Genomic DNA, 134,146 nt, shown 5'->3' with positions numbered 1-134,146 from the left:
GATATGTAGTGGTTTAATTGGCTTTTTTAACCCATGATCAGTTCCAACCAATTTCGTTGGCCACCCTTAAGTTATATGCTTATTTAGAGCGCGAACATAAAACTTCTTATCAACAAACGAAATTATTGCTTAGTACGGGTTTTGAGCCCTAATACCTCGCGGTACAGGGGGAGATTAAAATGTATGTAGACCTTGTCTCTATTAAACCCATAACCTTTGCTTCTAGAGACCCAAATATTTACCACTAATCAAACTTTCTATATATGGATTAAATATGATAGACAAAAAGAATTATGGAATCATATACATTCGTTTCTTTTGAACAAATATAAAACGAAGTAGTTATATCATCATCATCATCGTCATCATCATAGATATAAATGTTTTGCATTTCTTAAATTTGTAATCAATACTTTATATTTATTTATTTTATTTCATTTTATTTTTCGTGTTTGATAAGCTTGACTTTGCATAGATTTACTTGTAATTGACATAGAACAAGGATTTGGGTAAGTTATTAAAAAGAAGATATAATAGATATACTCAACTTAAAAGATATATGCATATGCATTGCATAACTATCGTTTCAGCTATATTTTTACATAGAAACATAAAAATAATTAATTACAAGATGTAGTAATTAGGTTAATGAAAAAAAAAAGGTTATTTCATTAATTCTTCAAAAAATCTAAAGTACATATCATATAACATCTTCATGTTCTCTCTCTTTAATTCTCAATATACAATCTTTGAATGCTTGACGATCTACCAATTAACCGGTCGCCTAACTAAAGGGTATCTTAACAAATTAGGCCACTACATCAATTAAGACTGTTTTTCGTGTAGTCGATCTAAAAGACGAACGTACGTTTTCTTGGCATGTTCTGCATCCTTTGAAGGATTCTCTCTTTCGGATTTGAACCATAAACAAAAGCAGCCCGTCGCTTCCTTTCTTCAGATACGACCTCGCTCCATCTTTTCTCATATTCCGCGGCACGGTTTCTTTCTTTCACTTCATACACCCGTCTCCTAAAAGCAGCGGCTCGTTTTCTTCTATCGAAATCTGACATCTTCGCCCAATCAAATAAGTCGTCTTCTTCAAAACCGGCTGTTGTTGGTTGTCGTTTACGCTTCATCGGCTGATCTTGTTTGTTTACACTACTACTACGAACCACGAAATTATCATCAAAATCTTTTCTGGTTTTTTCATTCCTGAGAATCTCATAAGATGCTTGAAGGTTTTGGAAATATCTAACGAAATTATCATCAAAATCTTTTCTGGTTTTTTCATTCCTGAGAATCTCATAAGATGCTTGAAGGTTTTGGAAATATCTAACGGCATTCGGGTCGTCTCTTGTCGGGATGTAATTCTAAAGCCTTTTTCTTGTAGGCTTTGGCAATATCTGTCTGTGAGATCTTGGTTCCTGCTACCCCAGATGGTAATCCAAGAACTTTGTAATGATCAACGTCGTAAAACCCCATATCTTCTTTCTTCGAACGTAAAAAAAAAACAAACTTGTCGTTCAAGTAATGAATATATTTTCGTAAACACCGATGGAAAGAAAACCTTGCCAAGATAAATATATATACAGAGTGAGTTTTTTTTCATAAAAATAGCCAAATAGGTTGGTTTAATAACAAGAAACGCGTTTTTTACAAACATAAATACCAACAACGTGCAGTATTTTTATTATTATACCGAGTAACAATTTTATATATGTATTTTACCTAACGTACTTGCCGAGTGGCTTTTTTACAAGAGGTTTCAGTTTTGAATCACCAGATAAACTTTCAAAGGTAGCTAGAGAATAATTGGAAACTAAAAAATCGATCACAAGAATACTTTGGTTGCATACATTGATAGAATATATATACCAAATATTAAACAGAATTTACAGAAAGATTTTTTTTCTTTTCAAAAAGCGCAGTACCCCTTATTTTATTGATCATCATGCTACACTAATCAAAAAAGAAACACACTTGGGTAGTATTTGATAATGTCAATGAATAAATAAACAAACAAGCCTTTGGACATTTCCGAAGTTCACATTAACCTAATCATATTTTTTACCATCTATTCCAGTAACAAAACTATGGGCTATTCTTACCCATGCCTCTATTCGTATCTGTATTATATATACATACAGAAATGGAATTTGTAAATACATGGACAGGACCATTTCTGTTTTAATTTGTATATGCACTCCCTGAATTGCAAGCTGACTAGTCTGAATTACAAAATGATTGTTATTATGATGCACACCCTAAAATCCACCGTACTCAGCTAAACCCGACTACAACGATATAAAATTCAAGAATCGGTATTATTTAATAAAGGATATAAATAAAATAATCAGTTCCAACACAGAGAATAATACAAAATCAGATTATCATACACATCTGATCCACACATACGCACAAAACCTAAATCCATATGGTATTCTAACTCCAACAAGAAGCAATAAACAAAACAAACCAAACCCATCACAGATAATAAAATTGACATCTTGAATTATGTCACAGTTACTCAGATTAACAATCTAATTAGGAAATGCCTAATGCAATGTTTTGATTTAACAAGATTAATCACCAAGATAAGAGACCATACATATTGGAATAAGTATCAGTTCCCCTGTGTCTTATTATTGAGATCAACATGTATTCATCTTCTATGTGCATCGTCACTATGCATACAACCTAAGATGATCATCTTTACCTGGCAAATTTTATCACTAAGCAACAATGAAGGGAGTAAGGGACATCAACCTAAAACCATCACGGCAAATGATAACCGAAAAGCCACATGTTCACTTACAATTTCTATGTCACAGCTATAACACCTGAAATCTAACCATTTCTATTGCAAATTTGCAGGTTATATCTCCATTCATCGACACTAGCATGTTCATCAACACTAGTATGTACATCGACATATCATATCCATGGTGAGGATCTCATTCTTGGTCTATGCAGTTCCTAGGTGTGTAATTACAAGACTACCAGTCAAGAAACCATGCAAATCAAAGAGCAAATAGCCCTACAATGTATATGCAGTTGGACAAGTTAAATCAAATTTGTCTCAATCTGGAAACAACAATAATCATGTTAGCATAGTTGTGAAGGTGGTGCACTAATCAGACGCAAATCCCCGGAACCAGTAAAATAACAGGCTTTAAATTTGAATTAGGTGTCAGTACTCAGTACTATGTCAAGTAAGATGGTCTGCAAATAGCAGGCATATAAACATTCAAACCAACTCTATAAATGCGATCTTTCATTTCTAAGAAACAACCCGACATTGAGCATTTTCCTGCTTGCAGGCTTAAACTAGAGAGATTACATCAAAAGGCCACCATGGGCCAAACAAAAGTCAAAAGACTTAGATATCTAGGCAATATCCGTACTGGTTTCTCATGTAGACCAAAAGAAAGAATTCAATCAGTGACAATAGATGCATTCACCGTAGGTTTAGCATTATCGGCCAAAATGGATCATAATTCCACCAGTATCTAGTCCATTACTATATTCTATATCATATGCATGTAATTCCTACTTCCTAGAATCTTTATCAAGCATGTACACAGAACTGGTTCTCCCTCAACCAAACTGCCAAGTCCTAATATACATATAATAAGAAAGGAAAACTGCAGCCACCAGAAGTAACTGTTCTAAAACGCTATCCCCGATCAAGTCACCAGTATTGTACATATAAGCAACCTAGCCATAACATTTTCCAGCTGAAACAACAATTTTACCCAAATGCACGCATACAATACCCCGAATTACAAAAACTTCGAAATATCAAATGTCAAAACATATCATATAGACAGATGTCAAGTAATAGCAACCTACTTTCGCCTGCAGTCCGTTTTGGTAATTATAAGTTTCGTAAAAAAACTACTTTTGTTATTACATCCTAAAAGTTAATACTCCCACCGTAACAAAAGTACAAAGCTATTGCCCACAAAACAAAAACATCAGTTTAAGAAAAGGGTATTATTATTAACTAAAGCCGAATCATAAGTTAGAGATCTATCTGGGCGCAGTTTCTCTACCCTTGACTACAAATATGACCGTCTATATCAAATACTAGAAACTTAATCAACTTCACCTATCCTCTTGAAGAAACAATTTTAAGCAATTACCAAAAAGCACACAAAAAGATCTTTTTGTCTAATCACCAAAAACTCGACCGAATGCTAAACTTCGGCCGCAGATAGTATATTGCCATTCTACAACATCTTCCTATAAAGAAAGAAAGAAACTTGCTCAGTGCCGCCTTCCGCGGGTTTTGAGCCCCAATACCTCAACGGTGTATGGGGGAGGTTAAGATGTAGACAGACCTTACCTTTACTTAAGTAGAGAGGTTGCTTCCCTTTCTACCTAAATGGTAGAAATGGCCCTCCAACCTTTGTTGCATGGGATGAGGATTGAACCCATGACCTTTGTCTCCAGAGGCTAGGGTGTTTACCACTGATCCAACCATTCTACAACATCTTCCTATATCATCATAATATACAAATAACATATTTATAGATATTATATGCATAAACATAATCAATTCCTACTTATAGATATATATATATATATATAAACCCTAACACACACATCCTGTCCACAAACTTGCATCAACCATTCGAAACCTAAGAAACTAATTAAACAGAAATTACTTTTAAATATAACAACTAACGAATCCGATAAACAAGGAGTACTACAACTGCTACGAGATAGACTTCAACTTAAATAATATATAACCAAAACGACAACGTTTCACAACGGAAATTGAAACATAGATAGATATATAGATATAGATATAGATATAGAAGATGAGGGATGATAATAAGTGATACTTTAGTTGATATCGGCATCATCGAAATCGTCGTGAAAAGAATTGAAGAAATCGGAATCAATCAAACGGTTATGATGATTCATATCGCCGAGTGGACCTTCTCCGAAAATATCGAGACCTTCCACGTCATCAACCTCCATAGCTACTGTTGATGATGCTCCTGCTCCTGCTGCTGCTGCTGCTGCTGATTGTTCTTCCATCTCTCCGTACATTTCCACCGGCATCGCTTTCATTTCTTTATTTCTCTCCACAAAACTACTTTTTCGTTTTTTTCCCTTTTTTTTTTTTTGGTCGACTATACTACTCTATTTTATAGTTGAAGCAAAGTTAGGGCTACCGATAAATGTACAATAACTATTACATATTTTACGCATACTATATGTAACTGTGTAAAACATGTGTAGTTATAAATAATAATTACAATTTGTTAAATTTATCACTCTCTTTACTTAGATGGTACTTTTTGAATTTTTTATATTGGTGTTTACATTTTCTTTTAAATAATTAGAGATGGTAAACGAGTCAAATTGATCTTTGTTCATGTTTATTCATCATCTAAGTTAACTAAGTATGTACATATAGATTTGTTTATAAGTTTTTTCAATGTTTGTTTATTTATGTTTACAAACGAACACACATGAAAACAAATATATAGAATCATCTATACTTATATTATAAAGCAAAAAACCCCTGTTTAAATTTTAAGTTTCTAACATTTATTTTTTTAAAATGTCTCTTTATCAATTCTAAATTTATCTAAAATAACTATAATATCTTTTCTCTCTTTTCAAATCTCAACCAATTTTTTTTTCCTCTCTCCTCCATAAATCATTTATTCTTTCAATTCATTCAAAATCTTTTATCTCAAAAACCGTACATCGATAAATTATAAAAATTATATAGGTGTTCTTAAGGTTTTATGCTCTTTTAGTAGAGATGTCATTCGATATACTTTTGACGAATTTTTAAATCCGAGGCGGAACCCGTACGGTTAAGGCATTTGGCTATCACACTCTGTGACCTATCACAGTTTATGACATATCACCCCTAACATCTCACCGCCGTAAAGCGCGGGTACTTATTCTCGTTATCTCTTCTCCCCTACATTATAAAGCATTTCCTCCCTCCAAAATTTCAACTTTACACAAGTGAAAACCCCAAAATACCCCTATCATTTATTCATAATACCCATAAAATACCCCCATCATTTATTATAAAGCAGATTCCCCATGTCTAACATTTTAAGTTTTAACATTTACTTCCTCAAAATGCCCCTTCTATCACTTCTATATTACCAAATACCTTTTGTCTCTCTTCAAATCTCAATCAATCATTTATTTTTCCTCTCCTCCATAAATCATTTATTCCTCTGATTCATTCAAAATCGTTTATCTCAAAAACCGTAAATCGATAAATTGTAAAAATTATATGGGTGTGTAACAATCGTGAATCTTGACTCTCTGACCATATGTACAATTTGACTAATTATTTAGTTAATTAATATATTGAGAACAACTTGGAGTTCATTTAAGTGCAATGTGTTCATATAGATCAATTTATTGTTCAATTGGGACTTATGTGCAAGTCAAGGTCATTAGTTAGTGCTAGTCGATTCCGTACATTTTTGATAGCATTTAACTTAGCTAGTAAATGAATATGGATCATATCCATGGGTATACCCGACCCGTGACCCATCAAGACTAACCCAACCCTCCCTACCTTATCCATTCTTTCATCCATTCATTTACTCTCTTTCACTCTCTCTAGTTGGTGCAAACATGTAAACACACTCTCATCCTCCTTCCTTCTCTAAGATCTTGACATAAGAAATGTGGTTTCAAGTAAATCAATAACAAAATCATCATCTATATCATCATTTTTACTACATATCAAAGATTTGACCTTCAAAGTGCAAGAAAAATCAATTTATAGTTCAAATTCGGATTCGAGCCTTTGGTAGCGGATTTGGTAAGTAAAACTCATCCCATAATCATCATTTTATGTTTATTCAATTGTTTCTAGTTGATTACAAGTAAATTCGGGTCATAAATCAAGTCAAATCGAATTAAGGTTCAATTAGGGTTTGAAATGGGTCAAAATGGATTTAAGCTAGGATTTGATATTATGAATCGAAACTAAGATGTGGGTTATGTTTGTTTATATCAAATGATGTTAGTTAGTGTTTTAAAACATGTCTTGAACCTTCCTAGATCGATCCTTGGGTCAAAAATGGGGTTTTGGGGGTCTTTGGCTCGTAAATCTGCTGAACTGGGATGACTACGGCGCAGTGGCTAGGGGCTGTGGCGCAGCAGAACTTTCTGCATTTTGACTGCGGCGCAGTTCAGGACCTGATGCTCCTTTTCATTTCCTAGCTTCTTTTCCATTATCCTAGGATCGTCCTGGCCTTTCCGGAATGTACTCTTATGACTTAATTGGTGCCCTGCACAAGACAAATCTTTCATTCAAAGTCGTGAGTCATTTTTGGAAATCAAACTTGAGGTTTTAACTCAAACTATATACATGTATACTTATAACTTTTGATCCGTAAGTCCAATCGAGTCATATGACCTATCGTTGGAATCATATGAGAGTCTAGTTTCCTGTGATAACATTCATGTGGGATGAATCTTCCTACATTTCTAAGTGTTGAGTCAAAGTGTCTTGTTTATACTCGAAAAGGTTGTTTAAGCGTTAGTGAGATTGTGACTCGACTTAAATTTGCTAGACCAACTTGTTAAGATTATAGAGTTAACTTTGATGATACTGTAATATATGTTGATAGGTTGTGGACACGTGACGGTGGTTGGACATTTATAGCTCGATATTAACTTGTTGTTTTGCTTGGAAGCCAAGGTGAGTGTCGTAACTGCCTACTCAATTGAGATTTGAGCTGAAAAGTGTACAATTTTTGTGTGTAACTTGTTTGAGTGTGCAATTATATGTTTGCTTTGATTAATGACATGGTTCAATTGTGAATACGCTTGATTTTCTTGATTGATGACATGACTTGATTGTGCATATGTTTGAGTGTCTTGGGTGATGACATTTTGGAGGACAAAAGGATAATTGTGAGACAATGTGTGCAATGCGTGAAAACATAAGACTTGTTAGGATAATTGTTGATATCATTATTCTTTGTTCTTGCTTACTATGCGTATCCTAAATATCTTGATGTAATTCACTATGTGAATAATTGTGTGAGGGTCATTGATGTACATGGTTGTTATGGGACATTGATTGATTTATGGATTTACATGTTGTGTAACGGTTTTGTAGATGTGCAACTATGTGATTTGTTGTATGGTTATTGTATATGTATGTTGAGATGTTATAGGTTAGTTGTATATATATGGAGGACGGTAATGCCTTTGAAAGGTTGGAGATGTGGTGGGAAGGCTGTGGGTGACCCTATATATAAGCATTAAAGGCCTTTCAAAAGTAGTATCGTATGAAGTATATTCACATGGTGTTTTGGTTATGTGTATGTGTGGACATGGATGGTCATGGATGAACAACTTATGTGCAATTGAGTACAATGAGGTGCAATGATGTGCAATTGAGTACTATGAGGTACATAACGTGCAATTGAGTACATTCGGGTACAAGTGTGCAAATATTAGATCATGTTTGATGTTAATTATGTATTGGTTGACATTTATACGCGTTCTTGTTCATTCTTTCCTATGAACTCACCAACCTAGTATTGACCTTGATTAGTACACTTTTCAGGAAATCTTGGGAATCCAAGAAGTGATGGTTGATTGATGATCGCACTAGGACTTAGGCTTGGACTTACATGAATCCCGGATTCATTTACCCTTATTTTGTATTATGATACCTGCTTGCTGATGTTAGATTCACCGGATCCCCTTTCTTTCATATAGTTCATGTTCTACGATAATTTCATGCATACGCTATATCTTTTCGGTGCATTTCGAGCCTAGCTCGAGGTGTTACAGGTTACTCTTAAAATTTCTTGCTCTTACATTAGAGATGTCATTCGATATACTTTCGACGAATTTTTAAATCTGAGGGTGGAACCCGTACGGCTAAGACATTTGGCTATCACACTCTATAACATATCACAATCTATAACCTATCACCCTACCATTTTACCGCCGCAACGCGTGGGTACTTATACTCGTATTATAAAGCAGAATCCCCTTGTCTAACATTTTAAGTTTCAACATTTACTTCCTCAAAATTCCTCTTCTATCAATTCTATATTACCAAATACATTTTCTCTCTCCTCCATAAATTATTTATTCCTCCGATTCATTCAAAATCTTTTATCTCGCAAACCGTACATCGATAAATTATAAAAATTATATGGGTGTTCTTAAAATTTCATGCTCTTTCATTAGAGATGTCATTCAATATACTTTCGACGAATTTTTATATCCGAGCGCGGACCCCGTACAATTAAGGCATTTGGCTATCACACTTTATGACCTATTACTCCACCATCTAACCGCCACAATGCGCGGATACTTACTCTCGGATAGAATCAAAAGAATAGACATATAATTAAAAGCACTATGATTCATATTCAATATTACAAAGACAGAAAGGTTTGTTATGGCATTAAACTTAAATTAATCTAAATAAACTTATTTATAATTCAAATCTAGATTTAAATTACAAACAAAATAATATACATAATGTAAACGAATATAATTAAATAAATGTTTTGAACAAACAATTGAATGTATACAAACATAAATGAAAGGAATGTAGTCATGTTCATATTCGTATATTTAACTAAATGAACAAACACGGATGAATTTTCGACCCAACAATAACCACTTGTTGAACATTCAGTTTGTTTATAACCCTCAAAACTGTCAAAACTAAAGTTTCATGTTGAGAAGAGCACTAACTTTTGTAAGATAGGTAATCATTGCATGGTATAGTGGCAATATGACAATAGTTTAAACTACGAGTATATATGAACATTTTATTCTACGAGTATACTTTGAACAACTTTTGACAGGACAGGACCTGACTTATAAGTAAACGGGTCAATATTATTTATCTTTACTGTCAACTTAACAGCAAACCTTAATTTTGGATTTGAAACTCGATAGATGTTAAGAAATTTACAAGACCACTTTACTTCACATTTTCCAATTTCCTATACAGATGCAGGCTAAGGTCTTTTGAACAAATAACCAACATTCAAATGAACGAAAAGTTCACAATATAACTGGTCTCATCTTGAGAATAATCCAACTCTGTTTAAAAAACAACCAGAAGCAGGGTCCCCAATGCAGCCACAAAAACCATCATCATCTTTGGCAAACGATGCTGGCAACGGATGATCAGGAATTATGCCAACCTACGTGGGTGCACGCACCAATAAAGTGGTCAAAATTTAAAGGTAGTCAAATTAAGAAATATATACGGTGTAGGTGAAAACAGGTTGACCCGCCCAGCTTAAAAAACAATTAATTCCTTGAATACAATCAGAAACACTATTATTACAATGATGATAGTTTACATTTTCAAAGAAATGAATTAGAAGGTTGTGTATGCAATAAAACACTTTGTACGACATTTGACTTGCTTTTATTTGATCACTTAAGAGGTATGATAACCCAAATCAACAAACTAAAGTTGTGACGCCTATCCAGAACAAAGACATCCATCATCTGTGTGTGTGTGTGTGTGAGAGAGAGAGAGAGAGAGAGAGAACCTTATTGATGTCAATGTGATCAGGGGTTTCATATCGAGCAACAGTAACAGCCAAGCCAGAGCCATCAGACAATTCAAAAACCGATTGGATTTTTCTGTGAATAAGGATCATTTATTCCTGAGACATCTGATCAAGGATGTTATGCTATTAAGAAGCATTATGCAAAATTGATTACCCTTTGCCGTAAGTGGGTTCTCCAAGAAGCACTGCACGCTTGTTATCCTTCAATGCACCAGCTAAAATCTCACTTGCACTAGCAGTTCCTTTGTTCACCTAAAAGAACCAAAAAGAGAATTAACTTATGGGAACTCTCGAGAGATGACAACTTTGACCGAGTTACTTATAAATGAGGCGATACTCAAATGCATGCTATGTGTTCTGTATCTAAAACAGCACACAGGTAAATTAGAAAAATAGCCAAAAAGGTAGGTATATGTAGAAAATCACCCAAAGTGTACTAAATCACGTTGCTAGGAAAATATATACTCTGTGAAATAGTTAACATTTTGTTACTATATTTGAAACGGATAGGGATCCTCTAAAGGTGTATCAACTTCAAAGGTGAAGTTGGACGACCCTTAACCCTTGGATTAAAATCAAGGTTTAAGATTCAAAGATTAAGTTTGAATCTTAACCTTTGATTCTAATCTAAGGGTTGAGATCTTTCCAACTTTACCTATAAAGTTAATACAATTTTAGAGGGATTCTTATCCATTTGAAACACCAATTATTTTATCAAAAAAAATATCATATTCAGATCAAGCTGACCTGCCCAGTCTGAGACCTTCCCAACAAGATTCCAATTTTATGTGGCTTTACAGACAGATGTATGCTTCAGTTTTGAAAAAGGTTAAAAGTTGGCGTTAAGAATGTTATTGTTGGCAACTTGGCATTACCAGTACAGCTAGAGGTTCTGAAGCTGCTATTGCATTCGTTCCATCAGTGTCATATATGTCTCTAACTCCACGACTATCGCAGATGTACACAATTACGCCTTTGTCCAGCCTGTTTGCGTTGAATTTAGTGTGAGAACTTTGCACTTGGAAGATTAAAACTTTAGAACAAAATCTAATTCAAGGGCCCCAGAAGTCAGATATAGCACAACTTAGTAAATTGTTACCGCATATGGATTTAATTAAATAGAAAACTAAAGATTAATACAAGAGGGTGATTATTGAGTTAAATATGGGACTATGAGCTTAAAGGATTAGAAGGATTAGGCTTCAGAAAGAGAGTTAAAAGCAGATGTATCAATATGACCTATATAACAGTTGCCTGGTATGGGTTATACTTCATAATTCATATATGGGTCAAACGAGTTAACTGTAAAACCTAAGGTATAAAAGAAATGGGTTGAATAGGTAAAAACTGGTTTGAAGTGCATATAAATGCTTACAACCTCTTAAAATTTCCTTATCCAAAAAAATGATGAATGTTTCACAGTATAGCTTTTTAACCATATTTAACATATCAATGAATTCTGATATTCTAAAGAAGAAGATAAAAAAAAATGCTGAAGAGTCAACACCCCCACCCCCAAAAGTCCGGCTCATATTAAAAAAAAGTGACATGTTCTGACCCAAAATATTTTGACACGTCACCAACCTGCTCCACCCCATCCACTTTGTCCCTCTAGCTAGAAAGGTAATGATATATACCAACCAACCCCAATTTCAAACAGAAAAGACAGATTTTTACCACTTTAAGTCAGCAAAACCTTTTGATAGCAAACAATACTTTTGCAGAAATGCTAAACTAGACTTACCAGATCTTGGCGATCTCAATGCCTTCAGGGAAAAGACCACCACTGCATCAAAATTGAATGATATTTTAGAAAGCTTTGCAGATACGATGTTCAAAAATGAATCCCAAAACAAGTGGGTGTTATAAAAGTATCACCTATTATTACGAAGGTCCAAAACAAAGGCGTCAACATTGTCTCTTCTTAAAGTCTCAATTGCTTCCTTGACGGCAGCTGGAATGGGTATCTTGTTAGAAGCATTATTCATTTTCACAGAGACAATATACCACACTATTATTTCATATTTGATGATGGTGCAGTAGTATACCAATACAATTATGTCCAATCAAATGATATCTTGATCAATGCTCAAACTCTACATGCAGAACATAATTTAGGCTACAGGTAGCAGATTGGTTGATTCGGGTAGGCTAGGACGCCAGGTAACGTATCCAAATCGGTTCAAGTCAAAAAAATAAAATTTTGTACTGTCAAATCAGGTTAAGTCAATCTAGACGGGTTGGCAACTTAATATTAGTAGTTGGTGTATTGGAGACTACATAAAAATTATGTCATCAACAAGAATAATCTAATATCTAGAATAAATGATTCAAGAGGTTGCATCATTAAAATATATCAACTTTGGCCAACCTTTGGTCTGTTTTTACCTTGATTGACCTTATCAACCATTTGATCTGTTTCCATTTGAGCTGAACTTCTGACCAATCAAAAATGAAACATAACCCAACTTGACCCATTCTTTAACAAATCGGAGCAAACGGGACAAAGTTGCCTCCTCTAATTTATGAAATTTTGCTACTGCTACTTGTCACACAGAATTTAGTGGCTACTGACATTAAAATTTGCCTTTCATACATGACTCAACTACAGCTAACTAGTAAGAGATTATAGAATTGAAAAATGATGGTCATCTTTTTTTTCATGGTAAAGCTTCCCTTAAAATACCTAAAAGAGAAATAATAGTACTCGCATAATTTACATGGAAACTCATGAAATATACATGCAGAAGCATTTAACTTAATCATACTTAACTAATAACAGTAAGTGGTGACTATACCAGAAGCATTTTGGTTAAATGAAGTTAATTTTATGTATCCAATCTTGGAGACACCCTTCCCCAGACCAGGTGTTTCGCACACTCTTGACCTCACAGGATTCAATGAAATGTTTTCGCGCCTGCATAGCAAATGATTTTGAACTCAATATCCATTTATAGACTGCAGAGACTAACCAGTTGAATTTTAGTAAAAGACAAAACAAGTATCGTCGGATTGAGTTAAGCTGAAACACTTTTTGACTAAATAAATTTTCTCCATGAACAATTAGTGAGTCAAATATTTGCTTGAAAAAATGACGCATGATAATTGTGGTTTCCAGTATTTAAAAGAAAGGACCTATGTCACCACAAACTAGCATATGAAGGTTATGACTAATTTAAAATGGAAGAAAGCAGATGAGCATACGTTAATGCCACACTTTTTATCTCAGGACCACTTCGTATTTTTAGCTGTACTTCGCTTCCTTCAGGGCCCCTGCAAGTCAATTACATGTCTATAAATAATCCTAAATTTCAAGAAGATTATTGACTAATAAAATTGTTAGATATAGAGGAAATGATAGAAAAAGGGAAAAGCCACACTTTTTATCTCAGAACCTCTTTACAAAAGGTCTCAGGTTCGAAACCAGCTAGGTACAATCTTGGAGATGGCCTGAGAAGAGTTCGGAATTGGTCACGGGATACCCCGGTTAGGCGGTTACACCATATACATTTGAGTCAAAAAAAGACTCGCCTTCCACGGTAGAGTAAACAAAAGACTCACCTTACCAGGGTAGGCTGAATAGGGGAAACCTCATCCATTATAGAAAAAGGGAAAGCACAGAGTAGAATTAAAGTGCAGATATATAACTTACTGCAATCGTTCAGCTGCATCGTAAATGTCCATTGTTTCTGTACTATTATCATCAATGGCCAAAATTAGATCACCGGGAGAAATTGCAGCCCTGCTTGCAGGCCCCCCTGGAGAAGCTGAAATGACCATGAGTCCTGAGAGAGCTGCATCATTTCCAGTTGGGTAGCCTATTGACAACCCTACTCCCGTAAGTGCACCTTGTGTTCCCGACTGCCTTCATAGAGCATATTTTCCATAATTAGAAAGAGAAACCGATATAACTCATTACATTCTTTATAGAGTGCATGTAGATAAAGTGGGCTTCATACCCTCAAACTTTTGAACTTCTCAGGCTCCAAAAAACGGGTAAAAGGGTCATCCAGGGTGGCAAGCATCTTCTTTATTGCAGCATCTGGATGCAAAAATTGCTAAAAGTTTTACACAACCATACAATTAACAATATAGATACAGTGAGTTACAATTACATACACTTAGGGCTTCAAAACTAGTAACGCATTATTATGAATTTGTTTCACTATAAAAGAATATTGAATTAGAAATTAACAAGCCAGCAAATACAACAAAGAAAAAAAGCAAGAAACCTAAAGACTCACATGTTTGTTCACGGTTGTTCATTGGTTCATTGCGTAGTGCATTTTCTCTGTACCTAAACCAACTTTGTCCATTGAAGCCCTTGTCAACATATGCACGGTCGATTGTTCTCCATGCCTCAAGGAACAGAAGATTCTCCTCCGTGAGAGCCCCTGTATGTAAAACCTCACCATAAAACCCCATATGATGTAGAAGATTGGTGTTTATTGAAAACAGAAATTGCATAAGACTTACATGATGGAGATTTGCTAACAGGAATAGTAATAGCCATAAACAGCATCATGCCCAACACAACACGCACAAAGAAAACCGGAAACAAATCTTTAAACTTCTCTGAACCCTTTACTAGTTTCCGAAGGCTAATAGTATGCTTCCTTAACTTAGTCAATAACCGTCCCTTCTTCCTAAAAAACACCACATGATGAAAAGCAAGTCTCTTGTTTAACCTATTAACCAACCAGGCGACACTCCCGTTTTCATCTTCCTTCTTAAAGTCAAAACCTGCTAATCTATCACTAACATTTACGCTTACACACGATAACGATTTACACAGCCTAGATTTTACAGTGGTAACTAGTAAAGAGTTACGCCGCACGACCTGCAAATAGAAATGCAGCATAAATACATGAACTTTTAGCATTCCACCACTCATTATGATCACTTTTACAATTTTCAATAACTCGATTTACACACAACTAAAGGCTTACTCTTACTCATCATTTTATAATTATCTATAAAGTGATATAAACAAAAACCAACAATGTAAATTAAGTCAAGTTTTTTGTCTTTTTGTTTATGGGCATGAATTTAAACACAATTGAAGGGCTTTTTATACTGACTCAGGGGGGTTTGACATGAGAATGAATACATACATACATATATATAGATACAGATGTAGATGTATAGATACCTTGGGAGAGAAGCAGAGATGATTGCAGGGAGATATGAAGAAGGAAATGGAAGATGAGGAGCTGCCAATCACTTCCATTTGACTCCCTCCAACCAAAGTGGATATGGCTTTTTTTCTATATTGTAAAAAAAAAATTATTTTTATTTTTTTAGTTTCGGGTATTTATGGTTTTGTTTTACTTTTACGGCTAAAACTTTTGATAGATCAACTAAAAGTTAATCTAATCATAAGTGAACAAGATTAGAATTATTAATTAATTAAATCCACATATCAAATTCTTCAAGTTTTAGTTTAATTTTTAGACATATGAGTTACATCGACTAATCAATTTTTTTATTAAAAAGCTTCATTACAAACATTATTTTTTTATCCTTTTTTATTTTTTCCTTTAACTTAATAATTAATAATTTTAAAATGTCTCCACTTTAATTCATTATTTAAAATATTTTTATCAAAATATTTATAATATATATTTGAAATCTATAGTATCCTTACAACATTTGCAAACTACTAAAATAATTACAGTAATTCTTTTACATCAATATTATACAATGTTCCCCGCCACAACCAATACTAGATGTCCACCACCACCTCGACATCGAACAGGGACTATTCTAGTGATAAAGTTGTTTATTCAAATACTTATTAATTAGTTATAATGCTATCTTCTTTTGGAATTACTATTCTTGTCATTTTACGTCTATTTATATTCGTTATTTACTTTGTCAAACATATATTATCCTATAAGAATCAAATACCTCTATTGATTTTCTAAAAGTATTCAAATGGTTAATATTTTTATCTTTCAGACAATTGTTCATTTGAAATTTAAAAAGAAATATATTTTATAATATAGTATAGATAAAAAGTAAAGACTACTTGAAATCAATAATGGTTTTTTTAATCAACTACATTACTTTCATTTTTCATCATCGATAGGTATATGTAACCTTAAAGATATAGATTTGTTTACCGGTTGGCCATATATTAATTGGTATCGTTACCATGCAACTATATAATCCTACACATGAAAACTTTAAGCCACAAGTTCAAATAATGTCAAAGGCAATTGAAAAAACTATATTTTATGATCAATGTGTGAAATGGTGAGTCATTAAGCATAAGTTGTATGCATTGTATGTTTTAGATATTAAGACGATATATGAGGCTAGAGGTTTCCTACTTCCTTTCTTTTTTGATATATTTCATATTTTATTTTATGTTCAAAACATGTTTGGATCGAGTTAGATAATACAGTTGGATTCCACAAAATATCAAACTTTGTCATAATCAATTAGTTCAATTATGATTCCGTTATGTTCAGAGGCAGGATTCCACAAAATATCAAACTTTGTCGGAATCAATTAGTTCAATTATGATTCTGTTATATTCAGAGGCAAAGTCAGGATTTCACGTTGAGGGTGGCTCAACAGTATTTCTTCCCGATCGTTGTATACCGTATAATGTGAAAGACATAACATTTAATAAAACTTTTGTAAAATAGAATTTTATTACGATGGTTTACTTTTATGGATCAAATATAAATGTTTTATTTCAACTGTAATGGCTAGTAATAAAATATTTATAGATTGGGGGTGACTTGTTTGAAAAAGGCATCGTATTAATTGGTTATGAGCTTGCTTTGCAATAGAAAGCATGAATGGTTGGTTGTGGCTCAACACCCCCCGTGTTGGTTATATTGGTTTTTTCTTACCCATATTATACTTTTTATAGAACTCGGTAAACATGATAAGGAATCTTCAAGGTTATTATTAGAATTTAACACTAGGGTAATGATATGGGGAATGATAATCTACAACAATTATTAGCAATCTACAATTTACGCAGTTGTAAACCGTGCAGTAAAACATGTACATTTGTTGTAGATGGCTAATACATGTTGTTGATTCATCACTTCCCTTAATACTATATTAGCGTACGAACTCAAATGCACGTTTTATAACCATGCTTATGATTATTCAAAATAGAATACCATAAAGTGTCTCCGCTAGCTAGATATTTATCATGGATTTTTACAACCATTATAATTTTTTTACCAATCTCTATAGTTATTTTTAATACTGGTAAATATATATGCTCAATATCTAAAATTTAAAATTATGCTTAAGTTACCTATTCGTTCACCATTCCAATATGCAACATAACAAAAAAATATCTTTAATAACTTAGTAACAATAATATAGGTCCGTCTTACAAATTTTAGGTGCTCTATAGTCCATACTCCATACGATGACATAAATGGGACACTCTAAACGTCAACAAAATTCATTAAAAGTTTAAAGTTATTAATACGTACTTGAAGTTATAACCAATGATAGGAAAAATATTTCATCAAGTTATGTTGATAAATATATTCATTAGCTAGGCTTTAATACAAGATCAAGTTATTAAATTGATTAAACCAAGTTACTTAAATCAATATAAATAAATTTTTACTGTCTTCTTTAGAAGTTAAAACATAACAGTTGGGCTTTAAATCTTTAATATAGTTCCAACACAAATTTATACAATTATTAACTTATTATCGGGCTATGAAATATATTTGTAATGATGACACATTTATGAAATTACGAGACAACCCTATATCAACATGGAGTTAATAAAATAATCTGAATAGTAAATATTGAATGAAGCGAATAAAAATTTGGTATGGTTATTTGGTCCGGATTGAACCAATACATTCAGACGAACACCCCCATAATTAATTAATAAGTTTCATAACAATTCTTTTTACAAAGACTAAAGTTATTACTCATAATCAAATAATAAATAACTTTCGCAACTTTACGATAAGATGATAGAGTAACTTTCACAGTTCTTTGTAAATCATGTTTATGAATACGTAAACTCTGTTTACGATAAGAAGATAAAGTAACTTTCACAGTTCTTTGTAAATCATGTTTATGAATACGTAAACTCTGTTTAAGTTTCATTAACTAATTTTATCAACAATAAATAACAAACTTTAAGATCAGATGAAATTTTGAAGTTAGTTTTATACAATAATAATATAATATAATAATATTATATATAAAAAGATTCACAAAACAATTTACTTGAGACGTTAATAATTAATGACACAAACCACATGTGTTATGACTAAGGTAGTGTTAATGTTGTTTAAAATGAAAATATAAGAAGACAATTCTACAAGTCTAAAATAATCGAATTATAAAAAGGACATGTTTAAAAAATGATTCGTGATATATACATGTTAGGTTGACTATAACACAAGAGCACCAGTGGTCTAGTGGTAGAATAGTACCCTGCCACGGTACAGACCCGGGTTCGATTCCCGGCTGGTGCATTTGCTATGATGATAATGCCTTTCTCATGGTTGGGTTCATGAGGTCAGCATCCTTCTGGATGAAATCATAGGCAATTCTGAGCGTTACTTTTTCTAAAGATTTTTTATTCTATTTTCATAGTGTAACTTTTTTATGACCCAGTATAAAATTAAAAAATAAAAATAAAATTCTTAAACTATAATAAAAGTGTATTTTTTTTTTTGTTGGAAAGGCACAACATCACTAGTTGATGACGAGGAAGTCACCCTATCCAAAATGCCACCTCTAAATCTACCCCAACTCAAAATCCAAACCCACAATCATCATTTTATGTTAAAAAAACCATACCTTTTAACAAAAACCTTGTTCAAATCAATGTCTTTTAACCAACCAACAAGTACCATGAAACCTGTTCCTCGTCTAAAAGGTGTTGTCTTTGACATGGATGGAACCTTAACAGTCCCAGTCATTGATTTCCAGGCCATGTATAAAGCTGTTCTTGGTGACCAACAATATCTTGCCATCAAATCAAGTTCCCCATCTGGGATTGACATTTTACATCATATTGAACAATGGGCTCCTGATCAACAACTTAAAGCTTATCAAATTATTGCTGATTTTGAGAAACAGGGCATGGATAAGCTTCAGATCATGCCTGGTATGTTTCTTACACCCAAAAGTTTTTAACTTTCTTATTTTTTCCATATTATTTTTAGACACATTTAGGTATGTTCAATGGTAGCTTTTTAGAATGGTAAAGTATTAGTATATTCCTAAACTAGACAAATGCCTAAGACTAAGAGGAGTAGCCCGCTCTCTCTCTCTCTTCTTTTTTGCCCAGGAACGCCCCCGGAACGCCCAATCTCGGTCCTGGGGCGTTCCGCTTCGTTAAAAAGTGTGCCCATTTTGATTTTGAACGCGTCTGTCCGTTTGGATTTTTGTGGGATAAAGGCGTGTTGACTGCCTCATGAAGGCCAACAAAACTTTTTTTAATTTTAAAACTAACTATATATATATATACACACACATATTTATACATATAAATCTTCACCATATCTATCTTCTATCTAATTGATAATTGGGAGGCGATGAATAGTCAGGGTGAGCTGAGTTCAAAAAGGTCAAAGACCTCATCTAGTTCGGGTCAACAAAGTGCGAGGTCATCTACGAGGGTTGCATTTGACCTTAATGATACGGATGAGGAGGAACATATGAGCCTCAACCGTCTCGGTTGAGCCGTCCGGTGGGAAGAGATACGGCTAAAAAAGCCGCACGTCCGGGGTCCTCACGGTCTAAGGGCAAGGCGGTGTATGACGAGGCGTATAACATAGTGGAGGAGATGCGGAATTTGCAAGAAGTGGGCAACCAACGCCAAGAGATTGAACTCAAGAAGCTTCAACTCAAGACCAAAAAACAACGAAACAAAGATATGAATTTATTGGCTAAGGACTTGTCTCATCTCCCACCGAGCGACCGAGCTGTTTTGGAGGAGGAAAAGGCTAGAATTCGCGCCGAATATGGATACGAGTAAAACTAGTTTTAGTATGTTTCATTGTCTACTTTTAGTTTTAATTTTTAGTAAGTAATTTAATGAAGTTAACTTTTATTTACAAAGTTTAAACTTTATTGTATATATAAATCATATATATAATATAAATAATACATATAACAATTATTTATAAAAAAAAGGAATGCCTTGGGGCATTCTTCCACCCCAAAGGAATGGAGGGAATGCCCCTTATGATTAGTCTTAGACACGTGTCATGCAAGGAGTGGAGGAGGGGCATTCCCTTAATGCTCCACCCCTCTGAGTCTAAGATGCAGCCCCGGACTTCTGAATAGTGAATATAGCCCCTTTAATCCGCCCCCACAAATGCAAGAAGTGAAACTCGAACCCGGGTGGGAAATCCCAAGTCCCCAAGGTCAAAGACCTTAACAATGGGCCACCAATTAAGCTCTTAAGGTTTGCTTGCAAAACATATCCTTAACTTCAATTTGTGTTTGACCCATGATTCCGTGAAGCCATGTCTTTCAGACTTTTGGGCATTCATTCCCTCGAGCTCTTTGAAAGGTCTACACTTTTAGATTTTGATTGGGGAAGTCATTAGTTTTTAATGTTGAGATTGATGCTAAAAGACACAGCTCGTAAGGGTAACTTTGAGATTGTTGTATCTAAAATTTATTGATAGTACTTCTTTTGTATGGATGCGATTGTAACATTTGACCAGAAAAAAGGTGTAGTTCACAATTTGCCTATTAATGAAATGTGTTTTCTACTCCTCAATGGTATGACAAAACATGAGAGTTTACGGAAGGAAAAGGAAAGTTCTTTCCATTTTCATGAGATTTCAGGAAGAAAATAGTTGGAATCTTCATGGGATGGGCACTTACCAAACAATGTCAGTGTTAACTATGTATCGGAATCAAAGTTTTGCATTTGAATATTGTTGAGTGTATGTTTAAAGTCAAAATGCTGGTCCTTCTTTGAATGGAGGGAGGAATCTATGTCTTCTGTTTTTATGGGCTTTTGGTATTATACACTGCTTGTGTTTTCTGAAAATCAGATTCCTATATAACCGTCTTAGGTTTTTTTTAGCTAGATGCATTTGTCATGTTCTGAATGGTAAGAAGCCAAAGTGCTGTAACTTCAGTTGGTAGTAAAACTTATTTTGTTATAACTGAACCACAATGCAGGTGCTGCAGAACTCTGTGGTTTTCTTAACTCAAGGAATATCAGGTTAGAATATGCTTGAAGGAAATATTTACAAATGAGACTGCTTCTATGTTAGAGAAGTTTGAACTTGTTTGTTTAATTGTTATGTCTTAATTACCCTTTCTGCCAGAGGTGGCATTTACGATCAATCTACTTATGAATGGACCGGCTTAATTGTAATTTATCCTAAACGGGTCAAATGCGTCAAACAAGTTGTTAGTCACCCCCAAAGTCTACAACCTCATCGAGCCTTTTATTAGGATCTAAGGATTGGACAGAAAAGTGTCACCCATTTGACCGTTTATATCTCACCCGTACTTAAATCTGACCTCTTTCAACCTGACCATGTTTTGAACTGTCACACTATCTGGTTGACTTACCCCCTCTCCTCTTTGCAATTGCAAAATGAATGCAATTCTATCCACGCAATCAAATAAATCCTGATCTTGATTTTTATAGCGATTGACTAAGATTCTTGATCTGATATATACATTTTCCTGTATATTTCTTTTTGCAGAAGGGGACTTATAACTCGCAATGTTAAATTAGCTGTTGATTTGTTTCATGAACGATTTGGGGTATATTTTATTCTCTAGTCTAGTAGTCTTCCCAGTATCATTTTACCCTTTTCCTTTATATAAGTCAATTAGTATATAATTAATTAATGATTAAAACCATATCATGATATATGTATTGTTATAGATGTCATTTTCTCCCGCATTGAGTAGAGAATTTCGTCCCTATAAACCTGACCCAGCTCCCCTGCTGCATATATGTACAACGTGGGAAGTTGAACCTAATGAAGTGATGATGATTGGGGACAGCCTGAAGGATGATGTGAGTAATCTGCATTCCGTTTACTTTTTAAGAAGTGTTCCTTTTGAGTCTTCTTTAGTTTCAGCTTCTTTTAAACATTCATGACAGTAACCGATATGAAAGAAGCCACCATAGGATTCCATGTTCATAGACGAGGTGACAATGGAAAGATCCTTATGGGCCGGGGGATTGATCGGTCAAAAGGGGTAATTAGTTGCACTTCCAAATGGGCCAGGTCAACTTGACCTAGTATAATTTTGTTCAAATTTTTAAAGTTTCTATATGTATATCCAGTATGTCAATTAGGATATAAGAGTTGCCTTTTTTAGCAATGATGTTCTTTTGAATCAAATGATTCAAGAGGTTTATCATCAAAAACACACTTTGTCGAACTTTCGTTTTGTTTGACAAGTTTTAATTTTTTTCTATGCATTCTACTCATTAAAGATAAAACATAAAACCCAAATCAACATATTCAGGTGTAAATGTGTCAAAATTGACAGCTCTTAAAACCTACTTGGTCCGAGTAGTAGCCTTTTTAAATCCTTGTACTGGTCTCAGTTGTAAAATAGAAGCCACATTTTTCTCAAAAGAAAACAAATGTATATTGTAGTTTGGAAGTTGCATATTTTAATTTGTAGTTTATTGGTGAGAATTATGGCTGAAATGCCACAGTTTAGCAGCTGATCACTTAACTTTGTCGGTCCAAGTTATCAGTTTCTATCTTTTGTTTTGATAACGTTCGTTATGCGTTTGCCCTTTATGATGTGAAAGAAATGATCTCAGGTGGCTTGTGGGAAAAGGGCTGGAGCATTCACATGTTTGCTTGATGAAACAGGGAGGTATGACTCTCCTCAGTATGCTAATGTTGAACATAAACCAGACTACAAGGTATCCTCCCTTGCTCAAGTTCTTTCACTCCTAGAGTCAAATTTTGACTTAACGCCTTGACATCATGGAGATCGAGATTCATTCTTCAAGATTTTTGTTGGTCAAATTGTTCAAAGTGAGTGCCTAATGAAATACTGTAGATCAGTCACTTATTGGTATGTGGGGTTTCTAGCCAAACCGATGGAACTAGTTGTATATTATGTAAAATAGTTTGTCTATTGTACAAACTTAACAGTCAAAGTCGACATGGGTGTGTGTTTCTTACTTTCTTAGCATAGTTCTTAGTGATTATGTCAATGTCTCGATGTTGGATGACATAAGCAAGTTTGGAGTTAGATCAAAACGATTGAACCGAAAAATGGTTTAGTAATATTTTAAATTGTGTTTCGAGTCATAACTACTTTTAGCTTTGCCAAACATCATAAACTTCCCAAGTCTAACGGCTAAAATAGATTATTGGGTAGGTTAATGCATCATTTTAATTTTTTTAAACAGTGAAATTTTTTATTGATTTGAAGATCTAACAAGACAAGAGGCTAGAATATAATATAGTTTAAAGAAAGAGTTATTGAAGTTTCACAATTTGGGCCATTCCATACATGGTTTCTGTGATCTGTTCGAGAGCAAAAAAAAAACTGGTGATTTCAATTAAGTTCCTTGGCGGTATATTGGACGGATGAAGTTTTGCTCGAGAAAACGAAGTCGTTTCTAATCTTCCATATTACGCAACAGTAACTTAATCTTTCATATTACCTAACAGTAACTTAAGATAAACAGGTGGATGAATTTGATGTATCAATTACTTTATAGATGTTATGCCTTTTAATTATAGTTGAATAAACTAACTTTCGATTGATAAAATTCGAAAAATTTCCTCATTATTTAAGTGAACTCTCATGCATCGCCGGGATAAAGATCTTTCAATTTAGCGAGGATGTTGAATCAATTACCATCTTAGGTGAAGAAATTTAAACAAAAAGAGTTATATTAATTGTCTATTTTATCTAACAATAAATCTTTGTACAAATTAACTTATTCTTTTCAAAGTTTGGTAATATCAAATTCAATCAAAAATAATACTGCAAACTTTAATGTTTTTAACTATTTTTGTAAGATACTTTTTTTATTTAAAAAAACTCAAATGATACTCTGCCTGTCCTACAAAAATTTTCTACCAGAAAGAAAAAAAAACATCTAAATTATATAAAGAAACTTTTGATTATGAGTTTAGAAAAATATTTCCTAGTATTGCAATTGCATGGGTACAAAATGAAATATTTATTTAGTAAATTATGTGACTAGGTATATATTGCAAGACTAACAATCATTTTTTCCATAATTAGGAACTAATACTTTCATTGCACATTTTTTTAACCATTAGACGTATGTCAAGCAATGTGGCGGTGTTGGAGGCTGCGATGGTATGGTGGTGGCGACGGCGGCAAGTGGTTGTGGCGGCGGCATGGCGTTGACGGCAACAATAGGTGGTGGCGACAACGGTTGTGGTCGTGGTGGTGGCGTTGGCAATGATGACATTGATGGTGCAATTATTAATGTAAAGGTAATTGATATAAAAAATGTAGTGTAATTATTTTAAAAGCTGAGTGATTTATATTTTAATATATTTCATCAAGTGTAGTTTAGGTAAATCATAAATGTGATGATAGAATATACTTTTAAAGGTGCAGAATTTTAGGGGCATTTTAATTCTCTTTGAGTTCCCTTTATTAAGTATTATTATAGATATAGCCAATGGGTTTTGGACTCTTGGTACGGTCTAAGGCCTTAGGAAAATTCAATAGAGTTTGAATTTCGCTTCCCTTTCCACATTTATAGGGGTGAATTATTAGGGAAGATCTTCGAGAGTTTTGGGTTTCATCTCAGGTATGTGTGATTTAAGCTTTATGTACTGTCCATTTGAATATCATCATGATAACTGCTAACTATTAATTACTAACTCGCTGTTAAAAAATATATTAAAGATATACAATAAAGACTAATACTTTAATTAACACATTTTAACCATATAAAACATTATAAATCATACACTCTACAACCATATATAGCTAAAAAGTATTTATGATATATTAATTTTTTTTTTTGAAAACTAACAAACATACATTATTCTTTAACGGTAAAAAAAATATCGGTTATCTGAATATCTTAATGATTAAAAACAAGCTCGTACCTACACGAATATAGATAATTTTGGGTAGCTCAAGCTTATCATATATCTCCATTCGAGGATAAAACCCCACAATATTAATCCAAGTATTAAATATGAGAAATATATATACTTTTAAAAATTAATCTAAAAATCTAAAGATTTTACTAAATTCCTATACTAATTTGACCTTTTGTTTTTTTTATAGGATTTTCAGACTGTTTTTTAAACAGAATTAGGGTGTTTGGTATTGCGACTAAAAAACAAATTTTGCGTTTTTAAAATAGATTATGCGTTTTCATTGAAAAAGCATGCATGTACATGTTTCTTTAAAACTGCGTTTTCATAGCAGTTTCGTAAAAAATATTTTTTCATACAAATATTTTTTTAAATTATTTACTTTTACAAACGTAATAATAAAATAATCACTATATAAAGTAATTCAAAACGGGAGGGGATTTCCTCAAGTTATTTATCTAACTTGAGTCAAATTGAAGAAATCTTAACCCTTAAATGTGATCAAAATTCAAAAAACATCTTTAAATTTTGAGACTCACATGACTAAACATATTAATAAAACTTTGAATAAATCTCCTCCCATCCCAAACACCTCTTAATCATCTCCCTTGCCTATCTAACTATGGCTTAAAATTCAATTCAAAGTTAAGACGTCGATAATGGTGTGAACTCTAGAAAAATAAAAGAAATACTCCGTATTGACCAAGAAGCCCCCACAGAATCTCTACAAACCCTAATTACTACATCACCAACACATGTCGACTCCACATAAAAAAGAAATAAAATAAAATTAAAAACTGTCCTAATTTTTCATTGGGTCCATACAGATCCCTTCCTAAAACTCAGCCCAAAACAAAAACCTCAAAATCAAATACAAATTTTATTACAACAACACCACCACCTGTTATCATTCTTTCCTTCCCTTTCTGGAGGCTTCTCTTCTTGGATGCTATATAATAATACAAAATAATATAGACATATGATTCTAGATCCATCTTCTATATTATTCATAGAAATCATAAATTTATAAACTTTATTCAAGAACACCAATTGGGTGTTCTCAATTTTCAAGAAAATTTCATGGCTTTATCTTCATCAATATACTGTAAAAACCCATGTTTTACATTCACACAATCTTCCAAAAATCACATAAAGTTTCAATCTTTTTCAACAATCCATTACAATTCTCGCCAAAAAAGGAAACCCATGAAAATCTTGAATTCAAAAAGTGATAACATGGTTGACCCAGTTGTGTTTTACCTCAATAATGTTAGCAATAAGAAGAAGAAAAAAGATAATAGTAAGATTTGTATGGTTACCGGGATTCAAGATTTGTTAAATCTTTGTGGATATGGTTATTGGATTCAAGGGTTTAAATGTTTTCCATGGTTAGCTTTGAATTTTCATATGACTAATAATATGAATGTGAATCCTTCAACATTACAATTAGTGCAGAATTTTGGTAATCTTCCAATGGTGGCAAAACCTCTTTATGGAATCTTGTCTGATGCTCTGTATATTGGTGGTGCTCATAGGTTGCCTTACATTTCCATTGGAGGTTTGTTTCTTATGTTTAAATCACATTTTTGTTATTTTGTGTATTTAGGTACCTAGCATTACCTAATTTTCACCTAATTTTATTGGATTTTGCTAACCATAGTTTAGCCTCCATACAGGATATGGTTAACTTGTACTAAAATGTCCTGCATAAAAATACTTATGTAGTCTTATTGGTTAATTTAAGAATTGTAGCATAAATTTTATTTCAAGTTCTAGCTATTCTTAGATCAGGGGTAGCCAACTTGCAAAAAGTTTTGGGGATTAAAAACTTGGGTTTTGCTAAACAAAATTAAATAGTTGTACACTTAGCATAAAATTCAGGGGTGGACTTTTGATATGGAAATGTACGATCATTTTATGCACGTTGAGTAAGGCCTTAAGGGATTTATTCAGCATTTTCCTAAAAACTTTATGAACTATTGCGCATTTATAGTAGATTGCTATGAACATTCTCTGTAAAAATTGCCAGCTCTATCTAAAATGTTTTATAGGTGAAAATTGAATGAACTGGCTGGCCTGTTATTTTTTTAAGTACTTGATATCAATTTTTACAGTTGTACTGCAGATACTATCTTGGGGTTCTATGGCGTTGATCCCATTTGCGAGTGTAGCACTACCGATTCTCTTGGCGTGTGTTTTAGTCGGTAATCTTGGAGTATCCGTTACTGAAGTTGCAATAGACGCCCTAGTAGCAGAATATGGTCAAAAAAACAAGATAAATGGTCTGCAATCTTATGCCTTCATGGCGTTGGCTGCTGGTGGAGTTCTAGGCAATTGTCTAGGTGGTTTTTTCCTTTTGAAAACTCGTCAACCGAAATTCATGTTCTTAATCTTTGCATCATTACTCTCTCTACAACTTGTGTCGTCTTTGACAACAAAAGAGGAATCGTTTAGTTTGCCTCAGTCTTTATATCATCATGAACCACTCTTATTGACTATTAAGAAACAATTTTCTGATCTCATTTTAGCGGTTCAGGGTGAGGGTGTTTTTCGCTCACTTTCTTGGGTCGTTGTTTCTATTTCCATGGTTCCGATCTTATCTGGTTCTTTGTTTTGTTACCAAACACAAGTCTTGAATCTTGATCCTTCTATTATCGGGATGTCCAAAGTGATGGGTCAGTTACTGCTGTTAGGTGTCACTATCTTCTACAATCGCTACTTAAAAACTATCTCCATGAGAAAACTGATTGGGATTGTTCAGATTCTATACGCGTCTTCCCTACTTCTTGATCTAGTTCTTGTGAAACAAATAAATCTCAAACTGGGGATCTCAAACAGCATCTTTGTTGTTTGTAGCTCAGGTATAGCAGAAATGATTGCCCAATTCAAGCTTTTGCCTTTTCAAGTCCTGTTTGCAAATTTAGCCCCTCCAGGCTGTGAAGGATCGCTGATGTCATTGATAGCCTCGGCCCTTTGTTTATCATCAATTTTTAGTGGGTTTTTGGGTGTTGGAATGGCCTCGGTTCTTGGAATAACATCAGTTGATTATACAAACCTTCCTGTAGGAATTATGATGCAATTTCTTGCAGCATTGGTGCCAGTTTTTTGGATTCAAAATGTACCCACGTCAATATCCTTTGATGGAAAGGAAAAGAAGACAGGTTTGAGTAAAAGGAGGAGAAAGACGAGACGGGTTGGAAGGGTAGTGTTCAATATGGTTTTGGTTTATCGGAGACAGAGAGAATCAGAGGCCCAAAGATAAAGATTTACAAATCAAGAAAGAAATATGTAGAGTTATGTTTGAAGCAGAATTGTAACATAAGCTAGGCTAGGTTGGTTTCTTGGAAGGATGTAACCTGTGTATAGTTGCACACACGTGAAGAAAGTTGAGTTCAATTAGATTCAGTTTTGTTCCTTGGTATATATTACATCAGAAAGTACATTTCTTTTAAATTCTAATGCTGTACCATAAGGATAGGTCAATATGGGTTGTATTGTCTCTAAAATGACTCAAATAAAAAACTTTAGCCAAGAGTGGAACAAGTAACACGTATAACGGTGGTATGAATCGGAAGTCCGCCAATGTCTACTAATGCATTACTTATGCTATAAAAAAAACCAGAAATTCGGACGCAAAATGTTGTGGGTTAACCTAAGTTCCTAACCAACCCAGCCGTAAACCCAGCTCCATGTTGAGTTACCCAAGCCGCCCATATTGTGATCTTTGATGTATCCAAGAAAACTTGACTGTCCATGTGCTTGAAGCAACCTGGTCAGCATATCCCTGTTTTAAGCTATTACCTGACCCACCCATCTTGACACCTACAATTTTCCAATCAAGCAAGAATCTGGACCAGGGCTCTTCGCCATGAGGATCAGTTCATTCAAAGTTTCGTATATCTCATTGGATGCAGGATGTGCTCTATCAGAAACACAAAAGCTATGAGTTTTGCTGTTGATACTAATCCAGCTGCATCCAGGAGACTTCTTTAAGCCTCTGTCCCTCATTGCCCTTCTTACATCAGCCGCATATGTCCATTTTCCAGAAGTTGCATACAGATTAGCAAGCCCAACATAGTTAGATGGATTATCAGGTTCAATCTCCATAAGTGATCTGTAACCCAAAACTTTCGTCTCAGTGTCTGTGTGACCATCCAAAGAACTCACAAGAGCTCCCCAAACACCCGGTCCAGGTTTTGAAGGCATACCCTTGATGAAAGTCAAGGCTTTCTCGGGTTTACCCGATTGTCTAAACAAGTTAACCACACAAGAACACATTTCCGCATTTGGTTCAATCCCATAAACATTTATCGCCTTTTTATAGATATCAAGGCCTTTTTCGGTCAACCCTGATCTGCTACACGCAGAAAGAACTCCAACGACAACTATTGTATCTGGTTTGACTCCATTTGCAATCATTTTATCATACAAATCAACTGCTTCTTGACCTTTACCATGTAATCCGTAACCCAAGATCATAGAACTCCAAGTGATCACATCTTTTGAGAGACAACCCTGATGAAAAACTTGTCTTGCATAGCTCAAAACACCATTCTTGGAGTACATATCTATTAAAGAATTGCATAAAGACGTGTGATCTGCAAAACCTATTCTAACAGAAAACGCATGAATCTGCTCTACTCCTAATAAGCCTGCAACTATATTGCAAGCGGAGAGAAGAGTTAAAACAGAAACCTCATTTGGCTCGACCACATTTCTTAGCATTTCACGAAATAGACACACAGTTTCTTCAGGGTCGCCATTTTGCAGATAACAATTCATCATTGCTGTCCACACAAATACATTTTTAAACCTCGTACGGTTAAATATAAGTCGCGCCAAACTCACTTTACTGAATCTTGAATACATGTCTATCAAACAACAGTCTAAATGAACACCCGAATTAACATCAAGATCCATTCCATTTCTTATAATGTAACAATGAAGTTCCCTTCCATAATCAAACTTCCCCAACCCGCTTCCACACAATGGAAGCAAATTCGACAAAGTAAACTCATTAGGCCTAAATCCTTCATCCAACATCTCCTTAAAAAAACCCCAAACTCGATATGTCTCACCATCAACATATCCCGACAACATCACATTCCACGAAGAAACGCTTCTTTGAGGCATTTCATCAAACAATTTACGCGATTCTTGACTCACGCCACATTTTCCGTACATAGACATCAAAGAGTTCATCAACACAATATCCTTTTCAAACCCACATTTCACAGACTTCCCATGAACCCATTTACCAACCAAAAAGTCTCCAATCAAACCCGAAACTTTAGCTAAAACCGAAAATGTGAACCCATCAGGTAAGCAATCAACGGACCGGCTCATTTCGTTAAAAAGATCAAAACTTTGGTGAAAAAGATTGTGTTTTGTGAATGCACTCATCAATGTGTTGTATAAATAGACATCTTTGAGTCTGATGGTGTTGAAAAGCTTTAAAGATTGAAGTGGGTTTTGAGAATGAGAATATGCATTGATGAGATTTGTTAAGATAATGGGGTTTTGGTGAAAACCCATAGAGTGAATTTGTGCATGGGCTTGTTTGGTTAGTTTTAGAGAGTGATTGTGTTTGGCTAGTTGGACTAGTTGGAGAAGATGTTGTGGCAGCTTTTGGGAGGACATGTGTGATTTATGAAATATGTAAATTGAGAATGGTTAGTTTTATTTTGTGTCGGCAGCCGTGGTAACTGATACTGTCTCTATCGGTTAATACCCGGTCAACATAGTAACCGCTGGCTCTATAGTTTTATTACTTTAAAATAAAGTAGGTTTTGCATTTGACAGTTAGTAGTACGTAGTCCATGCATTCTCCTATTTTTATGTTATTAGTGTTGCACGTAGAATTAACTAGGGGTGATAAAATACGGGCCAGCCCGCAAAACCCGAAAAACCGGCACGGAAAAAACGAACCCGCAACAACCCGTAAGTATATTGGGCTGGGCCACGGTCCTTAAAATGGTAAAAGTTCGGGTTCTCGGGTCGGGCCGGGTTGGCCTGACGAAAACCCGTAAACCCGCCAAGCCCGAATTGTTTATTAATTTCAATAAGATATTATATGTATTTATATTTTATTTGTTTCCTAATTTTATGCAAGTATACATCCAGTCAACCACGTTCATATATCTATGGAGATTATCAAAACCGTTCTTATTTTTATGCAAGATTGTCAAAAATTCAAAGCCTAGTTGAATATTAATTTATAAAGACTCCCAATTTATAATCACTCAAACTCTTTTTTTATTTTTCATTCATACATCACGCTATACAGATTACATTGTTCAACTCATCAATTGACAGATGTATTTTCTCAATATTAAACCACATAAATATCAATTTTATGTCATGTTCATAATGATTTTTAAACTCAACTTGTAACTAAAACATAAGTTTTGCTTGGTGTTGATTTCATATTTGTAACATAAAATTCGTTAATGTTGAATTAATTATATAGTTTTTGGTGAAATAAGAAATTAAGGCCCCGTTCTTTTTTTACCTAATAGACTTAATAATTAAAAACTTAATACATTCAGTCAAATTTCATGTTTTTTTTTACTTAATAAACAAAAATAACCGTCAATTACCTATTTTTTACTTAATACATTTAGACATTATTTATACATTCAGTTACTTAATCCATTCGGCTCATCATGACTTAAAAAAAAAACGACCCTTAAGTATGAAGTTGAAATGTTTGAAACTAATAAGCAAGCTGTAAATTTTATTTTAGTCGGTTACTAGACTATATCTAAATGTTACTTATTCAACATGTTAGCCTCCAAACAATCCTTTTTTTGTTTGTTCTTATATGTTTTCACATGTGCCTGCAGCATAAATTGGACTATTCCTATAAAAACAAATAGAGGGTCTTAAATTGACAAACCATACATATGACCATCTTATCCCATTCCAATTCCTATCATCAATGTTGATAACCATTCATTTGTGAGCATAAAAAAAATGGCTTCCCTTCCCGACTCGACTGTTATCGAACGTTCCCGAGTATCGCCACCACCGGCGACAATAGGGGACAAGTCGTTGTCGCTTACTTTCTCCGACTTCTTGTGGCTACGCCATCCTCCGGTTCACTATCTTTTCTTCTATGAACTCTCGGTCACCGAAACTCAATTCGTGGAAACATTCGTTCCACGTCTTAAACACTCGTTATCAACGACTCTTCAATACTTTTATCCTTTTGCTGGTAACTTAATCGTATTTCCCACTCCTAAACCACCCGAAATTCGTTATGTTGAAGGTGATTCTGTCGAAGTTACTTTTACAAAAAGTGACCTTGATTTTAATGAATTAACCGGAAACCACCCTCGGAACTGTGACAAGTTTTACCATCTTATGCCACTTTTGGGCGAGCCTACAAAAACATCGAATTACTTAAAAATCCCACTCTTTTCGGTTCAAGTAACATTATTTCCACACCATGGCATCTCTATAGGGATGACAAATCACCATAGCCTCGGTGACGCTAGCACGCGATCGTTTTTCTTGAAAGCGTGGACCTCGATTGCTAAATTTGGCACCGATGAGACATTTCTAGCTAATGGAACTTTGCCGGTCTACGATAGATTGGTCCAAAACCCAAAACTAGATGAAAATTATCTAAGGTTTGCTAAAATTCAAAGCCTGTATGACGAATACACAACTCAAAGCCTATCTGGCCCGAATAATAAACTTCGGGCCGCATTTATCTTGACAAAAAATGTCATAGATGAGTTGAAACGAACCGTTTCAACCCAACTCCCAACATTATCATATGTATCGTCTTTTACTGTCACATGTGCTTATATTTGGAGTTGCATCGCAAAAGTACGCAACGATGACGAATCACAAATTTTTGGCTTCGCCATCGACTGCAGGACACGAATAATTCCCCCGGTCCCAGCCGCCTACTTTGGCAACTGTTTAGGGGGATGTATGGCAAACGAAAAAACAAGTTTGTTAAAAAAAGAAAAACAAGGATTCTTGGAAGCTGCAAAATTGATTGGAGAAAGTCTACATAAGGCCTTGGCTGAAACGGGCGGAATCGTGACAAATATGGAAAGTTTATTTGACGATTTCTTAACCGTACCAACGATTATTGGGGTTGCAGGAACACCAAAACTCAAAGTTTATGATATGGATTTCGGGTGGGGGGACCCGAAAAAAGTTGAAACGATTTCCATCGATTATTCTTTGTCGATTTCTATGAATGCCTGCAGGGAATCAAACCAAGATTTGGAAATTGGTATTTCCCTTTTGGCTAATGAGATGGAGGATTTTGTTCGCGTATTTCACGATGGGTTAAAAACTTATGTTTAGTTTAATTCATTGTAACGTTTGTGGTATCCGAGACCATAAGATAAGATCCTATAAAATATTTCTGTTATAGTTGGTTTATAACTAGATTTTTACCCGGGCGTTGCCCCGGGAGGCACAACGTTACATAAAATTTATAACGTGGTATATGCGATTTCCTTCTAAGTAGAATCAATGACTCATTAAACGGAGTGAAAAGTATAACTTTTATTCTCAAAAATTGGTATGTAAAGGTGTTATATTACATACTTAAGTTGTTAAGAATCAGAAGTACACTTGATATATGAATTTTAATAGTAATTAAAATATAAGTATAATTCTCAATTTATATACACTGTATTTTACTATCTATATCTACATGTTTAATAAACGCAGATCAAAATCTTCAATTTGTTCTTTAAATAAGCCAACCCAAATGTATAATGAATTTTCCTATAATGTATATTTATTAAAAACTAAATATATCAAAAAATAAATATAAACTCCAAACCAAGTGGTTTACAAAAGTTTGAGCCATATACGTGTCAATTCATATTGTGATACACTATGTATATCTCACATTTGAGTTATCAATATCAAAAGGGTAGGTGTAAGAAATGAGTTTCCTCTCTTTTTTCTTTTTTATCTTTTTTTTTTCTCTGTAGGAAAGCATTTTCATTTTAATCAACAATTCAATATATATCATAAAGTGCCTTTTGCCAATTTTTGTTATGTAATTTGAACGATGATCAAACCAACATCAACAATCTTACCACCACCACATTAACCAACCAAGCGCTATTTCCACCACCGTCGTCACAACAATTATTGGTGCTGCCATCCCCGTTCACCGCCATTGCCTCTGTTTGTCACTAACCGCCACTAACCCACTCAGCCGCCTCAATCCTTACGATTTCAAATCGTGATCTACTATTTCCATCACCGTCACCACAACGTACAGTTGCTTTTTGCTTTCAGGAGTGAAACCTTATCATCGATTTAGTGATTCGAAGTCTTGATGTATCGATAGTCAGTTCATCACTTATGCATGCATCAATTTATATCCATCTCGTAGAGATATTCAGTAAAAAAAGATAATGCATCTCCCATATTGATTCTCCCTCTTGCATCGGTTCTGCATCAGATAATGAGCCCATGCGCAAACTCCGGTAAACGACATGCCACCACCAATGCACAAAGAAATGCGATCAAAAGCTAGCTTGCTCGCAAACTCTTTTTCGTGCAAAATCTCAGTAGTAACCATCTTCTCGTATTAATTCTATGTAACTTATGTAACTATGTAAGTAGCATCGACTTTGCATTTTAGAATCTCTATATGGGTTACGTTGAAGAAGATCTTAGTTGAGCATCGATTGTTAATTTGGGATGTATCTATATTTGTATTTCTATGTGTGTGATTTGCTGAATGCCTAGATGTGTGTGTGACTTCTAGGTATTTTGTAAAGGAGCAGGGGGGGAAAAGAAAGATGTTGTAACTTATGCATATGTATTTGTACCTTGTAGGTTTGTATTTTGTGCATATAAACTTGTAAAAAACAGGTTGGTTTTTAGTATATAGGTAAATATGCAAGATTACCTTATATCTATATAATTATTAAAACAGTAGGAATCCTAACGATTTAAAGCCTTCTTCAATTCTAAAACTATCTTTAAATATTGCCATATAGGATAAATCCTATGTGCCATCTCCACACTTTTTTACAATATTTCTCTTATATTTTTATTTATGTATATACATATACATATACATAAAGAAAATAAACAAATAAATAACACATTTAAATCCATTTCTAAATTTGTTTGGCAAAAGTTTCTAAATATAATAAATACGTGATTTTCAAAAGTAAATATGTGTCACTAATAATTAACTAAAAAATGCATGAACATGTATATATTCTAGAAAATAAGACTACCTCAAAGATGCTATGTAATTTTAAAAAAAAAATAATCTAATATACTTATTTTGAATACTATATAGGTATTAAAATTCATCTATTTTAGATTCATATATGTTTTATTTTCCTCTCAATTTTGTTCTACACAATGTTTAATTTAGTCTTGGAAGAACATATATATATATATATATATATATATCTTGAACTATGGTTCTCAAATAATTTTCAGATCAAATAACTTTGAATCATCGGTTGTGGAAATATCCACTTCTTTATGTTTATCAAATTAGAAGGTATGTACTTTGTATTGTGTAACATAGGTTTAATTATATATTTTTTTGAGTTTTATATCAATCTCCCTAGCTAATTTATTTTTCTTATGTATGTAAATCAACGATTTTGTTTCTTAACATTAAAGGATGTTCATTGTTTATAAGGATGCAAAATAGCACACATCATGGTAAGAGATAACTTTAAAACTATGTAGATTTCAAGTAATTCGAGTACATTTATCAACCATAAACTACAACTATTACTAAACTCCAATGAATGCAAGGGCCAATGAATAACATGGATGTATAATTTAGCAAAAAAATACTTCTACCAATCATCAACATATCTTTACATCTATATTAGTTTTCTATATTTCATTAACGATATTTTAAATGATCACGCAAATATTAAGATAGCCGCACATCGTGCGGGTAAAAAACCTAGTATAATTATAAATCAATAAGAAATTAAGAAGTTAAGAACGATCTTATTATTGTAGCCCATTTATTTGACTTAACGGCCTACTCTTTACCTGTGCAATTCTAAATTTTCATATATACAGTTGTAAAATTTGTTTAGTAAGTTTAAGATTGTAATTGTATTATGCGAACTATTACTTTTATTTATACTTAAAATTAGAGAATTACTTTTAGTTAAACTTAATTGGTAAATAGGACGAGAGGGTAGGGATTGGTAGGGATGGATTATTCAAATTTAATTACGTTTTTTATGCTGGTAAATGTAACATTTTTTATAAATTAGTGTGAATTTCCACCAAATTTGAGTTGATAAAAAGTGATTTACCCTGCAAAATGAGTGAGAAAATAAACAAAGCAAAGAGTATTCCCATTGTTTATACAGGATGGAAATCATAGAATTACATATAAAAGTAAACAAACAAGTTATCCGTTCATAGTCATAAAGGACTCTCAAAAGGCCACCAGAGAGTCAATTCCCATTTTTAACATACCCTGAATTAGGCCTTTCATGAGAGAAAGGTATTAGCGCGTTGCAACAGTGATTGAGGTGATAACGGGGTAGTGATGTAATGGCGGTGGCGTTGATGGGGTGGTCTACCTGACGGGCTCCGTGTTTAGCCGTACAGGCTCCGCCCTTGGATTTAAAAATTCGTCAAAGATATATCGAATAACCTCTCTAATGAAAAATCATGAATTTTTAAGAACACCCATATAATTTTTATAATTTATCGATGTACGTTTTTTGTAATAAAAGATATTGAATGAGTTATAGGAATAAAATGATTTATGAAAGAGAGAGAAACGAAATAAGTGGTTGAGATTTGAGGAGAGGAAAATAGTATTGTAGTTATTCTAAGTAAATATAAAATAGATAAGGACATTTTGAAAAAGTAAATTTTAAAACTTAAAATTTAGAGTTTATTTTATAATATAGTGTGTGTATATATATATATAGATATTTGTAAGTAGAAGCGACCTAATTTTTCTTGAATCAACCAGTTTATCCCTTCACAGTCATAGGACTCTCGTAATCTTACATTCGCCGTTGGTCCAAACAAGCAAAACTCTTTTATCTTTGTAACTGGGATTAGGGATGACATATAAACCCGTACCATGGAAAAATCCGAAACTCGACACTTTTGGGCCGGGTCCGAAGTCGGGTATCTGGGTCTAGGGTCGGGTATGGGGATGGTTTTGATTTTTTTTGCGGGTTCGGGTCTGGGTCCGGTTATAGTTTAAAACCCGCATATCCAAACCCGAATACCCGACCCGTATACCTTATACTACATTATTAATAATAATACGTTTGTTTCCGATTAGTTTAAATAGTATGAAATGCTAACATAATAATAATAATATGTTTCTTAACCAATCAACACTACATAATTTGAACGTCCTCGAATTAAAAGCTAATTTGTTCCATTTCTTCGCCTGATTGATTGGGCAATAAGCTAAATGTTATTCTTGGAGTATTAGTTGGTCTTTTATTTGCCCATTTGCCATTGTTATAACTACTATCCCGTATTATATTTATATAGTTAGTAAAGGGTTTTAAATTTTCTAACAATAATGGGTCCCTGATTACTCGTGGGGAAACCTGTGACCCGATGGTTAGTAAGTAAATGGGGACCCGTCAGGTCCGGGTCCGGGTCTGGGACGGGGATTGTTAATCGGGTCCGGGTTCGGGATTACTTAAACCTGGTTCATACCCGACCCGTTGTCATCCCTAACTGGGATAAAACAACCAACATGAGGATGTCTATTTAAGCATTAATATTTTTTTTTTTTAATTTTGGGTAAATATAAAATAAAATAAATAAAAGTTGAGGAAGTGGTGAGAAAGATGTATTATTGGCAATGAGTGTGGAATGAAAATGAGGCGAAGAAAAGTTGAAAAGAATTGCTACCGGGAGAGGCCTAATATACTCGTCACTTGCAAAGTTGCAAGCATCGCTAGTCGCTACCACAGGCTTGAGGTAATGGTCAATACGCAATAGTCAATTGAATAGATAGGTTGGCAAGCAAAAAGCATATATCAATACCAATAGTCAACATTCTAACTGAAGAGGGTCAAAGTCAAAACATGAAATTTATTTATTTTATATGGTCACAAGTTGGAGCTATAAAACACTAGCTAGTGTAAATAGCAATAGTAATACATATATGAGAAACGATACAGATCACGGGTACGTTGACCTAGTGAAATTTCACTAATATTTTATAACTATACACAACAAATATATATATATATATATATATATATATATTGAAAAGTTATTTTAAGAACTTTTTTTTGCGAGAATTTTTGAAAACTTTTCAAATCAAGTCTAACCGATGATTATTCTTTACATGAAAATTGTTTTTTTATTGTTTTCTGAATAACTTATGTGTGGAGGCATGAATTATCATCCGTTATACAATTATGTGAAAATTTGGTTCTTGATCACATGTGCACGAATATTGCTATGATTACATGTGATTGACTTGCATACATGTGATCATAGCAATATTCGTGCGCATGTGATCAAGAATTCAAATCTCTACATAATTGTATAACGAATGATAATCCATGTTCCACACAATTATAAACTTCAAAATTACACATAAGTTATTCAGAAAACAATCAAAAAATAATTTTCATGTAAAGAACAATCATCGATTGAGCTTGATTTGAAAAGTTATCAAAAGTTCTTGCAAAAAAAAGGTTCTCAAAATAACTTTACCCTATATATATATATATATATATATATATGGTAGAGATCCTAAAAGAAGGTGTCTTAAAGAGAGAACACAGCGTGAACACTTAAAAACTACACTTTGATGCATTAAAAGTCCATAAAACTGACACAGTGTATAACTAATTATCATTATTTAAGTGTTTAACAACACATTGGTCTGTCAAAATCGAGAAAATCATGTTTTTTGTTTTGTGCATCCATTTTGGATGCATATTCATCAAAATGATACATCCAACAAAAAACGTGATTTTTTTGATTTTGACGGATCAATATGTTGTTAAACACTTAAATAATGATAATTAGTTATGCACTATGTTAGCTTTATGGACTTTTAATGCATCAAAATGATGTTTTTAAGTGTTCTTACCGTTCTTATTTTAAGAGTGTTCTTACCGGAGTGTTATATATAGCGGGTAACACTCCGGTACACTCCAGTAAGAACACTCTTAAAATAAGAACGGTAAGAACTCTTAAAAACATCATTTTGATGCATTAAAAGTCCATAAAGCTAACATAGTGCATAACTAATTATCATTATTTAAGTGTTTAACAACACATTGATCCGTCTCAATCGAAAAAATCACGTTTTTTGTTAGATGCATCATCTTAATGAATATGCATCCAAGATGGATGCACAAAACAAAAAACATGATTTTCTCGATTTTGATAGACCAATGTGTTGTTAAACACTTAAATAATGATAATTAATTATACACTATGGTAGTTTTATGGACTTTTAATGCATCAAAATGAAGTTTTTAAGTGTTCTCACCGTATTCTTATTTTAAAACGGTTCTTATTTGATTGTTCTCTATATATAATTATATAAAACATAAATTGTATTGGATGAATAAATCTTGTTGTGTAAATATACTTATTATTATTATTATTTCATAGTAGATGTTAATTGTTAGTTGTTGATATATTTTTAGTTAATAGTTAGGAGTAAACATTAGAATTAGAGTTGAGTTTTTTAGAAAGATAAAACTTTCACCTCGTCCTAGACCATTAAATCAAAAACTTGTTGACGGATTTGATTGAAGTTGAACATGTGAGAAACAATACGATATAAATAAAAAGGTTTCAGTACGTATTATACCCATGATAGATTGATAACGTCGTGTACATAAATATCATCAGATGCGATTAAGACAATATAGTATACAATAATAAGATTCAATCGTCATTAGGGTGATTGCCTAATGGTTAAGGAGTTTTTCATTTTATGGTTTTTTCCTAGTGTTACATTTATCCGCGTTCTGTCTTTTAATTCGATCCCTATAAGGTGAGTTGAATGTGATTCGTTCCAATAAAATCTAATAATGTCACCGGTCTACACACGTGTTGAGTTGACTCGAGACTATAAGTCTATTAGTTCAAGTTTCATTCAACACAAATAATGAGGTTGTATAATGGGACCGAAAAGAACCGATTGAACCAATGAATCAGTAGCTTGATTTAACGTTTGGTCTGGGTTTCAATACATCGGTTTTAACTATATATCAACTTTATCCGCACTCATAAGATGACGAAGTTTTCCACTTAAAATTAATCTTGGACTAAATTTCTCCGATTATGAATTGGAGTTAAGTATTCAATATATAACTTCTATGTACATATAATATAGCTTCTTGTTAAATTCCATATTCAAATTATACACTATATGAAAAATTGAAACATGATTATGAACAACTAAGATTCAGTTCATCTGGCACCGGCTGCGTAAATGTTTAAACCAATTGAATTGTGGCTTTGAGTTTAAAACATGTCTCGGGTCAAATGGCCTCGAACATGTCCCGTTGAAACAGAGTTGCTAGAGCTATTCTTTATGGCAACTAATGACCGCGGGTGCCAAATTAAGACATCCGAGGTCAAAATATTATCGCCAACGGCCAATCTGGAACTTTTTGGATAGATAAAAACATAACTATATATATTGTTTATACTAGTCATTTAACCTTAATTTACAAAAATTTGACAAAATAATATGTATAGATCGGTCTTCTAGCTAGAGGATGGTTCCTGTGTTCTAGAAATGCTACGTTGTTTATGAAAACGTTGTTTAGTTTATATAAAGTGTCGTGACACAATAGTGAGATGATATATATTTTTATAACCAGAAGTCACAATATTCAGTAAACATGTTATAAGTGCACCGATATTGCTTCAATCAAATGATACAAAGAAAAAAAAGTGCTTCAAGTACTACGACCCTTTGCCATACATATTTTTCTCTTTTAAAAAGGACTAAATTCGATTAGATGAGAAGTCAAAGGGCTAGAAGTAAAAGTATCAGATGATGTTAATCTCGAATTCACTTTAATACCTGCCTTGATAGAGAATTTGTCAAAGCATAACTAAGTTCAAACATTCAATGAGTGATTATGCTTCCAATATTACCTACCAAAAGTCCAAAAGTGTTTGATAATATCCAAACACACATCATTGTGCGAATCCTGTAAGCTTTGTATTTTCTTGTTTTACTAGATTATAACTCGCGTAAAAAAAACTATATAAAAAAATTACATATATTTATAAAAAAAAAAAACTGAAATAATAATTAAAAAAAACATTAAAGGTTTAAATAATTGGAATAATAAGTAATAAAATAAAAACAAATACACAAACTAACAATAAAAACATAAATACCTTTTTATATCTTCATTTGTTTTGAAAGAACTACAAATCGGACATTTTATTTTTTATTTTTCCTTCAAGTATATATATATATATAACATAGTTATAAAAATTTGTAAATATTTTGTATCTTAATATTAAAAAGTAAATATATATTAGTCAATCCTCGGACAAATTACACCAAGTAACATATATATGAAATTTGTATATAACACGAATTCATGATTCTAGTAACAATTTTCATAACATTATCTAATCATCATACACAAAAATATATTCTTTTAGAATATGAATCTCTAAACTATAAAAATTCTCATTTTTGAATATATTTGTAAAGATATTTTTGTGACATGAGCTCACGATTGAAAAGACTTAAGAAATAGAATTGAATTGTTAAAAATACAAAAAGATAGATACTATTATTTTGAAAATTTTTTTGAAAGTGTAATTAATATTGTGTTTTAGTTTAAGTAAATTAATTGAAGTTGGATGACTAATATCATTATTTAAAAAAATTTAGTCAAATATGAAGTAAGCAATATGATTTAAGGGTGGAGAATAAAGATAAAAATTTAATGAAGTGTAAAAATTACTTCATTTTGCTATTTAAAGTTTCTCTTTTAATATATATTAAAGATACTTGTCATATAGCTATCTTTGAAAATCACATTGTATATACATGCATGGTACATAATTTTCTTGGCAATAAATCAGTAAATTTTACAAAAGACACAAGCTAACATCACCTTTATAATCCATCCTCTTAATTATCAAGCTAACATCACCTTTATAATCCATCCTCTTAATCATCAAGCTAACAAATGAACTGTCATGTCATTATGTGAGTAAAAAACGAACCGAAAAATCAAAAATCAAAAAAACCCTGATAAATTGAACCGTCAAAGCCGAAAAACGAACTAAACAAAACCAATTGGTTTGGTTTTCGTTTTTTAAAAAGCAAAAATTTCGGTTCAGATTTTGATTTCATATGAAAAACGGACCCAAAATTCGGGACATGTATTATATTTTATTTTATAGTTATACACTTATATCTATTATTTATGGTTAGTAACTAAATTAAATATGTTAATATATTTAAATTTTTTGTTATTTTATTAACGTACAAATCAAAATCAAATCTTACTTTTTTAACTTAAACAGATGAAGTGTACAAATCCACTCAAACAAGTTAAGTTACAACTATATTCTTTTTCTTTTTTGTTTAAATAAACTTTTATTCCTATTGATCGGTAAACTTATCTGACTATTAGTCCAAGAACCCACTGTTGTGATTGCTCCACGAAGAGCCATATGCCACTATGCCAATTAGTAGTATCGCAGTACTTTCTAGTTAGTTTAAGTGATTGAGCACTTGCCTTATAAGTAGGAGGTCTTGGGTTCAAGACTTGAGAAGTATATAGAAAGTCTTTCTTTGAAGGCTTGGCTTGGTTCGGTTCGGTTCGGGCGTGCCACGAGTTTCCTTATCAATTTTTCGGTTTTTGCCTTCACTCGACCCGGACCGACCGGACCCAACCGTTACAACCCGTGACCCGCGAATGCACTAAAAACGTGACCCGCGACCCAACCCGTTAGTGTTTCGGGCCGGTTGGTTCGGGTCGATTCTGGGTCGGGTCACGGGTTTCGGTCCAAATGCTTATCCCTATACCCGACCAAATGGGAAAACCTGATACTCAATGAAAATACCCGATACCCGAACCCGTTCGGGGCAGGGATTGGGGCATGTCTACCACGACCCGACCTGATATTAATATCTATATCTATATACTTATAAGTGATATGTTTTAACTATGTATTATACCCAAATCATACAAGTTTAGGTAATTATTCTTGAAAAATACTTATCCCTATCGGGTCGGGTTTTGGGTTGACATAGTTTCATCCCCGATGGGGTTCTTGATAAGGTACCCGATGAATATCGGGTCGTGTTCAGATCACATATCGGGTTGGGCTCGGGTTTGACACTACCCGATTCGAACTGACCCATTGCTATTCCTAACCACCGTCATCATTACCGCATTGTGCAACTATTGTACTATAGTGTGTATTTCTTATGTATTTAGCCAAATATTTTTTTCTTTATGTATATATTTATATTATAATATATATATATATATATATATATATATATATATATGGAAACATTCCAGTGAGAACAATCTCAAAATAAGAACGGTGAGAACACTTAAAAAACATCATTTTGATGCATTAAAAGTCCATAAAACTAACATAGTGCTTAACTAATTATCATTATTTAAGTGTTTAACAACACATTGATCTGTAAAAATCGAGAAAATCACGTTTTTTGTTTTGTGCATCCATCTTGGATACATATTCATCAAAATGATGCATCCAACAAATAAAGTGATTTTTTCACTTTTGACGGATCAATGTGTTGTTAAACACTTAAATAATGATAATTAGTTAAGCACTATGTTAGTTTTATGGATTTTTAATTCATCAAAATGATGTTTTTTAAGTGTTCTCACCGTTTTTATTTTAAAACTGTTCTTATTTGATTGCTCCCCTATATATATATATATATATATATAGTTGAGTTATTGTGAGAACTTATTATATGTCGAGAACTACGAGAACTATTATGATCCGTTAGATGCATTTAATCAAAGGTTGAAAATGATTGGTGGCTTTTTTGTAAATATCGTGAATACAATTTAATTACCAAATCAATAAAAAATAAGAGAGGGCATAATAGGGATAGTGAAATAGTAGAAACCGTCATTGCGGATTCTTCGCTTTGAAGACTTCCTTTCACTAAACTTGCAATCTTCTTATAGATTTATTTATTTATTATTTATATTTATTATTGATTTATATATTTATGCATTTAAATGAAGTAACTATTTATCACACGTCAAAAACTATGCTTTGTTTTTGCAATTTGAAATCTAATGTACATTAAATTAACCTTTTTTTAAAAATTAAAGTAAATAATTTACTAGGTATTTATTATCAGTTTTATTAATTCAATAATATTCTAGCAATATAGGATTATGAACATGTTATTATATATTTTATCTTCATAAATTTATTGATATATATACATGTTATAAGTTGTACACAAGAGTATATATGTTTGCAAGTACACATGTGAATAACCTTTTTAATTTGTACACATGTGAATGATTTTATTTATAAGTGTATAATAATTTTAATTGTGAAATTTTTAGCTCGTACACATGTAAATTTCGTAGGTGATAATGGGACTTGAACACATGTATGGCTCGATGTACATATTTGTTTGGCGGTCAGTTCACATGTGTTTGTGTGGTACCAATGTGTTATGACTATTTACATATAAGGTTCGGATTTTGTCATCCGTGTTTTGTCTTATGATTATTTACGTAAAAGGAAACAACTAGGTAGAGGGCTAAATGATAGGAATATAATAGTTGATGGGAAACAACTGGTTAAAAAAGTTAATCCCTATGGCTAACTATAAAAAATCATGTTATTTTTTATACACCTTTTTAGCTTATTTAATTATGTAACACCTGTTTTTGCAGACATCTTTTGGGCCTATATACTTTTGTTATTTATATTTTTCTAAGTTGAATATTTGTCATTAAGGTGTACTTTTGTTGTAAGTGTTCTGGTCGTTTATGTTTATTTATAACATAAATAATTAAATCTGAATTAGATTGTAACTACTATAATAACTAATGAGCTATTTAAGGGGGTTTATTTTTATTTAATAATTAAGTAAATGACAATAATATCCTTAAATAAATTAATTAAAATATAGTTCTCGCAGTTCTCGATAATTTCATGGTTCCCATTTTATCTTTTGACTATCTATAACTCTTATAAAACAATAGTTAACCATGCATTTTAAAGCTTTTTTGCAATCTAAAACTAATTTGAAAAATTGCCACATAAGATTTTATCCTATGTGTCAACTCCATATTTTTCTTTAAATAAACTATATATTTAGAAAACAAATGAACCTATATATGTTAAAATAAATAAATATATATATTGTAAGAATCTAAGATCTTCTCATTAGATAAAATGATAACTTCTCTTTAGTTTAAAAAATCACGTCTATACCTAATGATATTTCATTATCTTTTTTATTCAACATTTATATGAGGTTCCTTTCGTTTTTTTTATGGTGATTATATAAAAGTTTGCCCAGGCCGTTGGTTAGTTGAAACTCTCATCGCATTAATCATTAGTGGCAATATTTAAAGTTTATAAGTTTTTTTTATCACCACTAAATTATATTCATCTTATATGAATTAAGAGCTTTGTATAATATCATAACTTTCTGAAAGAGTTATGTTAATCCTTTCGTTCATATCACCATGGAAATTATGTACAGTTTTTGGCTTAATTCTTTTATCTTTTTTTGAATTTTATGATAATGGTTAATATAATCTCTTTTTTCTTTTGTTTTCTAACAATACAATTTTTCATTGTGATGATGAGAAAAATATTATGATGGTAGACGAAGAGTTAGTTCAAAACAAGTGTATATAACAATTAGTTTAATGATTGGATAATGAATACGTTATTCCTAATTTAATTAAGTGAAACTAAATAGATTGTTCGTCCATATTTTTTTTTACGATCATTATTGATCCATTCCATTAACTCATTTGTTCACATATTAAGTGTTTCATTAAATGTTTTTTTAAGCAAGTTTAACTCAAATCTCATTTTATTGAGCACCTTTTTAAAGCAGCCGCACATCGTGCGGGTAAAAAAATACTAGTATATATATATATACTTTTAGCTAGACGAGTAACTTTAATATCATCATAATATGGACCCGCATCAAGTTAAAGTACCAATACGTGTTATGAAACACTATGTTACTTGGTGACGTGTGGAATTATTATTTCTTGAAATTAATAAATTAATCAATTAATTAATATTCTAATCAACTCCATTACTTAAATTGGGAATCATTTATTCTAAATTATTTGGATATGATAGTGATTACCATAGATTTATCACCTTAATGAAGTAAGCAACAAAACATTCGTCTAGACCTCATTGGCTTAGATCATATAATAACTCTTTAGGCCTTTTCATTACTACTTTTGTTGGACGTCCTTTTTGTCACATTTTATCTTCATTGAATTTCATCTAGATTAATTGAACATGTCATCGTTTTCATTTCCTAAAATATCTTTATTAGTTTGTGAGGACTAATGGAGTACCAAGTATGTCTAACCAATCTAGCTTGCCCGATATTATGATACGAATACTCTACAATCTTATATACAGTTGTTAATATATGCAAATGAACCTAGCTTAATTGACGGATGCATCCCTGGTTTTTCCCATAGGTCTTGGGTTCGACTCTTAGGAGTGACAAGTTTGTGGGTTATTTCCCTGAACCACCTGTAACGGCTTATGGTCTACATCTCGTATTTTAAAGTACGTGCAAGGCTTCAACATATATTATACGGTGAGGTATTCCCTGATGTTGAATACTGACTAACTGTTCAAATTGTTAATATATAGTTATTACTTTTTTCTAATGTGGTATTTGAGTTTACATTGACTAGTTTCCTTTGTGTAAGACCCATAAATTACGTACTTATGGAGATAAATAAATTTTCCAATAATTTATTGATATACTTGCTTGTTAGGCCTATCCTTATAGTGCTTCCCCCCTCCGTCCGAAGTATTTCCGACACAGCCAAACAAGTAGACGCAAGTAGCACGAGGCATCTTTAGGCCGACGTCTGGTGCTTTGTTCGGTTATTAGACGCATTGACTTGGTATCATGTAGGGCCCGTTTGAGTTTGAATGTGACTTAAATAAAAATAAAAAACGATTTTTTTTTAAAACTAGCAACGGCTAGTTCCTTAACCCCGCTCCTCTTAATTTTTTTGTATTTTTTTTTGTTTTCCTATTTAAACAACACACCTTATTCACATTTCACCACCATTTTTTCATATATTACTTCCATCTTTCAATTTCTTACTCAAAAACTACACTTTCTCTCAACATTTCATCCACCAAAATGTTTAGGAGAAACAAAAACCTTTCAAACCAATACCAAAACACTCTCGATGCTGATTTTGACGCACTTCTAGTGAGATCCCCCCCCCCCCCGTCCATGTCGTCATCTAATATGACGGGACCTCTACCAGCTTTGGTTCGATGAACTAATCATTTTCGAACTTGTTAGATTCGCCCCTAGTTAACGAACAATTTCAGCAGTTCATGTTATTGCAACAATTTTGTGAATTTCAAGCTGCGAGTCAATCCTACCAGAGGTTAGTAGGTGAGACTTCTTCTCTACCGGCACGAACTAGTGTCGCCTCTGCAGAGGAAGAAGTCGAAGAAGTTCCTGCACCACCCAAACGAGTGACAAAAAAGGGGTTGCTGCAGCGGAGAAGGCGAAGTGGTCCATGGAGGAAACGGTTTTGTTGTCTAAGGCGTAGACAAATGCTTCATAGGACTCAATTGTTGGTATTAGCCAAGATGAGACAATGTTTTGGCGTAAAGTGATCAAATGGTTCAATGAGGACCCCCCCCCCCCAGCGGGAGAGCGAAACAAGAGTTAGCTACAAGGGAAATTGAACAAGATCAAGAGTACTTGTAAGATGTTTGGATCAATCTTGAAAAAGATGCAAGAGCAGGGACGACAGAGCGGTGCAGATGAGAGACAAATGTACAATGTCGTTCATGAGTAGTATTTGAGGGTTCATGGACCGCCCCGATTTCAGTATGAGGCGTGCTACGATGTGCTGAAAGATTGTCCTGCCTTTTGGCAAGAACATAGTGTTGCCAAACGAGGCGTAGGTAATTATGTTGATTTGGGTGATGATGGGTCGCACTTTGGTGGGCAGTCGAGTGTAGACCCGGATGTAGCGATGGACCGGTTGTTTGGAGACGACCCAATTCGGAGACCACCGGGTCGTAATGTTAGTCAGAAATTGTCAAGTGGTTCAAATGCCACTTCTAGCCCTGGTGGTTCGAGTGGGTCAAAAATGACGTTGAGCAAGCTTGATCAAATGCTCTTGTTGCAACAAGAGCAGATGAGAATAATTGATGAGGATAGGGTGAAGATAGAGGAGGAACAGAAGAAAAGAGATGATGATCGATTCCGAAAGCAGGTTAAGGCGGCGTCTAAGCTTCTGCAGCAGCCAATTCCCACTAGTATAGATGAAGACGAGTTGGAGATGTTCGGGACTTCGTGTAAAAACCTTATGGATAAGTACGGGCCGTATTTTAAGGATATCTAGGTTTAGTTTGTATTATAGATTAATGTGTTTTAATTCCTAGGTTTAATTTGTAGGTTAATGTGTTTAATGTTTTATTTTTAAGAATTTGTGGTGTGTTTTATGTTTTATTTTTAAGTATTGTAATATGTTTTTCTAATAATAAAATGTGTTTTAATTATAATAAATGTGTTTGTTTAATTTTGTGAAAAAAAAAATGATATAATAAAATAATGGATGAATAGTGGAAGAAGTGGAGTGTTCTTGGTGTGTCTAGAAGAAAGTGAAAATGATGAATAGTGAAAAAAGTTGATTAAAAGTATGGTATTATAAGGAGGGGCCTTAGCAAAATATAAACTCAGAGTCTCTTAAGCGGGAATTAAGCCTTCGTTTGGTCTAAAGTGAAAATTTGAGATAGGTGTTGTATATATATACTAGTATATTATTAAAGTTATACATATGGAATGGTAATGGTAATATAAGGTTATCAGATATTTAAGCTTAGCTATAGTATACTTAGATGCTAAATAGGTTGTGACTATGGGGGCAGTTTGGTAAAAATAGGTTGTGAAGTGGGGTTATATGAGAAAGTTCATGAATATGAAGTGAATATGGTATAGATGATGGTTTTGATAGTGACCCTAAAGACTTTGATGATGATCTTTTACTAGGAGGATTTTGGGTGGTATAAATATGTGACTATTATAAGATAGTTAAAGACACAAGTGTAATTAACAACACTAATTAAAAATAATAATAATTAGCATATCTATGGAAGAGCAAGTGGGGCTTTGGAGAAAAGGTCCATGGACTGCTGAAGAAGATCGTTTGCTTATTAAACATGTCAAGGTGCATGGTGAAGGCAGATGGAATTCTGTGGCTAGACTTGCTGGTATTTATATATACCATCTCTTTTTTCCTTTTTCACCTTTACCATTATACATATATATACACATAGATGAAACTATATATCTCAAAGTGACTTAATTACTATATATATGCAGGGCTGAAAAGGAATGCAAAAAGTTGTAGGTTAAGGTGGGTGAACTATCTTAGGCCAGACCTAAAAAGGGGCAAAATTACACCTCATGAAGAAAGAATTATACTTGACCTACATGCGCGATGGGGAAATAGGTTCATGATCTATATATCTCCTTGCATTGTGTATTTTTTTATGTATATATACGTATGTAAAATTTCAATCAACCAAGAGATCGCGATATATGCAAATGTGTTGGGAGTAATTAACCATATGGTATGTGTTTGTGTATAGGTGGTCCACAATTGCAAGAAGCTTACCCGGACGAACAGATAACGAGATCAAGAATTACTGGAGAACCCATTTCAATAATAAAGGGAAAACGTGCTTAGAGGATTCGATAAAGCTAAAAGCGCGCCTTTTGAAACGACAACAATTTCATCAAGAACAACAAAAGCAACTTCAATTACAAAAGAATGATGAAGACATGAAAAAGTTAATGTTACTATTAGAGGAAAGTGAAAATAACAAACTAGTTTGGCCACAACAAGATATGGTTCCTCAGGAGATACAAAACCTTTTTTACCCGACAATGTTTGTAGACGATTCTGATCATCAACAGGCGAACACCGGGAACTCGATGAACGAGGATTTTGTTTTGTGGGATGGCTTATGGAACTTAGAGAATGTTGTTCTTGATGTCACAACTAAAGGTTGTGTCCGTGGTTTAGACATGGCTGCTATGTCTTACTATTGATCATGAAAAGTGGCCAAATTAAATTAGCCACATCTATAATTTGTACTCTTTTTAGTTGCTTGACGCACCTTTGATTTTGATGACATAATTAAGTTTGGTTTAAGGTGACCAAATTTAAACTAGAGTTGAATTATTGATATTTTTGGAACCGTACGTGCATCTTTATTTCCAGAAATGAAGTGATGGCCCGATAGATAAATAAATCATCAAATTCTTGGATATTGATCTATGATGTCATCATAAATCATAGAGGTGGTAAAATGATCTTCCTTCTTCATTAATTAACTTTAAATATCATAATTAGATAACGCATTAACATATAGTGTCTAACACTATCCCCATTCATGATCCCAAATATGAGTTAATCATCCAAAAAATAATAATAATAATAATATTATCTCGTATTGAATAAGTGCCTCCTAAATCACCACAGATTGGTCAATAGATTGGTCAGTCAATCTAGCTAGATTACTTGAACGGTTGTTTTAGATAATTATTGTAGTTTACGTTGGGTTGTTAAATGGGTGTAAAATGTTGAGTTAAGTTGGATGTAAATGGAACAAATAAAATTTATGATTTTTTATTAAAAATTGGTACGTTGATATAAATTGCCGATGTGAATGGTCTAATAAACCCCCAGTATCATGGTAAACATTGAACGTTTAGACACTTTTGAAAAAGAAAGAGGTTCATATGAGAACTATTTGAATTGAAAAAACAATAACAATATTTAAATTATAACATGATGTTCATATGTGAAAATATATGAACAAATTGATTCACAAATGAATAAATTAGGTTATAGTTGATATTAGGTGAAGAGTTCTCACATAAAAATTACCCATAAGAAATACTCTAAAAGGTGAGATGACAGTCTTTTCCAATATTTAGATTGTATGGCATGTGCTTATAGGAGGGAACTTCTTGGAACTTCTTCACTGCCACATCAGCATCACATAACTCAGGACTTTTCTCAGGACTCTCAATGTCTATAAGGACAGTTTCTTCATAATTTTTTCACCACATCATCAATTCTTTTATATTTTTTTTATTAACAAAACACCATTCAAATAAAATACATTTAATAAACAAGATACTATTATTACTGGAGACATTACATTAAAACTAAATAATTACAAATAAATTTTTTATTAATAATTTCATTTAGAAATTAAACAAATAAACAAAATATATGATATAAATGTCACAATAAGAAAACTTTAGGGGTTAAATCCACACCCTAATTAAAACTATTTCATGGGCTAAAATAAAAAATCTATGTTAAATCCATACCTTTTTTCTATACTCTTCTTCTCCACCTGTACATCACACACACATCACACATAGAACATAAACGCAGTCCACACATAAGCACAAATACTATGTGTGTGTGTATATATATATATTTGTATGTACCACAAATATATATGCATAGTGACAAAAAAGAAAAAGAATAAGAAAGCAAACCCAAATGGTCCCACCACCCGAGCGTTCTCGAACTTCTTGGTGGAGAACAAGGACCAAACGCAGCCACAAGGACGATGGGTGCCATTAAGGGTTGCAGGAGAACAAGGACCAAACGCAGCCACAAGGACGATGAGTGCCATTAAGGGTTGCAGCGTCTTTGTGCATAGGGACGCGTGGAGGACGGTTATAAGCACTGGCCTAAGACGGTACTATATCAATACAAACTCTTAGAATCCATTGCAAAACCATATACCAAACGCCAAAAGGTTCTCACGTGTAAAATTTTTAAATTGAGAATAATGTTTAAATGAATGAAAGAGACTCAAGAGATAACTACAAGTCTACAGGAAAGCTGGTTATCTAAATTCAGTAGTCTGTAAAAGCCCAATACATTTGAGGCCTTTGATCCAATTTGACCTCATTTTTACTGGACCACTTACAACAAGTCAACATGTATACAATTACATACACATAAACACCAAGAAATAAAGAGGTTGTAAATGGCCAAATGATTACCCAAAATGAAATAGATACAAGTTACAAACCCTTTATATTCTCTGTTAATTTATTAATGAAATTTGCTATGCATAATTCTAAATACACCACAAAACTATTTTATATTTTATATATAAAAGTGTATTATAACAAAGATCAGCAACTATACGAGTTTGAATAATTTTTCTAAAGATTATGATCAACAAAATCCTTTATTAATTACTGCAATACAAAGAATAAAAATGTAGGTTCCCCATAACGCCTTTTGTTGATACTGGTATTCGACGTTTATCTAGTTTTTCATGAAATAAGCATCAAAATGGTAAAATTTATCATGCGATTTGGTCAAATCCTACAATTTTAGACTTTCTAATATAAAATATCCCAAAAATGATCCATACAATGATTTTAATATTTACGAAAGGGAAATGATATTCATAACATAAAATTTCATAAGTTTACCACTGTTGTGCATTGCATACTTATACAGTATACTATGAAACATGTACAGTGTGGTACATGAATTAAAATATTTGATATGATCGATTATCAATCCCTTTACTAAAGTCTCAATACCTATGTAAAATATACAAAATTCAATCAGGAAATGATATTTTTATACTACAGTACTTTTCTTAAATTTTTGCACAAGGCAACACATAGTAACCTTTTATTAAGTGTGGCATGAAACATGTCCACAACGCATATAGAGCCGCTTTAACCTTTTCGAGGGCCTTAAACGAGACCAATTTTGGATGACTAAATTAAGTGTAGCAGGTGTTAAAGATTTAAACATGGAATGCTTGTAATATCAGTCGGAAAAATACTGGTACATATAAGCAACAAGTTTGAAAATTAATGTTAAATGTGCATTTGGTAATCCTTCTCGTGTTTCAACTAATTGCTCGAGCCTATAAACATTGATGCATCTCTAATGTTACTTATCGGTGGCTATCTATCTTTGATTAAAGTTATATAACAAGCAAGCCTAACTCATAAATCTGACACATGCAATACTATACAATTTATAATGAAACAAAACATTAATAACATTGAATCAAAACTAAAAGATTAACTGTAAAAATCAAATAAAAACTCAAATCAATAAAATTCACAGAAAAGTTTCTTGAATAATTGGAATTCCAATTAAATTAAAGGTCAAATTAATATATAACATCAATGATTATAAAAGATTAGTTATTATTAAGATATATAACCGGCTGGTGCGTGATGGGAAATTGGTAAGCAGAAAACGATTGTTTTGTTTGGGTGTCTTGTTTGGATATCATTAATCCAACCAACTTCTATAAAAATAAAACCCAATATATTCCTAACCTAAAATTTAGGGGCCTTAAGTAAATGGGGGCCTTAGGCCCATGCCTAACTCCATTGTATTAAAGAGCCGGCTCTGGCAACGCATATGCCCTGCGTTATGCAACTTTAGCGTTTACGGGAATTTTCGGCACACAAAACACGAATCATTTTTGAATACAACATTCCAGATTTCCGGTCAACAATAATAATTTTCAAAGATTTTATTATTCTTTTCTTTAATTAGCCTATTTTTTTTTTATTATTATGTAGCCTAAGTAAGCTCAAAATCACATAGTGTCATCTAAATGAACTAAAAAAACCTTCATTATTATCTAATAAATAATATTACCCACGTAGCTGGTGTTCTATTCATTACTATGCACTATGATAAGAAGTTGCCTCATGTTATAAATCGTAACATGAATATCTTTGGACTTTAATTAATAATAAAAAGTGTCATAATTCAAAGTCTAATTTTTTTAACTTTTAACTTCAAATAATTATTTTTGTGTTTAATGATTCTTAATGAAAGATATATATATTAATTGATTGTGTTTTAAAAGTTTTCAATTACTATAACTTATATCAAGTTTTATATATCACAAATAATATATATTAAAAGTCAAAGTTTATATAAAACGATTTTGAAAATTAAAAAATTACACATTTAATGAGACATAAGAAGTAATTATAAATAAGATTTACTTCATAAATAATCTAATTTAATCCACATCCATAAGAGTAATCGCACGTAGTCTATATTTGTTCACATACTTTCAATGTACTTATGTCAAAAAAATTTTTTTTTTTTGAAAGGGTACTTATGTCAATTGATAACCAATAATATTAATTATCTCATTTTTATTTTTTTTTAAACAGTAGATAAATGGCTAACACTTATTACACGGATAGACAACGTCGGTTTGATTCTTGGCAACGACTTAAAGGATGTGTTCCTTGTGTTGAATGGGTATACCATTGTTAATATCACATCACCATATTCCCATTTGTTAGGATTTAAATCGAGACTTTCAGGGAGAAAAAACACATTGTGGAAAACTCTTAAATATTGGGCTAACACTCCAATGATATAAAATTCAGTTGATTGGGGTATAAGATGTTAACCTTAAAGTTGTGAGTTTGCCTTTCGTATTGTTAGTTTACGGTAATCGAATTACACGATTATGACACTCATGTATTGACACATATGCCATCATATAGTTCAAAATTTAAAAGAATAAAAGTTTAAAAATGATCAAACTTTAATGAATCTTTCTTCTTTACCACCTATAATAAATTAGCTAATTGTCCTTAATAAACTAATTTTATACCTTAAAGTTTTATTTTTTAAATATCTCCACTACCACCTTTAAGGAGGTGATATGTACATTATCAAAATGTGCTTTATAATGTTATATTGTATAACAATGTAAACACATTTAATGGTATATTTTAAAATTTAATGGTGTATATACTGTTATTGTCATTGTTATTGACACCATCACTACTCGTTATTGGACGAATATCTTATTAGTTATAAAATAAAATAAAAAAGTTATGTCCATTAATACTTTGTCTAACAAAAAGCATTAGAAAGTCATGTATATACTGTACGTATTTATGTAACTTCACAATTTCCAACTAAAATCTTAACAAATAACCGAAGGTGTTGTAAATACATCTTGATGAAATCACACACACGTAGGTTATCCAAACTTAAAACCAAAGCAGCAGAAACTTATCTGGACCCACACAAATTAATTAAACCAAGATAACTCTTGCACCCCACCGCTTCACTTCACCGATGATGACGACTACACCAACCACCATGACATCGACGCCAAACACCACAATTAAAAAGGTTGGTAAATTTTGGGCTTTGTTCCAAATAACCTCCTTATTCTATACTAACCAATCTGACACGTGTCCTGACACATGTTAAAAACATATGCACAAAACTTTGTTCCAAGTGCCACGTATCACTAATAGTGCCACTCACCAACTCTCGGATCTTAGCCTATATCTATCTATCTATAAATTTACATGTACACTCACATCATTTAAGAAAGGAAAAAAAAAAAAATCAAAAACACTACTTTTAAACATAAGTAGTTAATTCTAAGAAGATTTGTAAGGTGTATTTTTGATCATAATAAGAGAAGAATTAATTAATGGCACAAACGGTGGGAAGGAACGTGGCAGCACCATTGTTGTTTCTGAACTTGGTGATGTATTTTATAACTTTGGGATTTTCTGCTTGGTGTCTTAACAAGTTCATTAATCGACAGACTAATCACCCTAGTAAGTAAAGCTAAATTAGTTTAATCATGATATATATATATGGCACATATATTAATATATTAATTTATGGTTTGTAAAGGTTTTGGAGGTAATGGTGCAACGGAGTTTTTCTTGGAGTTTGCAATATTGGCGTCGGTTCTTGGGATCGTGTCGAAGTTTGCTGGCGGGAATCATTTGAGGGCGTGGAGGAATGATAGTCTCGCAGCTGCCGGTTCGACTTCTTTGATGGCTTGGGCCGTCACTCTTCTTGCTTTCGGGTAACTAAATTAATTAACTAGTATTTATATGAAGTTTGATACACAAAAATAATAATGTTTGAAGAATCATGAGAACCTTTCAATTATAACCTGAACCTGAAGTTCATGTGTAAGCGATATGAAAGTTACACTTGAGATAGAAGCTGAATATGTGAATAAATTTGTTCACATATGAATTACATAAAATTTATGTATTTTCACATGTGAAAAGTTCTCATAAATCGATTCAGTTTCAAGAAACATTTATTATAATTTCTTTGTGTGCACGTACACTACTACATAGGTTGGCATGCAAGGAAATAAGTGTAGGGGGGCATAGGGGCTGGAGGCTAAAGATAGTGGAGGCGTTTATCATAATCTTGACCGTCACCGAGCTTCTTTACGTGTTGTTGGTCCACGCCGGGCTTTACAGCAGCCGGTACGGCCCAGGTTACCGTGACACAGACTACGGAATGGGAACACATCCTGGTGACACTGGCATTAAAGGAACCACTGGCGTTACTGGCACCAGGGTCTAATATATATATACGTACGTATATATTTTCTATCTATGCAAGTAAATAAAAAAAAAATGTAATGTTTTGTTGTTGTTCGTTTGTGTGGATTCTGACTAGCTTTTGATGAATGTATGTTATTTGGTTGATATATTGATCAATTCGGAAATGGATTTTAATTATCTTTTTTTACTAGCTTCTACTTTTTTTTCCACCAACGCAAGTCCTTTGAAGGTGTTCATTAATTTGTGTACCATTTCTTAATTATATATGGCATTCAGATACATATATGTGTCAACTAAGGGTGGAAGACGCAGACGGCTATCGACGGTGGTTGTCCTTGTGGCTGCGTCTCACTCTTTAGTCTCCAGCAAGAAGTTTAAGGACGGTATGAATGGAGGCGTCGAGCAACTTTTTATTTTTTATTTATATATGTGTGGGTATATATATATATATATATTTGTGTGTGAAAATTAATTAATGATGTGGCGAAGAACTTTTAAGAAGGTATTTTTATAGACAGGGAGAATCTTGAGAAGAGTTTTGAGTGATAGTGATACTGATATGACATACAAGAAGTTCCAAGAAATTTGCACTTATAAGCACCGGCATAATAGACGAATAAAAATAAATCGAAAAAGCAAGCTTGTTGATAAGAATGATTATATATATAACTCAAAATGAATTTGTCAAGTTTACAACATTGGTCCATGGATTTAGGTGATACTGGAAAACTTTTTTAACTAGTATATAGAAAATTATCTTTGGGACTTAGGTAACCTAGCTATAAAGGATTAAAATAAAGATCGATTTTGTGTTTGAAAAATGGAAGAATACCTAAAGAGTGAGTTGTAGAGGAAGGGATGAAAGAAATTAGGGAAGAAGAAGAAAAAGATAAGTAAAAAACAAATATAAAACAAATATGAGGCTGTAGAAAATGAATGTGGATCAATACTTGTATAGTTGTATGATCTAGCCATCCGATGCATACCAACCACTCCGTATTATTTAGTGTAAAAAAATGAGATGTTTTTAAGAAAAGATATCATGGAGTTTTGTATTTTGGACTTTGTTATTCAATTTTAATTATTTTTTAAAAAATAGTTCTTTAAAGCATTTCTTTTTTTCTTTAGTGATAGTTTATATAATTTTCTAGAATGGTCATTTATTTTCTTTTATTATTTTGAAAATTTTTTGTTGCGGTAAAGTTTAACCTATGTCTTAAAAGCTATAAAATACAAGCAATAATTTGATTTACAACCCGTTTTGACCTTAATCGACCCAATGGTTAACTAATCCATCTAACTTGGTCACATCACCTCGACTAATCTGGACACATGTGATTTTGGATCATTTTGGATCCACCAATAGATGAGTTACGAAGGCCAAGGAGGCGGAATTCATCATTTCATAGAACTTAGATGAATTTGAAACGAGTGAAGGAGCTAATCATGTTGGGTCTTTAGAACAAGCTTCAGATGTCTAGCACGTTGGGGTTCTCATTTCTATTTAGTTTGTAACTTGCTTCAGATGTCTAGCACAACTCGTGTATTCCTTTTAGGTATCATTGAGGATAGTCTTTATGCTTCTCAAGGTGTTGATGCGACTTACTTGTATTTGATATTATTTAAGTTTTGTGTTTATTCTACACTTGGTTAAGGAAATATTGCGGAAGGTGGATATTCGTTCTCAAGATTTACAAATGAAATCTCAAGATATTGTTAATGTAACAAAAACAAGTCTCAACAATTTTAGGAAAGAAGGATGGGAGGTTTACTTAAACAGGTAATGTTATTATCTGAGAAGCACAAAATAAATATTCTTAATATGAAATTAATATCCATACAAATTTATCATCACATTGGATAAGAAATTGCATGAGTTGAACAATCGATTGAATCATGCCATGAAGTTGTTAACTCTTGGTTCTTCACTCATGTTTAAAAAAAGTTTCAAAGTGCTCAATATTATTAAGATTTGTTTCCTTGTTCAGAAATACTACCCTATAAATGTTACATAACAAGAGAGAATTTGTTTAGGATATCAGTGGGATCTTTTTAGCATTAATGTACCAACAAACCCGCTGTCTAACTGGTGCTTCTACTTGCATGAGTTATGCATAAGTCTCGTGGAAACTGAAAAGTAAGAGGAGTTTTATTTGGTGGATAGATTGATTCGACTCATCCTGACACTTTTGTTTCAACTGCTACAACTGAAAGGGTATTTTCAGCAATGAAAATATGCAAGAGTCGACTTCGGAATAAAATGTCAGATAATTTGTGCACATTTAACTTGGTTTAACATCGGAAAAGAAGTTGCATACAAGTTTGATTCTTCGTTTTGATTTAGAATCTATTCCTTTTTTGTTATATGAACTACGGATATTTGTTAGTTTTTAAGTGACTACTTCCCACGAGGGGAGGAAAGTCAATAGCGTAGATAAGGAAGTGGCTATAAAGACAAAAAAAACTTTGCTAGTACAAATTGACCCCCTCAAAAACAGATGTTGAAGTTCCGCTACCAGTGCCGTCCCTGAGAATTTATAGACCTCGGTCGAATTAGAAAAATGACCCCTAAATTAGACGCAATGATTCATATTTTACTAATTTTATTGAGGTTATTAACTTATCAAGTATAAATTTATAGAGGTTTTATTATACATAAACTATTTTTATAAAATGACGAAAAAAAGTATATTAATTAACATAACAAAAGTTATTTTCAATTACATGTGAAAAACTTAAGAAATAAAATTAAAAAAAAAAGATTTAGTAGAATCCATATGTCATCACTATGTAGTTTTATGAGGATTATTAAGATAATCTTCAAAAATATATATCATTTTACAAATTATAGTTAACGGAACAAAAAATTATTACAATATACATTAATACATATAACTTGGATACACTTATACACTGTATACATTAAATTAAAACATGTAATAGTATTTTATATTGTTATTTTATTGAAGAGTAGTCTAGGTCTACAAAGACATTAAAATAGTTTGCGACTACAATCTAAGATTGAAATATATATATATATATATATATATATATAAGTTTTTTCACCCGTAAATAGATGTGTAAGTGGGCTTTTTTTATATAAGTTAAATTATATGGTTTAGTTTTTGGTTAATTGTTATAATTTGTGATAAGCTTAGTTAATTACATATATATTTTTAACATATATACAAAAATAAAAAATCGGACATCGGCCCGTCGTCCACTTTGTCCACCACCTAGACCGGCCTTGTCCGCTACTGATCACTCCTCATCCCCGGGTGACTCGTATCAGACGGGTTTTTTAGGTTTTGTTTCCTTCAACGTTAGCGGGTTTGTAATTTTCCAGCCCTCACAACCAGGGGCGGAGACAGGAATTTATGTTGAGGGGACCGAACATTTTGAGGTGGGGTTCGGGTTCTTGTTGAGGTACGAGTTTAGGTTGGTTTTTATGTACGATGTCATGTTTTTGTATGGAAAAAAAATCCATAGCTCTTTTTTCCCCATGATTCAACTTGAAATCATTATTGTAAAGCACTAATTGTAACACCCGTTGTTTAAAAATATGGATTTTCAAAAACTTTCGCCTAACGGCGTCAAAAGAAAGCAGAAGTAAACCTTAAAAGACCAAATCAAAAGAATCTGTTTGGTTCATTTAATAATTAGTGTTACTAGCCATATCATTAAAATAAGTTCAAATGGAAACTCATCGGTTGTCCAACATTAAACAACCGACAACATTGTCAATACAAGTCATTATTATCTAAACATAAAGCAAATGTCTAAAGCGAACAACCACTATGGGTAAACTATAACCAGCTTCAAGATCATCTACTCATGTCTCACATCTACCTGCTCACTAATGTTGGACCTGAAGGCACAACACATTTTGAAAGAGCAAGTGTTAGCTAACAAATTAGCTAAGTAAGATAACGCATCATTAATAAAACATTTGTCCATTTAAACATTATATAAAAGTCATATTAAATCGTTAAGGCACATATGACATCAATGCATCACATCATCCATAACATATCATTACATCAAACATCATCATAATAGGTTGAATCACCCTAGATGTGCCTAGTCATCTTTTACTTCACATATATCATATAACTATATAAGCATCATCGTAGAGTGTGACATAAGTCACTCATCATATATAAGGTGTAAGTTTGTGTGTAGGCGGTCGTAAGACCTAACAGGGAACCTCACACCCGACTGGTTGGATAAGCCTTACGGCGGTCCATCAGTGTCGTTAAGGAATGACAAGCCAATCCAGGAGTAGTCTGTATGTTCAAAGACATTGGTGGGTAATCACGCCACCCAAAGATACTCAAACCACGTAATTATGTTGCAAGGAGCCACCCAAGTAACCACATATACGCACCCGCCGGGCAAGGGCAAGTTCGGATTAAGCTTAACACTTCTCACATCATTTACGAGCTCGATTTGCATCACATATAGTTTAGGTGTCCACATTATCTAAACATCATCACATATTCATCTTTTACGTTTGGGACCTTAAACGTGCACGTGTCATGGCACAAGTCTAGTGAACTAGATGAACAAGCCATGTAATCATGCACATTTCATATATCATCAACATATAATCACATTTCCATTCATCTCAAGACATTACATAACATTTCATAGCATATCATTACATCTCATATCATTGCATAACATTTCATAGCCTACCATTACATTTCATATCATAGGGACTGCATTTCGGGCTCCAATAGTCATGTACATAGCCCATATCACCTCCCGTGTAACCCAGAATACCCATAAGCAATCAAGATATCAATTGGGAAGTTATTATATGAAAACTATGTTTTTATTGAACCCTCGGCGTGTCGAAGTAGTGTATCTTACCTGAAGACGAGCACAACGATGCACTAAACACAAGTTAACAAGCTTCACAATTATCCCCAGTGACCTATATCGAGTTCATAGTCATTAAACTTGTATAAACCTATCCTAATAAGGTTACAAAACCATCTATTAACTTAGGTACACTTATAGGATCGTTAAACGCTTGCTTCGGACCTCAAACGGACTCACAGGAACTTTATGCAGCGTATGCTTTGAATATGTGTCGCATATTTGCTTAAAAAATAACCCAGAACCCTCCCAGGCCTCGATATGCGCCGCACATAAGTTATATGCGCCACACATGGGGTGTTGGTCGAAAGACTGACTTGCGCCCTTCACTTGCAGGCAACTTTTCGACCTCAAGACAACCAAATGAGTCAAAACTTAGTTCATATGAAATGTAGGGAATTCAAAGCCCTTTCCATAAATATAAAGTTTGAGTCTTGAAGATCCCTAATGAATGATTTATGACGTTTGCAAGACAAGTCTGCAGAATTCATCTGAAACCTAATCATTTTTGGAAATCGACATTTTTCGCATACCTCTAGGCAAAATCACAAGAAACTTTGTTCATATCGAATTTAGGGGACACGTAGAGGTTTTCAGAAATATAAGACTCATCTTCTAAGTCGTTCATATAAAGAAGATATGATTTTTGCAATACGACTGAATTTTCAGACCTAATACACCCTTTGTTTTGTAAACAATTTCCACCATCAAACATCCATGTCAAGCCACCACGACCTCTACAGTTCATAAACATCAAATTAAGACTTACTTATCACCTGGGATGCACGGGAACGGCTGTAGGGTAAGCGTACCCGTTCCGGGTACTTGTAGGGGACGGAAACGCCTGGGAAACGGCTTGGGGACGTCTCGAATTCCGGGGACGGCGGCAAGAAGATACTGGGGACGTTTCCAATGAAGATGGGGACGTTCCTAGCCCATTTAGACTTTCAAGTGTTTGTAGTCTTCAAATTCCATAACCAACCAACTTAATTAAAGTTAAAACCGACTAAATATATAAATTTGTGCTTTTAATGTGGTGGAAAGATGTTGTATATTAGGTGGTGGTGAGTGGAAGAAACAGAACAGAAAAGATAGGAAAGACAGAAAAGATAGGAGAGACTAGAGGGAAAAAAGAATTACTATACATACTACATAGTGATAAAGCATCCCTCGATTTGTGTAATTTTAATAAAGGGTATCTCGTTAGTTTTTGACAGACAGGGCTCGTTATGTGCCACGCCATCGATGCCACATCATCAGTTTTGCTAAGGTGGCACTTGACTTTGACGTGGTACTTGACTTGACTTGACTGGTCAAAGTCAAGTGCCACGTCAAAGTCAAGTGTCACCTCAGCAAAACTGATGATGTGGCATCGATGGTGTGGCACTTAACGAGCCCTGTCTGTCAAAAACTAACGAGATACCCTTTATTAGGCATCGATAGCGTGGCACTTGACTTGACTTTGACTGGTCAAAGTCAAGTGTCACGTCTGATGACGTGGCATCAATGATGTGGCACTTCACGAGTTTCGTCTTTCAAAAACTAACGAGATACCCTTTATTAGGAATTTTTTTAAAATAGGATCCTTTAAATAGACGAAAACAAAATAGGTTACCTTATATAAGAAATTCGTGTAAATAGGTTATCTTTTTATGGATTTTACCATATTTTTAAACATTTTTATTGCCGTACCCGTATCTTATATTTTTAAGTTTTGCCGTTTCTCGTCCCCGTATCGTCCCCATATCTTATAACCATACCCGTTCCCGTGATACATAACTTATCATTATCAAATCATAAATTGATTCATGGATTCATTATACTCATTTTACAATCGATTTGACACCCGAATGACCTAAATCGACTCACAATCGCAATCGAATCCAAATCAAACCTCAAGAACAGATGTGGCACTCATATGAAATACATAATATCATCAAAAAATCATCAATATCACGTTCGTACCTGTAGGAAATCACTAAACCTCAATTGATCAAAATAAGGGTTACCGAACGACCCGAAATCACCGATTCTATCAATAAAACGTATTCAATTGATCAAGACCATATATGAAAGAATTGAATAGATGAATATAACCAAAAATCAGTAGGGATTACCATCCTTACCTTAAAGATGATTAAAGATTCGATCTACAAGTGTTTAATCACTCCGATTCAACCCGACATCAAAGGAATTGAGCAAGGAAAGGAAAGGGAGGCACACATTCAATTACACACACTTAATTCTTGAAAAAAAAATAGGGATTAGGGCTGCCTAATCCCCCTCAAAACTGTCCACTCTCTTTCACAATTACCAAAGTGCCCTTAACTTAAATCTAACGACCGTTAAGGCTCAAAGTCACGAACCGAGAACTCAAACGATCGATGGAGCACCTTAATTACTATCCGAAAACTATAATAACATCTTATGACCATTAGTAACTAGTTCAAGTATTACATTTATCATTCAAACATATTATTACTTAGGCATTTAAGCAACTAGCGATGTCAAAGTCAACTAACGGTCAAAGTCAAAGCAATGATAGACTAGTTTAGGATGTTACACTAATCCACGATTTCAAGAATCAACAACTTTTTAAAATAACTAAACGAATAGCCAAAATGTTGCTTATTTTGTGACATTGTACATAAACAATTTGAATAACCTTTGTTGCTTTTAAAACTATTTTTGATGTATTTAGTGAATCGGAATTTGGTGTCCCAAATATTTATGATATACTATATATTTTTTTTCTTAAATAAATTTAGTTGAATAAGTACAAGTGTGATATAATAGAAAAACATAATTGCTCATATGAAACTATGAAAGCATCATAAGGTTAATTTGCTAAACTATAAAAATAATAATAATAATAATAATAATAATAATAATAATAATAATAAAAGGTAGAAGATAAGATGACAACACTAGATTGACTTACTTGCAATTTGTGGTGAATTATTTGGAATTTGAGTTTTGCATTGAACGATGAAACGAACGCTAATATTGGCAATTACCATATTTTTTTCTGTTTTACTTCCTCTTTTTAATAGAAAAAGATTAGATTGTTTAATAAAGATATTTGGTTTGACCAGGTATTGCTACACAAGTATTCAACAGTTAGCACTGACCCACATGTATATTATAATAGATGTTTGATTTTGGGATATTAGAAAATAAACTTATTAGGCTAATTGAGGGTGACAGGCCACTCCTCGTAGAGGTGCAAAAATAGGTTAATCAGTTCCGGTTATTTTTTTAATAACCGAAATCGGTTAATTTTTTTAAAAAAAATAATCGATTATGGTTAACCTATGTCGGTTAATAACCGGTAGTATACGAAAAAACCTTAACCGGGGTAACCGATTACGGTTAAAAAAAAAGGGTTAACCGAATAGGTTAACCTAATTTCGGTTATTATTAACTAAAGCAGAAAACTATACAGATTATTAATAATATATAAAGATCCACTTACTTAATTAATAATATAAATAATATAAATATTATTAGTAATATATGGGTTAACCGGTTATAGGTTAATATTATTGGAAAAAAAACGGTTAATGGTTAACCGATTATTGTTTTGAAAGTGATGATCGGTTACTAACCTACGGTTAATAAAAACCTATAACCGTTACAGTACAAATCGGTTAGTAACCGGTTAGGTTAACCGGTTTTTGAATGGATCGGTTAGGTTAACCGGTTTTTTTAAGCACCTCTACCCCCTCGTCACCCTATTCCCTCCGCCTCTGCTCGCAACCAACTTGAATTCAAAGATTAATTGCATCTAGTGACTAAATATCTTCGAATCGTCTTTAATCGTTGCCTCAACCGGCGTATCTACCATAATGAAGTATACTTCCACAAAGAGCCATTTAAGCAAACATAGCTCTGATACCAATCGATGCAGTTTCGCATGCGATTAAATGACTCAATGCCAAAAGATTAATCAAAACCGAAATCATAAAGGTTTTCTTGAGAAAACGCCAGCTTTCATAAACTTTAACATTAATCTACTACCTTTTATAATAACCAAACCCCCTATTAAAAAAAAACAGATATGAGATGATTAAATAACTTACTAATAAATATATAAATAAACTTGGAATATTAAATCATAGACAATAAGCCTTATAATGATGTTCCTTGTGGATTTTCTCATGGTTCAAGTTTGTAACAAGTCAAGTTTTAGACGAGTGATGCAAGAAGCCCAATCATATGGCTATTAAGAATACATGATTAGAAATCAAGAAAAGGTTTAAATCTCAAGCTTGCAATAAAACCAAGGCTTTAAATTGATGCTAAATATCTTATAAAAAAACCGTCGATGTAAAATTCGATAAATCAATTGGACCAATTATAGACTAAACCCTTTATAATAATTAAATTTATAAAAATCATGTATTATCAATTAAATTTCTGATTTGTAATCCTTCTCACTCAATACATTTTATAAACTTATTATATATAAAGGTTTTGGTTTTGAAAAAATAAGAATTAAAATAAAAAAAAACAATCAATTTCTATTAAATTATTGTATAGCAAAATTATTATCAATAATAATCAAGATCTTATCAAATTTATTTTATATCATAATTACTAGCTCTACCTATAAAATCAACTCCATCATTAAATTAAACGTAAACACTATCTAGTCTAATCCTACCTAGATCAATTCAATTCAATCCAGCCCAAACATAACCCTACCTAACTCACAAAATAATATAAATCAACATGTTCTTCTTAATACATTCCATAAACTTATAATCTATAAGAGTTTTGTTTTAAGAAAACAAATATTAAAATAAAAAAATAAAACAATCATTTTTTATTAGTTGTAAGTTATTGTGCATCAAAGATTATTATCTATAATGATCATGATCTTATCATGTTAAGTTTATATTAACTTTTGTTTTATAATAACCAACCAAGTCTATAAGATCAACTCCATTAAATTTAACTTAAACAAAACTTAACTCATTTATTCAAATTAACTCAGCCCAAACATAACCCTACCTAATCATAAATTACTATAAAAAAAAAATATATGTTTTTCTTAGTACATTTCATAAGCTTATCATCTATAAGGGCATTTCCAATGAGAGATTGATGAAAAGTTTTTTTTTTTGGATAAAAAAGTCTTTAAATAGCTTATTACCATTGGAGTGAATAACTTTTTTCTTCAAAAGGTTGATAATCCTCAACCTATTTGATCAATGACTTTTTTCTATACACTCATACTAACTTTTGAATTTCATTTATTAAAATACATTTTATACCTTTAACTAACACTCATAATTTAATATCATAGTTTAATAGTAGGGACATTGAAAAAAGTCTTTAATATGATTATACCATTGTGCATGCTCTAAAGGTTTTGGTTTTAATAAAACAAATATCAAAGTAAAAGATTTATTAATTAGAAAAAATGTCACAAATGGTCCCTGTGGTTTGTTCCATTCGCATTTTGCCCCCTGTGCTTTTTTTTTCATTGCAACTGGTCCCTGACTTTTTCATTTTCGTTGCTAGAAGCCCTTGACACTAAGTTCAGTTAAATTTTGCCGTTTAAAGAGGGCATAATTGTCCATTCAAGTTACACTACCACTATATTTACTCATGTTTTGTCCTTCTCTTTCATTAAACCCCCAAATTAAACTTTCTCCAAAAAAACCCTAATCTTATTCTTTCACTCTTCTTCCTTCTTCACTGATCTACAAACACACACACAATCAATCATCATGCATTATTTTTCATCTTTCTCTTCCGGTCACCACCACCAAAATCCGACCAAACACACAACTCTAAATCCAAATTCATATTTCTTTTTCTGTAAATCCTTCATCTCTATCCTCATTTTTAATCATTATCTATGAATCTATTATGAAGCAACAAAATGTATATCACAAGCCCAACATTAACTATAATCTATCCAAACTATTGCTAAAAAAGCACATTAAAAAATATGTACATAATTGCTTACCAGAAGCATATTTTTAGTCTGAGGCATCTTCAAATTGAATATCACAAATCTTCATGTTGCTATTAAATCTAAAATACCACAAATTAACAAAAAAAAAAATAAAATCTAAAACTTATATCCAAGGACAATGATGAATTGCGTGTCATGTAACAAAGCTACAAACATATGCCCACTTTCATCCACTAAGAATGTTGCAAAAACGAAAACGAACAGGTGGAGAATAACAAATATATGTCCATTTAAAGGTATTATTAACTCTGTTTTTTTTTTTTTTTTAATTTGATGCATTCTTTTTGGCACATACAAACAAGATTCACCATATTTGGCATCTTTTGGTTTCCTACAATAGATTATAGCGGACGGGGGTGGTGCTTCTTTCTGGCAGCCGGTTCAATAAACCATCCAACACCGCCACCTCCATTTTTCCGGCGCATATATATACTCCATCGGGGTCTTCTATATTTATTTGTATTGCTTAAACATTGTTGATTAAAACTCAGAGATAACGTCATGAATCAAGATTTGATGAACTTTTACAAATAGGTTTTATTTATGATGAGAAACTTGATTAATCGAATTGGGTTTTGATTGGTAAGTGATTATAAAAAAAATGATATTGGGTTTTTGAGTGATTGAACTAGGTGGGTTTTGCTGAGGATTAAAGAATCGGAGCTTTTTCTTGTTAACATAAATTAGATTATAGAAGATAAAGATTAGATAGGTATGTTAGTATATGTATATATATATATATATATAGAGAGAGAGATCTGGTGTAAGATAAATAGAATAGGTATAAACATATTAAATTCCAAATGATTTATTATTACAAATAGTCCTTGTGATTGGCAATAGGACGATTATACCCTCGCGTGATTCGCACGTGAAGGGTTTTAACGGTGAAATTTAACAGAAGTTAGTGCCAGGGGCTTCTAGCAATAAAAATGAAAAAGTTAGGAAACAGTTGCGACGAAAAAAAAGCACAGGAGGCAAAATACGAATGTGACAAACCACAAAGACCATTTGTGACATTTTCTCTATTATTTATTATGTATTAAAATTATTATTTGTAATGATTGTAATGTTATAATATTTATTTTATATTAATTATTGTTTTTAAAATTCTATTTATAAATTCAAGTTCGTTACTAAATTTAACTTAAACAAAACACAATTTAACTTAACCCAATCCAATCCAACCCAACCCAAGCTCAATTCAATTTAATTCAACTCAACCCAAACATAACCCTACCTACCTCAAAAATTAGTATAAAACCAAATGTTCATCTTCTCTCTCACACAATTACACTTTTTAGCATCATCAAACCAATTTTTTTTTCCCCCTAGATCTTACACAAGATCTCATCTTTTTTCTTTCTCTTTTCTCTATGATCCAAGTTTTTTTTCATTTCATCCAAATTAGTAGCAATTAGTTCACTTTTGATCCAATCTTGCAACCCCACCACCTCTACCACCACCATCACCGGTGGTGAACCACCACAACGCCACCACCACTTCAAAAAATGTTCCCTAAACTTGAACCCTTAGATGAACCCCTTGATATCCCACCTGAGAAAGAACCCCAATTTCATCATCATCTTCAAAGCCCTAATCTTGGCCCTAATGGAAACAACAATGGTAAGCAAATTGTAAATTATATAGTTATAGATGATGATGATGATGATGACGTGGATGATAATAATAATAATATAGTAAAGCCTGATGCCTTAGCTATAGTACCTGTACCTGAACAAACTCAACAAGAGTTATACTATGATAATTATAATAATAACGAGCTTTCGAATATCGAAAGCTCGTTTCGTAGGAAAAAGCCGCAAAGATCGGCTGAACTGGTTCGTGTTTCGAATCTTGAACTTGAGGAAGAAATGTATTTTAGACAGGTAGTTAGGAAAACAAGAATGTTGTATGATGCATTATGGATATATATTATGTTAGGAGATGATAAACATAGGTCCATTTTTAATGTGAATAACCCGAATAGTAATTTACGTATGACTCGAACTAGGGGTGATTTAAAGGCTGCAGCTTTAATGAAAGATAATGACTTATGGTTAAATCGCGATAAACGGATAGTGGGACCGATACCTGGTGTTAATGTAGGAGACGTTTTCTTTTTTAGGATGGAATTGTGTGTGTTGGGGATACATGGGCAAGTTCAGGCAGGGATTGATTATTTGAGTTCGAGTCAGAGCTCGAATGGGGAGCCGATTGCGACTAGTGTGATTGTGTCGGGTGGGTATGAAGATGATGAGGATAAAGGGGATGTGATCGTGTATACGGGTCATGGTGGACAAGATAAGCATTCCAAACAGGCGGTTCATCAGAGGTTGGAAGGAGGGAATCTTGGAATGGAGAGGAGTATGCATTATGGGATTGAGATACGTGTTATTCGTGGTTTTAAGTATAAAGGTAGTGCTAGTGATAAAGTTTATGTTTATGATGGGATATATAAGATTGAAGAATATTGGTTTGATATAGGGAAGTCGGGTTTTGGGGTGTATAAGTATAAACTTGTTAGAATGGAAGATCAGCCTGAGATGGGAAGTGCGATTCTTAGGTTTGCTGAGAGAATTAGGGATAACCCGTTGGAAGCGAGGCCTGTGGGGTATGCAAGTTTGGATATTTCGTTGACGAAAGAAAATGTGCCTGTGTTATTATATAATGACATTGATGATAATAATGAGCCGTTGAACTATGATTATCTTGTGAAAACGGTATTTCCACCATTTGTGTATCATAATGCTGGAAATAGCGGTGGATGTAATTGTGTTGATAGATGTACATCTGATTGTCTGTGTGCTAAGAAGAATGGAGGTGAAGTTGCGTATGATTCTAACGGGCTTCTTTTGGCAGGAAAGCCGTTGATTTATGAATGTGGTCCATTCTGTTCTTGCTCTTCCAGGTGCGGGAACAGGGTCAGCCAATATGGTGTGAGGAATAGTTTTGAGGTGTTTAGATCACTAGAAACGGGTTGGGGAGTTAGGTCGCTGGATTTGATACAAGCTGGTTCTTTTCTTTGTGAATATACTGGAGTTGTTCTCACAAAAGATCAAGCACACGTTTTCACCATGAATGGAGAGGATAGTTTAGTGTACCCAAGTCGGTTTGGTGATAGATGGGCTGAATGGGGGGACTTTTCTCAAGTTTTCAGGGATTATGTACGCCCTTCGTATCCAATTGTACCACAATTGGAATTTGCTGTAGATGTTTCTAGAATGAGAAATGTTGCATGTTACATGAGCCATAGTTCTTGTCCAAATGTTTTTGTGCAATTAGTGATGTTCGATCATTCCAATATTGCATTTCCTCACCTTATGCTGTTTGCTATGGAAGACATTCCTCCATTAAGGGAGCTTAGTCTCGATTATGGGGCTTCCGGTGAATGGACAGAAACGCCGGCCATTTGTAACTAAACAGTTTCAAGATGTTTTTTTTTGTAGATATCAATGCACGTCAACACGCAACTTACTAAGGTATACTATTTGAAATCCTTATAGATATAGATCTTTATTTATTTATTTTTGGCGACTCAATAAGATATTTCAGTGGTGTTCGACATCCCTGATTTTTGACATACCTTAAACTTGGTATTTTTTTCATTGGGTTTTCATATTCCAAAGAGGGTTGGGGCTGTTATTATAGTATTTATGTTTTTCTTGTGTTCCAACATCCTAACTGGACATATGTATATAATTAGGTCTGTAATCCTGATTTTGTAAGTACTCATTTCATTCTCATGGACATGGATCAGTTGAATTTCATGTTGATTATGTACCGCTCTTTCTGTTGAGAAATTGAAAGTGTGATCACTGTGGCATCCATATTCAGAATCATGTGTCCAAATTGAAGTCTTTTTACATTCTCTCGAGATCTTTAAGAAAATATTTACAGTATAAATTTATTCTTCAATATATCAAGTTACCAATCAATGAGCCGATGTTTGTCCAAGTTTTTTCATTAACATAGTCTTGATGAATTCAAATTAATTATATAAGTTTAGCACTCTTTGTGCAACCATAGCAGTTGGTTATTGCATCCTAATCTGGCTAAATTCATTATAAGGTAAAGATTTTGTCTAAGAAAGTCGTCCAGTTATTCTTCTATGAAATCGATGACTTGATTCTTTTCTTTTGGTTAATCCATATAAAAGTCTTTGAGGCATCGGCATTTATACACTTGCATATAATATGTAGAATTTTGCCATTAATTGGACTGCCAGATACTAATCTTCATTCAAATATTTTGTTCTGTAGATCGGCTATAAAAACGGATATGTTGGACAACTATTTTGCAGCTCAGTTTCCAACTGCATGACATCTTATCTTCGTTCCAGAAAAATTAATAGGGGTCGTGAAGTCAACTAGCTTCTACTCATCAGCCCTTGAAGTGCATAAAGCACAAGGGTAAGATGGTTACTGTGATACTAATAGTTTCAGCCCATCTTCAAAGCTCGGACGGCCACTCAGAAAACAGGTCTTCACTGCACTGATTCTAATATATACCAAGGAGTTAGATGGCTACAGACTACATAAGCTAAGGTTTCCTAATTGACTTTATCGTCTTGTAAAGCATAATGCACAGGGTAAGATGCAAGATAGACATACAATTAGGTTGGCCATTACTTTTGTCGTAGTCTTTTGTAAAGCAGTTGGTAACCGAGCAAAACTATATTTTGGGTTGTACATATATCTATATACTAATGAATACGTGCAAAAATGGAGTCATCGCATCCAAACAGAGGTGATGTATTAAAAATGTAGGAACCGCAAAGATATATTGGTCGGATAACATGTCTGAAGCCAATGTTACGTGTATCTCCCCCCTGTATTCAGGAGATTTCGCTATCCCATGAGAACTCTAATTGCATACAAGCTCTCACAAGATGAAAAAAGAGCAAGATCACAAAAGGACCTCATGTAACACACTCACTCGTTGGTGTTGACCCAAGTTGGGTAAAACCCTTTATATCTTAATTTTTTTTTGTATAGATTTTGCTAAATGAAACCGTAAGATGCATTAAATAATTGTACACTTATTATAAAATTCAATTCAAGGGTCTTTTAATATGAAAAAGTATAGTTTTTTTTATACATCTTGAATTAAGGCTTAAAGGATTTGTTTAGCATTTTCGTTATTATTCTTTTAACATTAACATGTGATTTTTGTTTTTATGATTCTTTTAACATTAACATGTGATTTTTGTTTTTATGAGCAAAATAAAAAAATATGAAGGGTATTTCACTCAACTTAGTTTGTCTATTGGTAACCACCCTCACTTTTTTTCCTACAATAATTCTTAGAAGTCTAGAGATTCATAATCTTGCCATTAATATTTAAGTAGACAAAAGTTATCATTTTCATTGAATAGAGACATTCTTCAAACATCTTAAATAATAAACATTTTAAAGTACATTATAACTATGGTTCTCTCGTCCCGCTATGAAAAAGAAGACGATAATCTATCTCCTCGTACTTGTCATAGTAAAACTAGATATACGTTTGATAAAAGAGAAAGAAGAAGAAGAAAAAAATTAAACAATTATCATTCTCTTAATTGGGTAGCAAATATACCGAAGGGGAGCCATGTTACCGAAATTTTTAAATTGATAAAAGTTCTCTTGGGTCTTTTGCTTCAATAGCAGAATCAAAAAGGTCAAGTTAATGCAACTTTTGCTTGAGCCTTGAAACAAAAATGTCACTTCAAGTGGACCATGGAGCGCACCAGCTTCTTCCATGCTTTTTCTCAAAAAGAAAGCTAGAAGTCACCATTTCGGATGCAGTTAAAAATGAGACATTTTTTTCTCACCCTAATACAGACTACCCACTAATCGGTTTAGAAATGCCTCTTTTTCAAAGTTCTTTTAAAAGATTGGAATGCATCCTTTCTTGAAGCCGGAATTACCATAAATGAGGTCAAGGCGGTTTGGTCCTAGCGGGTTTTACCTCACCGGATCAATCGGCATTCATCCAAGGGAGGCAAATCCATAATGAGGTTTTGAAATGTCTCTGGGAGTTTTCTTCAAAATTCACATATGCATTTTGGTTGAAAGAACTGAGAATATGGAATCATCGGTTTTTATCAATGGAATTCCCTATGGAAATAGAATTCCGTCTAGGGGATTTAAGTAGGGGCGTGCCTAAAGAAAGGGGGGGGGGGGGGGGGGGGGGGGGCTTCAAAGTTTTTAAATTTTTATGAATTTTAAAAATTTTCTTATAGGTTTTAACATTTTGGCCCCTTTTAGATTTATATTCTATGAATGTTTTAATTTTGTTCCCTCCGATATTTTTCCATGATACTAATTGTGACTGAAGCTTATGACAATATTTTTATGTGGCATAATGTTGTGTGATGGTAGTTCTTAAGAGTCTTTCTTTTATACCATGCCAGTTACGCCTTATTTTTTGGCGAATGTTTAGAGCTAAAAGCCAACAATCTCATTCGAGTCTTTACAAGTTTTCAAGGTGCCTCGACAGTAGACACTCGAAATCAGTCTGCTAAAAGGTGTCTATATTGATCCCGTGACTGTAAATTTTTGTGGCGTCTTCAATTCATTGCAGTCATGGTGCGTTATCATTTAATTACTTGGGTCTTCTGGTTGGTTAATATATGATCTTAACTTAATGATTGGTGAAAATCATGGATAATGCGGTAGATGTTCATATTGGAAGTCTAGATTATGATCGATAGGTAGGGTATGACATCATCGACGACGGTGCTTGGTAGCCTACCAATCTATTGAGTCCGTTCTGTGCTCCAGCTAATGTAGTCAACCATTTTGAAATAACAGTACGGACAAAACTAAAGTCCCTTGTCATAAATTTCATATTATTCGGGTATAAAAGTTGCTGTCTATCCAAGATAGATGTGAATGGTCAATGGTCTCTTGATATTGATCCTTCTCGCTCGATGTCTATCCTGACTAAATATTCGCGGCTTAAAAAGATAAATAAGTCCGATTTCCACTCTTTGTAAGCTTGACAAGAAAGGTATTGATGGCAGCAGTGTGTCCCTCCTTCTGTGCAGATCCAAGCCCGAAATTCAGGGTCACATTCTTGTTAAATGTCAGAAGGTGCCTCCAATCTGGAAAAAAAAAAAAATTCTTGGTTGGTGTAAGGTTCCAACTGCATCTAATCTTTCCGTGGTTGAGCTAATTTCCAGTAAATGCATAACAAATATCTGCTACCCATTTGCTTTATTCTTCATGGTGTGTGTTTGACTGTGTTATGGCAACTCTCAAATCACAGGAATAGATTTACTCATAGTCTTCCAGAATGACAGAAGGATCCTTCATGAGGATCAATTTGGATAACATACATGAATCAAAATCTTCATATATAGATGTGTGTGTGTAACTGTGTATTGTACATACACTCAATCGTCAAGTATAAAATGAAAACGCATTTGTTACAGATAGTTCAGCAAGTTGCATATTGTAAGCTTTTCTCATTCTTATATACATACTTGAACGAACTTGTTGCCATGAGCGGAAAAAAAATTATCCTTGAAAGGAGGTGGTTCCATTTTTACCATAGCCGCGTTGTCTTGCTCGTTCCATCTTTCGTTTCCGCCATTCCTCTAGAGCTGACAAGAGGTAACAAGGTATATGGTGATTGCTGGGTACATAAATATTTGACTCTTAAGGTCGAAAGACAAACATTTTAAATTTCACATTTGATTAAATTCTAAGCATATTTAAAAAAGATGTGGATAACTGGTCAACCTTTAGAACAAATGCAACATCAGGAAAACTTGAATTGTTAAATATGCATATGAAATTGAAATCAGTTATGCAGTTCATTTGACTTTACTCGTTAGGGTATGTCTCCTTTTTACATCAGACCCATATTATCAGTATTGTGAAACATGGAACTGCGTATTGAATTCTGAAGCAACAAAGGCGGTAATTTAACCATATTATAAGAAAACGTGTCAATCGTGAAGTATAGTAAGATATAAATATTCATAGAGGAAACGGCTCAAATGGGTTCAACAGATGAGAACATGTCAAAGAATTACCGATAATAATGATGCAGGTTTATAAGTAAAAAAAAAGGGGGAAATCAGAGGGAACCCCTTGAACCCCGGTATCGCATTGGTACCAACATGCACATGCCACACAACACATGTTCCAGTCAAACACCTCCAGCCAATACCCCACAGTTGAGCAAATACCTAAATATTTCTCAATCAGGCTTGCAAGCGGGATAGAACCAATCATTGGCGGATCAACCAAGTCCAACATGTTTCAAACCACGCTTAACAAGCTTTTCTTATGACATAAACCCAGTTAAATCCACCAACCCATCCGGGCCTACCTCTACATAAAAGAATAAGATATACATTTTCTTGGTACGTTCAAGAAAGAAATTTACCTTTTTGATTGTCAGCATCCGAATAGGATCGATGGTTATTCAACCTCGATATTAAATCAAGTGCAGCTGATTGTTTTGCATCTTTCTCTTGCCCAGTTTCAACTTCTTCACGAGCTTCTCTCTCAATTTCTCTTACCTATAGCATTCCATTTAACAAAATATTCATATTACTGAAAGCAAATCAAAATGTTCCATTTGTATCATTCAATCAGCCCTGGAGATATACAACTGTCTTACATGAACACAATGACACAAGATAAGAGTCAAAACTGTAGCATAATTTGATCCAACTGAAAACTTACTCTTTTAATAAGTTCTGCAGGTTCCAGGGCAAGGCGTAGCTCTTCGGATTCCTTTATATACTTAAGCAGAACTGGATGCCAAAGACACAAAACGTCTAGTTAGCATTTCACAAAATTAGGTACCAGAAACACTTAATAGTACCAGAACATAACATACTTCCAACTTGTTCCCACCTGATATCTATCTGTTCATATATAAAACATAACAAACATGATGATGGGCAAATTTGTTTGTAAAATAGGCCCCACTAATCTTATGTGTCATTTGATAGAGTGTTTCCTGTTTATGAAACTATACGGAGTAATAATAACAGATATATAATTTGCTGTAATTATAAATGCATATATATTATTACGGCTTAATATTATACTTATACAGTAGTATGTATAGAATGTTTAACTTTTTTTATAATAGAAAACTAAGACTAGCACTTCTCATATATAAACCGGTCAATATTAGTCATTTGGACTTGATCCGTTACCCAATTATGTGTGATATTATTTGTTTCTTCCTACATCAATCACTTGCTATATAAACTTTAATTATAAGTGTAACTCTGCTTTATTTTTTATATTGCATTTGTATTTTGATAATTTACAAATGTTTTGGAAAGAAGAAAAAAACATGAGCATAACTTCAACTGATCTACGAGCTATGGTTAAGACAAACAAAAACAGGCAGATACTCATATGGCACTACCAGAGTACCAGTTACTCTGACCAAGACTACTACTTGGAAGCTTATTTTCAATCCGGGGTTACTCATGAAAATACACAGTGTTCCTAAGGTGTAACTATACATCTAATCAAACTGGTGATCGTAACTCAAACCTATTAGTCTACCTTCTATCAGACACAACTATTAAGTATTAAACAATTGTACATAACATATACTTACATATATAAATAGCCAAATAGGTTTGTGTAAGTGAGTACGTAACTCATAATATCGTCTTTAACAGGTTATGGGTTCCAATACCGTTTTTGACGGTGTATGAGGGATGTTAAAATGTAGACAGTCTTACCAATACCTAAGGTGGAATAGGATTGTCGGTCTTGCAAGGAGTAAGAATCAAACCCTTTGACCTCGGTCTCTAGAGTCAACAGTGTTAACCACTTGATCCAAACCTTGCTTGTAAAAAGCCAAATAGGTGCAAAGTAGGCAAATTTATGTAACTATCTTACATTTCAATGTATATGTATATACTACTTTACATCCAAAAAATTAAAAGGGTGTTATATTTTCTAAGTAAATATGAGCTTATTGGGTTTGTTTTATAAAACCAAATAATGTATCTACAAGAAAGAAAATTATGAGAGAGGGATTGATTGATACCTAAATCATTGGAGGGTTTAGAAGGTGGAGAAATAAAGGTATGAATCAAAAACAAAACAGTAATCAAATTAAAGAAACAAACAATGATTGTGGCATTTCTAAAGGAAATTGCTGCTGTTCTTCCACCACCCCATTGTTCACTCATCCTCATTTTCCACCTTCAAACTCTTATGACCCGACCCACCACACCCGATTGATGGAAAACCCGGATTGGTTTTCAAGAAAGTGTGACTTGTGGTGGATCTGATTTTAGTATCTTGACTGGTGGTGTTAGTTTTCCAGCTAAAGAAACCGGTGAGAATAAAGAAAGAAAATCAAGAGGAAGTGTGTGTGAAAAATACTGAAAAGTAAAGAAAGAAAATATTTGATTAGTTTGGTAAAAATAACAAAAAAGTGGAATGAAACGTGGTCGGCAGGATTCGAACCTGCGCGGGCAGAGCCCACATGATTTCTAGTCATGCCCGATAACCACTCCGGCACGACCACCTTCTTGTTTTCTTTATCTATCAAAGATAATAAATAAATTATGTTTCGTTGGAAAATGATGAAATTTAAAACGAGTTTTATAGTAATTCTCCTAATAAAAATGGTCATGACATTCACAGATGATAAAACTAAGATATCAAGTTAGAAAATTATATGACTTTAGGAAGATATATAAGATGATTTATCATTTTTTATTTTAATTTAGAAATTATTGGTTAAATTTTATTGTTTATTTAGTTAAAGCCTTTTCGGCTTATTTAAAAGGCCATAATGATATGAAAGTTTAATAGTTGGTGAATTTTATTTAACTTTTGAAATAAGATTGCTATAGTTTAAGTATATGATTATGTTTTTTTTTTAATGACAAAATAATATAATTATTAAATAGGATCAACTAGCAAGGCATTAGAGATCTTCAACAAAAAATACATAAGAGTCTAGAAAATATGAAGATGTAACACTACCCAAATGCTAAACTCAGAGCTTTAACTACTACTGCTAGGAATGCAAAATTGGTTATAAAAAAAATTTGTGTCAATTAAATAGAACATGTATAGGAGAGAGAAAAAAAAACCCACCCAATCATCGACTTTTACTCCGTGATGTTTTTGTTGCATTACCCAAAAAGTCATGAGTGGGTGGTATGAAGCAAGATTCACCAACCATACAAACAAAAGCACAACCGTATATAACTTATTAAAAAAAAAACGAAATGCAAAGAAGCGCATACCACCCTATATGAACATAGAGCAACCAAGAAATTTGAGGTTTTATAAGCTTAAAATTATAAATTACCAATATCTTTTATAATGATTTTTAGTTGTGATCGGAAGACACTATAGTAAGCACATTTTTTAGGCTAGTTATGATCTAGAAAATGTCGGGTTAGCTCATTGCTTCAAGCGGTAAAGTGTTGCAGCTAGTGTGGTTTTTATCCTTTTGAGGTATTATAAACGCAAATACACATTTAAGTTTAAAAACATAATTTATAAAATATTTTTTTTTACTAAACTATACACTAATTACATTGTCGTTGGTATTTTTCTTTGAAGATATATTTTTTAGACCATATAAATTCAGATCATGATATTCACACATTTTTACTATCCTAACTTACATTATTATTATGTTTTTTATAAAACGGAGTAGATAGCTTGTCATTGGTATCTAAAACTTGAAATGGCAATCATAAAAGTAGTTAAGAGATGTAGTTACAGCTAAAATTATGACGTGTCAGAAAAATAAGATTTTCTCTAACAAAGCTATCAAATCCGAGATGGATTGTGGAGAAAATATAAAATACGAGCTTTTTATGATTAACCGCAAAAATGAAAATACAAAAACTTCTAATGGAACTTTTGATGCTCCTTTAATTTGTTATTTCCTCTTTTTATACTCTTTATAGGATTTTGCTCTTTTTTCATAATAATAAGTTTATTTACTTTTAGAAGTAAAAAAGTTAGGCTTGCATTGTGGCCTTTACATCTCTCCAACTAAGAGATGGTTGTAACTCTCTTTCAACACCACATCAACTCATTAATAATAAAACCTTTATTTAACAATTATATTATCACACACGGGTAGTGATATTGCTACAACATAAATTAGCAATTTACAATAAGTGTATAAATTTTATTGTACAGTGTACAACTATATGATGCAAGTATTATTGTATATGGATAAATATTGTTGTAGCAATATCATTTCCCATCATACACTGGTGAGTAGTGCAAAGTATATTTTTTCCAGCAAGTGTCGTATGGTGAGTTGTAGCAATATCATTTTCTTCCTGATAAACCTGATTTGCTTACTTGGCATATTTCTGAAGGTAAGAACCCTCGATTTTCAGCAAGTGTCGTATGGGATACAATTCGCTTAAGACAAGACGAGGTACCGTGGGTAAACATTGTTTGTTTTCATAATTGCATTCCCAGACATGCGTTTCATTTGTGGTTAGTTATTAGGAATAAATTAAAAACTCAAGATAGGATGAAACATTGGGAAGTTGGGAGCTTGTATAATCTCAACTTAATGTGTTGCCCATTGTGCCGAACTGGTGTGGACTCTCGAGATCACCTTTTTTTCCAGTGTTCCTTTTCCATGGAGGTTTGGAATTTAATCAGACCTTTGGCGCATATGCAACAAATTGATGGAAAATGGATTTTGATTGTAAGTCATCTTTTGTCATTGTCAAAGAGGAAATCTGCATCGAGCATCATAAGTAGATTGGTGGTGGTGGCAGCGACATACTTCATTTGGCAAGAAAGAAATGCAAGATTGTTTTCGAACGAGACTCGAAGTGCTAACCAGATTCGAGACTTGATCGTGGCTACCACTAGATTGAAGATTCTAACTATCAAATTCAAAGAAAAGTCCAGCAATATGCTTGTTTTGAAGACGTGGAAGATGCACCAATGCGCACCTTATGATGGAAGAGATGAACATGGCTAATGTATAGTTGGTAAGATTGCATTGGATATCTATGTTTCTTTTGATTATGTAGTGCAAGCATATGGTTTTTCTTGTTACTAGTCTTAGCTAGTTGTCTACATGTATATGGCATGTCATATACATGAGTTAATGTGTTATTCACTCACATTACCTGTACGAAACACCGATTTGTTGTTATAATAGAATCATCGGGGTAACCTTTTACCAAAAAAAAAAAGTATATTTTTTCCATTCAAATGAACAAAGCAAATTTATCAATATCCCGACCAACCGATACTCACTATGTTTGTGTAAGCAAGAATGACTAAGTACTAGTAAGTACGCATGAGGTCAATCCTAAATCTAGGAGTGTGTTGTGTTATGTGATACGTTTTTACGAGTTAGATACGGACGACGATTCTCATTATGTAATCTCACAATGTGGTTTTATATCTTTGGTTTAGCCGAGTAAGTAAGTCACAATATTGTTTTCATTAGGTTATATGTGAAAGATTGAAATGTAGACAAGTTTATTCTTATCCAAAATAAATAAACGTTTTATCAAAGATTAAACAAAACCTCATTATTTACAAGGGTTATATCAATTAAACCCATGGCCTTTGTTATGCATAAATAAGACCAGGAATAGAAAGACCAAATCCATTCTATTAAGAAGGGGTGTTTGTTTAGAGCTTGAGAAAAGAATGGCCCATTCAAAAAATAATCCAATTCCATGTGTAACCGTCTTTTCTATTCTTTACGAAATGGGGTGTTTCTTTCATTCCATCAGCAGTTAACCAAGTCGCCCATTTTGCACCTGGTGGTTCAAAAGTTGATCAATTAATAACTAACCATAACCCCAAAACTTGGAGAAGCAGTCGGAAATTGGTTGCAATAAAATGTATAAAAGAGAAACGTGGTCGGCAGGATTCGAACCTGCGCGGGCAAAGCCCACATGATTTCTAGTCATGCCCGATAACCACTCCGGCACGACCACCTTCATGTTTCATTTCTCAAGAATCTGCTACATAAATATACATTTATATAGCCTATTCAACGGCTGCCTATCTTTCTCACACACAAAACTTATCAAAACCTCAAACACACACACAGAGACACACAGTTTGAACGAATATTTGTATTTAGGAATGTGAATTAACATTTTTGCAGATAATATTACTAATAATAATGTTTATTGCAGCATACAATCAGTTGGTGTGTGTTTAGATTATTCTACTCGCCAGGTAACAAAGTAATCTTTTTTATCATTAGTATTTTCCCATTTTATATTATCTTGAAATACCCACTTTTAATTTCTTTAACTAATTATCATTGACTGTTTATTGGATGTATAATTGTTTTGATGGGTTTTTAGTATTATTATTATTGTGCACAAATGTGATAAAAAGATTGTAACTTTCAGCCTTTTGTATTCGGTTTAGTACACCAAAATGTAGGAAACTATGCACGAATGTATATCGTGTGTAACTTGTTTTTTTGTTCATTTCGTGTAACGTTTTACCGGCTAGATAGTTAGGCGGTTACCAATTGATTTTTGTTAAATTAAACCCGTGGGATTAGTGTCCCACAATCTAAGAAACTATACACAAATGTTCATTGTATGTGGCAACAACTGGATTCAGCCGGTTTATTACCACGAATTGGTCAAGAAGAAACGAGTTACATACTACATTCATGCATAGTTTTTTCATTTCGGTTCGCTAAACCCTATTGTTTTCTCTAGATTGAAGTTTTTTCTTGAAAATATTATTGATTTATTAGTATAATAACTTGGCGAGTTTTAAATGTTATTACTGCTACTTGTGTGAATTTACTACTTAATGCGTTTTTAATATTTAACTAGGACTAGGATGTGATTAAACAATGACAAGGACTTGGATTAAGTTAGATGAATAGGATGGGTTAACATTTTTCCTTTTGCGGGGTAGTTTTCTATAGGCTTCTACGGGTAGACATATGCCTCTGATTCTACAAACATAGAATTAGCATTTCTATAGGCTTATCGGCTTACCGCCCATATACAAGCATTTAAATGCTTGTATGCCTATATGTTTTATATTATTATACTACATGCTATTGAATTCTGATTAATTTTGTGGTATGTTGATATTGCAGATACTTATCATAGTTTAATCCCAATTTCCTATTAGTTAAAGAAAAGTTTAATGGCTCTTACACTATTTAGAGGCATTCAAGGCCACCTGTTACTACCATGTTCATCTGCATTCTCGGCAAGAAAACATGTTCTTTTTTGTTCGATGCAAAGCACGCAAACCGAAACCACGATTAAGACAAAACAACAGGCTCCCTCAAACTTCTCAGAAACTGCACGAGCAAAAGCCGTTGAAAAGGTTTTGAAAGACTATGAAGCAATTATCGGCATAGAAACACATGTACAGTTATCGACTCTGACAAAGGCGTTTTGTAGCTGTGCTTATAATTACGGGTCTCTACCAAATTCGTGTGTTTGTCCTGTTTGTATGGGTCTACCTGGTGCTTTACCCGTTTTGAACTCTAAAGTAATACAATTTGCGGTGATGCTTGGTCTTGCACTCAACTGCAAATTATCTTTGAGTTCAAAGTTTGATAGGAAACAGTACTTTTATCCGGATCTTCCAAAAGGGTACCAGATTTCCCAATTTGACATTCCGATTGCCACAAATGGGTTCATTGATTTGGATCTTCCACTTGAATTTGGTGGAGGACATAGAAGGTTTGGCATTACTAGGGTTCATATGGAGGAGGATGCAGGGAAGCTACTCCATACAGGAACCGGGAGTTATTCTCAGGTAATTATTGCCCCCAGCCATTAATTTACATAGTTTCGTTAAGATCGTTATCGAGTCTCAAATGTGTGTTTTTAAAATAATTTTGTCACTTGAAAATCAGATGACTGGGTACTCGAAGCTTGGGATAGTTAGGTTTAATTACATTTGCCCAACAATCATTTTTTCTTAGAAGGTATTTGGACTTGTGTTTAAACTGATTATTGTGTCTTTGTGTGTTTAGAAGTTGTTATAATTATTTTTGTGTGTTTGAGTAAATGGACAATGTTTTTGATTTTCTGATCAACAGTGAAACTAATCAGCTATCGAGAATCACGTAGGGAGTAGTTGTAACGTGTTAATCATAAACTTCTCAGCTTTAAGAAACTGATTATCATTTGATTCTTCAACTTGTAATAATCAGTCAACTGCAGATCCAAACACCCTGGTTACCAGGATCAGATTATTTTAATACACATCTAAAAATCATACTTATAGTCATTTACCCAAACACTTCAAAACTGACTATTTTGCAAATTAAAATAGCTTCAAATCATTTTAGGACCCATTTCTGATGTGATACTCTTCTTTGAGATGTTACTCCCTACCCGATAAAGACACAACTCATAAGGGATTGTTGTCAAATTCAACGATTTAAAATTCAAATTTAGGAATCAAAATTTTCTCAAAGATAAATTTTGTTTCTTGCAAGCAGGTTGATTTGAATAGAGCAGGGGTTCCTTTGCTTGAAATCGTTTCTGAACCTGATATGCGAACGGGCATTGAGGCTGCAGAATATGCTGCGGAGCTGCAAAGAGTAGTGAGATATTTGGGAGTAGGTAACGGAAACATGCAAGAAGGATCACTTCGTTGTGATGTCAATGTTTCTATTCGTCCGATTGGACAATTAGAATTCGGCACCAAGGTACTTTTCTTTTACTTATTTATTTTCCTTAAATGAACAACAACGAAATTTTAATCTATTTTATAAGCTAAGAGATCTTAAAAAGACTGAGTGGGAGAAAGATCCTAGGATCCATAATTTTTTGATGAATTAAAAGAAAAAAATTACTCCAAATGCTTTATATTTTGCACGATAAAGTCTTTTGCTCTGGTTCCAGATCTTTAAACTTACTAGAGGCGGCATTTTCGACCCATTTAAATATGGATGGGTTGATTTGGACTGTCTATTATATCAAACAGATCTACTAAAAAGTTTTAGCTAAAAGTGGAACAGGTTGAATGGGTCGAACGGCTTGAAAGTCATGTAGTCCAATTTTATGCATACAACTTTAAACCAATTAATTTAAAGACTTAGATTATTATTGTAATAAAGGGTTTTGTAGTCATAACTAACGCATTCATTATAGGAGGGTTTTTTGTACTAAAACAACAAAGGGTATTAGCTGGTCAACCCATCCTGACGTGGCCTTTTTGGATCATATTGGAACTATCCCTTTCCAACATGAACCTGTTACCCAAACTGTTCGACACGCTCATCTTGCCGCCAATAAAACTAAGAGTTACTTATTTGTAGCTATGCTTTATCCAATGGTTGTGCAATGACAGGTCGAGATAAAGAATCTGAATTCATTCTCTGCAATGAGTAGAGCTATTGATTTTGAGATTGCAAGGCAGGCGGCACTCTACAACGAAGGGCAAGCCGACGAAATTGTGCAAGAAACTCGTCTTTGGGAAGAAGGCTCTCAGGTTAACTAGTCACTTATTGACCCAATTTCTTATGAATGGGTCATTCGAGTTATGTTTAATCTCTAATGGGTAAAAACATAACTTTGAAGAAATCAGTTAAAAATTGTTGATATGTGTCTTATTGAGTTTACAACCTCTTTAATTAATTTCAAAAAGTAAGATGTTTATAGTAATCATATTAAACATCATTATATTTTTCTAAAGGACCTAGCTTATTGGATAAAAAGTGTTTTGGGTTAACACAGTCCAATCCGGCACATTTTAACCAGTACCAAAATTAATCGTATTCACTTTTTCCCTGTTCATTTTGTCATCTCTACTTATGATATATTAATGTGTTTTTGATCCTTGTAAGGAATTGTTGACTCATTTTATGCTTATCTTTTGTTTGCTCTTACTGTCAGAAAACAGTTACAATGAGGAAAAAAGAAGGGCTTGCAGATTATCGATATTTTCCTGAACCGGACCTTCCAGAAGTTGTACTTACCGAAGAATATGTGAATGGTATCCGTGATTCTTTACCTGAACTTCCAGAAATGAAGCGCCGTAGATACGAGGAGATGGGTCTAAGCATACAAGACGTTCTTTTTCTTGCCAACGATGTGAACGTATGTCACCCCCTTCTCATTAGTGGCAAGATGTTGAATAACAGGTTGAAATGGGTCAAATTACATTAGTACGAGCCTAAATCGTGCGGTTGGGTGTCCCAAAAACTGTTAGTTCTATTTTTAGAATATCAAGAAAATATTATGATTACAAGAACAATATAATTACATAATAATCTTAATATTTGAATTAACTGGTTTAGGGACGCTTCAAACTGTTCAACCCGTTCGGCCCATTTTTTAACCTAAGTTTCTTTACTAGACCTTATCTGAGATGAACAGATCATTCTATCATCATACATATTTTAACATGGATGTGCATATGTTGAAAATAATTGAAGTGTTTTGTATAAATAAATGGAAGAAGAAAAAGTTCTTGAACACCAACTGAACTTTTCTGATATCATATTGCCTACCCTGATCAGAAATCTTCCCTTGTCTCAGGTTGCAGACTTTTTTGATGCCACTATTGCTAAGGTTCCTGATGTCAAACTGGCGGCTAATTGGATCATGGGAGATATTGCTGCTTACATGAAGAACGAGAAGCTGGCTATCAATGAAATCAAACTTAGCCCTGAAGAGTTAAGTGAGTTGATAGCCTCCATAAAAAGTGGAACTATTAGCGGAAAGATAGGGAAAGAGGTGTGTGTTTTCTACTTCTCGCTTTCATCTTAGTGCTGCAAAATGAGCCGGTCGGGTCCATTTCATAATTGGTCAAAACGGGATGTGACAAAACCAAAATAGGCCAATCAGTTTTAACGCAAAACATTTTTGTCCAAATTTATTATGTTCACTAATCAATACGGGGTCATATGATTACTGAATTTGTATATTCAGGTAATATTTACGTTATAATTAAAGGATCTAGGAGGTTTATGCATTTATAATACTTAGGCGACTTATAGACGTTTGATTCTCTATACACTCATTTGACCCGATTAGATAACTGATGGGTCAAGATTGCCACTTTTCTAGGGTTCATTAAACTTGGAACTTTTACGTTGTTGGTTCAGAATTCCTGTGTAAAACTTTGCAGATACTTCTTGAACTAATGGAAAAAGGTGGAACCGTCAAGGGATTAATTGAAGAGAAAGATCTTGTACAGGTAAAGTTAGTTTGTTAAGAGCTCTATCAATTCCAGCTTAATTTGGTTCTAAAATTTATCTTTATGGAACAATTTTATGTCTGACTTGACAGATAGTAGACCCTAATGAGATCGAGAAAATAATTGATAAAGTAATTGCTAATAATCCAAAGCAGTTGGAGCAATACCGTGGGGGTAAAACCAAGCTGCAAGGGTTTTTTGCGGGACAGGTTTGATCTTTTTGTCTAGCTTTTCATGGGATTATTGTTGATTTTTAAATTTGTTTTCGTATTAATTATCATTTATATGAAACCAAAATTTCAGGTGATGAAAGAATCAAAGGGCAAGGCAAATCCAGCGATCTTGAACAAGATTCTTTTAGAAAAGTTAAATGCTTAATGTTGATAATATGTTGATTGTAAGGTTCCTCTTTGTTAGTTATGTGCGGTTACTCTGTTCCAGAGTTAGCATTTTTTTTTACTTTTTGTTTATATACAGGTGGATCTGGGTTCTGGTTTTTCCTTAACGCATCAGATGGGTCAAATAGGTCTAGCGGGTTGAAAGTTGGTTAAACGGAGTTTATAATGCTACAGCCTTCTAAATCATTGATTCAAAAAGTTAGATTTATTGTGGTAATAATTTGGTTTTGTATTATCATACTATGTGTATATATTTGTAAAAGGTGTTTCGGTTCAACCTGACTGATTTTCGATCGCGCTTGAAAAGCTAACTAAATTTTGACCCATTATCTAACCTAAAAGACCTGCCCAAATTCCACTTTCATTTTGTTCAAGTTCTTGTTAGTTTTGATCTTAGCAATTTTTAATATGATGGATATTATTGCATAGGTCAAGCTAGAACTGACTTCGGTTCTCCTTGGGGTATCAAACAAGAAGCAACAGTAGTATTACCATCATCTTTTTGTTGAAACTACACCAGGGAGTTCTACATATGAAACAAGATAGGGGGTTCTTTCTTATTTTTCATACTTCTATTGAACTGCAAACACTGCAGATGTATTTATTCAGATTATAGGTTACAAACTGTATTTGGCTTTTATTACAACGATACTCATACGAAGCTTTTCATGCCATTTGTGATCTGCTAATGCTGGTAACAGTTCGGTTCCTATCGTTTTGAGTTGGAGTTCAAAAGCTAACTTAGAGATAATTTTTTTGTATAGCCATCATTCTGCATGGGTAATTACTGAGTAAGCTTAACATGAGTTTGTCTAAACTCGGAATAATTTAACTTTTGAGCTTGAATATCAGAATTTGGTGTTGTTCCAAGTATTACGAGTCTGTTACTATGTTACACATTGTATTTCTCATTAGAAACTAAACTCGTGTAAGTTTGTGTTGCTAGGTATACCACTTTCACCTACTTAGGGCCTTGGGGGACCCCACTGTCCAAGGAACTTAGCGAGTAGGGTATAGATAATTAGTGATAATCATGGAAATGACTGGTTGACATTTGTTTTGAATTTTAGATGTGTCATTGAGTTGAGATGCCAAGTACTAGTAGTCCCACCAGTAGTCAGATCCAAAATGAAACTTGACTTAAACCAACTTGGAAGAAACTGGGTAGGGTTATGTATTCTCACCCTGTTAATCCGTCAACATGATTCTTTTTGTTTTATTTTGGTTCTGGATTAGTTATTTGAGTTAATAGGTTGATCCCCTTGAAATACTTAATTTATATAAAAAATCTACCAATAGGTTGACCCACCAACCATGGTAATGAAACTTACCCAAATCAGTTGTTCGAATGGGTTCACCCGTTAACCGGAGGGTCCATTGGTTATTTTTTTAATCAGTCCGGTTTGATATTAAATAAAACTTTGAAAATATAGTATCAAGGTCTCGAACATGGAAAGTGGGACTGGGTGTAGGAATAGAGGCTCTTGCCAGCAAGCCAACAGCTAGGAAACTAGTTGGGGTGACTACAAAAAGGCACTCGCAAGCATGCTAGTGGCGTTGGTAATATACTACTACATGTTCAAAAGTTTAAAAAGCTTACATTTCAAACTCAAAAGTCATAAGCAGACGTATAAAGACAATATTCGTGCCATTTAGTCAAAGACTGTTTTAGCTATAATTTTTTTACAAACAAATATATATCTTTCTAACATGTCATACTTTTCCATGTATATAAATGATTGCCCAATATTTTTCATTTAGTCCGCCCAGTTGAATTGTTAACAGACCCTGGTTTAAGGTAACCAACCCAACAACTCGTCTTTATTAAGGTTGGTTGATTGGGTTCTGGTTGACGGGTTATAGGTTAGAGTTGAGTTTTTTGACCTGATTTCAACCACCTACCCAAACCCAACCAGATTGATAAACGCTCGTAATACTTTTTTTCTCTATTTAATCTCATCAATTAGCAACAAAATAGCAATTCAAATAAACATGATACAAAAATGAATTAACCAAGCAATTTACAAGAGCTACCGATTCTTTACTCTAGTAAACAATCATAGGAGCACAAATGTCAGTCCTTCATGAACAGGAGCAACATATACTTGACCCAAAATTGTTGCACCAGTAGAACCCTAAACACTAGACTTGGTTATTTATCTAGGTAAGCTTAAACTTTCTAAGGAAATATCAGTCCCAAAGTTTCGATGCTGACCATCAGCTACATTAGTAAGTTTAAAGCCATGATTTGGGAGCTGGTTAATTAGCAGAGTTTCCAGTTGGCAAGCCAAGCTCTTTCCGGGAACTAGGAAATACAGGAATTCAACATTTTGCATCCCCTGCTTTGATCGATGTGCACGAACCCGGCCCTGGAGATCATCCGTCTGAAATAAGTATTATCAGAAGTTAGAATAATAAAATAGCAAATCGTGTTACAGTTATTAGTATATTACATGATACTCAGGCCATTCCACGGGAAATGGTCTTGTTTAACAGTATTCTTTAAAAAAAAAAGAAAAATCAAAAACTGGTTGCCAGTCCAACCATCGATTATCCGGTCAAACCACCAACTTTGGATTCCACCGGCCGGCCAAAAGTAAAACAGGCTCGGCACGACTGACCGGATCGCCCTAACTGGCGGTTCCGGTTGAACCAGTCTGGGCAGTGTTCAAAACATTGCTGTCACCTTTCTGCTTTCGCTTACTGTCTTCATATATTGACGAGAAAGAATATGCTATAACTCTTTTATCTCCATTACCATAAGATTTAGCTTTATTTACTTTACACTCTTATCCCCAAGCCTTTTTTATATAGTAAATACACAAATAGTTTTAATTGAGTCCATTCACTGAGATGAATACCTGTCCAACATAAAGTTTTTTGTCATGTCTCAGGATCACATAGACACATGAAGCACCAACTGTTGATGGAGGGGGCTGTTCCCGAGGAGTAATTGCAACACATCTCACTCCCACTTCGGATGTAGTTTTAGTCTTGCCAAGCTCAATCAACATTTTATTACATAATATACAGACAACATTTTCTACATCTTTTTGGAATCGCTCCATTTGATTTCTTGATTCTTTGGCAAAAGGAGCAATTTCTTGAATACCCGTCGGTTGGTAGCAGACGTTTAGAGATCCCTTAGAAGAAAACAGATTCACGTTTGTATTGCTTTTCTCTGAATTCATGTTCTTCGTATACACTGAATTGTAGAGCTCTTCAGCTCTTTGTATTACTGTCTCAGGAACACCTTCCATCTGAGCTGTTTCAAATGCAAGACTCTCCTTGCATATTCCATCAATCAACTTCCATGTTGGTTTAACTTTTCCATTTACTAAGACGCTTCCCATCGCTTTATAAACAACATTCTTTGTGGTCAGTGGTAGATTGAAGATATCATGCAAGTGTGTGGATACAACACCCAAACAACCAACTGAATCAAGAGTTTCAATAATGCTACCAGCAATGCACGCTCCTTTTGCTGTTTCAGTACCTCTACATATTTCATCTACAAGAACTAGGCTTCGTGACGTGGCTCTAGTAATTATAGTTCGCATCTCTGACATTTCAATCTGAAAAATAAAGTACAGAGTAACGTTGCAAATGCTAATAATATATATGAGTATAGGATTTCAAATTTTCAATTTGTAATAATTTTTTTATTAGAGATGGTAATTTTAACGAAATTAGATTAGATTTCATCTCTAGTCAGGTGAGTGAACATCTAAAACTAACCTAAAATGGAACAACTCAAACGGGCTGAAAATCACTCAAGTGTTATTTAAATGTTTTCAACCTTATAACATGAGTTATCAGAAAAACTAGAAATTATTTATAGGTTCTATACCTTTTTTAAAACAGTGATAACTTTTAACTTCAAAAAAGGTTGAATAATGTTGATGGGTCAACATAGCTGGCCTAACCTGTTTTGTGACATTACTCAACCAGCTGAATCATCCATGTTTCCATCTCTTGTTAGTATCTTGAGAATCGATTAATTTAATCTTCTGTTTTCTTTGTTTTACATAATCTCTATTCCTAAACTTCTCTATATGTGATATAATTAAGGTTGGGTAGTCAAATAACAAATGTGAATAACACCATATGCACTTAAATTGTCACCACAAAGTACTTTTTTTGTTGGAGAAAACAGTAACCAAGTAAGAGCAGAATGAAGTAATAGAAAGTATTGGGACATGGGACTTTACTAAGTGGGCACCTGAAACGAGCTTTTCCCATCAGCAGGGCTATCATAAGATTTTACGTGTAGCATAATAGAGTCAAAATGGGGAATTAACGCTGACTCAGCAGGCACCATAAATCCACATACTCCAAGTAGGGCAGCTGCACAGATTGAGCGAAGCAAGCTTGATTTGCCACCTCCATTTGGCCCAGTCAAAAGAAACATTGATTTCATATTAATTGTGTTAAGCACTGCACTGCCTTCAGCTGCGTCAAACCAATACGGTGACAAACCAACAATCTTCATCTCACGATGTCCATTTACTTGCTCTGTTTCCTGCATTAAAATATAGTAAAAACATGGGGCCTATTTGGTATACAATAAAGCAATATATATTAGAAAATCTCAATAGACTTTAAACTTTCATTTTAGTAACTTTTATCTTGCAGCAGCAATCAATGAAAAGATGAATGTGGGTTGAAATGTACCATAGCAATATTAGACTGAACAAGAGTGGGAAACACCCATTTCCTTCTTCTGCCTTCACTGTTTGAAATATAAATAGCATTTAGCTAACACATTAGTAGACATTAGTTATAAGTAAAAGACTATATGATCACTGTTGCACGCCTTTCAACAATCAAAAAAATGCAGAAGGATCAGCAAAATGTACAATACAATAACCACTTGTCCATTAGCCTACCTCACATGAGCAAACAATGCTTTTGCAATGACAAGCAACATGGAAGCAAACACCAGAACATTGATTTTAGCTTGCAAATCAGTAGATAGACCCCTCAACAATTCTAAGACCATGGATTTTGCCTTCGCACCAGCTTCATGGTACCTAGATCAAACATCCAAAATCCAAAATCTCATAACGTAACAGAAGTATGAAAGTCATATTAATATCTGGAGGTGCCATAATGACAGGTAGGTAATACGTCAAGCTTAACATCTTTTGGTCTTGGTTGTTTTAGGCTTGGCACAAAACCCTTTTTGTTTGAAGAATATTTTCTTATAACTAGTCACTAGTGTCAAATATGGTTACAATTATTGTTTATTTTAATAACAACCTAACTTCTGGATAAGAAGATTCAGAATAATACACTTCGCCATTTATCTCCTTAAGTTATTTTTATTACCCGTTTGTCCCATAAGATATAAGACATAACCTAAATCGACTCATTTATAAGTATCCGGATCGAAACAGCCACCTCTATTAACGTCACTAGAAATGTACCCGTGCAATGGGCGGTAGTGGATGATTCTTCCAAAAAATTTAAATTGCAGTGTCCATAAAATTCGTAAACTTCATTTTAAACATGCCTCAAAGTGTAATGGCGGTCGGCAGCCGACATCGCTAACCACCAGTTCTAGATTTTCTGATATACAGGTGTATAAAATATATGTTTGTTATTATTGCTAGTTTATTTAAAAATGAAAATGATTATGCAATTAATATATAACTAAATTAAACAATAAATGATAAGTTAGAAAGAAAATACTTAAAAAATTTCAAGAACTAAGACACCCTTCAAATTTATTATAAGGTTGTATAAACAAAGAGATCAACCTTGTGAGTGCATCCTCCACTTTCACTGTGGTAAACCACTCCTCTCCAACTTTTCTACCCTTTGAATCGATGGAGGGCCTAAGTTGTTTGATTTGTTCTTCTCCAGGTGTACCGGCCCATACAGATGGTGCAAAACGTTTTCCCTTGAACCAAATAGCTCCATGTTCGCGAGCATACGAGATTTCTCCCTTTGGTCCCCCAAATGGAGCCGTAGTAGCTTTTATTCTGTTAATTATAGGAAGAAAATCTTCCGTAACCTAGAATAATATACACATAGTAACTTACTTATATAGTCCTTGTTTCGTGGGGCATAATGTATAAGTCAACAAACTTCAACTAAGCAACAACAAATATTGAAAGAATACAGTCATGAAACTCAAGGAAAAAACACTTACCGCTAAGGATAAAGCTTCAGCAGCCTTATCCACCTCTTCATAGGCTTCTTTTAGATGGATTCTTTTCACACGGCTCTTCCATGAAGACTCCATATCTTCAAAAAAGTCACTGGGTATATTCACATATGAGCTCAATTTCTGATCATTTTCACCTTCTAAAGAGATAAGTTCCCCAATCGTATGTGAGATAAATTCACATTCATTCACCTGTAAATAGGCAAAGACAAACAGAAAAGTCTCATGTGCCAATTGCCAAACTGGCAACTAATACTGATGATAAAACACAGAGGTGAAGCAGACGAGTTGTTCTACATTGGGTGGAATATCTTTCTCACCTCAATGATATGAAGAGCTTTGAAAGGAATTACTAATAACATGTCTTTTGTAAATGCCCTAAACAAAAAAACCATCTAGAGGTATACTAGTTTGGCCTGGTGACCAAAACCGCCTAGGATTGGTTGCTAACAGGCTTTTGGTCGAGCAAAGCGAACCAGTTGCTTCCTTGATTACAGGTTTAACCGGTTTCTCTAGTCTCCTACATGATGGTCTGGCATAACACACTATTCGCTTATAACATTTTTAAAAAAAGGGACAAGAAAGTGTTAGTATGTCAATTCAACACAGCTGTTTGACGATGCCGTTTTGAACCATAGTAAAAACTGATTTTGTTTTATACTTGATCCCAGTTTTACTGTTGCATAAGATTTGAGCTTGGGACCCCTTGTATAAATTTTTGAGTGCCAACCATCTCCACGCTTGTGATAATGTCGTAACTAATATGTATAAAATTACATAAACTGGTTTTTGTTACCAGTTCAACCGCTCCGACAGATTGAAACAACGACCCAGTATATCGGGTGGTTCAACACCCAGTCCGATTTTTAAAACATGGACCATTATACTCTATATCCTTTGATAAAAACAATTCAGGAGTTTGTATGTGTTAAAATAGATTTTGAGCAACTTTCAACTGATTCGAACTGTTCAACTCATTTGGCACATTTCCCTTCTAGCTACTTACTTTGATTTGAGTTCACAAAATAACACAATCCAGCTTGACCCATTCATAAGTGATCACGTTGCAATTTCCACCTACAACAAAAACATATACAACTTCCGCCTACAAAAAAATCTATGCAATTTCCAGACGATCGTTTTCTATTTTATTTCATATTCTCTACAAATCTCCTCGATATAGAGTGAAGCAAAACAATCATATGCTTATCCAGAAGACTGTTCACTACTTTCTGAATGAACTAAGTTTCGTATATTATTCATAGCATAAATCTTCATCATCAAAGCTTTCAAGCGAGCTACTAATATATGGCTCAAGAGATTTTAACCACTTACCAGTATCTCACTATCAATTTTCAGACCGGTCGACACCCAAGTAGGATCCACTAACAACTGTAATATCTGATCGAGTTCAGGATTTCTATGGAGCTGCAAGATTTCATCAAGCACGCTTTTGATCTTGCAAAACTCAACATGATTTGCCTCCCTTAGCTCAAGTAGCTTCACAAGCTGCAAGACAAGGTAACCTTATATGTTAAACATGTATAATCAGTATCAAACAAACAAAAGAAACCAAGAAAATATATCACACTTCATGCCTTTAACAGAATCTGTGATTGGGAAAATAATTTCATTACCTTTGATGGTGCAACACAAGTAAATTCAGGAATTGAGCATGATATATCGTTCATAAGTTTGCAGATTGCTGGAAAATGAATAAGAAGAGAAAGAATTAGTTCATAAGTAAGAATATATCACAACTTAGAATATATAGTAAACGGGACTTCTTAAATTGCAACAGCCAGATAAGTACATATAACTATATAAGCAATGTCAGAATAGTCTGATTCCAGCTTCTAAATGCTCAAAAAGATAAATAGGTTTGGCTCTTCCCAATCTCCCTAAGAGAACCCAAATTTTTAACATTACTTCCCAAAATATTCTATTTGGTCAATTAAACTTGAATGCAAAGTCAGGTAAGGCCATGTATTCCTGATCCCAAACTACTGGCTGCACTTTTACATACCAATGAATAATCATTAAGCCACTCACCTTGGATGGTAGAGGCAACTGCATAAGTAGGAGGGTTCAGAAGTAGGTCTCTAATGTACCTGTTACCATATATAATAATAGTAGAGAGATCAATTTTTTTTTTCAAACGGATACAGAAAAACATGAGAGAATACTTCCAATCAGGCTTTTTATTTTCCATACTTTCAACTTAGTACTTCCAGCCCTTTTTAATTATGATTAACAAGTGAAATACTAAAGCAAATAACTGGAATAGCTCATGTATGAATTTAATAATGGGTTATTGCAAAGAAAAGGTAACTATGTCCAGTATGATTTCTGTTTAAAAACAAACCTTATTTTGACTCGCATACAGGCTAAACCTTCAAAAAAGACCAAGCAAAGGAGCGTATTCCGAAAATTCAAAATTAGAGTAATTTGACCCAGTTTCCTAATCAAAATGATAACATAACACCAGATATCTTGACTCTTTCTAATAGTTTCCTAATCAAAATGATAACATAACACCAGATATCTTGACTCTTTCTAATATTGCACATGGAAACCAACTAACCCTTTTAAACAAAAACCCTATTTGATGACATAAATAACAGCAAAGAAACTCTCTACTTACAGAGCAGGTAAACCGGTACAATTGGAGGGGAGCAAAATCTTTAATAAAAAAGGTACTCCTTCAGTTGGTATAGCACCTGGTGATTGAAAAAAGTTCATGATGGATACTAGTTCCATGCAGGAAATCAGAAGCCTGGAAAGGATAACTGACCAATTTGTGAGGCTGTTCCAAGGTTCAGGGGTTGAGGTTTATTTTCTGAAGTAATGGTTACATTTCTAAATGTGACTTCATCATCAAGACCATAGAGTTCTTTTACCTAAGATTTGCACACCAATTGTCAGATAGTATCCTATGCATACTTTCCAAAATCACTATATTAAGATATTTACTCATTCATGAATTTCTTCTAATGAGATAGTTATAGAACTGTAAAATCCATGCCACACTTCAAAGAGAATAAGTGGTATGTAACATTAGTGACACTATCAGACATGTACGCACATGTATACAGAGACATTAAAGCACAAAACCTTAAACACTATTTCATCAACGAAGTTCCCCTCGATCCATTCAAAATGCCTGGCATTACACACTCCCCACAATAACCCCCCTTCACCAAACTCTGTCCAGCGTGTTGTTCCTGTTAAGAATACCGTAGCAATGTTGAGGGTCAGTTGATGATGTATAGACTTTAGAAAACTAGAAAGATGGTTGTGGGAATCAATCAAACAAACTCAGTAGCGTTTGTCTAATTTGAACCTTTATTCTTAAAATTAAAAATAAAAAAAATATCAGGTAAAAGAATATAAATTGCTTACCTGAGGAATTATTCTTTAATGATTTATGGAGAAACATATGATGGTAACGACAAGTGCAAAGCTTTGTGACTATGGCCTCTTCCGTTAAACCATCCTCTAAGGAGTAAGTTTTCATAGTCTCCAACACTGAAACTATGCAATACCCCTTTGCAGAACGAGAAAGTCCTAAGAAAAGTACCAAATCAACAATACTATCAAAAAGTAGAAATATACCCCCCATAGATCTGACAACAAACCAATTAAGTAATATGTACATACCAATGACTGGCATTGGTTCTGGAAACTCGAGATCATGGTCATCTTCAACAAGTCCAAAAACATAAGGGCTTCCGGGATGTGCATGCCTGTACATATAACGTATGCAGAGTAAAGTCTAACTTCTGTTTGTAAGACAAAAAAAAAAGACCTAAGCTTTCATTCTCTATAGGGAGCCTCATGTAATATTTCACTTTGAGTTGCATCCTATTAGTGATCTATAAAGTGGTGGCGATTGTAGTTCCCGTACTGCAATATTCTTAATATATAATTACTGCAATCGATTTACTGTGGAATTGGATCACTAATTATTTCTTAAAAAAGGTGCACCAACTTATAAATTGTGTTATGTGTACGGTCAAAAGAATAAAGGAAAGACATGATTAAGTTTTAGACCATGAAGGTTCCTTAGTAAGTTCAAAGAGAATAGCTTTTCAAGTTGAATTTACATAAAAGAGATGGACAGAAACATATACGCGATATAATCCATAAAATAAAAAAAGGCAAGTTACATGACTAAGGTAAACGTACCCAGATATAAAACGACTTTTACGGGAACGTGCTTGAGTTGGACCCTGAACTTCCTCCACAATGCACTATATATGCAAACATCTCCAATTAGAATTTCATCTTCTTGAAAAGAATAAATAGACATTGGTAGAATAATTATGCCTTCTAGCTCTAATGAAATGCTTAAACCAGCAGCATCAAATAGTACTTACAACTGAAAATCCATTCCGTGTCAGATCATCCAAAGTTTGACGTAGATTCTACATAAGGGAAAATATATAATGACATCACTAACTTACACACACAAAAGTAATCTAGCCACAGCAGGTGTACCCAAATAATGAATTATTTACAAGAACTGAACTAAGAGATAGAAAGGGCATTAAAGTATTACAATACCACAACAGGACAGCCGGCTTTTGGAATGCTATCTGAACGGATACCCCCAAAAGGATTCAAACCAGCATACTCCACAAGTATACAAGCATCAAATCCCACAGCTTCATAGAATTCCCCGACCTAGAGATTGGAAAATTCTCCATTCAATCTTTATCACCAATTTAGAGAAAGCATTATGGATGAACTAATAGTGTACTTTCGTTGAGCACAATGAGGCAGAAGGAGAGGGAAAAAATTATTAACATACCCTGCATAGCAAAACTTCCCGTGGAAACCTTGACTTGAATTGTAGTATCTCCCAATTGAGTGTTCCTTCTTTTATACTTCATAAAAGAAAGTAAGAACAAAAAAAGAAGAGACTGATTCAATGAAACCATTTCTAACAATTGGTGTAGATCTAAGTTACAATGACATATTCATGTACATAGGAAAAGAACAATGGAGCAAAACAAACAGCTAGCTTAAGCATTGAGCATTAGCATGTCACTGTTCTGTGTTGGCCAAACAGCTTAGATCATATTGATCCAAGTTTATGTATTGACTATTGATAACAACTAGGACCTAGAGGTGGCAAGATAGGTGCATTAGGTAACATTTCAGGATAACTTTTAGCTCCAATATGGTTGGCCAGGGTAAATGGTCCAAAATTGTTCTAAATTTTTTTTTTTTTTTTTTTTTTTGGTCATAAGAAATATTTCAGTCTAACTTTTAAACATATTGGTTTGTGAGATTTTTATACCCTAGACCCTTTCCACCCACTTTGACCCATTATTCAGTATATGGCTAGAAACTGCTACCTCTACCAGCAACTACAATTGTTGCATTTGTTTATGTGACACACCAGAATACTTACCTCCCATTTCTCAAATTGTCATCCAAACCAAGCAGATTAGAATAAGTGAGTCTGGTTATCATTTGCATAGAAGATGTCTTTCTACACATCTCCATTTTCTGAAACAGCAAACATGACAAACATAAAGCTACTATAAATAATTCCATAGAAAATAAAACATATCCTGAATGCACACAACCTTTCTTCAATGCAGTTTAAAGCAAACCCATAAGGCTGATTTGAATATGTAGAAACAGTACCTCTTTCCACCAGATAACATGAGGATAATCTTTCTCCTTGTTGACATTCTTTGATTCCTTCAACTTCCTAGTTGCTTTGGTGCTTGTCGTCAAATTCTTCTTATCTTTGAAGCAATAGATGTGCTTAGTACGTCGTGTACTTCTACGAAATAACGTTGGTACAAACATCAGCAAGCCGGTGACTATTGTGAATTGTTATAAATGGAAGAGACCAAGAGTATCAATACTTACAGTACAGAAGGATACTCAATATCATAGCAGATAATACACAACCCACAACTACAGTCTGATGGCTAAAATATGAAGGTTATAATAATTTTATGAGATGGACTTCGGTAGTAACTTAGCATTATTTTTATAAGACTGTACAGCCGTTTGCAATACTCATAAAATCTTCCTAATCAATAACTTAGAAACAACTATAATTCCAAATAATCTCTCCACGGTTTTATAGATAATCATCTCTATTCTTACATGCATAGGTAGTCTTGAGGAGTACTGTATACAAATTCTCGTATCTCAAATCGAGCTACTTACTACTTTGATCTAAAGGTTAATTTAAGACCTATACTTTGAAATCATCATTCTACCTTAGCTTTGTACTAGGTAATACATGGCACCAATATTTCCGTTGGTCAACATTAATGAGCTATCACGCTGACGACAAAACACGCGCTACAAATGTATTTGTAAACACTATAATGCTAATTTGTAATCATACAATGAAAAGTCGTCCTAAACATTTCCCCTGTGTTTATGCCACGTCACTCGGTTGAAATGGTAAGAATTAGGCTTTAGCAAGTCAACTAAAGTTATACCTACTAAAATAGACACAAAAAAGTGGCATTCCGAAAAAGTTTATTGCAAAGTTTATTATCATTTTCCGAACATTTCCCCTCTTAACAACTATATACGGACTATGAAGTATATCTATATCTATATCTATACTCCTATAAAAAAAGAGGAACCCCCTCCCCAAATCTCAAATTACAACTCCAAATTAACAAAAATACCCTTCTCCTTTATTCATTAATTTAAACATCCCCACCTAACATACCTATAATACCCTTAATGAAATAATTTACAACATAAACCCTTCAATCCTTAAAATAACTACACTACCTCTTTTAACATCAAATACTTTTACATTTACCACCATTGCCGACGCCACCTGTCACCGCCAACGCCGCTGCCAACCATCGCCGCCGCATTGCACGGGCATATGAGACGCAGTACATGAACAAGTTCAACTAATTCAAATTAACTAATATCAAATAACCTAATGTGCAATGACCACAAGTTGCACATGCAAATCATTAAAACTAGTTAGACTACAAATTATACAGTATATAATACAATAATACATACAGCATATTATTCACTTTTCCTATATATATGAATACATACAGTATAATAATGTATAACCGACCCATCCACTAGATATATATGTGTAAATACACACAGACTGTCTGACACACATATATATATAGATATAGATAGATAGATAGATATAAAAGATATAATGAGAATAAATTAATAAAAAGAGTGAGTTACAAAATAGGTGGGGGAAAGGTGAAAGACCGCAGGGGGAGAGGGGACCGAATGAGAAGACCGACGGAGCGCCACCGAGGGCCCGAAAGGACCACGGATTTGGCCGTCAGAAACCAGTACATATTTGTTACTGTGTGTGTGTGTGTAATTGGTGTTTGAGTGGATTAAAATTTGTGGGTGGTAAAAGAGGGAGAGAAAATTAGGGATTTGGAGGGTTGGTTTCTTCCCGCCATTATACAAGGAAACTGAAAATTAGTGGCCATTCGTTTTTGGAAATAACGTACTAGTCCCTGGCAGCCCCACATCTTAAGAAGTTTCTATGATGTTCTATCTTTGCAAAGTCTCGGTCCACGGAAGGCGCAAAGGACTAATCCTCCAAAACAAAACTAGTCTAGGACCTACTATTTATTTAATATTCTACCATCTATTTAATTATACACTTTTAACCCTCTAACTTATACAACTTCAAGTTTTTTAAAAAAACACACTTAAAAATTTCATTAAATAGAAAAACATACAATACAATACTAAAAAAAAACACATTATTAATTGAAAACAACGTAGTTTCATAATTTATTATTACAAAGACAAACAACAATGGATTACAAGAGACTCCAAATATGCTCGACAAGATCATGACGAAGACCATGGTGAACCCCTCGGTCTCGAAGCTCCTTATTGGTCTGTGCTTGGACCGCCATCCTATCTCGGAAGGTACGAACAGGTACACGGGGTGGCACAGTTAGGATTTCTAGATCATAGGAGGTTATTGCATGACCCGAATCCTCAACGATCATGTTATGCAATATGACACAAGCATACATGGTTCGACAAATCTTGTAGACACTAAACGACCTTGAGGGGTGTGTAAGGATCGCCCAACGACCTTGGAGAACTCTAAATGCTCGTTCCACATCTTTTCGCACACTTTCTTGATACTTCTTGAATTTTTTTCTTCTTCGGGTCTTGTGGGCATGAAAAAGCCTTGACGAATGTCGCCCACTCAGGATAAATACCGTCGGCTAGATAGTAACCCTTTTGGTAATCGGTTCTGTTAACCGTAAATGAAGTATCCGGAGCCGTATCCTCAACGATTTCCCTAAACAAATGTGATTGATTGAGTACGTTTATGTCATTCTTCGAACCTGCCGTTCCAAAAAATGCATGCCAAATCCATAAATCGTACGATGCAACCGCTTCAAGCATGATGGTTGGTACCCCTTTATCACCTCGAGTGAACTGGCCTTGCCATGCTTTTGGACACCTTTTCCAGGGCCAATGCATACAGTCAATGCTCCTAAGCATCCCTGGAAAACCATGAAGTTGTGCATGTTTTTGGTATAGACGTTGTATATCATATGTTGTTGGTCTTCGTAAATACTCTTCTTTGTAAAGGTCAAACACACACTTACAAAAAGCATCAAGCGCCTCTCTGGAAGTTTGTTCACCCATTTGTAGACACTCATCAAGTGAATCGGCCACGTTGCCATACGCCAGCTGACGTATCGCGGATGTACACCTTTGAATTGTAGAAAAACCGAGTTTACCTCTTGCATCTACACGCTGGTTTCGAAATTCACCAAAATGACGAGGCATAGGCTCATCATCAACTGGGGAGAAAGAAGCGATATCGTTAGCTATACGCATGAACAGCTCTTTTCGCATTCGAAAACGCCGCATAAAGAAGTGTGGCGAGTACTTTGCGTTTTCTACAAAGTAATCATTCAGCAACTGATTCCCTGCACCAAGTCGATCTCTTGGAATATAAACACAAGTGAGACGGGTTGAAGATTCCCCATTTTCGACCAAATCGATAAAACCACCCATTATAGTGATAAGTTCTTCATCGTCGGAGTCGTTCCCAAATAACCCCGGTCGTGCGTATGTGTTAGCACTCGACGAAAGTGAAAAAGACATGATGATTTTAGATATATGAATGTGTGTTTTATGTTTATAAAAGTGTGTTTTTGTGTATAAAAACTATAAATGTAAAGATGTTATATATATAAGTGATAAAAAGGGACCAAAAGTGAAAATGTGTATAAAATTCGGAAATGGCCGTTTTAGGAAGTGATTGTGTCAATTTTTTGAAAACTTTGAAAAACTTGACCATTGCTTAAAAAAATAAAAAATAATAAAAAAACATACGCCCTCACTCGTCTGTGTGGGAACGAGCCAGCGAGAACGAGCCCAGGGACGAGCCACACCTAACCGTGTGCGCTCGTCCCTCAACCGAGAACGAGCCACGAACGAGCGAGGACGAACCCACTGTGAATGCTCTTATATCTATATGTAACATTACGATTTTTTAGTTATTTGTAAGATAAGATTGTGTTTTTTTTAAACGGCAAATTCACGCTTAGTGACATGCCTCTACATATACCCAATTCCAATTCTAGTGAAAACCCACACTGAGAAAAAACTTGTCTCCATTCCTGTGACCATTTCACCATTATTTGAACCCAAGACCTCACAATCTCATGTTCCTCCATATACCACATTAGACGACTAAAGATGTCACGTAATGTGGTATTATTTTTTCATTTTTACTTTGGTTATTAATTGTGACACACCTCATTGATGATCAAAAACGCTCACCTCCAGTGTGAGATTGGTTTGATTGTGGGCTATTCAAGACTTTAAATTTTTTTACTAGTTATAGATTTATTAGCACATTGTAAAAGGTTTTTATATCATTTGCAGTGATAGATCCAAAAGTTTCTGTCATAGGGGTCTTTGTTATTGAAAGATCGAATTAGTTGATGAGAAAAAAACTAAAATGAATCGGGTCACAAATGTAAATATAAAAACATAATATAACGACGTTATTAAAGAGTAAAACTTGTTATAAAGATAACCCGACAAATTCTTTAAACTTTGAAATTTTTTTATAAGTTTTTTTTATCAATAAGAAATGTATTTAAATAGATTTTCTCAAAAGTAATGTCAAATTTATAAACAAATTACAAACAAACACTTATAAATTTATATCATCAACAAGTTATTAAAAAATTCTTAAAAAATAATTAATTTAATCGATCAATCTCACTAAATAAACGTACATAATACACAGATGATTCATTCAAGTAATAACAAATGAAAAATCACAAACTCCATATGCAAAAGAACAACACACGTATTATTAACACCCAATGGTAATGTTAAAAGCTCACTACTACCTTAAATATGTACATACATTCGGCTAACAAATAAAAAAATCACTCAATTGCCACGTGTTTGATGTGCCATCTGCTCATCATTCAAACTACTAGCACACATATTAATACATGTTCAATAGTATCACAAATCAAAGAAAATAAAATAATAATCTACTTTCTTTATTTATCGCTACACCTTTGTAAACAAAAAACACACTATGTTTGGAGAATCAAACTTCAATGTGTTGAATGAAAACACTATGTTTGGAGAATCAAACTTCAATGTGTTGAATGTAGCCAATTAAGAGAAAAGTTGGCTTAATTTAAAAATAAAAAAAAAAGCAAAGCGCAAGCTTGGAAGATTTGAAGAACGGATTGTCAAGTAGGCATGTGAGGTGGTGGAAGAAGAAAATAAAAAAAAAAAGAGAGAAAAGAACAAGAAAGAAGAAACAACATGAGCATCAATGTATTATACATGTAGTGTTAATATACTTATTGAGTGTTTTTTATTCTATTTAAAATTTAAAGGGGTTCATTCTATCATTTATGGAGTGTATCCCAACACCGTATAATCAACTTAATATATGCATGGTCACCCCTATTGAGCCCAACAAGTTTGTTTTTATAGTAGCCTAACGCCGTATAATCAACTTAATATATGTATGGGTCCCTGCTATCATTTATGGAGTGTATCCAAACTAAATCTACCAACAAGTTTAATAGGATAAAAAGGGTAAAAGAAGGCTAGAAGAGTAAATGTAGCATCATTGTCTCTCGTCATGCTAAAAGAAAACTCAATTTCATATAAGTTTTCACAATTTTCATGTAAGTAAATCAATGTTATCATCTTCTACTAATTTATCGTTTATTAGTTTTCTAATAATTTATCAGATTAAACGAGTTATGATGATATCATGTGATTTTGTATTCCATGTTTTTCTTGTATATTATACTTTTATTATTTAACTAGGAATATCAGCGCCCGCGATGCGGGCTTTAATAATCGTGGATGCGTGATGCTGTAGGTAAATGGAATAACAATGTTACAAGCACGTCCAAAAATATCATTCCATATAAGCCCAAACAAAAAAACCCAAAAACGGAACAAAAAAATAAAATAAAAACGACTAAACAAAAAACCGGAAAAAATATATATGAAACAAACCTTACCAAAAGAAGAATTTTTTTTAAAAAAAAATCAAAGGTTTTAAAAAAAACCAACTTATTATAGAGGAAAAAAAGGTTAAAAAACAAAAATCTATCAAAACATATAAAAAATTAAAATATAAATTATAAAATAAAACAAACTGTTCACAAAACTTTAACAAAAAAAAATATTTTGAAAATAGAAATCAAAAATGTTAATAAAAAAACATGTAAAAACTAAAAATTAGCAAAAAAATGTATAAAAACAATTAGGTACAAATAAAAAATGATCAAAATATAATAAAAGAACAAAATATTAAGTTTAGTAAAGGTAAAAAAAATTAAATTATATAAAAACAGAAAATTTATATAAGTTTAGAGGGTAGAACGAATAATAAACAAAAATAGAAGGCCTGAGAAGGAAAAATGGAAAAAGTAGGGGGGGGGGGGGGGCAAAGTGAAACCTTTAAAAAGAAAAATCTCCAAAAAAATTGGGGGGTGGGGGGAAGGGTTTCAAGCCAATACCTTTTTGTCTCCAAAAAAATAGGGCATATGTCTCAACCAATGAACCAAATCAATTTTTAGTTTTATAAATGATAGACTTTCTATTTATCTGCAAAACATAAATAAAGACAAAAAGTCACTGTTCATTAGCTTGACCATTAATGTTACTACAATTAATAAAATATATAGTATAACATCTATATCGAGAAACTACCGAATCTAGGATCATCTATTCAATGTATTTACTCTAATAGCTCAATGGTTTAGCACCAGCTTTTTCATGCTGAAGGTCTCGAGTTCAAGACATGGGAAAGACATTTCAAGGTATTTCACAAATAAAGTCCTCCAGTGAGCAGGTTTGAGTTATGCAGAGGAGACAAGGTTTTATCCTAATTAAATGTCGTGTTTTCGGGCGGTTTAATTGGGAGTTTCTCCTTCTACTAGGTATTGACAGGGGACTCTCTAGCATGAACCCGGTTAAAACAACGTAAGCTAGATCCCATGTTGCGAGCAAATGATCCACATCTTTCAAAAAAGAATCATCTGTTCAATTGAATTATTTATACATTCTACCATCTATTAGTTTAAATTAATGTTGATTAATCATCAATAATTTACAAAATCATAACTTTATTATGATGGAAATTATGGTAAAATATCATAACTAAACAACTTTTTTAGTTATATCTTTAGTATGACGTGTTTGGTGTTGCGTGTATAAAATAAATTGTGTTTTCTATATAAATTATGTATGTACATCATTTTTCATAACTGGATTTCGTACCAGATAATTACTTTATCATACAAATACCTTTTTAGATTATTTGTGTTTTACAAACGTAACAATCAAATAGTAATTCAAAACGTAATCCAAACGCCCTCTTACTTTTCAAGCACTTTTTTTAAGGAGTTATTAGTTCTAAGTTGTCGACTTTACTATAGTGATTCTAAGTTAAATCATGCGTTAAAAGAACTTCCGATTCCTTTTTCATAATGAAAACAAGACGTTGTTTTCGACAATCAATCCGAACTCGTAACTTAACAAGGTCAGCCTAAATAAGAACCCAAATCCGAAACTCCACCCCAAAAGACCCGGTCCCCGCCAACTTAAATTCCTGGCTCCGCCTCTGGGTTCGTTGATAATTTTCAATGAGGTCCAAACATTTTTTGTACTAGGTTTGCTGTTAAACTTTTTATGTAAGGGTAGCCCAATGACCCCCTACATATACTATGAATCCGCCACTTATCAATTGGTCCATCCTAATTTAAAGACATTCCCAAATTCGAGGGGCTTAATGTTTGATCACTAAAATGTGTTTGTGTCACTATAACCAACGATTTGCCGACTTATTTTGTTAGGACACAATTAAAAATAATTAAAGAAAAATCAAATAATTCTTGTTGTTATTTTTTTTAAGGGAAATGATTTTCGTACCACAAATATTGATAAATCTACCACACAGTACAACTGTTAAAATATACCGTACAAACCATTAAAACATACATGTGGTAGAATAATTAATATATGTGGTACAAGAATCATTTCCCTTTTTTTAATACCTATAAGCATACTACATTTGGAGGAAGATTTGAGCAATTAGAAGGTGAAAGTCATGTTGACAATAACATTAACACCTTGAGTTACAGATCGAGCTTCGAGTGGGAAAATTTAACTAGGCACGAGCCAACCCAACAGACCCCAAGACCACGTGAACCCTACTATGTATATGCATATGGCTGCAACCACAATACCCGAATACTACCATTGGAGCTGCGGTTTCCATTTAACCCAAACTTTAAAGCAATGACAATAATAATCTCAACCTATAAATATTAAAACATCAAGTAATTGATGATTTTATACATTATAACTTACAGAGCTACAAATATTAACAATTGAAGTTAAGTGATAAAAGTAATTCTATTGTTTAATTAACAATTACCTAACAAATTAACATTTGAATGCCATTTTAGGGAAACCAAAACCTTCCTTCTAAATTTATGAAGAATGCGAATTGAAAGGATAGTTGCTATCATGTTAACGACCCCGGTGATTAGAGTTGAAACGAGTGCACCATTGTCTCCAAACTCCATCGTTTTGAACAAAATTGTTGCATAGAAAATGAACATATTCATTCTCGTGAACTGTTAGAAGAACGAGATCATGATAGCTAGAGTTGCTTATGGTTTGTACTTTCTATTGAGTAATAGATTATGTAATTAGTTTTGATCCATTTCTTTTAGATTATTGACATGATGCAACTAGATCGTCGATCCTTCTTGTTTGATAATATGAAAAGGTTATATTGTTATAAAAGATAATTTTGTTGAGCATTTAAAAAAATCCAGCATTAAACTAATAATTATGTAAGTTTTCTTTTTGATATTTATAATTGTATACCGTATGCCACTTAAGTGACTACTCCAACCTAACATATATCATTAACTTTATTTTTCATCTATATGTACACTCTATTATAAAACAAAATACTATCCCCTATTTTTAACTTTTCACTTTTAAAATATCAAAAGTACCTTTAATTTTTAACACATTCCTAACTCACACACTAAATCTTCTAAATATATCCCTAAAATATTTTCAACCATATTTATCCAACTAATTATCTTCTTTGTTCATTAATTTAAGGAAAATGATTAATCAACTTAACTTATGTGCCTAAAAATCAACCTAATACCTTAATAATTTAACATGTGGATTCCAGTGATTATTTTTCTTAATTTTGCCCCTTGATTTTTCCACTTGTCATCATCCTATAATTAGATTGATTTATAGGCATACCAATTAAGTTAATTTATCATTATTTTTTATTTAAACATTTTCATCTAAAATCTTTTAAGTAGTCTTAATAAAATTAATAACCATTACATTACCACCGTGTGACGCCGCATTACTCCGAAAAAAAAAAAAAGAAGTCCATAGTCAAAACTCAAAAACAAAATCATTGAAAATCAAAAGTACCCCACCAACTCACCGAAGACCAACTCGCATATCACGTTCAACTATCATGACAGTTGAATTGGTGTTCAAAAATAATTGAATTTTAAAAAAAAATATCATCAAACAATTCAACACCACCAGACTCACACACAAGCACAAACAATGAATATTATTTCATCAATGGCGGCTTCATCTTCAATATCTTCCCCTTTTCTTACCCAGGTCACATATTATTATTATTATTATAGATTATAGAAATACATCATTTTATTTTATTTTTTCCTTTTACGTTGGGCACGATTATTAGAGTAAATATCTTTTTATTTATAAATTAAAAAAATGTATGTATTCCATGTATACCCTCCTTCCTTGTGTTGTACATGCTTATAAGTATCTTTTGCCATATGATTTAGGCTTTGGCCTTACTTCTAAATTTCTAATTCATTGTCTAAGTTTAAGTTTCATTGTACTTCATGATCTCTTTAACAACGGATGCCTACGCCATGGGGGAACGGTGGCGAGTAGTGTAGGTTATTGATGTAAAAGGGGTAAGTGTAGTTTATTGAGGAGTTGAGGGGTAGATGTTGTAAAGTAAATCATTCCGGGTATATTTGTTAGTGGTTGGGTGTTTTAATTGTATAATGGTATTTTTGACATTTCAAAATCTCGATGGTTAAAAGGGGCGGGGGCGGTAATGTGCTTTATATAGTACTATAGATTATAGATAAAAGCCGCAAGTTACTCTTTGTCATTTACGGCAAACAAAGGTTTGCAACTAATTTATTCGATTGTTTGGGGTCCCGTTCAAAGTCTTTTGTTGGCTTTGCTTATTATGTAGCATTTGTGGATTATGGTGTTGCCATTGCAATCCACACTGTACCAGTCAACCCACATTTTCAACCAATCTCCGTATCTGCTCGTGTTTTCAAGCATATTGTTAGAGTGGCTACTTTGCTATCTAAATGGTACAGTTTACCACGGCCTCCCCCGAAATTGAAATTTAACCTTGGAACTCACTGCCTTTCGGACTCCCATTGGGGCAGGGTCGCTCTACCATAGCTTACCTTGTCTTGGCTCGAATATTATCTCTTGGTGTTCTGTCTGTCAGAAGTCGGTCTCATGATCCTCAACTGAAGCCGAGTATATAGCCTTGGCTAATGCTGCTGCTGAATTATCTTGGGTCCAGAATCTACTAACAGGGATTGGTGTCTCCATCCCACACACATCAACTATCAACTGTGACAACACGGGTGCTACCTATCTTTGGGCCAATCCAGCTTATCATTCACGAATGAAGCATGTCGCCTTGGATTATCATTTTGTACGGGAACAAGTCTCTGATGGTACTCCTAGCTTTAAAGGTTCGACACATCAACACTCATGACCAGCCTGCAAACGTATTCACCAAACCGTTGGGCCGAGCATCATATCTAAAGTTTCGCTCCAAGATTGGAGTCTTCGACGGATCTCCCATCTGGGGCGCGGTATTAAGGAAATATGTTAATTTACATAAATCAATATCCTTTATTTATGGTGGACACAGTTAGAGGAGTAAAAAACTTTTATTTATAATTCAAATGTATTCCATGTATAGCCCCTTAATGTGTGTACCTTCTGTTGTGAATGTCCACTATGAGTATCCTTGTAAATTCACTCATTCAGGCAATACAAATTAACAACTTCATACATTTAAATTACAAGTCTTTTGTGATGTTTTTGTTTTCTTGATCCATTTCCCTTTGAAAGTTTTTATTAACTGACGGATTTTTTGGCTCAATTTGTATTTTGTACAGAATGATGCAGCATCCGGGAATGGAGTGTCGCCATTTGTGGGTCAAGTTTTCAAGTCAGTTAGAATCTCTCACAACAAAATATCAAAAAAGATTGTAGCAGTTGTGGCACCACAACAATCTGCAAGAAACCCTGCCACTACTGGCTCAGTTTGTTTTTATTTGCTTTTTCTTTATTATTGTTATTATTATAAAGTTTTGATATTAGAAAATTATTAATGTGACAAGAATGCTAGTTAATGCCCAGAGTTTAGGTTAAATTGCATTAATGTTTTACTATTTAATGAATAATCTACCCTCGGTCAGAGGTACCACTGTCTAAATCTTATCTCCTCCATACCCACCCATGGCGGGATTGTTGTTGCTGTAGTAATTGGCAAATAAGTTAAATGACCTATAGGTGTAGATCTTCTTAAAAACAAATCCTGCTTAAAGGTGCAAAGGGGTCCCCGGGGCCTAGGATCGTGTTTCATGTCGAAAAATTTACAAAGTATATGTAACTTGAATAGTATTTGTAAAACTTTAAATATTAAACATTGTTCGTGCAGTAATTTTGTACAAATTCATACATAAGCAGTTACATGTATTGCATACTGGTTGTAGCTCTCTATTGTAGGTGCAACATATTTTATCTGGAATTTCTTACCAATCACCGGGAGCTAATGAAATATGTAGTTATGTACAACATCAACTTACAGAGTTTATACAGCCGCACACATATTGCATACATGCTAACATACTTATCATATATACTTATTGGAAAAATAAAAAAGTTAGCCCTAGACAATTGCATGCACACAGCAGTTTCAAAAATTAAAGAGTGACATGCACAATTGCATTAGTGTATGTTAAAACACTAATGAGGTGCAAAGGTCCATATTTAGTCAACAATTATTTGTTAAACCCTTAATAGTCACCAGGCGTGCCTAAGCCTCTGAGGAGATTCATTCAAGGCACTACACCTAGGTGTGCCTCATCACAACTTACAAAGGCCAACAATGTGAGCCTCTTACCTTTGGGGACTAGGTATGCCCGAGGTGTGCTTTTCACATTATGCAATAGAAGTATTTAAGTTGGGTAACTGGATAATTACCTACTTATGCGGTTATGTTACAATCTTATGCCCTTGTACAGTTTTTATCCAAACTACTTGTATGATTATTTGTAGGTGAAATAAGCTGTTTTGGATAAGCAGTTTATTCTGTTCCAGACTTCCAGAGTAATAAATAAAATAATTAAGCAACTTAACCAGCTTATTTGAGAGGGCATAAGCACATAAGCAGTATGAATAAGCAGTCCTAAAAGCACGAAAGCTAGTAACATAGATAGGTTATTTCACGGTTACCCCAAAAAAGAGTTTTGTTGCAACAATCACATGGATGTTTCTCAACATCTTTTTATGTTATGGATTAACGAATTATTGCAAACTTGACTTAGATTTGGAATGCATTTAAACATTCTCGCTAAGTGTGATTCACAATTTTTGTTTTATTTGAATATGATGTAAATATTTTGGTGTCATAAGTATGTTGAAGAAAATTAACTGCGAGTTTTTGGTAAGTCATGGACAGTTTATGCATGTTGAATGATTTTGTTTATGAATTTATTTAGCATCATAAAGTTAAGAATTTGCAAATGAATTGTGAGCTGTGTGAATTTTGCTACAGCTTATGATGTGATAGATTTAGATAGCATTTGGCAAATTAGGTTATATAGACTAACTGAAATTTGTTTCTTTTAGGTAAAAACTGGGATGACAATGACAGAAAAGATCTTTTCAAGGGCTTCTGAGAAACCCCAGTTAAGCCCTGGTGAAAATGTTTGGGTCAATGTTGATGTCTTGATGACACATGATGTATGTGGACCAGGTGCTATTGGAATCTTCAAGAAAGAATTCGGAAATGATGCCAAGGTACCTAATTTAGTCATCATTGCTGCTAGATTTGAATAATGAACACTGAACACCTATATTCCAAAAAGACTAGAAACTTCAAAAGCAATGCGTCGCCCTTTAGGTTGAACTGGTTGTTGCGAGTGACAACAAAGCTTTGCGAATAAAGTTGTTTTATGCATCGTTAATGGTTATTTACCCATTTTACATACTTGTTTCTTAGGTTAGTTTGTTATGTTGCCATTGGGGTGATAGCCCAATGGTCAGGGAGTTTTCCACTCTATGGTTTCTTCCTAGGGGGTCAAGGGTTCGAATGTGCCACATGCAAATGTGGTCAGGGGGCTTTAGCAACGCTATACCCATCTACACACGGGAGAGCAAACCTTTTAGGGTGTTGCCAGGATTTGAACCCGATGTGGGTGCACCAAAGTTGGGGGGTGTTAGCCATTTATCCGTTCTGCCTTTAAAAAATAAAATAGTTATGTTGATTATCTATTCTGTTCCTATATAAATATGAGTTATATGGTTATTGTTTTAGGTTTGGGACCGTGAAAAGGTTGTCATCATACCTGACCACTATATATTTACAGCTGATGAAAGAGCAAATAGAAATGTCAATATTATAAGAGATTTTTCACATGAGCAAAAGATCAAGTATTTTTATGATATCAAAGATCTTAGCAACTTTAAGGTACTGTTTCTTTTTTTTTTTTAAGGTACTGTGTTCTTATCTTCTTGGAATCTTAATTATTGCTGAGTCTCTTGATTTTTTATTTAAAAAAGTTTTATATTTTGCAATGATATGTCAGACGGATTTAAACTGGAGCTGAATTAGCTGATAATTTTTCAGGCTAATCCTGATTACAAAGGTGTATGCCATGTTGCTCTGGCACAAGAAGGTCATTGCAGACCTGGAGAGGTATCTCTAAATCAATTCATTCAATGTTAAAACTAGGTTTCAATGAGACAAAAGCAGCCCATTGATATAACATCAGCCCCGTCCATGGTCAGGTTTTGTTGGTAACAGTTTTGGGTAAAATAGTTTAAGCTATCATACTGGAAAGCAATCAAGCAGGTTGAAAGTTATATACTAAATTCAAAAGTTTCCGACCTCCTATATGTATATCATCTCATAAATAATAGGTGATATATATATTTCTTACATTTAATTATATATAAAGTACAGTAAGAAGTGGGCAAAACCGTAGTGCCAAGTCAACTGAATCCGGCCTGATTCATGTTGACCAGTACCAAAAACTACCTGTTTCAGTCTGAACTCTAAGGCCCTGTTACCACATCAGTTTGTTTTGCAACCTCTAAAGTTACTGTATAAATATGTATGCTGATTTTCATGCACATAATTTTTACCTTTAGGTCTTGCTTGGTACGGATTCTCACACATGTACTGCTGGAGCATTTGGCCAGTTTGCTACAGGAATTGGAAATACCGATTGTGGCTTTGTTTTAGGAACTGGAAAACTTTTGCTCAAGGTTTGAAATGCATGTCTAAAATAAATCAAATCTATCTAAACAATTGGGATTTTTATAACTACTATTTACGCTTCTCAACTCAAGAGAAAGTGATATGATTACGTTCCTCTAATCATTCCTATAAAAGTGATTACCAAGGTAATTGTAAAAGTTACCAAACTAATAAAGCAACTACCCATGACTTTTATCAATTAGTTATCTGTCTACAAAATTATCTGTCACCTTGATTTACATTTACAGGTACCTCCAACTTTAAGATTTGTATTAGATGGAGAAATGCCACATTATCTTCTTGCAAAGGATCTGATTTTACAAGTAAGTTTGATTACCGGATGATCAAGTATTCTGTATAGCAAAATTGTGTTACAAAAAACTATGTTGTAAATGGTTGGCTGATTATGGTTTATTCCATAGTATGAATATACTTTCAGACTTGTTTCACTGATAATATTCACATTATAGATAATTGGGGAAATATCTGTATCTGGTGCAACATATAAAGCAATGGAGTTTGTTGGTTCCACTATTGAAAGTCTTACGGTTAGTGTACTTCCTTCCTTTTCACTTTATATATTTCTTCAAATTATGCAAGCCAATTTATTGACATACATGCTCATTACCTGCGAGGCTGCGATGGCTAAAATGGGGTTAAATTTAAAAAGTATCAAATTGGGTCTTACTTTTTCTTTGAATAAACGTGAGAGTTGTCTAGAATGGTGAAGGATAGATTTTTAAACCTAATAGACCCAATATTTTGTTTCTGATGTCGGTTGCATGTCACCTGGAATAAAAGTGGTTGACCATCTATCATATAATTTTTAGTAAACACAAATTATTAGGTGGTGGACAACTGAACATCGTTCTTATTAAAGAGAAAATGTTGCAGTTTTTATGAGATGGGATGAGCAAGTTTGTCACATTTACATATGCATCAATTTTCAAGTTTTTTTCATTTTTGTTTTATAGATGGAAGAAAGAATGACGTTATGCAACATGGTTGTTGAAGCTGGGGGGAAGAACGGTATCATTCCAGCTGATGCTACGACATATAAGTACCTGGAGGTTTGTTTCATTACACTCTCTTTAAAATCATCTGAATTGTCATCTTGTAGTTGTAGGGTTTGGAAACGGATTATTTGATATTGCAGCTTGAAGTTGTAATAATCAAATTTTAGTGTTTGGATGAAGCGTATCTGAATACAAGTCAAATGACCCATTCCATATTTGTACCTTATCATCTGCTTGCTGAATTGAAAAAGAATAACTTGATTTGTTCAAGAAGTACAAAGATTACTTACACACGCTTGCCCACATGTATACTATTATTAATAAATACTAATAATGTTCAAAATTATTATTAGAATATGTATGCTATATTTCTAAAAGTTGTTAACCATAGCTTATAAAAAAGTAAACTTTTTACTTTTTAGTTGATATATAGTTCTAATTTGAATTTGAATACTTCCACAATATGTTCAAAACAATTGTGTTACTTTTTTTTATAAGGGTTATTTATCTGGAAATGTATTGAACTTTCACTCGTTGCCTTTTATATGCATTTATCTTTCAGACTACATGCTTTTGCTAATTTGCTCTTGTGTGCACAATTGACTTAAAATGACTATATTACCCTTAATATTAAAAAAAAAACTCTTTATTATCTTATTCTAATCTAATTTTACATTTGGAAACTAAACCTTCCACCAAATCTGAACATACCAACCATGTAATACACTAACACATATCAATCAAAGCATTAACACTGAATGGGGAAGAAGAGTTAGGGATTTTTTTTTTTATTTACTGAATTATATTGAAATAAGACAGTAAAATGAAACTGTTAAGGGTAATATAGTCAATTTATGTCATCTTATAAATACAATAGGATGGAGTATAAAGATGAGTGAATAAGAAACCAAGGGAAGTTCAATGCATTGTCACATGATTAGCCCTTTCTATTATTAGTTCACTAATTAATCAGAATTTTTGACACTCCCAGAAAGCTATTTATCTGACTATCACAGTTCTAAAAAGCAGAACCACAGTCGAATATTATCCCCTGCAGCAAGTGTTGTGATAATGAATTATGATTGTGATATTTTAATATAATCAGTTTGAAAACGAACATCCACTCACTCCAAGCTCTCTGTCAACTTGTCATTTGCTAAGATTTGTATTTTGCACAGGACAAAACATCCGTCCCATATGAACCAGTCTACAGCGACGGTGAAGCAAGGTGACTATCTCCATTTCCCCAATCTTTATCTAATTTGCAAGATTTTTATTCCTAAGAAGCATGATGATTGCTTGCTAAGAATTTGTGAGTTCACTTTTTTATGCTTTTGACTTTGTGTTTCAGGTATCTTTCCGAGTACAGAATTGACGTCTCTAAATTGGAGCCCCTGGTGGCAAAGGTTTGCTTTCATTCCGATCGGACTTTTGTGCATTAATTTGGGCCCATTGCCCCATTTACTTGTGAATGGATCACTTTGGCTTATGTGTCCCGGACTGGTCAAAGACTCAAATGGTACACTATTTAAAATTAAAATCTTAATAGGGAACAGGTCAAATGGGTTGTGTCGAACTATTTGGAAGTCATCCAAAATGTTTAGTGTACTGAACTTTCTATATCTAATCAATGTATTCAAAAGATTAGATTATTATTAAAATAGTAAAATTTCTAAGTTATAAATAAATAAAGTTGGACAAAATGTGTTTGGAACGACCCCACTTGACCCGACCCAAACTAGATATTTACCTGTATTGACCCTTTCATTTTGCCATCTCTAACTTATATAAATGCTTGGAACTATACTCTTCAGATTCATGAAATATCAGATATTTATGTTACTTTTAATATTTATGCTTTTGCAGCCTCATTCTCCTGATAATCGTGCTTTAGCACGGGAATGTAAAGATGTCAAAATAGACAGGGTGTACATTGGATCTTGTACTGGAGGCAAAACTGAGGATTTCCTTGCTGCTGCCAAAGTTTTTCTAGCTTCAGTAAGATTTGTAATAATATCTATCTTTATATTTTATGCTGCATTTTACCATTTCGAACCACCTTTTGTCATTTTGGCGGGTCCTTGTCGGTCCATCACTGTTTATGCTATCATGTTATGTGAACCATTGATATAACGTGCAGGGTCAGAAAGTCAAAGTACCCACATTCCTTGTTCCTGCTACTCAGAAGGTTTGTGATGTCATGCCCACTACTATAAGATGGTGAAAATTGTCCCACTTTAGTAAAATGTATGTTGTATGCTAACTCTATAATTCCGTAGGTATGGATGGATGTATATACCCTCCCGGTGCCAGGATCTGGTGGCAAAACCTGTTCTCAGATATTTGAAGCTGCTGGCTGTGATACCCCTGCAAGTCCTAGCTGTGGTGCCTGTGTGGGTGGTCCATTGGATACTTATGCACGCCTAAACGAACCTCAGGCCAGTATTGTATTTCCTGTACTCTCATATTCTTTTTTTCACTAGAGGATCATACAGTTTGACTTTTGAGGTTATATTACATAAAACTGATAAAAGCTTGTTAAGTTTTTTAGAACATTACTTATATGATTATATGATAGGGCTCATAGGAAGTGTTAGTATTTTGGGTTTGCTTAACAAGTTCAAAGAGGCTAAAACTAATTGTGCTGAGCCACTGACACTTTCTATTGTCTTTTATTATTGAAACATATTTTAAACCAGAGTATTATATACACAAAAGGTGTGACCTTTTTAATAGCAAGTCTAATACTTTGGAATAGAACATTTTAGAAGAGTTTGTAAGCATTTAAATTTTGATCCTTACATTGCCTATTTTGATCCTTACATTGCCATCATAGTTGGTTTAATACTTTTATGCAACAGTTTATTTCTGAAGTTGTAATTAGCATAATAATGGGCCAACCGGACCACCTTTTAGATGACTTATTTTGACCTGCGAACCAACCTGACCATTGCACCTCTAGTCAATAAGGGCAATAAATATATTTGAAAGTTATTAAGAATAACACATTGTAAATGATGGCAGGTCTGTGTCTCAACCACAAATAGGAACTTTCCTGGTCGAATGGGTAACAAAGATGGTCAGATCTATCTAGCATCTCCTTACACGGCTGCAGCTTCTGCCTTGACTGGTTTTGTAACTGATCCAAGAGATTTTTTGCATTGAGTTATTTGATGTATCTGTTCATCCAGCGACACAACCTGTTGTATAGTGTGATAACTACAAAAATACCTTCCTGTTTATATTTGTTTTACAGCATGTTTTTAATATAAAAACCCATTAAATTGTTATGCACACTGTGTTCTTTTGGATCGTTAAGTTACGAGTTTTTTCTTTTGTTTTTGAAGCATGTTTACTACCGATATTTGAAGCCTAACTTGGACTTCTGATACTCTTAAAAGAATTTAGTTGTATATACATGGAATATGCATGTTCAGTAAGATCTTTCACGTTGGGTGAAGAACTATAATAAGGTTACGACTTTGAGACATGTATGTACAATTGTACGCATAGTTGTTAAAACTTTTATGAGTCGAGTCCATTTACACCGAAAATGAGGTGACTCGTTTTTGTCTAGACTCTTACGAGTCGTTGTGTGAACTTGGATCGAGTCATGAGTCGTAAACTTAAAATTATTGTAGTTTGATACTATGGTTATATATTATACATGTTATACTTAATTTACTACATTATTTTGTGTTATATATGTAATTTTGATCATTTTATTGCGAATTTGGAGATAAATTGTAAGTTTATATCTCAAAACTAATGAATATGTAATATTTTGGTAATTTATTATGATAATGAACTTATATTTTGCTTATAAAAACGTTACATATATATAAATAGGGTGAGTATCCTGGAAAAGGTGTGTTAAGGAGAGAAGGGAGAGAAGATCCTATTAGCCAATCAGAACGCGACATGTGTCAAAATTTAAAAAACGCGGTGGCAATTTTGTAAATAAATTAAAGTTTTGTGAAACTTGGTTAGCTTGGGCTCTCAGTGGGTTGGGTCAGCTTGGGTTGGGTCAACTTGAGTTGGATCAGCTTGGTTTGGGTCAGCTTGATCAATCAGCTTGGGGTCTGGGTCAGTTTGGGTCAGCTTGGGGTCTGGTCAGGTTTAAGTCAGCTTGGGGTTGGGTCAGTTTGGGATCTGGGTCATCTTTGGTCAGAGTTGGGTCAGCTTGGGGTTTGGTCAGGTTTAGGTCAGCGTGGGTCAGCTTGGGGTTGGGTCATTTTTGGGTCTGGGTCATCTTTGGTCAGGGTTGGGTTAGCTTGGGGTCTGGGTCAGCTTGGGGTCTAGTCAGGTTGGGTCAGCTTGGGGTTGGGTCAGCTTGACACTACACATAATATACATTGTAGATTATGGGTTTTGGGTCAGCTTGGGTTCTGGGTTGGGTCAGCTTGGGGTCTGGTCAGGTTGGGTCAGCTTGGGGTTGGGTTAGCTTGACACAATTTACACATAATCTATGTAGATTATGGGTTTTGAGTCAGTTTGGGTTCTGGGTTGGGTCAGGTTTGTGTCAGCTTGGGGTTTGGTCAGGTTGGGTCAACTTGGGGTTGGGTTAGCTTGACACAATTTACACATAATCTACACAAATGTAGATTACGGGTTTGGGTCAACTTGGGGTTCAGTTGGGTTAGCTTAGGGTTCGATTGGGTCAGCTTGGGCTGAATCATCTTGAGTTGAGTCAGCTTGAGGTGGATTGGGTCAGCTTAGGTTTGAAGTCAAATTGTTTACAAAAATGCCACAACGTATTTTTTTTAGAGGTGACGTGTCACACTCTGATTGGCCAATAAGACTTTCTCTCCTTAACACACCTTCTCATTTGATCTCTCTCCTATATAAATATACTATATTATGTAGTTTTAATGTCCCGACTCTTACGAGTCGAGTCACGTTCCGAGTCACAAGTCAAAAAACATGTTTTTGAGTTGAGTCAAAAGTTACATGTCGATAATTATGATTGTACGTATATATAGATACATATAAAGCACAAAATCTTGAAGACTATTTCATCAATGATGTCCCCTTCAACCCATTCAAAATGTCAGTAACTACTCCCGAGTCCCGACAATAAGCAACCTTCACCAATCACCATGTACAAAATGTCATTGCTATGATTTTTTCCATTTAATATATGTTATGTCCTTATCCATTACAATAACAATTTAATTAAATATTAATATATTTATGAATAAAACAATTAACTTTTTATTGTTTCTATGTAAATGACCACTATTCATTTTTTTATTATCTTCATTTGTTCATCCAATTTAATTCAATACTTTAATTTTAAATAAACAAACTTATATTTATTATATATAACTCATGATATATCATCATAAATCTGAATATAACATAGTGAAAAAATAATTTCTTTTCAAAACATTCAATGGATTGTTTATATAATGGTATTACTATAGATTGCCAATTAAAAAAAAATTGAAATTTAAAACAATATAGAATTTTTTATGTTTGGATTGCTTCATCTATATTATTTTTAATCAATTAATAAATATTTCAATAGGAAACTTATAATTTTAAAAAGGACATTAAACTATGAATTAATGTATATGTATATATATTACGCATCAAGGTTGTTAAAGAATTCTTGAGACGAGATAGAGACTAAAGCAACAGATGTGTTCACATGGTCTGAATGGGTTCTCAAGAAACGTAATATCTTTATGTGGAGGATGGTTATGGATCGTATTCCAACGGTAATGGCGTTAAGGAAAATGAATTATTTTATCGAGGCTGGAACTTATGGTTTATGCGGACAGGTGGAGGAATCTACAAAACATATGTCTTGTGAATGTGTTGTATGAATGGAGTTTTGGTATAAAATCAATATATGGTGTAAGATGTCACCTATTTTTTTTCCGACTAAAGACATTTTTTAGTTTTATGAGCACGAAAGTTTGAGAAAGGAAATAAAAGAGATGATTAATGGTATCACTTTCATCACGTGTTGGTGTTTGTGGAAGGCCTGGAATAAGAAAAGATTCAACAATGTCAATATTAATACAAAATTTGATCTTTCATGATATTATATCGATAGACTTTTTTTGATATAAAAAAAGAAGAAAACATTGTTTGGTAGAGTGGAACAATTGATGTAAATTTGATTTTATGTAGTTTGTTTGTATAGTTTGTCACACCACCATTTAATAAAGGTTAACATTCAAGGGAAAAAAACCCACTTTAATCTCTCTCTCCTTTTTTTTTTAACTATATTCCCTTAGATCATTTATAAAGGTCGGTTAAATGGAAAGGTGAAATGTGTCCAATAGTAGGTGAAACTGTGAAAGCCTTATTACATGTAGGTTAAATGGAAAGGTGAAAGTCACTTGGCTAAACCTTTCACCTACTGAAAAGAAGTATTTGTGGGACCATGGAATCTTTTACAAGCTTATGAATTCATATGTTATTTATAATTAAAATGTATCATGTAAATATATTGTGTTAAAAATTAAATTTAAGTGGGACCAAATGATAGGTGAATGGTTAATGAAAAAAGTAGAAAGTAAAAGAAATGAGAAGTTGATGCTGATGTGACAAGAAAAAGTGTAGGTGAAAAGTGAACGGTTACAAATGGTTTTATAAAGAAAAAACTCCTTTTTATTTTAGGTAATTCTACATTTGAATTACCAGAATTGCCTTTGACTTTTTATGTTTAGCTCTTAATGAATTAATTTACACTATAAACCTTTATTTTAATAATTAACACTATAAACCTTTATTAATTACATCAACCTACACCACTTGACAATGTCACCACCACGAATAGTATTATCACCGACACCACTCTTCACCACTGCCGTTGCATTACGCGGATACCATGCTCGTTTATAATAACAAGTTTACCCACAAGGCCGCAACAAAAAAAATAAAATAAAATATGGGTGACAAGCGAGGGTGGACTTTACTAGTGTGAAGAGCCGAAACGGAAACCAAATCTCTTTAAAAAATCAAAAGGACCCCAGCAACATCAGCAGCCAAATATCATCAACACCACCAAACACAAACACAGCCACCCCAAAAACAATGACTATTTCATCGATGGCGGCTTCATCTGCAATATCTTCCCCATTTCTTACCCAGGTCACATATAAATACCAAATCTTTTTTGTTGTTTTCATTTTCTTGATTCATTTCCCTTTGTGGGTGGGTGGGTTTTTCATTATCTGACTGACTTTTTTGGCCCATTTTTTTTTTTTTAATTTTATTATTTTGTGCAGAAAGATGCTGGAGCAGCTGGGAGTGGAGTGTCACCATTTGTGGGTCAAGTTTCAAAGTCAGTAAAAATCTCTCACAACAAAATATCAAAAAAGATTGTAGCAGTTGTGGCACCACAGCAATCTGCAAGAAACCCTGCAACCACTGGCTCAGTTTGTTTTTCAATCCTTTCTCTTTTATTATTATTATTATTATTATAAAGTTTTGATATTTGAAATTATTTTAGTGTGACAAGAATGCTAGTTAGTATCCACTATATAAATTTAATGACCTAGGCAAATCTTCCATTGTTTTTTTTTTTTTTCTTTTGTAAAAACCCTGCTGAAATATTGGCATTCGATGCTTGCAAAGTTTTTAACGACTTAAGGTGTACTAAGGTGCAAAGGGGTCCCCCACTCCCCAGGGCCTAGGGGTGCTAGTGCGTTATGTCGAAAAAGTATTTATAACTTGAATAGTATTGTAAAACTAAAAATTTTAAACATGGTTCGTGCAGTAATTAAGTGCACACATTCATACATAAGCAGTTACATGTATTGAATACTGGTTGTAGCTTACTATAGGTGCAACATATTATATTTGGAGTTTTTTTACCAATTATCTGGAGCTAATAAAATATGGAATTACGGACAACATCAACTTACAGAGTGTATACAGCCACACACATATTTGCATACTCACAGTTTTTTCACGTTGAATGATTTTGTTTAAGAAATTATTTATTTAATATCATAAAGTTAAGAACTTGATGCAGATGATCGGTGTGATGTGTGTGAATTTTTGCTACTTCTTATGATGTGATGAATATAGCATGTGGCAGATCGGGTGATTTAAACTAACTGAATTTTATCTTTTTTAGGTAAAGACTGGGATGACAATGACAGAAAAGATCTTTTCAAGAGCTTCTGAGAAATCCCAATTAAGCCCCGGTGAAAATGTTTGGGTTAATGTTGATGTCTTGATGACACATGATGTTTGTGGACCAGGTGTTATTGGAACCTTCAAGAAAGAATTCGGAAATGATGCTAAGGTACCTAAATTAGTCATCATTGTTGCTAGATTTGAATAATGAACACCTATATACCAAAATGACTAGAAACTTTGAAAGCAATGTGCCATTCTTTAGGTTGAACAGGTTGTTACCAGTGAAAACAAAGCTTTGCAAATACAGTTATGTTATGCTTCCTTAGTGGATCTTATTTACCCATTCTACATACTTGTTACCGGGGTTAGTTTGTTTTGTTGTTTATCTATTCTGATTCCATATGATAATGTGGTTATTGTTTTAGGTTTGGGACCGTGAAAAGGTTGTCATCATACCTGACCACTATATATTTACAGCTGATGAAAGAGCAAATAGAAATGTCGATATCATAAGGGATTTCTCACATGAGCAAAAGATCAAGTATTTTTATGATATCACAGATCTTAGCAACTTTAAGGTACCATGTTCTTGTCTTTTTGGAATCTTTATTACTGCCGAGTGTCTTGATATTTTTATTTTTAAAGTTTTATATCGTGCAAAAGATATGTCGGCCGTATGTTAAACTGGATCTGATTATGTTTCAGGCTAATCCTGATTACAAAGGTGTATGCCATGTTGCTCTGGCTCAAGAAGGTCATTGCAGACCTGGAGAGGTACCCCCAAATCATTTTACTGAATCTTAAAGTTAGGTTTTAATGTGGCAAAAGCAACCCATTGGTACAAAATCGCTCCATTCAGGTTAGATTTTTTTGGTAATAGGATCAGCCGATCAGGTAAAGTAGTTTAAGCTATCATACAGGAAAGGAATCAAACAGGTTCATAGTTATATACTAAATTCAAACGCTTCCGACCTCCTGTATATATTAAGTATAAGTGATAGGTGATTGCAATAATATAAAGTACACTAAAAAGTGGGCTAAACTGTAGTGCTAGTCAACCGAATCCGGCCTGATTCATGTTGACCTGTACCAAAAATTACCGCTTTCAGTTCTGAACTCTAAGGCCCTGTTACCCCCATCAGCTTGTTTTGAAATCTCTAAAGTTACTGTATACAGATGTATGCTGATTTTGTTGACATAATCTTTATATTTAGGTCTTGCTTGGTACGGATTCTCACACATGTACTGCTGGAGCATTTGGCCAGTTTGCTACAGGAATTGGAATAACAGACGGGGGCTTTGTTTTAGGAACTGGAAAACTTTTGCTCAAGGTTTGGAATGCATGTGTTTGACATTGATTAAATTTATCTTAGCAGATAGCAATTGGGATTTTTGTTTCTATTTACGCTTCTCAACTCAAGAGAAACTGAAATGATTATGTTCACCTGATTATTCAGGATAGAAACTAGTCAGATTCTCATGAAAGCATGAAAAAAAGTCATTGCTGAGATAAATGTGAAAATTACTAAACTAATATAGCAACTATCCTTGACTTTTATTAACTAGTTACCTGACTACAATATTATCTGTCACCTTGATTTACATTTACAGGTACCTCCAACCTTGAGATTTGTATTGGATGGAGAAATGCCAGATTATCTGCTTGCAAAGGATTTGATCTTACAAGTAAGTGATTGCCGGATGATCAAGTAATCTGTCTAGCAAAATTGTGATTTTGTGTAACAATCACAAAAGACCATATGTTAAATGTTCGGCTGATTATGGTTTATGTCTTAGTATGAATATACTTTTGGACTTGTTTCACTGATATTTTCACATTATAGATAATCGGGGAAATATCTGTATCTGGTGCAACATATAAAGCAATGGAGTTTGTTGGTTCCACTATTGAAAGTCTTACGGTTAGTGTATTTCTTCCCATACCCCCTCTTTTTTATTCATTTTTTATTTTTTTAATTTCATGTATTATACAAGCCAAGTTAAACTAAAAAGTTAACTAATTAGGTCTTACTCTTTCTTAGAATAACTTAGAATAAACACAGGAGTTCTGAGTTGGCTAAAATGGTGAAGGGCCATACAGGTCAAGTAGGTCAAAGTTCACCAGTTTGTACTCTAAAGAATTAGATTATAGCTGAGTAGTACAGTTTGTTAAACCTAACAGACACTCGGAGTTTTTGTTAATAAAAACCTAAGAAAAGTGTGGGTTTTCCCAATATGATCCCCCTCCCAACCACCAATTACCTGGAACAAAAAATGGTTGACCATCTATGAAATACCTGATGTAATCTTTAGTAGACACTTAAAGATATCTTCTAGACCAATACCATTAAAGGTTATTAGGTGGTAGACAACTGAACATCGTTCTTATTAAAGAGATAACGTTGCAGTTTTTATGAGATGGGATGAACAAGTCTGTTGCCTTTACAGATGTATCAATTTTCAAGTTTGTTTTCATCTGTGTTTGTAGATGGAAGAAAGAATGACGTTATGCAACATGGTTGTTGAAGCTGGGGGGAAGAACGGCATCATTCCAGCTGATGCTACGACATTTAAGTACTTAGAGGTTCGTTTGATTACTTTCTCTGTAAAATCACTTGAATTGTCGTCTTCTGGTTGTAGGGATTGGAAACTGATTATTTGATATTGCAACTTGAAATCTTTATAATCAAATTTTAGTGTTTGGGATTCCGATTACAAGTCAAATGATCGATTCCAGAGTTGAACCTTATTTTCTGCTGGCTGAATTCAGAAAGAAAAACTTGATTTGTTCAAGAAGTAAAATTATTTACACACCCTTCGATTTACCCACTTTTTTTTAATCATTATCAATAAATAAATATAATAATGTTCAAGATTACAACTTTACAAGTAGAATATATATACATTATTTTCTAAAAGTTGTTAACCATAGCTTATAAAAAGTAAACTTTTTAGTTGACAAATAGTCTTGATTTGAGTACTTCCACAATATGTTTCAAAATGATCGTGTTACTCTTTTTATTAAGGCTAGTTATTTGGAAATGTATTGAACTTTCACTCGTTGCCTATTGTATGTATTGTATGTGTAATTGACTATAATACCCTTAATGAATTCCTTTTTAATCTTTTTATTATCTTATTCCAATTTAATTTTACTTTTGGAAACTAAACCCTTCCACCAAATCTTACCATACCCAAATTTCATAAAATTAATAAAAAGATCGATTAAGCATTTAAATTTCAACATACTAGATAACTATTTGTAGGCTTTTGTTCTTGTTTTCTTTATTTAAAACATAAGTTAGATCAGCTTCTAGTAGAAGTCATTTTGTGTTTCAAAGAGATATTGAGAAAGATTAAAAGCAATTAATAATTAATAGTGGATGATTGTGTTGTCAAAACATGGGATATTGGAGTAGGTGCTAGAAAAAATGGTGTTGTCGGAGTTGGTCATTGGGAAAAATGAAAGATGTTATAGCTTCCTTTTTATTGAGTTTGAGTTACCGTTGGGGTTAATATCGTTGACCCGATGTTTTCATAAAGAATTTGATATTCGTTCTTTGAATAATGTTGAATAGTTGGAGTGTGCTGCCTTAAAAATAATAGGGATTTTGGATTTCAAGTGGCGGATTAAATTTCGTTGGTGGGGAGGGGAAAGGGGCTTTTGGAATGCGGAAGAAGAGTTGGGGAGTTGTTTTTTTTATTAGTATAAGTTATATTAAAAGAAGACAAAATAAAATGAAACTATTAAGGGTCATGTAATCAACTTTAGTAATCTTATACATACAATAGGATGGAGTGTAAAGATGAATGCATACAATAGGAAGTTTAACCAAGGAAAGTTGAATGCATTTTCATATAATTAGTTCTTTTTATTATTATTTCACTAATTAATCAAAAAAAAATAAAATTTAATTCCCAGAAAGCTAGTTATCTGACTATCACAGTTTCAAAAAGTAGAAACACAGTTAAATATTATCTCCTGCAAGTGTTGTGACAACAATTTATGATTGTGGTATTTTAATAAAATAATCAGCTTGATATAGAACATCCACTCACTCCGATGCTCTCTGTCAACTTGTCATCTATTAATATTCGTATCTTGCACAGGACAAAACATCCGTGCCTTATGAACCAGTCTACAGCGATGGTGAAGCAAGGTGACGATCTCCAATTTCGCCGATCTCTATCTAATTTACAAGATTTTTATTATTAAGAAGCATGATGACTGCTTGCTAAGAATTTGTAAGTTCACATTTTGTGCTTATGATTTTGTGTTTCAGGTACCTTTCCGAGTACAGAATTGACGTCTCTAAATTGGAGCCCCTGGTGGCAAAGGTTTGATTTCTTTCTGGCTGGACATTTGTGCATTATTAGGACCCATTTACTTGTGAATGGATGAATTTGGCTTACGCGCTCAGACTGGTCAAATGGTGCATTATTTAAAATGGAAATCCTAAATGGGAAAAAGTCAAATGGATTGGGTCAATCTTATTGAAAGTCATCCAATATGTTTTGTAGAATTTATGTATTAAAAAAAATTAGATTATTATTGAAATAGTATAATTTCTTTAATCAATTTTAACACATAATCGATTTTAACACACTAGTTTATAAAAACTAAATAAAATTGGACAAAATGTGTTTGAGTCGACCCCACCCCACCCAAACTAAATGCTTGTAACTATTGTCTTCAGATTTATGTAATAGCAAATATCTATGTTAGCTTTTATGCCTTTGCAGCCTCATTCTCCCGATAACCGTGCTTTAGCAAGGGAATGTAAAGATGTCAAAATAGACAGGGTGTACATTGGATCTTGTACTGGAGGCAAAACTGAGGATTTCCTTGCTGCTGCCAAAGTTTTTCTAGCTTCAGTAGGATTTCTAACAGTATCTATCTTTATATTATATGCTACATTTGAGTTTACCATTTCGAACCACTTTTTTCTCATTTTGGCACGTCCTTGTCGGTCCATCACTGTTTATGCTATCATGTTAATTGATGATCTAATGTGCAGGGTGAGAAAGTAAAAGTACCCACGTTCCTTGTTCCCGCTACTCAAAAGGTTTGCAATATTATGCCCACTACTTTAAAATGATGAAAATTCCCCCACGTTAGGAAAATGTATGTTGTATGCTAACATTATAATTCCGTAGGTATGGATGGATGTATATACCCTTCCGGTGCCAGGATCTGGCGGCAAAACATGTTCTCAGATATTTGAAGCTGCTGGTTGTGATACACCTGCAAGTCCTAGTTGTGGTGCCTGTTTGGGTGGTCCAAAGGATACCTATGCACGCCTTAACGAACCTCAGGCCAGTATTCTTTTTCCCGTACTCCCATTTTCTTTTTTACTAGAGGATCATACAGTTTTTCTTTTTGAGGAAACACTACTTTTTAACATAAAATTGATAAAAGCTTTTTATGTGTCAAGAATGTTTTAATAACCATATCAACTTAAAGGTCAAAATTAAAGGGAGTTTTGGCCCAAATAGACGAAACTTGATTTTTGGAATCTTTTGTTAATATTTTGGTTTGCTCAACAGGTTCAAACTGGCGCTAAAACTAATTGACACTCTTATTGTTGTTTTTTTGAATTATATATTAAATTAAACTAAGTACTAAATCCAAAAGAACTAAACTTTATAAATAGAAAGCCTAATATTTTTGGAATAGAACATTTCAGGAGAGTTTGTAAGCATTAAAGTTTGATTATTACATGCTATCATAGTTGGTTTAATACATTTATGCAACAGTGAATTCTTAAATTTTCAATTAGGATATTAATGGGCCGACCAGACCACCTTTTAGATGACTTGTTTTGACCCATGAACCAACCTGACTATTGCCACCTCTAGTCAAAAGTGCAATTAGTATTTCTGATACTATTTATTAAGCAAAACGCATTGTAAATGATGACAGGTATGTGTCTCAACCACAAATAGGAACTTCCCTGGTAGAATGGGCAACAAAGATGGTCAGATCTATCTAGCATCTCCTTACACTGCCGCAGCTTCTGCGTTGACTGGTTTCGTATCTGATCCAAGAGACTTTTTGCATTGAGTTAAACACTACTTTTGCTCATTCGGTGACACAACCCTGATGTATGGTGTGATAACTACAAAAGTACTATATGTTTGTTTGTTTTACATTATAATTTTGAAATAAAAACCCATACAGTGGTTATGCACATTGTGTTCTCCTTCAATTTGCAAATTTTCTTTTGGTGAAACATGTTTTATACCAACAGTTAGAAGCCTAACTTGGACTAGAATTTAGTTGTAGTTGTATTCACATAGAATATGAATGTAGGTAAAAAGGTTATTATTTCTACTGTTTGGGTTGGACAGGTGTTCTACTCCTTTTCTTAAAACTTCTTTTGTGCACAAAAAGGTATGCATAGAAATGGAATTATTCCATTCAATGCTTTATTTATATACGCATGGCGGCATGACACAAAAGCGTTCTTTGACACATCAGTAAGGCAACCTAATTGTGAGTCACAATGGTACACTCATTAACATATAAATATGCTTAAGAAATTTATAGATAATAACATCATCAAACCTTTCAAGTTGGGTGAGGAACTATAATAAGGTTACGACAACAAAAGAACCCAAAAAGAATCGAATGGACAAAAAAGAACAGCAAAAACCAGAGAATGAACCAAATTAAGGTAAACATATAGTAAAGCGGCAAAGATTATCAAACAAAAGCTTCAAACTTTTCTAGTCTGTGGTGTGATTATTTGGGTGTTCTTCATCTTCTTAGTGCAAGAAGCTTGCTTTTCGGCTTCTGATTCTTTTCTTGATATCTTGGGGCTGCATGCAGAAACGGGTCAATGTCATTTTAGGATTTATAGTGGAAATATGAGTGAGATAACTTAGATTGCAAATGTACCAAGTCCATTGGCATCTGAAGTTTTCATGATTCTTAGCCTCTTCACAGTACCCAGAAACATCCTGTAAGCCAAACGAATGGCAGAGTAATGGAGGTCAATTATCTTCTCTTTTTCAAACATTTGGTCAATTCAAAATCTCTTTTAGGGTCAAAGGTTGACTAAATTAGAATAGTACCTCCATGGAACATCACCCACAAGCATCCAGTCTCCTTCTCTATCTTCATATGTTAGCACAAACTCAGAAGATCCATCCAAAAGCCGAGAGCGATGCTGCTTTCCTTGACCTGAATTAAACGTTCACAGAGAATATCAGCATATATATTTAAAGATGTTCATGTTTTTAGGTCTTAAGACCAAGAAGATAATGGGTTCATAAACTTATGTTTATCTTGTTCTCTGCCACGTCAAACATGATAACTGTAGCTAAAATAAACACAAAAATAGCTTAAAAGAATCAGGGTCAAAGGGGGTGAAAGTTGGCCTAAAAAACATTTTTTATGCATAGAGCCTCTTAAATCACTATATTTGACTATTATAAATTTAGTAATTATAACTCTGTTAACCGGGTCAACCCAAAACGACCCCTGTATAAACTTCCCAATAGGTGTTTTACATGACCCACCCAGTTTGCCACCTCTAGCTTTTACCAAGTCGAGATAATGCACTTACGGAGAGAACTGCTACTTGTGGATGCTTTCACAAACATAACTTCAAGAGCATGAGCTAAAGTTTCATAGCAATCATGAGCATTCAAATCAACTTTCCTTCCAATTGGTAACCCATCCATATTCACCTTCACAAAACCAGAATGCCCTGTTTCTTTAGTAGCAGTTTCGTCGTTTTCATTTTCATGGCAAACATTTTTCTTCTTCTTTGACGAATCGTTCCCACCCACTCCCTTTTCTTCTTCATTCTTGGAAAATTTTGCTTGGTTGACCAAACTGTTCATCCTATACGTCTTCACGGGTGGCCATCCCACGACCTGACTGCTTAAAAAAAACCTCAACATCAATCAATTTTCAAGCTCAAATACAATCCAAAAAACATTTTTTTTTTTTGATACATAACAAAGCCCATGATCTAAATTATATATAAAAACAAGTTCCAAATTGAAATTAACCATTTTTACGCTCTAAGGGTTGACCAGTAGGGATTGTTAACCGACCAGTTACCCATTTTTTATGTTCTGAAACCAACCTTTCTTGGTTCAAATCAGCTAAAGGTTTCTTGATGCATGACAATAAATGCATATGGTACAATCTTCTAATACACTGAAGCATTCAATCCTCAATCCTACTGATCTTTATTGATATACAACAATAAAAATAAATGTATGTGGTACAACCCTTAAATGCAAAGAAACCAAACTAAGAATCATGCAAAGCAAGTCCTGGTTTAAAAAAGAACCATTTTTTCCATTTGCTAAAGAAGAAACCTTTCTATGGTTCAAATCAGTTTCAGGTAGGAATCTTTCTTGATACAACAATAAATGCATGTGGTACAAGCCTTTAAGCTGTAAAACCAAACTACCAATAAAGAACCTAAAGCAGGCATAGTTTTTATGTAAATACAAGTATTTTTTTTAATTTCTAAAGACAAATCATTTCTAGTTTCAAATCAGCTTAAACTTTCAAAGGAACCTAAGGCAGGCATAGTTTATGTATATATGTATAGATGCATATAATTGCAAGATGACCCCCGACGCCGCACAGCTTTGGAATGCTGACACAGCCGCAAACAGCCCGGTAGAGTTGCCAAGCAAAGCCCGGCAAGGCCGAGAACCATACCGGGTGCTCTTATATGCAATGAAACTAAACTATGAATCATAAAAAGCAAATTTCATTTTTAAAAACAAACATATTATTTTCTTTCAGATTTTAAAGTACCCTCAAACAGTTTTTGTTTTGTTCCCTAGTATGCAAAAAAGGTACAACCCATAAATATCATCTCAACCAAGTTACAATCTTTTTTATCAAGAAAGAAAATCATCTTCTATAGACAATCTTTCTGGTTGAACTAAGCTTAACTCATGACTAATTAAACATCAATTAGTGAATTTTTTAATATTAATAATATATACAAATACAATTATACAATACATATAATACAGCTTAAAGAACCAAACTATGAATCATGTAAATATAGTTCCATTTCCAAAAAAAAATAAAAATTTTTTAAAGAATTCTCAACCTCAAGCAGCTATCCCTTTTTTTTTTTTTTCTTGTTATGTAACAATAAATGCAAGTAACACAAAACCATAAATGCAATGAAACCATACTAGGAATCAACTTGGACCCAAACAAACACAAACATAACAAACTATACCATATTTAAAAAGATTAAATAAAAAAAAAAAACTTTAGTAAAAAAAAATCTTGAGTAAAGCTAAACATAGTTCTTCTAAACACACAGAAAAATGTTGTACACAAAAAAAAACCTCTTCTAGAAAATAATGATTAATCATCATGTACAACATTTATTTGCATGTTAAACATAGCCCAAAAAGAAAATAAGTAAAAAAAAAAAAGAAGAAAAGAAAAGAGGGACAGAAAAACAACCTGAGAGGACCATTGGAAGAAGGGTCATAAGCAGCAGAAGTGAGACTTAGACCAAGTCCAAGTTCAAGTTGTTGTTCATCTTCATAATCTTGCCCACCACCACTAAGCCTAAAATTAGTGTCCATTTCAACAAAACAAACAAACAAAAGATACAAGAAGAAATATGGGTTGGTGTTGGATAAACAAAGTAGTAGACAAAAGGAGGGAGGGAGGGAGAAATGGAGAATATGTGGAAATGGGAATTGTTTTTTTTTTTTTTTTTTAAGAAAAGGTGGAAAATGGGATGATTATTAATGTTTTCAAGTGAGAAAAGAAAAGTGGGTGTCACCTAAGAGGAAACAAAGCAAGAGTGTTGTGGTTATAGCCATGGAGATGGGGCCCATTTTTGTCTGCTGATAATGCGCCTTGCTATTTACCACTTGCCTTTTCATTATGATGTTTACTTACATATATGGACTCCTACATATATATGTTTTGAGGGGTAAAGCCTCTATCATAATATATAAACAAAATAAATAAATGAAAGATAAATTTGGACGTTTGGTGGAGAAAAACCGGATAAAATGAATTGCAATAGATAAATGAAATTAAGAGAATTGAAATTGATTGTTTAGTTAGATGAATCTTACCCTTTGGTAAAAACAAAAAAATTGTGTTTTTTTTTAATAGTGAATTATTAGTTAGTAGTTAGTCGTTAGTATTCAAGACACCACAATGACATTCCATTAGGCAGTATACGAAGCTCGAATCACGCATGTCTGCAATGAACATAAATCTCAAAAATCCCCCAATAGTCCACTCCTACAATTGTGAGAAGTGAAATTTTAACCTCGGTGGATTTTCTCAAACTAACAAATGATAAAGAAATTAACTCTTAAAAGTTTTGGATTTTAAATATAAGTTATTTTAAAATAATAGTTCTGTTTGGATATGTATTTAAAATAAAAATGATTCAGCCTGAAGTATTTAAAATAAATACTTGTGTAAGAAGAGTTAAAAAAAAACCTCAGCTCTTAGCTCAATTTTCATATTTTAACTCCAAACTCCCAATTACAACCTCAACTCAAATTTTTTTTTTTTTTTTCCAAATGTTTTTAGCTTATATTTTATGTGAACATATGGTTTTTTTAATCAATCAATTTGCAACTTCCAGATTGTATACTTCAAAAACGAGGAGCAGCATAGCAACTTTCAAAACAAACACTAAGCTATGACAACAAGCATCCATAAAATCACAATCATCACAATACCCTATATAAAAGGCTATATATATTGTGACGCCTAATACTTTTACAACATGATTCTTGATGAAGCAGCATTAAAACCTTAACATGTTCTCTTGGTGTATTATTTGGTGTATTAGTTAGATAAGTTGTTCAAGAAAAAGTAAAAACCCATCTAACATTAACATAGCTCAAAAGATTACGACTTTCAAATTTAAATATATGATGAGATAACTTAAAAGCCTAGCTGATGGCTTTTTTTGTTATCTTTTGTACTATCTAGAATTTGTTTTCTTGATCATACCCGAAAAACATTTTCCATCCAAAGGACACTTGCATTTTCGCATCCAAAG

The 134,146-nt window shown here is 33.6% G+C and overlaps 15 protein-coding genes, 3 non-coding genes and 1 pseudogene across 23 annotated transcripts; 10 read left to right on the top strand and 9 right to left on the bottom strand.

Annotated features, from left to right (window-relative positions):
- Positions 1-851: 851 nt before the first annotated feature.
- Positions 852-1,482, bottom strand: LOC122583476 (dnaJ homolog subfamily C member 16-like). Its single transcript, XM_043755874.1, has 2 exons — positions 1,338-1,482; positions 852-1,231 (listed from the first exon to the last, which is right to left on the bottom strand). The coding sequence occupies exons 1-2, from the start codon at positions 1,480-1,482 to the stop codon at positions 852-854; spliced, it is 525 nt and encodes a 174-aa protein (XP_043611809.1).
- Positions 1,483-9,858: 8,376 nt separating this feature from the next.
- LOC122581928 (carboxyl-terminal-processing peptidase 2, chloroplastic) lies at positions 9,859-15,827 on the bottom strand. The gene is made up of 13 exons (XM_043754250.1): positions 15,718-15,827; positions 15,042-15,405; positions 14,810-14,959; positions 14,525-14,607; positions 14,218-14,426; positions 13,770-13,838; positions 13,364-13,482; positions 12,444-12,519; positions 12,310-12,351; positions 11,441-11,549; positions 10,720-10,817; positions 10,545-10,638; positions 9,859-10,187 (listed from the first exon to the last, which is right to left on the bottom strand). Exons 1-13 carry the CDS (start codon positions 15,793-15,795, stop codon positions 10,062-10,064), a joined length of 1,617 nt encoding a protein of 538 aa, XP_043610185.1. The 5' UTR covers positions 15,796-15,827; the 3' UTR covers positions 9,859-10,061.
- A 3,147-nt stretch (positions 15,828-18,974) lies between these two features.
- Positions 18,975-19,045, top strand: TRNAG-GCC. The gene has a single exon. It is a non-coding gene; the product is annotated as a tRNA-Gly (tRNA).
- Positions 19,046-19,248: 203 nt separating this feature from the next.
- On the top strand, positions 19,249-23,685 carry LOC122581223 (haloacid dehalogenase-like hydrolase domain-containing protein At2g33255). The gene is made up of 5 exons (XM_043753397.1): positions 19,249-19,683; positions 21,720-21,762; positions 22,256-22,316; positions 22,441-22,575; positions 23,341-23,685. Exons 1-5 carry the CDS (start codon positions 19,302-19,304, stop codon positions 23,503-23,505), a joined length of 786 nt encoding a protein of 261 aa, XP_043609332.1. The 5' UTR covers positions 19,249-19,301; the 3' UTR covers positions 23,506-23,685.
- Positions 23,686-26,726: 3,041 nt separating this feature from the next.
- Positions 26,727-29,086, top strand: LOC122581222 (probable folate-biopterin transporter 8, chloroplastic). Of its 2 annotated transcripts, none has more exons than XM_043753395.1 (2): positions 26,727-27,185; positions 27,742-29,086. In XM_043753395.1, the coding sequence occupies exons 1-2, from the start codon at positions 26,834-26,836 to the stop codon at positions 28,887-28,889; spliced, it is 1,500 nt and encodes a 499-aa protein (XP_043609330.1). In that variant the 5' UTR covers positions 26,727-26,833; the 3' UTR covers positions 28,890-29,086. The 2 variants fall into 2 exon arrangements, with proteins under 2 accessions (XP_043609330.1, XP_043609331.1); XM_043753396.1 differs by having other exon boundaries at positions 27,052-27,185; positions 27,753-29,086.
- Positions 29,024-31,337, bottom strand: LOC122581221 (pentatricopeptide repeat-containing protein At3g12770). The gene has a single exon (XM_043753394.1). It carries the CDS (start codon positions 31,265-31,267, stop codon positions 29,450-29,452), a length of 1,818 nt encoding a protein of 605 aa, XP_043609329.1. The 5' UTR covers positions 31,268-31,337; the 3' UTR covers positions 29,024-29,449.
- Positions 31,338-32,531: 1,194 nt separating this feature from the next.
- Positions 32,532-34,033, top strand: LOC122581763 (malonyl-coenzyme A:anthocyanin 3-O-glucoside-6''-O-malonyltransferase-like). Its single transcript, XM_043754038.1, has one exon. The coding sequence runs from the start codon at positions 32,603-32,605 to the stop codon at positions 33,953-33,955; it is 1,353 nt and encodes a 450-aa protein (XP_043609973.1). The 5' UTR covers positions 32,532-32,602; the 3' UTR covers positions 33,956-34,033.
- A 15,914-nt stretch (positions 34,034-49,947) lies between these two features.
- On the top strand, positions 49,948-50,933 carry LOC122583475 (MYB-like transcription factor EOBI). Its single transcript, XM_043755873.1, has 3 exons — positions 49,948-50,089; positions 50,202-50,331; positions 50,471-50,933. Exons 1-3 carry the CDS (start codon positions 49,969-49,971, stop codon positions 50,931-50,933), a joined length of 714 nt encoding a protein of 237 aa, XP_043611808.1. The 5' UTR covers positions 49,948-49,968.
- A 5,355-nt stretch (positions 50,934-56,288) lies between these two features.
- On the top strand, positions 56,289-57,443 carry LOC122583834 (membrane protein PM19L). Its single transcript, XM_043756215.1, has 3 exons — positions 56,289-56,510; positions 56,590-56,767; positions 57,051-57,443. Exons 1-3 carry the CDS (start codon positions 56,381-56,383, stop codon positions 57,283-57,285), a joined length of 543 nt encoding a protein of 180 aa, XP_043612150.1. The 5' UTR covers positions 56,289-56,380; the 3' UTR covers positions 57,286-57,443.
- A 12,021-nt stretch (positions 57,444-69,464) lies between these two features.
- LOC122582213 (histone-lysine N-methyltransferase family member SUVH9-like) lies at positions 69,465-72,962 on the top strand. Its single transcript, XM_043754574.1, has 2 exons — positions 69,465-71,621; positions 72,402-72,962. Exon 1 carries the CDS (start codon positions 69,651-69,653, stop codon positions 71,559-71,561), a length of 1,911 nt encoding a protein of 636 aa, XP_043610509.1. The 5' UTR covers positions 69,465-69,650; the 3' UTR covers positions 71,562-71,621; positions 72,402-72,962.
- Positions 72,963-75,460: 2,498 nt separating this feature from the next.
- On the bottom strand, positions 75,461-78,489 carry LOC122582272. Its single transcript, XM_043754644.1, has 4 exons — positions 78,160-78,489; positions 76,824-76,894; positions 76,522-76,657; positions 75,461-75,730 (listed from the first exon to the last, which is right to left on the bottom strand). The coding sequence occupies exons 1-4, from the start codon at positions 78,308-78,310 to the stop codon at positions 75,645-75,647; spliced, it is 444 nt and encodes a 147-aa protein (XP_043610579.1). The 5' UTR covers positions 78,311-78,489; the 3' UTR covers positions 75,461-75,644.
- Positions 78,490-78,563: 74 nt separating this feature from the next.
- Positions 78,564-78,645, bottom strand: TRNAS-AGA. The gene has a single exon. It is a non-coding gene; the product is annotated as a tRNA-Ser (tRNA).
- Positions 78,646-81,990: 3,345 nt separating this feature from the next.
- On the bottom strand, positions 81,991-82,072 carry TRNAS-AGA. The gene has a single exon. It is a non-coding gene; the product is annotated as a tRNA-Ser (tRNA).
- A 124-nt stretch (positions 82,073-82,196) lies between these two features.
- Positions 82,197-88,353, top strand: LOC122581826 (glutamyl-tRNA(Gln) amidotransferase subunit B, chloroplastic/mitochondrial). Of its 4 annotated transcripts, XR_006321053.1 has the most exons (11): positions 82,197-82,319; positions 83,212-83,885; positions 84,577-84,786; positions 85,431-85,571; positions 85,976-86,179; positions 86,621-86,818; positions 87,213-87,281; positions 87,374-87,490; positions 87,585-87,678; positions 87,759-87,892; positions 88,109-88,353. XR_006321053.1 is itself a non-coding variant. In XM_043754122.1 (10 exons), the coding sequence occupies exons 2-9, from the start codon at positions 83,262-83,264 to the stop codon at positions 87,657-87,659; spliced, it is 1,638 nt and encodes a 545-aa protein (XP_043610057.1). In that variant the 5' UTR covers positions 82,198-82,319; positions 83,212-83,261; the 3' UTR covers positions 87,660-87,678; positions 88,109-88,353. The 4 variants fall into 4 exon arrangements, 2 of the variants coding, with proteins under 2 accessions (XP_043610057.1, XP_043610058.1); XR_006321052.1 differs by having other exon boundaries at positions 82,198-82,319; positions 87,585-87,892; XM_043754122.1 differs by lacking the exon at positions 87,759-87,892 and having other exon boundaries at positions 82,198-82,319.
- Positions 88,354-89,660: 1,307 nt separating this feature from the next.
- On the bottom strand, positions 89,661-101,251 carry LOC122581929 (DNA mismatch repair protein MSH1, mitochondrial). Of its 2 annotated transcripts, none has more exons than XM_043754251.1 (22): positions 101,064-101,251; positions 99,510-99,651; positions 99,271-99,368; positions 98,665-98,740; positions 98,418-98,537; positions 98,231-98,278; positions 98,040-98,104; positions 97,512-97,597; positions 97,254-97,418; positions 96,966-97,075; positions 96,646-96,751; positions 96,496-96,571; positions 95,904-95,962; positions 95,489-95,556; positions 95,187-95,360; positions 93,837-94,043; positions 93,442-93,698; positions 92,569-92,712; positions 92,354-92,411; positions 91,902-92,201; positions 90,541-91,254; positions 89,661-90,063 (listed from the first exon to the last, which is right to left on the bottom strand). In XM_043754251.1, the coding sequence occupies exons 1-22, from the start codon at positions 101,180-101,182 to the stop codon at positions 89,836-89,838; spliced, it is 3,420 nt and encodes a 1,139-aa protein (XP_043610186.1). In that variant the 5' UTR covers positions 101,183-101,251; the 3' UTR covers positions 89,661-89,835. The 2 variants fall into 2 exon arrangements, with proteins under 2 accessions (XP_043610186.1, XP_043610187.1); XM_043754252.1 differs by having other exon boundaries at positions 99,510-99,648.
- A 411-nt stretch (positions 101,252-101,662) lies between these two features.
- On the bottom strand, positions 101,663-102,977 carry LOC122583474 (annotated as a pseudogene).
- A 5,953-nt stretch (positions 102,978-108,930) lies between these two features.
- LOC122581122 (3-isopropylmalate dehydratase large subunit, chloroplastic-like) lies at positions 108,931-118,297 on the top strand. The gene is made up of 15 exons (XM_043753274.1): positions 108,931-109,049; positions 110,621-110,767; positions 112,359-112,529; positions 113,047-113,199; positions 113,359-113,427; positions 113,883-113,999; positions 114,240-114,314; positions 114,462-114,539; positions 114,966-115,061; positions 116,186-116,235; positions 116,359-116,413; positions 116,874-117,005; positions 117,148-117,195; positions 117,287-117,445; positions 118,032-118,297. Exons 1-15 carry the CDS (start codon positions 108,990-108,992, stop codon positions 118,170-118,172), a joined length of 1,551 nt encoding a protein of 516 aa, XP_043609209.1. The 5' UTR covers positions 108,931-108,989; the 3' UTR covers positions 118,173-118,297.
- A 3,651-nt stretch (positions 118,298-121,948) lies between these two features.
- LOC122582682 (3-isopropylmalate dehydratase large subunit, chloroplastic-like) lies at positions 121,949-129,301 on the top strand. Its single transcript, XM_043755109.1, has 15 exons — positions 121,949-122,114; positions 122,252-122,401; positions 123,106-123,276; positions 123,536-123,688; positions 123,816-123,884; positions 124,325-124,441; positions 124,722-124,796; positions 124,955-125,032; positions 125,599-125,694; positions 127,221-127,270; positions 127,394-127,448; positions 127,854-127,985; positions 128,129-128,176; positions 128,268-128,426; positions 129,034-129,301. Exons 1-15 carry the CDS (start codon positions 122,058-122,060, stop codon positions 129,172-129,174), a joined length of 1,551 nt encoding a protein of 516 aa, XP_043611044.1. The 5' UTR covers positions 121,949-122,057; the 3' UTR covers positions 129,175-129,301.
- A 327-nt stretch (positions 129,302-129,628) lies between these two features.
- Positions 129,629-132,829, bottom strand: LOC122582681 (auxin-responsive protein IAA13). The gene is made up of 5 exons (XM_043755108.1): positions 132,571-132,829; positions 130,682-130,998; positions 130,188-130,296; positions 130,012-130,073; positions 129,629-129,932 (listed from the first exon to the last, which is right to left on the bottom strand). Exons 1-5 carry the CDS (start codon positions 132,693-132,695, stop codon positions 129,871-129,873), a joined length of 675 nt encoding a protein of 224 aa, XP_043611043.1. The 5' UTR covers positions 132,696-132,829; the 3' UTR covers positions 129,629-129,870.
- Positions 132,830-134,146: the final 1,317 nt, after the last annotated feature.

Source organism: Erigeron canadensis, chromosome 9, assembly GCF_010389155.1.
Source record: "Erigeron canadensis isolate Cc75 chromosome 9, C_canadensis_v1, whole genome shotgun sequence".
Lineage (NCBI taxonomy): Eukaryota > Viridiplantae > Streptophyta > Magnoliopsida > Asterales > Asteraceae > Erigeron > Erigeron canadensis.
The sequence above is the reverse complement of the archived record's forward strand: the minus strand, read 5'-3'. Positions and strand labels throughout refer to the sequence as shown.

What these genes read in the sequence shown, in the direction of transcription:
- LOC122582272 (XM_043754644.1), bottom strand. Translation starts at nt 78,310, where the DNA reads ATGAGGATGAGTGAACAATGGGGTGGTGGAAGAACAGCAGCAATTTCC. An exon ending in TAAACCCTCCAATGATTTAG is followed by an intron (nt 76,895 to 78,159) that starts GTATCAATCAAT and finishes TTTGGCATCCAG; the next exon opens with TTCTGCTTAAGTATATAAAG. An exon ending in GGATGCTGACAATCAAAAAG is followed by an intron (nt 75,731 to 76,521) that starts GTAAATTTCTTT and finishes ACCTCTTGTCAG; the next exon opens with CTCTAGAGGAATGGCGGAAA.
- LOC122581826 (XM_043754122.1), top strand. Translation starts at nt 83,262, where the DNA reads ATGGCTCTTACACTATTTAGAGGCATTCAAGGCCACCTGTTACTACCA. An exon ending in TTTGGGAAGAAGGCTCTCAG is followed by an intron (nt 85,572 to 85,975) that starts GTTAACTAGTCA and finishes TCTTACTGTCAG; the next exon opens with AAAACAGTTACAATGAGGAA. An exon ending in AAGGGTTTTTTGCGGGACAG is followed by an intron (nt 87,491 to 87,584) that starts GTTTGATCTTTT and finishes CCAAAATTTCAG; the next exon opens with GTGATGAAAGAATCAAAGGG.
- LOC122582681 (XM_043755108.1), bottom strand. Translation starts at nt 132,695, where the DNA reads ATGGACACTAATTTTAGGCTTAGTGGTGGTGGGCAAGATTATGAAGAT. An exon ending in CACAAGTAGCAGTTCTCTCC is followed by an intron (nt 130,297 to 130,681) that starts GTAAGTGCATTA and finishes CGTTTAATTCAG; the next exon opens with GTCAAGGAAAGCAGCATCGC. An exon ending in TTCAGATGCCAATGGACTTG is followed by an intron (nt 129,933 to 130,011) that starts GTACATTTGCAA and finishes TTCTGCATGCAG; the next exon opens with CCCCAAGATATCAAGAAAAG.
- LOC122581763 (XM_043754038.1), top strand. Translation starts at nt 32,603, where the DNA reads ATGGCTTCCCTTCCCGACTCGACTGTTATCGAACGTTCCCGAGTATCG.
- LOC122581223 (XM_043753397.1), top strand. Translation starts at nt 19,302, where the DNA reads ATGCCACCTCTAAATCTACCCCAACTCAAAATCCAAACCCACAATCAT. An exon ending in CTTAACTCAAGGAATATCAG is followed by an intron (nt 21,763 to 22,255) that starts GTTAGAATATGC and finishes TTCTTTTTGCAG; the next exon opens with AAGGGGACTTATAACTCGCA. An exon ending in TGTTTCATGAACGATTTGGG is followed by an intron (nt 22,317 to 22,440) that starts GTATATTTTATT and finishes GTATTGTTATAG; the next exon opens with ATGTCATTTTCTCCCGCATT.
- LOC122581222 (XM_043753395.1), top strand. Translation starts at nt 26,834, where the DNA reads ATGAAAATCTTGAATTCAAAAAGTGATAACATGGTTGACCCAGTTGTG. An exon ending in GCCTTACATTTCCATTGGAG is followed by an intron (nt 27,186 to 27,741) that starts GTTTGTTTCTTA and finishes CAATTTTTACAG; the next exon opens with TTGTACTGCAGATACTATCT.
- LOC122581221 (XM_043753394.1), bottom strand. Translation starts at nt 31,267, where the DNA reads ATGTCCTCCCAAAAGCTGCCACAACATCTTCTCCAACTAGTCCAACTA.
- LOC122583476 (XM_043755874.1), bottom strand. Translation starts at nt 1,482, where the DNA reads ATGGGGTTTTACGACGTTGATCATTACAAAGTTCTTGGATTACCATCT. An exon ending in CAAGAGACGACCCGAATGCC is followed by an intron (nt 1,232 to 1,337) that starts GTTAGATATTTC and finishes AAAACCTTCAAG; the next exon opens with CATCTTATGAGATTCTCAGG.
- LOC122582682 (XM_043755109.1), top strand. Translation starts at nt 122,058, where the DNA reads ATGACTATTTCATCGATGGCGGCTTCATCTGCAATATCTTCCCCATTT. An exon ending in CCACTATTGAAAGTCTTACG is followed by an intron (nt 125,033 to 125,598) that starts GTTAGTGTATTT and finishes CTGTGTTTGTAG; the next exon opens with ATGGAAGAAAGAATGACGTT. An exon ending in TGGAGCCCCTGGTGGCAAAG is followed by an intron (nt 127,449 to 127,853) that starts GTTTGATTTCTT and finishes ATGCCTTTGCAG; the next exon opens with CCTCATTCTCCCGATAACCG.
- LOC122581929 (XM_043754251.1), bottom strand. Translation starts at nt 101,182, where the DNA reads ATGTACTGGTTTCTGACGGCCAAATCCGTGGTCCTTTCGGGCCCTCGG. An exon ending in GTGGAGGATGCACTCACAAG is followed by an intron (nt 92,713 to 93,441) that starts GTTGATCTCTTT and finishes TGTTTGATCTAG; the next exon opens with GTACCATGAAGCTGGTGCGA. An exon ending in GCATTGTTTGCTCATGTGAG is followed by an intron (nt 92,412 to 92,568) that starts GTAGGCTAATGG and finishes TATTTCAAACAG; the next exon opens with TGAAGGCAGAAGAAGGAAAT.
- LOC122583834 (XM_043756215.1), top strand. Translation starts at nt 56,381, where the DNA reads ATGGCACAAACGGTGGGAAGGAACGTGGCAGCACCATTGTTGTTTCTG. An exon ending in TCGACAGACTAATCACCCTA is followed by an intron (nt 56,511 to 56,589) that starts GTAAGTAAAGCT and finishes TGGTTTGTAAAG; the next exon opens with GTTTTGGAGGTAATGGTGCA. An exon ending in GTCACTCTTCTTGCTTTCGG is followed by an intron (nt 56,768 to 57,050) that starts GTAACTAAATTA and finishes ACTACTACATAG; the next exon opens with GTTGGCATGCAAGGAAATAA.
- LOC122583475 (XM_043755873.1), top strand. Translation starts at nt 49,969, where the DNA reads ATGGAAGAGCAAGTGGGGCTTTGGAGAAAAGGTCCATGGACTGCTGAA. An exon ending in TTCTGTGGCTAGACTTGCTG is followed by an intron (nt 50,090 to 50,201) that starts GTATTTATATAT and finishes ATATATATGCAG; the next exon opens with GGCTGAAAAGGAATGCAAAA. An exon ending in CATGCGCGATGGGGAAATAG is followed by an intron (nt 50,332 to 50,470) that starts GTTCATGATCTA and finishes GTTTGTGTATAG; the next exon opens with GTGGTCCACAATTGCAAGAA.
- LOC122581928 (XM_043754250.1), bottom strand. Translation starts at nt 15,795, where the DNA reads ATGGAAGTGATTGGCAGCTCCTCATCTTCCATTTCCTTCTTCATATCT. An exon ending in GAACAACCGTGAACAAACAT is followed by an intron (nt 14,608 to 14,809) that starts GTGAGTCTTTAG and finishes TTTTGCATCCAG; the next exon opens with ATGCTGCAATAAAGAAGATG. An exon ending in TTGGACCTTCGTAATAATAG is followed by an intron (nt 12,352 to 12,443) that starts GTGATACTTTTA and finishes ATTTTGATGCAG; the next exon opens with TGGTGGTCTTTTCCCTGAAG.
- LOC122582213 (XM_043754574.1), top strand. Translation starts at nt 69,651, where the DNA reads ATGTTCCCTAAACTTGAACCCTTAGATGAACCCCTTGATATCCCACCT.
- LOC122581122 (XM_043753274.1), top strand. Translation starts at nt 108,990, where the DNA reads ATGAATATTATTTCATCAATGGCGGCTTCATCTTCAATATCTTCCCCT. An exon ending in ACCCTGCCACTACTGGCTCA is followed by an intron (nt 110,768 to 112,358) that starts GTTTGTTTTTAT and finishes TGTTTCTTTTAG; the next exon opens with GTAAAAACTGGGATGACAAT. An exon ending in TGGAGCCCCTGGTGGCAAAG is followed by an intron (nt 116,414 to 116,873) that starts GTTTGCTTTCAT and finishes ATGCTTTTGCAG; the next exon opens with CCTCATTCTCCTGATAATCG.